This window comes from Lissotriton helveticus, chromosome 8 (genome assembly GCF_964261635.1).
Source record: "Lissotriton helveticus chromosome 8, aLisHel1.1, whole genome shotgun sequence".
In the NCBI taxonomy this organism is placed as follows: Eukaryota; Metazoa; Chordata; class Amphibia; order Caudata; family Salamandridae; genus Lissotriton; species Lissotriton helveticus.
Genome location: NC_136069.1, coordinates 1,625,526,175 through 1,625,670,353, shown reverse-complemented (window position 1 = coordinate 1,625,670,353; position 144,179 = coordinate 1,625,526,175).

Here is a 144,179-nt window from a genome sequence, read left to right as displayed (position 1 = left end):
TCCTTGCTGATTGCAGAGATTGTCCCGATTTACAAAAAAGAGCTCACAGATTACCCTGGAACTAAAGGCCTATTAGCCTTATCTATCTGTTTTCTCAGAGCTCCAGGTTGGTTTCAGAAACAGGATCAGTATAGTGGATCAACTACTTTGTTTCGGTGCCCTATATTGGAAAACAGTCTCACTAGATAAGGGCCATCTTTATGTGCTCTTTGTCGACCTGAAGACAGCTTTCGATCTTATATCTATGGTCAAGCTGTGGGAAGTTTTGGAAAAGATGGTTGTCCCCCAAAACATTCTTTCTTTCTTTATCAGGTTGCATGTACTCAAAACTGTCAGAGTCAGGTATGGCAACTGGGGTGAGCTCACAGACCCTTTTAAGATTGAAACTGGTGTTTGGCAGGGCTGTGAGCTGGTTCCGACATTGTTCACTCTTAATATTAATGACTTAATTTTCCCGGAAAAGAGCTACCGAAACTTGGCCCTCATAAAATTGCAATGCTCATTTTCACAGATGACACGTTCTTAATTTCCAAAACCAAGGGTGCTCTGCATGCATTACTTGACCACTTTTTAATCTTCTGTAGCGATCTGGTCTTGAACTAAACATCAATAAAAATTAATTTATGGCTCCTAATTCATATAAATCTGTTAGTGCAAGTATGTGGGTGCAGGGCATTGCTCTAAAAAAAGTACTGGCCTTTCTGTATTTGGGCGTTCGTCTGAGTCATAAAATGAGTTGATCCTCTCATATCAAGAGATGTTCACTAAAACTTCAACAAGAAGCTAGTGCCATTGTGCCCATGCATATTCTTTAGAACCAGTGGTGGAGAGCTACAACATCAAAGCAAGAAGCTCAGCGGCGTATGGTGTAGAATTATGGGGACACGTCAAAGGGAATGATCTCTGTAAAACTAAAAAATGGTTTGTGAGGAGCATTCTCAACCTCCCCCAGAGTGCTATCTACCTCCCCCAACTGCTGGACCCAGGAATTGTTCCTATAAACCAACTATCTTGTACTGGCATAGACTGTGGTCCATAGACGAACTAGAATCCTATAGAACTGTGATTAGGGCTCTCCGCAAATCTCCTGGTTGAGAGCGGATTGCTAGGTTTGCCTATATAAAGACCACACTGTACGAGATAGGCTTGCCTCTGCTTTGGGTACCCCTGCCATGGCAAAACAAGCCCCTCATTTCTTGGTCAAAGAACGATTTAAAGAGTCTGTGGTTGAAGGATCTGAAGGTGGAAAAGCCGGTAGCCTCACTGACTCAGTTTTTAGACATCAAGCTCTCTCCCGCATATGAATCTTTTTTGGATATTATTCCAGGTTCTTTTCCCAGGCAACTCATCTTAAAATAGATCTTATTGTGGGACAAGCTTTTATGAGATCAGCGATTTATGAAATGTTGAATATACTGATGTTTATTTAGATACTTGCTGTTCTGTGTTTCATAGATCTTTGCATCGGAAATAAACATTTTAAACAAAAAATCTTCATCACAACTACAATTGCAGCATTCTATGTAGGACACTGTTTCCAGCTGTTTGTTTTCTGTGTAATTATGTAATCAATTTGTGGTTCTCAAATCTTAGGACAATTTCCATAAACTCAATATAGGTGTCACGCATTTGCAATGTGAATTGTACTGCCCCAGTAACTCAATGAATTTTGGGGACAGATCTGTGTTGCCCTTTGAGAAAAAGATTGTCTATATACCTGATCCATATGAGAATATGACATGTACACTTATCATGCTCTTCCACCCAGACAGCCTGCTTCACCCACCAGTCAAGGAATACATTTGCGAAGGTGGAGGTGAAGCAGGTTCTCATTGCTGATCCAGTGAATTGTTGGTATATGGTGTCTTCAAACATTGTTTTTCAAACAATATAGCATCATTTCCTTCAGCATGGTTGTGTGTGTTGAGTAGGAAAATGGGGTGTTTGCGGAAATAATACCTGCAAGTTTCAACCCCCATTGAGTGTTCTATACATCTGTATTGTGATCATACATTTAAGGTAATCGTAGTGTAGTTATCTTCCTATACAACATCATGCATTCTACTTAAGAAATCAGTACTGCCCCTGTAGTATGACCATATTTCCAGGACATAGGAAAATATGAAGTGATCTCAGAATCTTTAGGTAGTTTTGATAAAAAGTATATGCCTGATATTTTGGGATACTCTTCTTTTAGGAATTTATATTCATCCATATCTAACAAGTCACTATGATGCCACTTGCTCAACATCTTGTTGTATGTTAGAATAGAGTCACAGTATGTTTCCCTTGTCGCTGGTATGTAACAGTGTTCATTTTTCAACAGGTGTAGCGCTTCATTATATTCCCTCCTTTATCAGATGGTTTAATGATAATGGATTTGTTATCATTTAAATTCAATAGATCCTGTTTTGTGTTTCCCTTCTATTTTTGTAGGTATATGTCATATTGTTGTCACATTGTATCTTCATCAATTTGAAATTCTAACATTGTGAAAAGCTTCTAAATTGACATAAACCATATTGTGATTGTATCTGGATTTGGGGCACAGACCGATTCAAAGGCTATGTTTTCCAAAGTTTAACCTAATTCAATTTCCGTTATAGTGTCACTGTCACAGTCTAGACTCTGTATACCAAGTATTGAATCAATGTCTTGTATTTCAAAGATGGAATCAGTTCCAATACTCCCTTAAGTCATACGTGGATTTTTTGATCTTGTGTCCCTATTTATTTTAAAGAGTTTTTCCAACTTCAGTTTTCTCACAAAAAGGAACAAGTCAGTTCTGATGATGGCGTAATCTAATTCAGCCAGGTCTCTTAGAGAGATTCACCACCGATTTATCATCCTCATGGGAGACTTTAAGGGTGTTTCGTAATTGAGGATATATTATGTTTCTCTTGTTTGTTGCTTCCACCCCTCCGTGTTTGCCTTTTCTTCCTTGTCCTCTGCCCCTTCCTCTTCCTCATGGTTTGGTTATCTATGGGATGTTCTCTCATTGTTTCAGCAACTGAAACTCCTGGTAGAAGGTAAGGGGCCTTATTCCCAAAAGGATATTGAGTCTTCCAAGTTAGTGTTACATCCAAGCTTGAGCCTGTTGCAAAAATTCCCTGTTGATGCTGTTGTGGTGTCACTCTATGGTCTCTCTATAAGGAGTCAAAGCGTCTAAAAGAAGTGAGAATTTGACCTTCGCTGTAATCTTTTTTCATCACGCAAAACTTTGCATTGTTTCTTTGCTGTTATGTCATCTTTGCATTTATTCAGTATTTCTTCCACCTTTTTGTAAAAGTCTATCACAGTTTTCATTTCCTTATGCGGTCTATTGCTTCTAATTATGATCCTTTGTTTCCTTGCTTCATTCAGGTCTATTTTATCATATTTCTCATACACCTCTGTCATGGCACTGCATGTTTTTGCCATGAAGGAATACCATTCCTTTAAAGGTTCTGGGTTTGGATTGTGATATATTGGAATAATCACAATCCTCAGACCCCTCTGGACTTAGCCTACTTTGATGCAGTTAGACAGTGAGGTCATTTCCTACCAATGTGTTTCCCATTTAGTGAGTTTCTCTAATTATGCTAAGTCCTGTTTTATGGATCCTTCCTGCATGGAAACCTCCCTCCTTACCATGCAGGTGCCTTTGCACCATGGTGCAAGGGTGCCTGCATTGGAGCCAAGGAGCCAAAAGGGCACCACCACCAAAGAAAAGGCAGAAATGGGAAGTACTGACCTAAATATGGCATATTCCTGCACTTTCCCAGTCAAGCAGGGCAGGACAACAAGGCCATAAATAAGGCCCCCTAGGTCCACAATTGAATTTCTCTGAACAGATAATTGCTATGGAAACATCTCGTCTCCAATTCCATCCCTCAGCCATCATTTTTCTATGGGCTGGTCATATTATGCCAGAACTCAGAATCACCAGGTGGATCCTACTCCAGTGTGCTCATAAAGGAGTTTTCTGGATTTCCATCCTGAACTCCTTTTTAGGTCTCACCCACAAATAGCTTTAGTTGTCCATTTTTGAAGACCTATTCTGTCAAATACAACAAAAAAATATACTCGTACATGACTTTGGATCTGGCCCTTGCTCTTGATTGAATGGCGTTCCTGTCTATCTCATTGCTCTGCAGCCTATTCAAAGACTTTCCCCCCTATTCTTAGAATGACCCACCTCTGAAGCTTTTATTTACAATGTTTTGATAGAGTGACCTTTGTCCTTCTACTGTGTTAGATTCAGGAAATCATTTTTTCCTTTTGGCTTTAGCACTCCTTGGATGTAAATGTGCGTTCTAGCTCTCTTCTCCTATCTCTTGGTGGCTGCTTCTTCTTCACACCCCTTCCTCTGCACTCTCCATGTGGCTCTCTCCCCCCTAACTCACCTGTTGCCCCCAAACCTCTACTTTTTGTTATATCCCCGACCTTCATTACTTCCACTTCCCTCTCTGCTTTCTGCTGCTGAGGATGCTCCACTGCCACTCCTGTCTTCCTCCAACAAGCCTTTTTTTTTAAATTTCTCTTCATAAACTGTTTATGGGAGCCTGAAAGATCTAAATTGCTACTGATTAACTATTTATAAAAAGGGCGCTTTTGCACAATTTTTATATATATTAATTATTTAACTGATGACAGAACTTGTCAATTCAAGTTTTCCAAAACAAACTTCCCAGTCAAGGATAGATTAAGTGCTGATGGTGCCTGTTGCAAGAATCGGTTTTGTTGGCCCCACCAACAACCTCATTCATGGATTTCTTTATTATCATCCTCCACCAGTGCCACTCCTCTCTCAATAGCCCCTCTCTGTTGGAAAGTGCCGTTTTTGATTTGGTCACCCCTCTGATGCTTTTGTGACTAAAGGTGCACTGGTTCCCTGCTAACCATGGCCAGTGCTCTTTCCCTTAAAACAAGGTAAATGTCTAATTGTAATCCAATTGGCAAGGCCTTTAGCACCCCTGCAAGTCCGAAGTTAATGGTGTAAGGGGGTACCTAGGGCATGGGTACTAAAGAGGGTCTCTAAGGGCTGCAGCATTTACTATGACATTCCAAGGGGCCGACACACAAACTGCATGTAGACTGCCATTGAGGATTTGTGAATTGGTGCAAACCATTCCACAAAACATTGAAAGGCACACTCCCTGTGTGCCATGTCAATGTACACTGCATGTATTATATGTAAGTCAGCCCTAATGCAGGGTGCATTATATCATATGTATGGACATATCTGCATGAACAGATATGCCCCTGTGATGCCTAATTCCATTGCTAGATATTGCAAGTAATTAGGAAGCCATGCTAAGGATGTGTACTTGGCACTGATCATTACAAGTTACCCAGCTACATGGTGGCTTCTCTGAAACTAATGGTGTTTGGTTGCAAACCCCTTGTCTTAACAAATCTTTACTGATGCCAGTACTAGATTTATAATGACATGTACCCAGAGAGAACCTTAAAGGTGCCCCCTGAAAACCTACTAGTCCTCTAGTGTGCTCTTGTGTGCTGCCCTGTAGGTGATTACCCATGCTCTCAGAGGTCAGAAACAATGCCTGTGCCAGAAGAAGGGGTTCCCACCCCCTCCAGCAGGATCGCTAGTGTTTTAGCATATCAAGGCCAGAGGCTTCAAAGCCTCTGCTCACTTTGATATATGGCCCGGCATCCCCCAGACCTGTGGAATGCCACCCCTGACCTGGGGTCCATTTGGAAGCAGAGCAGGCCAGAAATGAGATATGTAGAAGGCATGTTGAACTTCGAGGCTAGGCACACCCCTAAGGTGGGCCACCAGAAGTGGACAGCCAAGAAAGGGTTACACCATCCTGTATTTAGTGAAACTAGGAACTCTGGGTCAGAATTATGTCCATTCGTACAGGAAGTGATCATCTAGGGGGTACAGTCACGCCAGGGATAAGTAGCTACTACCTTACACTTCCGTAAATACAATATTTAGGAGTCCCCTTGACACTAGAGATTCATATTCATCTACCCGGGAACAGGACAAAGATGAGAGAACATTGCATGTACAGCTGACCTGCTTCAAAATTGTTGCCAAACCCTGCCTGCCGGCTGTTAAGTCGTCAATTGCAAAGACTTGAATAGTCCAAAAGTTGTGCATCCTCCCAAAGACTTGGAGACTGTCCAGCACTTCAACATCCTTGGAGCAGCTCCCTTTGGGTGGAGGAGCTATTCCCCTGAAGCTGCAGGCACTTGTCTGGTACACTATCTTGCTGATCCCCATGTCCCCGGAGGTAGTATCTCACCAGGAAGACATCGCTGTGGTTCTAGGTCAGCCCCATCTTTCCAGTGAGTTTGTTTTCTGAAATGCTAGACCCTCCAAGAGCCCCACGGCTGGTTGCAGGAGCAAGGGTTGTTGAGAGTACAGCCTGGACACCACAAATGACAAAAGATGACCTGCCAACAAGGGACTTCTGAACCAATGAGAGCCTCACCAAGAAGGGCCCTGGAGTTTTGTTTTCTTCACCTTTCCAAGTCAACCCAAGAAGTGAGAGCCTCTAACTTGAGCGACCTGCGGGACAAAAAACCTTTGCACCAGAGCCCCACAGCCTGAGTTCTACTAAACCAAAGGTGCCCCTTACTTTAGAAACACTCAAGAGCCTAACCCAAATTTGGGTTCTGCCAGACTTGTGCCCAAGCCCCCACTTGCAACCTTTATTTTACTGGTACGTCCCATTTACCGAGTAGTGCTTGAGGTTACCAACACAACCACCACTTCTGCACCAGGACTCACTAGGGCAAGTAACACCAAACTGCTAGTGCTTTCTTGGACCTTTGCCCCTAAGTACGTTATGTCCTAAAAGGTATCCTCAAGAACCAATAGCAATTATAAGTATGCAGTATATCTTTCTCCCATAGGATAACATTACTGCGTTCTGGGGTCATATCTCATGAAAAATATTTTGGATATTTTTATTGCTTAGTTGTAAAATACCTTTCCCCGAAAGTACTTACCTGATTCCAATAATCTGGTGTTTCAAATTAACAAATCTGTGTTAATTTTCTAAATGTGTCTCTTCTTTTTGAGGGTGTGTCTCAGATTTATTGATTTGAGTGTGCAACAAATGCTTAACACCACCCTTGTATAAGCCTAAGCTGCTCTGTCACACTACCGCAAATAGAGCACTTGGGATTATTAAAGTAAGCCATGTAAACCAATAATGGCTGTCTGGACTTTATGCATGTTGCACCCCTACATTGGTACACTAAATAAAAAGCCAGCTTCCTATATTGGTGGTTCAGCTGAGGGAAAGAAATCTTTGCATTTGCTGATATCACTCTATCAATAGGTGATTCCTCTAAGAAATCCACAATTGACTTTAGTCAAACATAATTATTTAGTTTTTTCGATTTTTGTGAAATTTTTTAATTTTAACTGTAAGGGCTTTGTGTTAAGTAACCGTGGGCAATGAACTTTGCTAAGCTACCGGAGTTTGCGGAAATTTGTTACCTTGGCATTCCATTAAAAACACAGAATTCAGGCACGTAGCGAAGTCAGCAACTAAACTGCACCCACAAATGCTTTGATAAAGCAACTTTACATGCTAAAACACATATAGCCAATTCACAAAAGTAAACTTTGAAAATGAAAAATATCAGGCAATGAGAGAAGTGATGATTTTGGGAGTCCCCCCTAACCTAGGGGGAGGACGAAGCAGATTTCTTGAACACAAAGAGCACATCATGCTGAACGATTCAGTTGTGGTTCCATCCTATTAGGACCACCCCCTAATATCAAAATAATTCTACAAAGAGCTGCAGTTTAACTAGTCGTTACTAGGTGTCCCTCAAGTCAAATGCTTTTGCATTTGACTCATGAGGGACACCTAGTAACGATTAGTGGAACTGCAGCTTCATGAAAGGGTTTCAATGCTTTTGCATTTGACTCATGAGGGACATCTAGTAACGACTAGTGGAACTGCAACTTGATGTAATAAGTTCAATGCTTTTGCATTTGATTTATGAGGGACACCTAGTAAGGACTAGTTGAACTGCAGCTCTTTGTAGAATTCTTTGGATATTGGATACTATGATATTCACTCCCCACAGTTAATCTCGTCCGATAATGCTTTGCAGGGCCTTTGGTTGTGATTGTATTTTTGCCCATAACTCTGCTTGCGGTGGTCCTAACAGGATTCAACCACCACCAAATCGTTTAGCAAGATGTGCTTTTTGTTTTCAAGGCATCTGCTTGGTTTTCTCCCTAGGTTATGGAGGATCCCAAAACCATCACCTCAAACACTGCTTGATAATTTTAAATTTTCACTTTTGTGAAATGACTATATGCATTTTAGCATGTAAAGACAGAGATACTTGTTATTTTACCAAAAGTATATGAGGTTTCTGTTTTATTAATTCGGAGTCTGTGGAATCGGAATTCACTGAGTTAATTGTTCAACTTCATGGAATTCTGTGTAGTAGTACTCCACCAACTACGCCCACCCCTAGTGTTAAGTCCTCCAGTCCAATTGCACTACATATTTAAAAAATATACAAGTCAGTTAAGCCTTAAAAGTCTGTTTAGAATTTTCTGTGCAATTTTCTAAAAACAGTGCTAAACATGTCTAAAGAGGAAGTAGTTCAGGAACTTAACCTGACTCCTTATCTGCACCTTTAATATGCAGCAGTTTAGGATCCTGTAAACCTCCAGGAGCCCCTTGCATAGTTTGATGCAGCCCAGGCAGCAAAAGGTCATGATATATTAAGGGAGAGGAGATTGACAATGACCCAGCCACTGGAGACAGTGTCTCAAGGGATGACTCCCCTAACCCAGGCAAAGAGGGTGAGGACCAAAACCTCCACCCTTTCTCTGTGCCCAGAGACAGCTTCAGGCATAGAGAAAATGAAATAGAGGAACTCGATGAGCAGGATGGATTCCTGACAAGACTAGCCCTTGAGGCCAAAATACTGGACAAAGAAAGAGAGAGGGCTGAAATGGGTTTAGGATCCATAAGTGATGGCAGCAAAACAGTAAATAGGGAGAAGGAGCAAATTTGGACTCCAACATCCCCAAAGGGATTGTCCCCAATTATGTTGTGGGTGATGACATTATAAAGTGGTTTACAGCCTTTAAGAAGGCTTGTAAAATGAGAAGGTTACACCAGAGACTCTGGGGCGCTCTACTGTAGGAGTTATACTCATGAAAGTGTAGGGATAGACACCTAACCTTTAATAAGGTAGATGCTGAGTCCTATGACCTCATGCAGGATACAATGATTGAGGGCTTTGGACTTACCACTGAGGAGTACAGGATTAGGTTCAGGGAGATTCACAAAACCTCGAGTCAGTCATTGGTAGGTTTTGTGGAGTACTCAGTTAGAACACTAGGTGTCTGGTTGAAAGGCAGTAAGGTGCAAGACTATGATGGTGTTATGTGCCTGGGTTAGGCCCAAGAAACGAAGCTGCATATTCTCTTATATCGTTCTAATATTGCCCAGTAACATTTCTGCTGTGACCTTCAGCACATATTCAAGTGCGTGACAATGTTGGATTCGTTTTCCCTTAAACTACTTTTGTTTACACATCAAGCGTTGCATAACATTATCTCAATGCCTCGAACACCATGTACAAGGCCTTTTTACACACAATGTACAAACGTCATTCTATCTTCATCCATGGCGCGACAGGGCTATTACATATCCATAACATTGTTAATCTATACGCACATCACAAGGATGGCTTTCTATTATAAATAATGAGCATCCCAAAAGATTAGCAAAGGAGGAACTTCAGCTGACACCGAGGGTCCCTGCATGCTGAGATCTCACCACACAGCAGTTTGACATCTCTGTGAGGGGTGTCCAGTTTGTGACCAAGACGAAGTCCTACATCCTCTCCTGCCAGGTAATGAGGTTGGATCGTTCCTTGGGGGATTTTTACTTCACACCTACACACATTCTAGGTAACGGTGGGCGTAGTGGGCATAGTGGGGCTTTTGCGAAGCTACGCAAAGTGAGCAAAAAACTACGCCCACCCACGCACTTCGCCTACTTTGCAAAGGGCGAAGTAGGCAACACTACGCCCACTTTGTGGGCGTAGCGAAGTTGCCCGCCCAGGGTTAATTCTAGGTACAAGCAGAGTAGGGTTTGCCTAGTAGGAGTACACCTTATTACTACCTTGTTTATATGCCTTCATATATACACTGTTTTAGCACCAAGGCAGAACTATATCTACTATTCACTCTTTTGGTGCTTGTAATCACTTTCATTTGCTTCTGTCTACTGATTATCGCAGCAAATGTTGAAACCGCCCCACTGTGTATTCCCTGTATATTTGTCTGAGCACAAGTAAGCACGAGTGACTGAGCGAAATAATCTGATCTGTTTCCATAATCCCTGAGGGGTCAGGGTTGTCATGCTCAATGATTGCCAGAAACCATTCGCTGCCTGGTAGGGTAAGGGGGTTTATGGTGTCATTGTGATGTAGCTGGTCTCTAGGCCAACATATATTTCAAGGGTGCACACAATCAAGTTGGGCACCTCACCCAAAGTTTATATTGTCCAACAAATGTGCAGATCCTATGGATTAGTAGGAACTACACGACAACAAGCTCTATATTTGATAGAGAAAGAGCATTGTACTTCTGAAAAGTTGTCTTTGTACTTGATTGATTGATTTTGAAACTTATATTGCGCGTTCTGTCACCCCACAGGTATACTGGAGCTTCAGACTAGTAAACCAGAGTGGAAACAGGTCACAACAGAACGAACTGGAAAAAGAGACAGGAGACTAAACCTTGGGAAAAAAGCCAAGTTTTTAGGTTCCTGCGAAAATCTAGCAGGGAGCTGGACTGCCTACGACTCTGTGGGAGTTCATTCCACAAACGGGCACCAGCCACACTAAATGCCCTTCCTCCTAACCTGGACTGTTTAAATCTAGGGACCGTTAGTAGACCGGCACTAGAGGAACCGAGCTGCCTTGTGGGTAGATACCATGAAAACCTTTCCTGCATGGGAACCGGACCTAACTCATGCACTGCTTTAAAAACCAGACAGAGTTGTAGGGGAGCTACGTTGCCTGCCCAGGGCCAGATTAGCTGCTACAGACTGGATTCTTTGAAGCCCCTGAAAGATGTATAATGGGGCCTGTTGGAACTGGCCCTTCTTGCAGGGTCATCTTCAAACTTTTTGCTTCTTCCTCCCCTATTTTCCCTGATCCGTGGCTGTTGGCAATAGGACTCTGCACACTTTACCACTGCTGATCAGTGCTAAAGTGCATGTGCCTTCTGTGTAAATTGTATTGTAATTGGATATACATGATTGGAATATTTGTATCACCATGAAGTCCCTAGTAAAGTGCACTGGGTGTGCCAGGGCTGGTGATGACAAATGCTACTAGTGGGCCTGCAGCACTGATTGTGCCACCCACATGAGTAGCCCTAAAATAGTGTCTCAGGCCTGCCACTGCAGTGCCTGTGTGCAGTCTATGAACTGCCATATCCTCCTGGTCAGTGTCCCCACTGACCAGGCCTAACCCTTCCCTTTTTGTGCACATTGGTCACCCCAATGGAAGGCCCAAGGTACCCCCCTGGGCAGGGTGCAGTGTATGTGAAAGGTAGAGCATGTACTGGTGCAGGTGACATGCTATGGTAGTGAATTACAGCCATTTTCGTTTTTCACTGCTGCAAGGCTATCTTGCTCCTTAAGCTATCATGGGGGATGCTGGCTACAGTGGCTACCAGCATTTCTTCCCATACAAACAAGATAGGACATAAAATTCTGGTATCCCTGAACTCAGAATTTAATAACACATCTTTTAGGAAAGGTGTTTTTAACTCCTGTGTTTGAGAATAGCACTTTCAGAAAGTTGCTGTTCTCTTGTCTGACCTTTCTGTGTGCCTTGGCCTGTTTGTGGATTGACTGTCTGGTTTGAAAGTGACAGGGGCTGGGGATTCCCCAGGAGGCTAGCTGAGTCAGCCCTAGGCTGAATGACTACATTTGCAACTTGAGTGGTGGGAGGAGTTAGCACGTGGGCCTGAATAGGACTGTATCTGCCCCCCACAGTGCTGGCTCCACTCCCTGTGGTGCGTCTGATGTCTCTGCCCTGCACTGAGAAGGAATTATGTCAACAAAGTGCTCCAGGGCTGTGCTTTCCCTCCACAAGGATGTATGACGTTACAACGCATACTTTTACATCGCATGCCTTTACAACGCGGTATTTACAACGAATACCATTACAACGCATAGTGCTTTTAGGTGCTGGATAGTGATTTATTTAATTTACTATTCCAACTCCAGTCCCCGTGGATAGTAGGGAAGGTGTTGGATAGTATATTAAATACATTCCCTATCCTAGAGCGCCCCCCAGCGCAATGCGGTGTAATGGTTTGCGTTGTAAAAGTTGCGTCGTAAAGGCACTGCGTGGTAAAAGTTGCGTTGTAAGTGATGTTTCCCCTCCACAATGCTGGCTCCACCTCCTGCTGGGTGACTGTCGACCCTGCCCCTCGCTCTGAAAGGAAGGGAGAGGACAGGAAAACAAAGTGCTCAAGGAACACCCAGAACTGGTTCAGACCGGGCTCAGGGCCCACTTGCACAAAGAGAACAAAGACTTTTAGGGGTATAAGTACAGGACCACTGACAACAGAAAATTAGATCATCCTGGAATCAAGAAGGAACCTCTGCCAAGGAGAAAGCTGAAACTGAAGAAGGAAGATTGTCCAGCTGTTGCTCTGCTGTATTGCCCTGCTGTTGCTTTGCTGCTAAGGAGAGGGGATGGACTTTGCTTTGTGCTGTGTCCCCTTGCTTGAAGGAATCTCCAAGGGCCTGAGAAGAGCTGGATGCCTGTTCTGAAGTCCCAGGAACAAAAGGACTTCACCCCAGCTTCCCCTGAGCTCTACTCAGAGAGTTCTGTCCTTCCTGGAGTGCTTGGCCCCTGTGTGGTGCCTCTGGAAGTTGTACCTGTGTTGGGAAGCTGAAAACTAAGCTTGAGAGACTTTGCTACAGAAAAGTTATCGCATCGCTCGCAGCGGAGCGGAGGAAATTCCCGCCGCTACGAAGGTCGAGATCGTTGCAGCGCCTCTTGCCGCTGTCAGAGCTGTCGCATCCTTCGTTTGTGGGATGCACCCGATCGGTGGGGAAAGTCTAACATCGCTGTGAGTGTCGTCGCAGAGCCTGTCGTCGCTGGGTGAGATCGCCTCACCGCCTGCTTGTGGACCGCATCACGTCGCTGCAGGAGTCATCGCCGTAGCCATTGCATCGTGGAGCTGCGAGAGAGAAGATCACCGTTGGTCCGCGCATCGTCGCCCCGGAGAGCGTCGCAACTCCAAAGATCGTCACATCGTGCCTTAGTGAGAGCAAACTTCCTATGGAACCTACGCACCGGAATCCATACAAGTGACCTTCCTCCCCATACAGACCGGATTCGTCGCAAGACGCCAACTGCTGCAGCCGGGCTGTCGCATCGCCTCCCCAGGGTCTCAGGAGCAACGCATCGCTTGTTTTCCACCGCACCAGCTTCTGCTTTTGGAACTTTGTCGCAACTAAATGTACTGTGAGCTAAACGTGACGCAACTGTGAACTTTTCACGTAACTGTGGATTATTTTATCGCAACCTTTCAGGGATTCCGGGACGCTGTATGGCTCAACGGGGCATGGCAGCGGAGACAGCCGCAGAACCCGGCATCGGAGGGTGGACAAGAAACTACAAAGACCAGAATGCCTGGCGCGACTAGCGCGCACATGGACACGCGTATTTAAGACGCATAGGACGACGGGACGTTGTCGGATATTTTGATTCTTGCCGGCCTCATTGATTGCCGCAGTTACCTTGTTTTCCAAGGAAGCCCGACCCGTGTAGCTTTACGGAAGTTAACGGACCCGCATTTATTGTTCTCAGGATCACTGAAGGAGGTAGGACGAGCGGCTGCTTGTTTTATCGCAGCACCGAAGGAGTCTTGGTCGAGTGTTGCTTTCTACACTCCCAGGACGGATTTTGGGCAGAGGCGCACACCAAGGGAGGTGTTTGCCGTGTCTCTGCTTGGGCTTTATTAGACGCTAACCGGAGGGAAACAAAAAGGGGTGTATCAACTGTCACTACCCCTGGTGCAATTGCTTCCCGACCGGTGTAGCGTAATCATGCGTTCAGACGCCGAAGGTAGAGCGGCCGCTCCCTTCAACAACAACTGGACCCATCGGTAGAGTGCCCGGCCGGGCATTCCCGAGTGCTGTATTCCTCAGCGCAAGGTCACCAACTTACGCGCTGTCACGCAGAGAAACGAATCTGCCCCATCAGTCGTACTCGAACGTCATTTTCGGCCGTTACTTAGCACGGTGTTCTCCGTTGGAATAATACCAGGATAGGTATTTATACGGAGGACGGTTGGAACTCAGCCCTGCTAAGGACCAGGGCGACGGCTGATGGGTATCGTTATACTTTCTTGTTACATTATTGTTTGGCAAATGATGGATGGGAGCATTCTCACCATAGCGAGACAGTGAAGCACTTATTCTTAATTTTCCTTTGCCATTATTTTACTGTGTACATTAAACAGTTGCTGTGTAGGCAAACCTAACACCTTGTTGTTGTGTGGCTATTATCGTCTCCCCGATCCCGAGATCTTAGGAAGATTACACAACCTAAAGAATTTTATCGCAACCTTAAGAACTCTTTTTAAACCATATTCTTGAACTGTGTATTTTGGATTTTTGTCGTTTTGGTCTTGTGTATTTTAGATTAAATACCTTTACTTTTCTAAACTCTTGTGGAGTCAGTCTGTGGTGTTTTCACTGTGTTCCTGTGAGTGTTGGTACAAATACTTTACACATTGTCTCTGGTTAGCCTAGACTGCTCGTGCCAAGCTACCTACAGGGTGAGTAGGGGTTATCTCAGAGGGTTTCCTCCTTACCCTGACTATAAGCAAGGGTCCCTATTTGGACAGTGGCATCTACCCCTGCCAACTAGAGACCCCCATTTCTAACAGGGCCCCTAAATACAGGGAGTTGCAATAGTCTAGTCAGCTTCCCACTGTGCTGCTTACCACCAGTGATTGCGACTCTTTTGGTAGCAAAGGGAGTATTTTAAGTAACATACTTATTAAGGCAAAACATACACTGGCGGTCTTACTTGCCTGTGATTCCATCTGAAGATCATCATCAATCAGCACCCCCAAATTACGTACCTTACTGACCGGGATTAGTCGTTCCTCCTCTTGAGTAAGCCTGAAATCAGATGGGAATTGTCTAGGCAGCCTACCAGAGGAGTGGTATACCACCTCGGTCTTTCCACCGTTAAACTGTAAGGAATTCCTTCTAAGCCAGTCAGTTGTCCGCCGCATGCATTGCTGGAACAATTCCAGGGATAGTGCTTGGTCACCTTCTAAAGAGAATGCCAATTGCGTGTCATCGGTACAGTTGACTAGGCATACTCCAGAGGACTTTATGATGGGGAGCAGGGGCTGCAGATAAATATTAAAAAGAATAGGACTGATCGCAGAACCCTGCGGCACCCCATGGATGACTGGTTATTTACTAGAAGAGAATAGTGCTAATGTTACCACCTGATGGCGTCCTGCTAGATAAGAATGTAACAATTGCAGTGCCTGACCTTTCACTCCTATCTTTTTGAGTCTTTCCATTAGGATAAGATGGTTCACTGTGTAGAAAGCGGCCGACATATCAAGAAGCACTAGGACGGTGGCATTCCTGTTGTCGGCACGCATTTGCAACTTGTCCAGCATTGTGACTAAAGCCGTCTCCGTCCCGTGACCTGAGCTAAAACCAAACTGGTCTTTGTCAAGCAGGGAATTCTCCTCCAAAAAGTACGACAATTCCCTACTGACTGTTTTTTCTAAAATTTTCACCGGATAGGGTAGGAGAGAATTAGGTCTAAAGTTTGCCGGTACTAACGGGTCCAGGGAAGGCTTTTTTATCAGCGGATTCACCACCGCCAATTTCCAGCCTTTCGGGACCACTCCTTCTTCCAGGAACTGGTTGCAAATCTGCCTCAGCCAGGGCAGAGTGTCTTGGCCAGATGTTTTCAATATTTTGGAGGAGAATGGATCTAGCGGGGAACTTGAGGAGACACTATCCACCAAACTGTCAAATGCAGCTTCTGTTAAAGATACCGACTGTTGTTGATCTTCAACTCCCAACTGTCCAGGATTAAGTTGTTCACATGGAGGGTATCCACGATCTTTGCAATCTTATCCTGGAAATGTAGAGCGATCTCGTCGCATAGTTTTTGAGATGCTGCCACTTTATTATCCATACATGTAAGGACGGACAGGTCCTTAATAATTTTTAAAAGCGCTTTTGTCCCATTTGACGCTTGCACTATTGAGCTGGCATAGAAATCTGCCATAGCCTTGAGGATGCGCTCTTTATAGTACAGTTATCTCAGTCTCAGATCTTTTTTATTGTCCTCACGGTACTTCTTCCTCCATTTCCTTTCCGCCTTCTTGCGGAGCATGCGGAGCTGTTTCAGCTCCTCATTAAACCAAGGAGTCGTGGCCTTCCTCCTATTTTTTATTTCCTTTATAGGGATTGCCTGGTCTAGGGTGGCAGTTATATAGTTGGTATAAACTTTATAGTTTTCTTCTACGGTCATCGTAGGGACAAAATGTTGAGCATCTGGATCAGATGCAAGAATTCTGGTCTTGTCCAGTTTTGCCCATTACCTAACTATCCTATATGACCTTTGCTGACCTACACTGCCCCTCGAATACACCATCCTAATACTAAAATGGACTTGACATTGATCCGACCAGTTCTGAGGCACTATGTTTAATACCCTAGTTGTGGCCTGATTAGAAAATACCAAGTCAAGAACATGCCCCCCTTGATGTGCAGAACTCTCCACCATCTGGGCAAGATTTATGTATGCCTCAAATCTCGCAATTGGCTACTGGCCTCCCATCTTCCCCAAGATTGAAATCTCCAAGAATAATCATTCTGGAGTGTGTCAACCTGAAATTAGTAATAATATCAAAAAGATTCTTATAGTGTGTTGCATCCCCTGGAGGCCTATAACATAGCAATCCCGTAAGTAAGTTGTCACTAGAGGAATGTAGTGAAAACCCCATCATCTCTATCCCCTCTACTTCATCAGTCTGTAAAAGTCTAAAATCCGGCTCCTCTTTAAAAATCACCCCTACTCCCCCTCCTCTGCCCGTGGTTCTAGGCTTATGAAGCATTTTATAGCCACTGGGACAGGCACATCCCAATTCAACAGTAGACTCTGCATTCGTCCATGTTTCTGTTAAAAACAGTACATCAAGCCCCATATCCTCAATCAGATCTGAGACCTCTGTAAAGTGCTTAATAAGTGACCGGCTATTAATCAGCCCACCCGTAAGGGTCTTTCCAACAGTTCTCAAGGGGGCCGTGGCAGTGGTAGCTTTACAATCTGTCTTACCCAACTTCAGAAGTCGTTCTCTATCATAGGTTAGCCGCCCTTGACCGACTTCCAAACGGGCGGCATTGCCGGCGCCAAGCGCCTCCGGAGCGTGGACGGGCGCAGAAGGGCTTGCCTCTGGCGCGCCTCCTGCTGCATGCGTGCGCTGCGTGCTTGCATTCCCCCACTTAAATATGCTGGGTTGTGGGGTCTGCCGAGCATCTACAACAACTAGAGCGCCTCCCAAGATGGTGCCTGCAGATGGCAGTAAGCCTGACTCTCCCTCAGCCAAAATGGCGCGGTAGCTGCCCGGGAGTTCTAACCACGCTAAAGTAGCGGGTAATGGAGGCAAGTTTTAATGTGCAAGTAAGCGGGTGACCTTAAATAACAATACAATCAGCCAACAGTTCCAAATAAATAAAAATAGTGGAAGCGAAAATACGGCGATTTTTAAAAGAGTATGCAAGCTCCTGTCTTTCTCTCTAATGCAACCTGCAAGACCGCAGTGCAGTTTTATAGTCTAAGGCTACCCGCCTGCATTCCCCCACTTAAATATGCTGGGCTGTGGGGTCTGCCGAGCATCTACAACAACTAGAGCACCTCCCAAGTTGGCGCCTGCCGATGGCAGTAAGCCTGACTCTCCCTCAGCCAAAATGGCGTGGTTGCTGCCCGGGAGTTCTAACCACGCTAAAGTAGCGGGTAATGAAGGTAAGTTTTAATGTGCAAGTAAGCGAGTGACCTTGAATAACAATACAATCAGCCATCAGTTACAAAATATTTAAAAACAGTGGTAGCGAAAATACGGCGATTTTTAAAAAGAGTGTGCAAGATCCTGTCTTTCTCTCTGATGCAACTTGCAAGACCGCAGTGCAGTTTTATAGACTGAAGGTTGGTCTCTCCTCAGGAGTAGGGGGAGAAGACTGACCATTGGGTCAAAACAGGGGTTTTCAGAAATGCCCAAGGAGGGCGTGACTAAAAGAAAGGGGATACTGCTCCCCCAAGGGAAAGATGTGGGGCAAAAAGTGGAAAACCCAAAGAGTATTGTAAAGGCCCACAAACCCTATTCAGGAATGTGGGCCCAGAGACACCTCTCAATCAGAGAGAGGGTACCAGGGTAAGAACTGGGATCCCAAGAAGGCTTACTGTCATCTCTATAAGCAAAATGGTCACCAAACTGCATACTCTTCCTGCCCCAAAAGGTTTCCACTGATCAAACACCTTCAGGGGATGCCAGTCTCCTGATGGGATTCTTGGTGTGCCCTGAACAGGTCAGAAAGTACACTGAAGCTATTTCAATCTCGGAGGGAGGAGTGGATATAGCTACCCTGGCTGCCTGGCCCATTAATCTGGAGAAATACAGTCAAAAGCCACATATCAATGGGGTTGAAGAAGAAGCGTTTACAGGTGCGGGTGTCACCATGTTGACTGAAATACTGATGTCCTCAGAACAGTACTTAACAGGACAGGCCTACCAGTTATCAAAGCTGATAACATGGTCAAGGTTCATCCCATGGCTAACGTGACTTAGAATGTGGACGGGTTAATTACCAAAAGAAGGTGGTAGTGTACTCTGCAATTCCGGTACAATGTCTGCTAGGGAATAGTCTGGAGACCTCAGCATGGGCTGAAGCAGAGCTGAAATTGCATGCAGCCATGCTAGGATTACCTGAATGTGTGTAAAAACAAGAGCACAGAGCAAAGCCCAGGGAGAAGGAAGTATTGGAAACAGGACTAATGACCTAAACGTTCAAGAGAAAAGGTCAAAAAGGCCAGGAAATCAAACTTTTGATTAGACACAAGCTCAGGTCCCCTCTTCTCAGGAAGAACGCCTGTCAACCCTTGAGGGAACTGAGCCCCAGGAATTTGGGCCTGTCTAGGCAGAGCTCCTAAACCCAGGGGAATGCTCTAGGGAAGATCTTTGCGAGGGACAAAAAACATGTCCCACGCTTGAAAGCCTGAGACATCAAGTTGCTGACCAGGATTTGATAACACTACGCATCCTAATGCCAGGTTTATGTTTCAGGTCATAAGCCGTGCCATAGAATGCGCAGTGTTATCAGATCTAAATTTGGTATTATTTGTGGTCTCTACTATTCACTCTTTTGGTGCTTGTAATCACTTTCATTTGCTTCTGTCTACTGATTATCGCAGCAAATGTTGAAACCGCCCCACTGTGTATTCCCTGTATATTTCTCTGAGCACAAGTAAGCACGAGTGACTGAGCGAAAGAATCTGATCTGTTTCCATAATCCCTGAGGGGTCAGGGTTGTCATGCTCAGTGATTGCCAGAAACCATTCGCTGCCTGGTAGGGTAAGGGGGTTTATGGTGGCATTGTGATCTAGCTGGTCTCTAGGCCAACATATATTTCAGGGGTGCACACAATCAAGTTGGGCACCTCACCCAAAGTTTATATTGTCCAACAAATGTGCAGATCCTATGGATTAGTAGGAACTACACGACAACAAGCTCTATATTTGATAGAGAAAGAGCATTGTACTTCTGAAAAGTTGTATTTGTACTTGATTGATTGATTTTGAAACTTATATCGCGCGTTCTGTCACCCCACAGGTATCCTGGCGCTTCAGACTAGTAAACCAGAGTGGAAACAGGTCACAACAGAAAGAACTGGAAAAAGAGACAGGAAACTAAACCTTGGGAAAAAGCTAAGTTTTTAGGTTCCTGCAAAAATCTAGCAGGGAGCTGGACTGCCTACGACTCAGTGGGAGTTCATTCCACAAACGGGCACCAGCCACACTAAATGCCCTTCCTCCTAACCTGGACCGTTTAAATCTAGGGACCGTTAGTAGACCGGCACTAGAGGAACAGAGCTGCCTTGTGGGTAGATACCATGAAAACCTTTCCTGCATGGGAACCGGACCTAACTCATGCACTGCTTTAAAAACCAGACAGAGGGATTTAAAATGAACCCTTTCCATTATAGGCAGCCAATGTAGCTCTCTCAAAGTCAGAGTTGTAGAGGAGCTACGTTGCCTGCCAAGGGCCAGATTAGCTGCTGCAGACTGGATTCTTTGAAGCCCCTGAAAGATGTATAATGGGGCCTGTTGAAACTGGCCCTTCTTGCAGGGTCATCTTCAAACTTTTTGCTTCTTCCTCCCTTATTTTCCCTGACCCGTGGCTGTTGGCAATAGGACTCTGCACACTTTACCACTGCTGATCAGTGCTAAAGTGCATATGCTTTCTGTGTAAATTGTATTGTAATTGGATATACATGATTGGAATATTTGTATCACCATGAAGTCCCTAGTAAAGTGCACTGGGTGTGCCAAGGCTGGTGATGACAAATGCTACTAGTGGGCCTGCATCACTGATTGTGCCACCCACATGAGTAGCCCTAAAATGGTGTCTCAGGCCTGTCACTGCAGTGCCTGTGTGCAGTCTGTGAACTGCCATATCCTCCTGGTCAGTGTCCCCACTGACCAGGCCTAACCCTTCCCATTTTGTGCACATTGGTGGCCCAAGGTACCTCCCTGGGCAGGGTGCAGTGTATGTGAAAGGTGGAGCATGTACTGGTGCAGGTGATATGCTATGGTAGTGAATTACAGCCATTTTCGTTTTTCACTGCTGCAAGGCTATCTTGCTCCTTAAGCTATCATAGGGGATGCTGGCTACAGTGGCTACCAGCATTTCTTCCCATACGAACAAGATAGGACATAAAAGTCTGGTATCCCTGAACTCAGAATTTAATAACACATCTTTTAGGAAAGTTGTTTTTTAACTCCTGTGTTTGAGAATAGCACTTTCAGAAAGTTGCTGTTCTCTTGTCTGACCTTTCTGTGTGCCTTGGCCTGTTTGTGGATTGACTGTCTGGTTTGAGAGTGACAGGGGCTGGGGATTCCCCAGGAGGCTGGCTGAGTCAGCCCTAGGCTGAATGACTACATTTGCAACTTGAGTGGTGGGAGGAGTTAGCACGTGGGCCTGAATAGGACTATATCCGCCCCCCACAGTGCTGGCTCCACTCCCTGTGGTGCGTCTGATGTCTCTGCCCTGCACTGAGAAGGAATTATGTCAACAAAGTGCTCCAGGGCTGTGCTTTCCCTCCACAATGCTGGCTCCACCTCCTGCTGGGTGACTGTCGACCCTGCCCCTCGCTCTGAAAGGAAGGGAGAGGACAGGAAAACAAAGTGCTCAAGAAACACCCAGAACTGGTTCAGACCGGGCTCAGGGCCCACTTGCACAAAGAGAACAAAGACTTTTAGGGGTATAAGTACAGGACCACTGACAACAGAAAATTAGATCATCCTGGAATCAAGAAGGAACCTCTGCCAAGGAGAAAGCTGAAACTGAAGAAGGAAGATTGTCCAGCTGTTGCTCTGCTGTATTGCCCTGCTGTTGCTTTGCTGCCAAGAAGAGGGGAAGGACTTTGCTTTGTGCTGTGTCCCCTTGCTTGAAGGAATCTCCAAGGGCCTGAGAAGAGCTGGATCCCTGTTCTGAAGTCCCAGGAACAAAAGGACTTCACCCCGGCTTCCCCTGAGCTCTACTCAGAGAGTTCTGTCCTTCCTGGAGTTTCTGGAAGTTGTACCTGTGTTGGGAAGCTGGAAACTAAGCTTGAGAGACTTTGCTACAGAAAAGTTATCGCATCGCTCGCAGCGGAGCGCATCCCCGACCGTGCGAGGAAATTCCCGCAGCTACGAAGGTCGAGATCGTCGCAGCGCCTGTTGCCGCTGTCAGAGCTATCGCATCCTTCGTTTGTGGGACGCACCCGATCGGTGCGGGAAGTCTAACATCGCTGTGAGTGTCGTCGCAGAGCCTGTCGTCGCTGGGTGAGATCGCCGCACCGCCTGCTTGTGGACCGCATCACGTCGCTGCAGGAGTCATCGCCGAAGCCATTGCATCGAGGAGCTGGGAGAGAGAAGATCACCGTTGGTCCGCGCATCGTCGCCCCGGAGAGCGTCGCAAGTCCATAGATCGTCACATCGTGCCTTAGTGAGAGCAAACTTCCTATGGAACCTACGCACCGGAATCCATATAAGTGACCTTCCTCCCCATACAGACCGGATTCGTCGCAAGACGCCCGCTGCTGCAGCGGGGCTGTCGCATCGCCTCCCCAGGGTCTCAGGAGCAACGCATCGCTTGTTTTCCACCGCACCAGCTTCTGCTTTTGGAACTTTGTTGCAACTAAAGGTACTGTGAGCTAAACGTGACGCAACTGTGAACTTTTCACGTAACTGTGGATTATTTTATCGCAACCTGTCAGGGATTCCGGGACGCTGTATGGCTCAACGGGGCATGGCAGCGGAGACAGCCGCAGAACCCGGCATCGGCGGGTGGACAAGAAACTACGAAGACCAGCATGCCTGGCGCGACTAACGCGCACACGGACACGCGTATTTAAGACGCATAGGACGACGGGACGTTGTCGGATATTTTGATTCTTGCCGGCCTCATTGATTCCCGCAGTTACCTTGTTTTCCTTGGAAGCCCGACCCGTGTAGCTTTACGGAAGTTAATAAACCCGCATTTATTGTTCTCAGGATCACAGAAGGAGGTAGGACGAGCGGCTGCTTGTTTTGTCGCAGCACCGAAGGAGCCTTGGTCGAGTGTTGCTTTCTACACTCCCAGGACGGATTTTGGGCAGAGGCGCACACCAAGGGAGGTGTTTGCCACGTCTCTGCTTGGGCTTTATTAGACGCTTACCGGAGGGAAACAAAAAGGGGTGTAGCAACTGTCACTACCCCTGGTGCAATTGCTTCCCGACCGGTGTAGCGCAATCCTGCGTTCAGACGCCGAAGGTAGAGCGGCCGCTCCCTTCAACAACAACTGGACCCATCGGTAGAGTGCCCGGCCGGGCATTCCCGAGTGCTGTATTCCTCAGCGCAAGGTCACCAACTTACGCGCTGTCACGCAGAGAAACAAATCTGCCCCATCAGTCGTACTCGAACGTCATTTTCGGCCGTTACTTAGCACGGTGTCCTCCGTTGGAATAATACCGGGACCAGTATTTATACGGAGGACCGTTGGAACTCAGCCCTGCTAAGGACCAGGGCGACGGCTGATGGGTATCGTTATACTTTCTTGTTACATTATTGTTTGGCAAATGATGGATGGGAGCATTCTCACCATAGCGAGACAGTGAAGCACTTATTCTTAATTTTCCTTCGCCCTTATTTTACTGTGTACATTAAACAGTTGCTGTGTAGGCAAACCTAACACCTTGTTGTTGTTGTGTGGCTATTATCGTCTCCGCGATCCCGAGATCTTAGGAAGATTACACAACCTACAGAATTTTATCGCAACCTTAAGAACTGTTTTTAAACCATATTCTTGAACTGTGTATGTTGGATTTTTGTCGTTTTGGTCTTGTGTAGTTTAGATTAAATACCTTTTTTTTTCTAAACTGTTGTGGAGTCAGTTTGTGGTGTTTTCACTGTGTTACTGTGAGTGTTGGTACAAATACTTTACACATTGTCTCTGGTTAGCCTAGACTGCTCGTGCTAAGCTACCTAGAGGGTTAGCAGGGGTTATCGCAGAGGGTTTCCTCCTTACCCTGACTATAAGCAAGGGTCCCTATTTGGACAGTGGTACCTACCCCTGCCAACTAGAGACCCCCATTTCTAACAGGGCCCCTAAATACAGGGAGTTGCAATAGTCTAGTCTGCTTCCCACTGTGCTGCTTACCACCAGTGATTGCGACTCTTTTGGTAGTAAAGGGAGTATTTTACGTAACATACGTATTAAGGCAAAACATACACTGGCGGTCTTACTTGCCTGTGATTCCATCTGAAGATCATCATCAATCAGCACCCCCAAATTACGTACCTTACTGACCGGGAATAGTGGTTCCTCCTCTGGAGTAAGCCTGAAATCAGATGGGAATTGTCTAGGCAGCCTACCAGAGGAGTGGTATACCACCTCGGTCTTTCCACCGTTAAACTGTAAGGAATTCCTTCTAAGCCAGTCAGTTGTCCGCCGCATGCATTGCTGGAACAATTCCAGGGATAGTGCATGGTCACCTTCTAAAGAGAATGCCAATTGCGTGTCATCGGTACAGTTGACTAGGCATACTCCGGAGGACTTTATGATGGGGAGCAGGGGCTGCAGATAAATATTAAAAAGAATAGGACTGATCGCAGAACCCTGCGGCACCCCATGGATGACTGGTGATTTACTAGAAGAGAATAGTGCTAATGTTACCACCTGATGTTGTCCTGCTAGATAAGAATGTAACCATTGCAGTGCCTGACCTTTCACTCCTATCTTCTTGAGTCTTTCCATTAGGATAAGATGGTTCACTGTGTAGAAAGCGGCCGACATATCAAGAAGCACTAGGACGGTGGCATTCCCGTTGTCGGCACGCATTTGCAAGTTGTCCAGCATTGTGACTAAAGCTGTCTCCGTCCCGTGACCTGAGCTAAAACCAAACTGGTCTTTGTCAAGCAGGGAATTCTCCTCCAAAAAGCACGACAATTCCCTACTGACTGTTTTTTCTAAAATTTTCATCGGATAGGGTAGGAGAGAATTAGGTCTAAAGTTTGCCGGTACTAACGGGTCCAGGGAAGGCTTTTTTATCAGCGGATTCACCACCGCCAATTTCCAGCCTTCCGGGACCACTCCTTCTTCCAGGGACTGGTTGCAAATCTGCCTCAGCCAGGGCAGAGTGTCTTGGCCAGATGACTTCAATATTTTGGAGGAGAATGGATCAAGCGGGGAACTTGAGGAGACACTATCCACCAAACTGTCAAATGCAGCTTCTGTTAAACTTTGGAAGTTATCCAAAGATACCGACTGTTGTTGATCTTCAACTCCCTACTGTCCAGGATTAAGTTGTTCACATGGAGGGTATCCACGATCTTTGCAATCTTATCCTGGAAATGTAGAGCGATCTCGTCGCATAGTTTTTGAGATGCTGCCACTTTATTATCCATACATGTAGGGACGGACAGGTCCTTAATAATTTTTTAAAGCGCTTTTGTCCCATTTGACGCTTGCACTATTGAGCTGGCATAGAAATCTGCCATAGCCTTGAGGATGCGCTCTGTATAGTACAGTTGTCTCAGTCTTAGATCTTTTTTATTGTCCTCACGGTACTTCTTCCTCCATTTCCTTTCCGCCTTCTTGCGGAGCATGCGGAGCTGTTTCAGCTCCTCAATAAACCAAGGAGTCGTGGTCTTCCTCCTATTTTTTATTTCCTTTATAGGGATTGCCTGGTCTAGGGTGGCAGTTATATAGTTGGTATAAACTTTATAGTTTTCTTCTACGGTCATCGTAGGGACAAAATGTTGAGCATCTGGATCAGATGCAAGAATTCTGGTCTTGTCCAGTTTTGCCCATTACCTAACTATCCTATATGACCTTTGCTGACCTACACTGCCCCTCGAATACACCATCCTAATACTAAAATGGACTAGACATTGATCCGACCAGTTCTGAGGCACTATGTTTAATACCCTAGTTGTGGCCTGATTAGAAAATACCAAGTCAAGAACATGCCCCCCTTGATGTGTAGAACTCTCCACCATCTGGGCAAGATTTATGTATGCCTCAAATCTCGCAATTGGCTACTGGCCTCCCATCTTCCCCAAGATTGAAATCTCCAAGAATAATCATTCTGGAGTGTGTCAACCTGAAATTAGTAATAATATCAAAAAGATTCTGATAGTGTGTCGCATCCCCAGGAGGCCTATAACATAGCAATCCCGTAAGTAAGTTGTCACTAGAGGAATGTAGTGAAAACCCCATCATCTCTATCCCCTCTACTTCATCAGTCTGTAAAAGTCTAAAATCCAGCTCCTCTTTAAAAATCACCCCCACTCCCCCTCCTCTGCCCGTGGTTCTAGGCTTATGAAGCATTTTATAGCCACTGGGACAGGCACATCCCAATTCAACAGTAGATCCTGCATTCGTCCATGTTTCTGTTAAAAACAGTACGTCAAGCCTCATATCCTCAATCAGATCTGAGACCTCTGTAAAGTGCTTAATAAGTGACCGGCTATTAATCAGCCCACCCGTAAGGGTCTTTCCAACAGTTCTCAAGGGGGCCGTGGCAGAGGTAGCTTTCCAATCTGTCTTACCCAACTTCAGAAGTCGTTCTCTATCATAGGTTAGCCGCCCTTGACCGACTTTCAAACGGGCGGCATTGCCGGTGCCTCGCGCCTCCGGAGCGTGGACGGGCGCAGACGGGCTTGCCACTGGCACGCCTCCGGCTGCGCGCGTGCACTGCGCGTTTGCATTCCCCCACTTAAATATGTTGGGCTGTGGGGTCTGCCGAGCATCTACAACAACTAGAACGCCTCCCAAGATGGTGCCTGCCGATGGCAGTAAGCCTGACTCTCCCTCAGCCAAAATGGCGCTGTAGCTGCCCGGGAGTTCTAACCACGCTAAAGTAGCGGGTAATGAAGGTAAGTTTTGATGTGCAAGTAAGCGGGTGACCTTGAATAACAATACAATCAGCCAACAGTTCCAAATAATTAAAAATAGTGGTAGCGAAAATACGGCGATTTTTAAATGAGTAGGCAAGCTCCTGTCTTTCTCTCTGATGCAACCTGCAAGACCGCAGTGCAGTTTTATAGTCTAGGGCTACGCACCTGCATTGCCCCACTTAAATATGCTGGGCTGTGGGATCTGCCTAGCATCTACAACAACTAGAGCACCTCCCAAGATGGCGCTTGCCGATGGCAGTAAGCCTGACTCTCCCTCAGCCAAAATGGCGCGGTAGCTGCCTGGAGTTCTAACCACGCTAAAGTAGCGGGTAATGAAGGTAAGTTTTAATGTGCAAGTAAGTGGGTGACCTTGAATAACAATTAAATCAGCCAACAGTTACAAATAATTAAAAATAGTGGTAGCGAAAATTAAATTTTTTAAAAGAGTATGCAAGCTCCTGTCTTTCTCTCAGATGTAACCTGCAAGACCGGAGTGCAGTTTTATAGACTGAAGGTTGGTCTCTCCTCAGGAGTAGGGAAAGAAGACTGACCATTGGGTCAAAACAAGGGTTTTCAGAAATGCCCAAGTAGGGCGTGAATAAAAGTAAGGGGTTACTGCTCCCCCAAGGGAAATATGTGGGGCACAAAGCAGAAAACCCAAAGAGTATTGTAAAGGCCCCAAACCCTATTTAGGAGGGTGGGCCCAGAGACACCTCTCAATCAAAGAACTGGGATCCCAAGAAGGCTTGCTGTCATCTCTATAAGCAAAATGGTCACCAAACTGCATACTCTTCCTGCCCCAAAAAGGTTTCCACTAATCAAACACCTTCAGGGGTTGTCAGTCTCCTGATGGGATTCTTGGTGTGCCTTGAACAGGTCAGAAAGTACACTGAAGCTATTTTAATCTCTGAGGGAGGAGTGGATATAGCTACCCTGGCTGCCTGGTCCATTAACATGGAGAAATACAGTCAAAAGCCACATATCAATGGGGTTGAAGAAGAAGCGTATACAGATGCCGGTGTCACCATGTTGACTGAAAAACTGATATCCTCAGAACAGTACTTAACAGGACAGGCCTACCAGTTATCAAAGGTGATAACATGGTCAAGGTTCATCCCATAGCTAAGGTGACTTAGAATGGGGACAGGTTAGTGACCAAAAGAAGGTGGTAGTGTACTCTGTAATTCCCGTAAAATGTCTGCTAGGGAATAGTCTGGAGACCTCAGCATGGGCTGAAGCAGAGCTGAGATTGCATGCAGTCATGCTGGGAATACCTGATTGTGTGTATAAACAAGAGCACATAGCAAAGCCCAGGGAGAAGGAAGTATTGGAAACAGGACTAATGACTTAAACTTCCAAGGGAAAAGGTCAAAAAGGCCAGGAAACCAAACTTTTGATTAGACACAAGCTCAGGTCCCCTCTTCTCAGGAAGAACGCCTGTCAGCCCTTGAGGGAACTGAGCCCCAGGAATTTGGGCCTGTCCAGGCAGAGCTCCTAAACCCAGGGGAATGCTCTAGGGAAGATCTTTGCGAGGGACAAAAGACATGTCCCACTCTTGAAAGCCCGAGACATCAAGTTGCTGACCAGGATTTGGTGACACTACGCATCCTAATGCCAGGTTTATGTTTCAGGTCATAAGCCGCGCCATAGAATGCGTAGTGTTATCAGATCCAAATTTGGTATTATTTGTGGTCTCTAAAGGAAGACAATTATTAACAAAGGGACAGCAATATTTTATTTTTGTAGCATTGCTGATTGCACGTTCTTTTGATCCTCAAGAATTGGAAAACTAGGAAGCCTCCTTCAAAGTTACACTGGAAAGTCAAAATGACTCACACTGCAAAGCGAGTGGGGGGACTTGCCTCATGGCCATTTTGGGATTAAGGTGCTGAAGAAACAATGAAGAGGTTATACTATTTTTTTTTAGAAGGTTTTAAAGGGGGAAAAGGGAGAGGAACAGAAAAGGAAAAAGAGGTGAGAAACAAAGCCTTCTACTGGGGAAGGTGTTCACAACTCTTCTAGCAGGATGGCTAGCATTTTAGCATATCAAGGCCTGAGGCTTCAAAGCCTTTGCCGCCTTATAAGCGATCACAGCTTCCACCGAGATCCGGGGAATGCCACCCCTGCCCTCGGGCCCATTAGGTACCAGAGCTGGTGGAAATTATAAATAGAGGAGTTGTGCTGCACCTTCAGGCTAGGCACACCCCTAAGGTGGGCCACCTGAAGTAGACAGCGAAGAAAGGGTTACACCATCTTGGATTTGGTTAAACTAGGCACTATGGGTCAGGATTATGCCCACTCTCTACCCGGAGGTCCCCAAAACACCCCTAAATTCAGTATTGAGAGGTACCCTCAACACCAGAAATTTAGATTTGCCAGCCTGGGAACAGAAGAAGGACAAAGAAGAGCCGCCATTGCAAAAACAGATAAACCGCTCTGAACTTTGAGCCAAAATCTGCATGGCTGCTAGTACATCAACAATTGCATTGGTCCAAAAGCTGTGCATCCTCCTAATGCCTTGTTAGAACTTTGACAACCTCGCAGCATCTCCCTTGGGGTGGAGGAGCCACTCCCCTGCAGCTGCACGCACCAATCACATTCGTCCGGTACAACCATTTTTCTGACCCCATGTCCCCCGAGGAAGCATCTCACCAGGAAGAAGTAACTGTGGTTCTAAGAGGTCAGACCCATCCCTCCATTGAGTTCTGAGACTCTAGACACTCCATGATCCCCACAGGACCAATACCCTGGGTACTGGAGCATTGCCGGGTCTGGTGGCTCAGTGGACTAATGCGTCGACTGCAGGGGCTTGTGTTTGACCTCATGGTCACAGGTTTAAATCCCGGCGGGTCCACTCAGCCTTTCATCCATCTGAGGTCAATAAAATGAGTACCATTGACTTGGGTAACAACAAAACATCTGTTATTCAGCGCCAAGATACCCGTAGTGGTGAACGTGCGCTTTACAAATACACATGTTAGGTTATGTTATGTTATGTTGCAACCAAGGCTTGTTGAGAGTCTAGACCAGACACCACTGATGCCAAAAGACGACCTGCCAATGAGGTTCTTCAGGAGCAATTGGAGCCTCACTGAGAGGGGCCCTTGTATCTTGTTCTCCTCCCCTTTCTAGGTCAACCCAAGAAGTGAGAACCTCTAACTCGCGCGACCCATTGGACAAAGCTAATCTGTACCCGAGCCCCGCAGCACAGATACAAGTAAACCACTGGTGTTCCCTTGCTCCTGAGACCGTCAAGATCTGAGCCCATGTTTGGGTTCTGCCAGATTTGTCTCCAAGTCCACACTTGCAGGCTTTCTTTTACAGGCACCTTCCCATTGACTTTAACATGCAGTGCTTGATGCAACCAACGCGACCTGCCTTCTGCACCCTGACTCACCAGGGCAGGTAAAACCAAACTGCTGGTGGGTTTTTTTTGGACCTTGGCCCCTAAGCACCTGAAGTCCTGACAGGTATCCTCAAGAACTGATTGAAAATATAAGTATGCAGTATATCCTTCTCGCATAGGATAACATTACCCCGTTCTTGGGTCATACCTAAACAACTGTTATTTGAGTATTTTGACTGTTTATTTGTAAAATGCCTAACTCCAAAAGTGCTTACCAGATTTCGACGATCCTGGTGTTTAAAATTACATAAAAATATGTGTTATTTTTTTTAATCGTTCTTGGAATTCTTTTGAGTGTGTGTGTCTCATTTATTGAATGTGTGTGCAAAAAAAATGCATAACACTTCCTTCTGATAAACCTAAACTGCTTGATCACACTACCACAAATAGCACAACTGGGATTATTAAAGTAAGCCCTGTAAACCAACAATGGTTGCCTGGAGTTTTTCCACGGTGTATCCCTCCACATAAAAATCCAGATTCCTACACTCTCTCACATACAATTCATTTGTTTTAAAGCACTGGTTGGTGTTAGCTTTACTGATAAGAATGTATACCTACCCAAATGAGCCCTTTTTAGCAACATTAGGAATTGATAATGAATGACTGGGGAAAAAACATAACGTCCTAACCTATATTATGCAGTTGGCATCCAGCCCTTTGATGCCAGTTACTGTTCTGTGTTAGGATTGGAACTTATGACATTCTCTTACAAAAGGATCTCTGTGAGAAAAGCAGTATTTCACTGAGCTATCCACTTAAAATACAGTTGTGTGATCTTCATGGTACACATTCTTTGCAGCAGGCACTTAACCATCTGTGCTAATTTGTGATGAGTTAAACTGCCACTAGACAAAGCTTCAAAATTTCTCCAACTGAAAACATTACTCACCAGAGTTATTTTGACATGGTTAATACTCCCTGAAAACAGCTAGGCTCGTAAGGAACTCTGCAGCAGGGGATTTTAAAAACTATACGTTATTTCTAAACACAGCGGCCCGAGTCAGTTTATGGGAAAGGAATCTATGCCAACTTAGTACCTCAGGCATTGATTTAGCAACACCCACCTGGATTGGCTGACCAATTGAACAGCACCAGATGACAGGACAATTAGGACTTCCCCTTCAGTGGAGTGGCATCGAAGGCCGATCAGGAAGCTCTGGAAGAATCTTCCCGAGCTTTCTTAATTGTAGTAGAAATTCTGTAGTTAACACAATAATGAGAATAAATTGCAGCCTTTTTTAGTAGCATTAAAGATGTTTGGACCTTTAACACCTTAACCGTGTGCGGTGCGGGGCGTTCCAGTAAGTGGGCGGGGCCGCGTCGGCCAACAGACGTGCTCAGCACTGCTGAGGTAGTGCTAGCGATGGCCGTTGGCCAATGGGCGCAACGAAAGGGTTAACCATCCTGTTTTTTTTACCTCTAATGAATTAATACTCAAAATAGTGAAACGATAAAGGGATAAATGTGATCTTTTCAAAGTGGTCCGGTCTGTAGTGAATAATCCATCGTAATAACGGTGGAACTCGAATGTATGTACACATGTTTTTTATTCTTTTATTTACAATTATAGTCTTTTCAGGCTAAAGCAACATCTTTAACAAAATTTAACACTCAGGCCCCGATTACGATGTCTGACGGACCTGAGCCCGTCCGACATCATTTCGGGAGTGGGACCGTACGACCTCCTATCGTCGATCCCAACCCAGGAATTAGGATGCCACAGAACTCTGTTCCGTCGCACTCCTTTTCTTTCTCATGGGAGCATACATTCCGTTCAGAATACATGCTCTCATGGTAAAGAGCTGAGGTGCATTTCATCTCTGCACCCCGAGGCAGGCACCTCAAGGAGCCTGCCAGGTGGTGCAGGGATCAACAGGGGACGCCATCCGGCGGCCTTGCACCCGTGGGGACCCTGCTGGGGACCCCCGAAATGGAATTCCCACAGCCTTTCTGTGTCTGAAAGGATGGCACAGAAAGGCTGTGGGAATCTGTCATCGTAATCCCTCAGGCAGAAAGAGTCACCCAAGGGATTACTGGAGGCATTCTGAATGGCCAAGCCTGTCGGAGGCCTTTTCGAAATCCAGTTCAGATTCCTTTCCGACCGACCCTATCAAAATGGGTTGGTCAGAAAGGAATCTGAATGAAACATTTGGATGTGGTCAGAAAGGCTCTGACCGACAGTTGGAGCCATTTCCGACCGCATCAAATTCGGCCCCTAAGTGACTTTCAGGGTATTTCAGAGACCTCCTCTTTTGGCCACTCTGTGTCATCCTCTGTATAGTCTAAAAAAACTAAGTGCCATACTTATCATTGAGAGACGCAGCTGCACTGTGCAACAGGGAAAGGGCAGCAATGAACCATATTTAACACAATCTGGCGCATTCCTCCCTTTTACCAGCGCTTGTGCACAATGCGCTGCCTAGCGCCAACTCAGGCGCTCATGTACCATGGTGCAAGGGTGCCTGTGTTGCAGCAGGATTGTTTTTTTGCGGGAAGATGCACCTTCCTGCACAAAAACACCCCCTGAGGCATTTTTCTTTCTCTATTTGTGCTGCAGAATGCATATTTCTCCTTGTTATGCTTCCCCTGGGGAGGCAAAGCAGATTTGTTGCATTCCCAGGTCTACCACTTATGGTAATCTGGGAATGCATCAAATCCATGGGTTCTGCATAGGAATACCCATGCGCCACCCATAGAATGCCTCCCGAGGGCAAGGTAGCGCGAAGCAGTAATTTGCTTTGCATTACTCTGTGTTTATTGGACCCGTGCGCTGCTTGATAAATCGCATCCCAAGGCCTGCGTCGCTATTTGCACCCCATTGCGTGGGGGAAGGGCGATGCAAGTCTTTGATAAATTTGTCCCTCAATCTCTGCATTAGTCCCCCATAGTCCACAGTCCATGATAAAGAGTTAAGCTCCAAAGACAAATTATTTCTTACATTTTATTGCTGCTTTAGCTCAGGTATCAAGTCAGATGCAACATGCTTGGAGCACGTGATAAGTTCCATTAAGCATCATATGGGGCTATGTTGGCAGATCACATATTAACCCCCTTTCCTTTCAAACATGCCAGCACGTGCTTGCCTTCTGAGGGTAGGGTGGCTGACCTTCAGGGCCACACCTTTACTTGAAATGCAGCACTTAAATGACAAGTGACAATGGCAATATGTAACATTTCTGAACGTTATGTTGAAACATTGTCAAACGTTAAAGGTTGAATGAGGGAAATCATACTTTTTACTAAGTAAAAATATTTTTTCATTTTTACTAAAAAATAGATGCATGCCAATTAATCCTTTAAGGTGCTTGAAATGTTATCAGAGCTTTGAAAAATGTACTGTGGAAAGCTTGGGGCCAGACAACCCCTATAAAGGAAATTGAAATAGGATTAATTAAACGTTAAACTTTCCTTTCACAGACAATGATGAAGGGTGGAAAACCATAAACAAAAGTGCAGAGTTTATGTTTTTGCAACAGGAATATTCCGATCTACGGGGGATATTATCAACACAGGAGATACAATTATCGCCGTGTTAGCGGCAGAAAACTGCCGCTAAAACGGTGATAATGAGCTTGATAATATACTCTATGGAATTCCAATTGAAGCCCATGTTCAGTGTGAAGGACATCTAACATGGGCTTCAATTGGAATTCCATAAAGCATATTATCAAGTCCATTATCGCCGTTTTAGCGGCAGTTTTCAGCCGCTAAAACGGCGATAATTTTATCGCCTGTCTTATTAATATGCCCCTGCATTTTATAAAAGCAAAGGATTTCGCAGAAGGAAAGGGTGTGCGTCATTGTTTAACCACCTGAAACGTTATTAGCAGTGGTTTCACCTTTACCATGGCAGCAGGGGAAGAGCCGCCATTTTGTACCTACACTCCTCGTGCTGTGGAGCTGCTGTGCAGTTTCCCCTTCTCCGCCCGGACAGTTTTTTTCACAATTTTCTGGGATTTTCACCAGACTTTAATGGCATAGATTTTTGACAGGACCAAGTCAATATCAGTACAGATTTTCATTTGTCAGTACAGTAATTCCCAGATCAGAAGTCGGGGGTACATGTGGGTGGAAGGCATCCACACACTATTTTCACAGGGTGAACGCCGCCCACCCTGCCAAGAAGTTGGGCCCCACTAAATAATGTGCTGAACTGGTCCCGGTGTAATTTCCAAACACCAATACACTTTCAGCAGCCCCTGCACCTTATCTGCTTTCCACATGCACCAAGTAGGTGCGGACGGGCTTTCTTATTTTAGACTCCTGCTGGGCCGATAACAAAGGCCGAATTTGAGGGGTCTCCTGGCTTGGAGCAGTCAGGAGCCTCACACCTAGAAATAAATGCAGCAGAGGAGAAACAAAAGTTAGCACTTCACACATACTTAAGAGAGGCAGCTTTTTACTTTGTTCAGGCTCTGTTTACTAGATATGCATGCACTGTAAGAATATCAGATGTGTTGGTCTCTCCCAGTATTTACATAATACTACATTTAATTTATAGCACTTACTACCCCTGAGGAGGCGTTGAAATAATTCAAGTACCACTATTTTTTCTTGTTTAGCGCTACTCATCCCAAAGCAGAGTGTCAAAGCACTTTACATCACACATATTTATTAAAGTCGTAGCTCGTGATGCCACTTCCTATGAAGTCAATTCCGGTGATGCCTCATGTGCCATGATGTCACACGTCGTGATGTTGCGTGCCGTGATGTCACTTGCATACTGCCTAACTACGTTAGTCCCCCCACTTCTTTTTTTGGATTTGCGCCCTAGTAATTCCGCACCCATATACTTAGCAGTTCTAGCGCTGATTATATCAAAGAAGGGCAGTAAATGCAGCTTAAGTTAACATACCAGAATTATCACTGCCTCACACAGCTCTAAATCAGTGGTAACTCCATGTCTACAGACTTTAAATGAATATCCGCCACTCAATCTGGCCAAAAGAAAGGACACAAAAAAAAAGAAATATTGGGTACCAGAGCACACGCAAGAAGGCCATTCGGTAGAGAAAGTAATCCAAATTATAAAGTCCATCAAGTTCTTTGTTCTTTTTTGTGAATTTATTTTATTCCATTTGTAGTTTCCACAATGTACGGTCTATACAAGCAGAATCAGTGAATGTCTGGTCTATACAAGCAAAAGCAGCCGAAACGTGTTTCGTCTGTTGGACTTTTTCAAGGCTGAGCTGTTCCCGAAGTAAGGACAATGTCTTTTGAATAGACTTCTTGGGTGTGCTCTGGTACCCATTATTTTGTATAATTTCCACCAAGGACTCAGTCCTAGGCAGTTGTTCACCCCAGGTGGCAGGGTGTTTGTAGTACCATTGTAGCACCTCTACCCCACATGAAGAGACATTGTGCATGATTCAACATCCCTAACAGCAGTGCTGAGTTTGGATGTTCAATTGTTGTGACCATAGCCACCATTTGTGTTTGTATACATAAACGTTAAAAGCTGGCTATTAGTGAAATGACACTGCCAGGGTTGCTAACCACTTTTCTGTGGATACTTTGCAGATGACATGACCATAGGCCATGCTGTTTGTGCAGTACCTATGAATACAATTGGACTGCACTCAGCGCATAACATAAAGTCATGTAATCTTTGCAGTACCCAGGCAGGCCCAGTGGAATCATGCTGTAGGGCTGAACAAGCAATTGTGCAGCAAGGACCGGCAATTTATCCAGCAAAGAAAGACACATTATACTGTATGCTCTGCGATTAATCCGTAATTGTGGAACACATTCTGCTGATTATTAATAATTTACAAAAGAGATACAGTGTTATAAAAATACAAAGGTTTGTTAAGAAGAAAATTTACACATTCACAAGATCCTATTAATTCTATGGGCCATATTATCAAGAAAGGGCGATACATTATCGCCGCTTTTATCGGCAGGAAGCTGACGATAAAAGCGGCGATAATGGACTTGATAATATGCCCTTGTGAATTCCCATAGAAGCCCAGGTTCTGGCGTGAACCTGGGCTTCTATGGGAATTCACAAGGGCCTATTATCAAGCCCATCATCGCCGCTTTAGCGGCAGTTTCCTGCCGATAAAAGCGGCGATAATGTATCGCCCTTTCTTGATAATATGGCCCTATATTCCTGAAAAATTGATACCTTTGAATTAAATTAAAAGCAGCAAAATTTATTTAGCACTGTTATTTTTATCCCTGATTGAAATCGATCGTGTAAAACATATAGCCCTATGCAGAATGCACGATTACATGTAAACACCTTTTGCAACAAAGGGTGGCCTAGATTTACAAAACATTAACTCAACGGGAGTTCTGTGCATTGCAGCGCCAATAGTAGCCACTGGCCAGAGTAGAAATAAATATGCCAAGTTTAGGCAAGCGGGAAGTGTTTTTATGGGTTTGGTAATTGGGATACATCCTAAGCTACAAATATCCGTGTGCAGATGAGTGCACAATCTCGAAATATGAACACACTTTGTAGGAAATTCCACAATATGCGTGAGAAAATCACGCATTTTCCTTTTGCTCGTTATTTCATCTTTTAATCATTTGGCGGTCAAAAAGCATGAAAAGCCGGGTTGTGTGCCTCCATCCGCATGGCTTTAGATCCTCTGACTTGCTTTGGCGCTATGTGACAAAATTGCGTATGGTTCTGGATCACCGACACAATATCGAAATCAGCAATATCGTGCAATAATAATATTGAGTCAAAAATATAATTTACAAAAATATCGTGTCCCTCTCCTTATAATAGTTAGTACAAAAAAATAGAAAGCAAAATATTGCTTTACACTAATATCATTAAAAGCATTAAAAAAATGGTTTCTTAAAATACACAGATTAAAGTAATAAATCTTACATTTAAAAATGTCAATTAAATACATCTCACTATCTAATATTTAATACTATACATCAATATATATGTATGTTTATATATATATATTTATATAATGTAATGCAAGTATTAAAAATATATATTTTACAACTTATATTTTGCAGTTAAATTTCTTTTTAATTTACTACCATAAAAAGAACATTTTAAATATATCTATATATATATATAGATATATGTATATCTATATATATATATAGACATACATAGCAACATCAAACATTTCCCAGTATTCAAGGAAATAAGGCACGAACACTACCAGCAGGTAAGTAGCAGACAGTGCTTAAATGAGCAGCCCGTTCTACGTGTTTCCACACCAGAAGTGTTTTGTTCACGAGTATATATATATTTATATGAAACATATAAAATGTTAATTTAATTTCATAACATTAAATAAGTTTCCAAACAAATAAAATATAAAAATATTTAAAAACAGAAAAAGACAATCGCCAACAATAGTATAACATTTTAAAACAAATTAAAATATAAACAATTAATATGAAATTAAAATTAAAAAATGAAAGTTTGGGATTCTTGGGTCAAGTCTGAATCACATGGATACAAAACATTTTCAGACAAATGAGGAATCATTTTTTTGTGCATGTTATGCCTCAAATCCAGGTGGAAATCTTGGAATAGGTGCCATTCACTGCATCGGGTACATACCTGACCATGTGGGTAGAGTTATTTCCTGGGTGCTGCGAATACATCACCCTTTTGTAATCCAATCTGATAGTGTGTTGTGGGGAAAACGCCAATACAGTGCAATCTTGATCTTGAGTAGAATTCTGCATCAGCACCATTTATCCCCGACACATTTTCCTGGCAAAGCTTAATTAGGAAAGTGCCAAGGAAAGATACTCCCTATTAAATGTCTCACCCCAAGGCCATTATTTTTCATGGATGCCAGGCAGTACCTCTTGTCTGCCAGACACCTTATTAGGGCCTCAGAGCAGAAGTGGAAACACATCTGCAATTTCAGTTCTAGACATTTGACAGGAAGTGATGTTTACCTTTTCAATAACGACATACCGTGCCTATAAACATGGGAAACTTCTTCAGAATATGCACATTTCCGGAATGTATATATGGTTTAACGTGAGTACAGAAATCCTCCAAGTTGAAGGATTTTACATTGTGTGTTTTTTGGGATGGAGATCCACATTTCCCTACATTTCCCTTGTACTTGTTCCACAATTAGGCATATCTTCTTTGAAAAATTGCATCTGAAAACAAAATCGTCATATTGGACAATCTGCAATGGTTGCTTTCCCAGTCTTGTAAAAAAAAGAGGATTGTACATAGCGTTACATACATCAAATTCCAAGACAGGAACATAAGCCATAAGATGCCTGTGGAATTCCCAATGCCCAAAGCTACCTTCGGAGCAGAACTGAGCGACCCAAGAGCTCTTAAAATATGAGTTAGATTCAGACTTACGGTTACAGTTAACATTTTGAAAATAACTTCTTTTACTACAAACAAAAAAAAGAATGCACCTGAAAAATTTAAATTTTACCTGAAGGCTATGTAGACGTGCAGGCAAGGACTTGCCTCGCCAGGGCGGGGTTGCTACATCTTTTGTAGATTACCGTCCATTGCACGAGAGCCTGGACACAGGATGCTTTTATGGACCTGCATGAAGGGATGAGGGACCTGGGACCACCATGGAGTCCCAGCGGTGCACCGAACAGCACCAGGCAGAAGGGAGATGCCCTCGTTGGTAGTCTGTAAGAGGTGACATTCCTTGTCCTGTTCAGGAGCTGCACTGTTTGCTGTTTAAGGACCCTGAGGGAACCCACTGACAGCACACACAATGCTGCACATTGCTTGTATGGCTGCTGCATCTCTATTTCAATAACTAATTTATAAAGTGTCAGAAATCTGCTCCTGGAGGGTTAGTCCCAAGAATTGAGCAGATGTGATTTTGTGGGGATTCACAGCGAATCTCAGGGGGCTTCAAGAATTATTTGCAGTTTTCCCGGAGTACTCTCATGTCTAAAATGTGTTCATGCAGAATTTGCGACAGGTGCATTATACTGCATGCTTTATCACCAAAAAATGATAAACCCAAGGTCCTTTTACACTTGGAACCTCATTTATAGGACTTTAGTGTAGGGCAGGAATGCACCATATTTATGCAATATAATGCACGCCTGTCCTTTCTCCCTGCACTGGAGCCGTATCGGCTGCCTGTTGCAAGGGTGTCTGTGTTGTCGGCAGGATTGTTTTTGTACAGGAAGAGGCACCTTCCTGAAGAGACACAATCCTAAGAGGGGTTTTCCTCTCTCAATGCATGCTGCAGAATGCAGAACATGTAAAAAGAAGAAATAACAAGGAGAAATAAAGACATTTCTCCTTGTTATACATCACCTTGGGAGGCGTAAGGATCTGAAGCTTGCCCAAGTTTACATGATCTTCTAAATCTGGGGCAGCGTCAAAATCTATGGGTGTTGCATGTGAGAAGCCACCGAAACGCCCAAGGAACACCTCCCGAGTAAGGAGTAAGGCGAGGCAGAGATTTGCTCTGCCATGCCTTACTCCATATCTATGAGGCCATTCAAAGCCCTGCAGAAAGGCGTTGGGGGCCTCAATGACATGAATTTGTAATTTGCACCACCGGAGCGTCATAAAACATGACACTCCTGCGGCACAAGGGCTTATTAATAAGCCCCTTCACTCACTACTTCTTTTTTTGTGTTCAGAAAGATTTTATTAAGTTTTAAGACAAAATGAAAAAGAACAAATACAATACAAAAAAAGAGGAAGGAAGTTACAAGCATAAGCGATCAAATAATCAATATGAAATGCATTAAACCAATATACGCAATATTAACATATAATAATAAAAGAGAATCTCAATTAAAGAGGAATGGAAAGGAGGAAAGGGAGGGAGAGGGAAGGAAAGAACATGTCATAGGATCATGAATGCATAAACTACAGAGTTACAATTAAAGTGTAATGTAAAAATAGAACAGAAGAAAATGTATAACAATATCATTGCAAAACATATGAATCAATAGGAGACCAAAACGACTGAAATGATTGTGAATTATGAGTAACGCCTTTAAGAGATAGCTGCGCACCTCTTCTCGTGAAGGTAATCCATGACCACCAAGCATGAACTGAAAGAGAAGAAGCATCTTTCCAACAGAAAGTAATGGATTTTAAGGCAGCTGTGATTAGAAAATTAAACAATTTTGCCTCTGACTCAGAAAGGGGATATGTTAGGGCAATCGATTTGCAAATTAATAAATTAAAGGAAAAATCATCTTGTAAAGGTAACATTTTCAAAATTACACTCCATACTTCCAACCAAAATTTCATAATAACTGGACAGTCAAACAACATATGGCGAAGTGAACCAGGGCTAGCATTGCAGTGCCAACAAACATCAGAAAATAACAGTTTTGCACGAAATAGACGTGATGGAGTCCACAAAGTATTAAATAAAATATAGGCATTGGTTTGATAAAGGGACACTGGGAGCCAGCCCGAGATACTGTCAAGCCATATAGAGGACCATAAGTCATCTGACAGGGAGATGGAAAGTTCATTGTTCCAGAACGACGAAATAATCTGAACATTGGAGCCCAGTGAGGGGGAAATTTTTGTTATAAAAAACAGAGACAGCTTTAGGGGATGATGTTGCAGCTGTGAGGTAAATTAATAGGTCATTTGTGGTGGAAGAGGGAATACCATTGGGAAAGGAATCCAAAATAGAGTTACACAAGAATTGATATTTTAAAAGGTCAGTAGCTGGGAGACCAAACTTTAACTGTAGCTGTTCAAAAGGAATAAATGCATTACCATTAAAGACATCTTTAAGATATAAAATTCCTTTTGAAATCCAGGAGGACCAGAAGGTAATGTTTCTGTTCAATTTAAGTAGGGCACTATGCCATAAAGACAAGTGGACTGTGGAGAGAAGGGGCAATTCAAAATTAGAATCTAAATTATTAATTATCAATCTGGAGGACTTAATGATAGAGGAAAGATGAACAACCTTCGCTGTGGATGACATTGACATCAATGAAGGTAAAGAAAAGGGCCGTATAATGGACGCTTCAATATCCAACCAAATTGGAGGTTTTACCATATGTGAAGTATTAAACCAAAGGGTGCTCTGCTTTAAGATAAAAGCTTCACGGTAAAGGTGAAAGTCTGGCAGGGAAAAACCAGCCTGTGCCTTAGGAATTTTTAACTTTTTGTAAGCAATACGTGGGACTTTGTTAGACCAAAGGAATTTAGATAAGAGTGTGTCAATAGTTTTATAAAAACTGAGAGGAAATTGGGTGGGGATCATAGCTAAAGAGTAAAAAACTTTAGGCGCTATATTCATTTTTATAGATTCCATTCGTCCCCACCAAGTGAGATGAAGGGCAGACCATTTGGACGTTTTGTTTTTAATGTAGTCAATTATGAAATCAGAGTTAAGTTTTAATGTAGCTGGCAGCGATGATGCAAATAGAATACCCAAATACTTAAGTTTGGGGGTTTGCCAAAGAATATCTTTGTTTGGGAGCATCTCTGAGGTACAAAACACATTCAAAGGAAAAAATTCAGTTTTGCTTACATTCAATTTGTAACCTGAAACCATAGAGTATTGAGCAATAATGTCTAATAAGGAAGGAACAGAAGAAAGAGGGTTATTAATAAATAATAAAACATCATCTGCATAGGCTAAAGTTTTAACAGTTACATCATTGATCATAATACCCTGAATGTCATCACAAAGGCGAATATAATTAAGAAAAGGTTCAATACCTAAGAGAAATAACAGTGGAGAAAGGGGACAACCTTGCATAGTTCCTCTAAAGAGCGGAAATTGACTAGAAATTTGACCATTAATAAACAAACGGGCAGTAGGGGCAAAATATAAAGCAGAAATCATACGAATAAAAGGGGCACCAAAATCAAAGGACAATAAAGTTTTAAATAAAAATTGCCAGTGAATCTTATCAAATGCTTTTTCTGCATCTAATGCCATCACTCCTGCAGGGGAAGTAAGTTGAGAACTTTGTTCAATGATATGTAGTAGAGTTCTAGTGTTATTAGCAGAATATCTATTTTTCATGAAACCAGATTGATCTGGATGAATAATGGAATGGAGTACAGGAGCTAGTCTAGTAGCTAGGATTTTCGCATAGAGCTTACAATCCTGGTTTATTAGGGAAATGGGGCGATAATTAGAGACCAAGGTAGGATCTTTATCAGGCTTAGGCAGTACAATAATTAAGGCGTCCGTAAAAGAGCCCGAGATAGTACCTGAGGAGCCAAAATGAGAAAAAAGGGTGTTCAAATAAGGGAGGAGATGGGATTGAAATTCTTTATAAAATTCAGTGGGGATACCATCCGGACCTGGGGATTTATTCTTGGGAAGTGACTTAATGGCAAGCAAAATTTCTTCAGATGTAATTGGTGAATCTAAACCTTTTCTATCTGATAAGGAAATATGGGGTAAATTGCACTTATTTAAAAAGGAATCAATTAAAGAGTCAGGGCAGGCGTCAGGTTTACTATAAAGGGTAGAATAAAAACGTAAAAATTCTTGCACAATATCGTTATGAGAAATAGCCACTTTGCCTTGAGATCCTCGTATAGAGGTAATCTGAGTCTTATCTCTTTTAATTCGTAAGTAATTAGCAAGGAGTTTTCCCGATCTGTTGGTGTTAAAACGAAATTTAGCAGTGGACTTTGAAAGTTGGACTCCCGCTCTGTGACTAAGAATGGCATTAAATTCATAGCGGAGTTTTTGAAGTGTAAATTTGTACTGGGGGTCATTGGAAAAGATAAACAAACGCTCAAATTTAGCAATTTGCTTTTCCAAGTGCTTAATGTTAGCGTTAAATTGTTTGTTCTCATGAGCCATATTAGAAATAGTGGTACCTCTAATGTAGGCATTAAATGCATCCCATCTGGTGACAATTGATGTGGAATCTTCAGGGTTGAATAAAAAATAATCTTTTATAGCCTGCAATAGTTTAGGTTTATGCTTATCAGTAAGGACAATGTTGGAATTCATACGCCACCTATGTTGTTTAGTAAGAGTAGAAGAGATATTTAAGACAAATGAAATTAAAGCATGGTCTGAAATGTCTATAGTACCTATAACAGGATTAGTAGCTGACTGAAGTAGGGAAGGTGAAACCAAAAAATAATCAATCCTTGAATGATAATTATGGGGATTAGAGAAAAAAGAAAACCATTTTTCAGTGGGAAAGTGTAGTCTCCATACATCAGCCAATTTAGTAGTACTAAGGAAAGATTTAAAAGCATGAAAAACTTTAGGGGGTCTAAACTTGGTAGTAGAAAGTCTATCAAGTAATGGATCAATAATCACATTAAAATCCCCTCCAACAATCAAAGGAACTTGTCCCAACTTTGGAACTTCTGTAGATAAGTTAGACCAAAACGAAGGATCATCGGCTGTGGGGCCATGGATATTAAGCAAAAAGAAGGTGGAGTCATGAATTTAAACTTTAACAACAATAAATCTACCTTCTGTATCTGTGAATTTATTGATAAACTGACAGTGTAATCGCTTTGCAAAGAAAATCGCAACCCCATTTTTCTTACCAAGGGCAGGTGACGAAACAATAGTGTCCACCCACTTTTTGTTCATATATTGTAAAATGTTGTCATCAACATGTGTTTCTTGAAGAAAACATATATCAGCTTTAGAAGCCCCCAAGTAGTCTAGAATTTTCGTTCGTTTAACTGGATGTCGCAAACCTTTAACATTAAGAGAAACAATTTTAACATCATGTGTAGTAGCCATGAAGAAGTAAAATGAGAATGAAGAGAGGAGTTAAAGAAAGAGAAGAGGGAGAACAGCCATGGAAGAAAAGTAACTCTACGTAGAAATCTAGAAAAGGCAGGGAAAGACACAAAAGGAAGAAACAGAAAAGGAAGAAAAAGGCACAAACAAGGCACATAAATAAGGACACAGAGTCGCACACCCGTTCCACAAGCATGGCCAGAGACCGTTGGAGCCCATGAAGAAAGAAGAATCGCCAGGAATGCTCAAATTAAATGCGATCAAGTAATAGGAGCTTGAGTCTCCATTGATGACGAAGCTTGTTGGTCCAGAAAGAGTCGTAAGTCTGCAGGACGATGAAAAGATTTTGAGAAGGTGTCTTTCCAAACTCGCATTGTAGACGGATCAAATAGACCATACTTAAAACCAAGGCTTTTCAGATGTGGACGCATAGAAGAAAATTCCTTGCGAATAGCAACCGTTTCCTTAGCAAAGTCTTGATGGATAAATATTTTGGAGCCATTTACCAGAAGTGAAGGAATGTATCTGACAGCTTTCCTTATGAAAACCAAGTGATGGTGACGCAGGACCTTAAAAATCACCTGCCTGGGTTTTGTATGGCGTGGATTCCTGTGTGAGGGAATTCTATGCGCTTTGTCCACCTCAACTTTTTCTGGAAATTTGATATTTAGAAGACCAGGCAGCAAAGATTCCAGGTACAAGCGACAGTCGGAACCCTCAACTTCTTCAGGCAAATTGAAAATGCGGAGATTATATTGTCTATTACGGTTCTCCAATTCCAATAATTGGGTATGCATTGGTACTATCTGAGCCATCAAAGGTGTAAAAGCATTGAGCTTGATTTTATTGTCCTGAATTTTAATAGAATTGTCAGAAACTTTCTTGGACATTGACGCCATATCTTTACGAACATTTTTTACTTCATTTGCAATAGTGTCAGTATTCATGCGCAGCGCTTTTATTTCTTCCAGTATCAGAGTAAGTGAAGGTTCAGAAGTTTCAACCACTTTCGATTTATTTGGGGGAGGAGACACCTGCTGCTTCCTTTTGTTGTTAGCAAAATTTTTGTTATCCATCTTGAGGAGAAAAAACAACTTTTTGCGTCAGGAAAATGTAGAAATACCAATTTCACCTCAAAAGTTAATAAATATGAGGGAGAAGGGTATTAAAAGCTCCCAAAGTACTTGAGTAAAAGGCAGTGCAAGAGTTAATGTGAGCCGTGGGAGTGGCTAGGCCCAAGCCAGGCCCTTTCTTCAGAAATGCATCGCCCCCTGAGCTGAGGCAATCGGTAGAAACCTGAGCAGAGCCTGGGGAGAGGAGCCAGGAAGCAGACAGAGGGAGCCCCACGCGATGAAAACGCCCAAAACTCACAGCAAAGGTAGGGGGCCGGCATAGGAGGCAAGCGCTAGCAAAAACGAGCAAACCTTGTGGTAAAAATCGTCGTTAATCAGCTCATTAGGCTAATAAAATTACGGAGCTCCGGAGGCGGCGGCCATCTTGTCAACGCGCTCGCGCGACTCTCCTTCACTCACTACTTCTAATAGCTATGGGGCATATTTATCAAATGTTTCACGCCACTCAAAGGAACGAAGGGCGACGCACATCCTAGAATGTGAGTTGCCAAGCCACACAAGGCCTCCTTGCTTGGCCTTGTGTGGCTTGGTGATTCTGGAGTGACAAAAGGCAGCTCAAGTAGCTGCTTTGTGTTACTCTGTCCCAGGGAGGCATTCCATGGGTGGAGTTTGGGAGTTCCCACGTATCCACCTGTGATTCTGGCGCATTACCAAATTTACCTTGAGTCATAAACTACTTGTTGTTTCCTCTTTCTACATTTGCTGCCTTCTGCTGCACTCATAGAAAGAGGAAAAAGCCTCAGAGCATTGTTGTTGTGCAGGAAGGTGTCAATTCCTGCAAAATAACAACCCTGTCTGCAGCACAGGCACCCTTACACCATGGTGCAAGAGTGCCAGCATTGGCGCTAGGCAGCACTTAGTGCGTCAGCACAAGGAGAGGAGAGGGTAGGAATGCGCCATATAATGTTAAATATGGTGCATTCCTTTGCTCTCTCTGTCACGCAACCCACAGCAAGTTGTCTTACAGTGATACGTTACACAACATTTTGATGAATCTGCCCTTAAAATGCTAGTTGCCATGCACATGCATCACGTTATTGCATAGGTGAGATAGATTAATGTGCGTAGCAGAGGCATTGGGCATGGATGCCATTTTCATTTCCTAGTTTAAACGGATCCTGAATCAAAGGACCTGGTAGACAGAATGCAGAACAATGTCAAACATTCACCCCAGTACAAAGATCTGGACCTAAATTCATCGTTTTTTTGCTCACCATGCCATTCCAGTTTGAACCCAGCCACATGCAAATCAGCCTTGACCCTGTGCCTCATGGGAACATTTCAGCCCGAACTGCCAAGCCAGGTCCTCCCGGGACTTGAAACAAGCATTCCAGGACCAGTTTTAGGGTTTCACCCCTCTTCAGCCAGGATAGCTTGATTCCAGTGGCATGGAGAGCACGTCTGGGCATACCAGTACCACTCGGGGTGACAAATGCAAAAGCAACAGTTGATGGACAGAATGCAGAACAATGTCATACATTCACCTCAGTACAGAGATCTGGGCCTAAATCCATCGTTTTTTTATCTCACCATGCCATTCCAGTTTGAACCCAGCCATATGCAAATCAGTCTTGACCCTGTGCCTCATGGCACACTACATCTCAAACAACGCCTATCATTAAGCACTTTATGCTGCTGCTCATACTCAATTCAGTGCTGTGATAATTTCTTTTTTCCTTTGGTTCTATTGATCTTAAACATGCCCAGTTTTAATTTAGGGTAGGAAAACCACAACATTCTATTGCCAATAACTTTGGTGTCGATTGATGAATCTTCTTGAAATTTTCTAAACTTTTGGCCAGCTCAGTCTGTGAAAAGCAGCAACTCTCCTAAGACTGCTAATGCTGCCCAGCGCAAGACGCCTCTGATTCACTCAAACTTATTTATCAAAATAACAAGGCAGGCGCTGGTCACTGGAAGGCAATAAACAGGTTTATTACTCCAGAAGAGAACACATCAACTCGGACACCGGAATTTCTTCGGGACACCGGAATGTCTTCGGGAGGTGCTCTAACTGCATCTCCTTGGCTTGGCCTTTTATACACATTGCATCAGTTTATTAGCATGGTTAAACATCCTTGGAATCCCCGCCCCAGGCAGGTTCCCACACAAACCCAGCAGCAATCGTCCCCCACCCAGATCTAACAGATGATCACTATCTCGCAGCTGGACATTCCGACAGGATCTAAAAACACGTGGGATCGGTCAGATCTAAGGGTTCGCGCCATTGATTAAATCAGGTCCCTTTGTTAGCGAGACAAGTCCTGCCTGGCCACCTCCCACCCTCCTTAACACTGGATAAAAAGCGAACGTCATCCCGTCTGCGCCCGTCCGCGCCGGGACAGGGCCCAGGGCCACCCCCCCTGGTTTGAAGGGTCTGGATGACAGACTGGTATATTCCAGATCACACTTCATATATTGCACTAGAAATGACCTGGAGTCTGCTGCAATTTCCCCCTCACTTAGTTGCCCTTATTGTCATTCTGCCATCCCCTTTATTAACAGTAAGGTTAAACCGATTTTTAAAAACATTTACAAAACGACTTTGATTTGCATAGCACTCATTAATGCTCGGTCTGTGGGAAAGCACAGACAGGGGATAGCGGACCTAATCTTAGACAGGAAATTAGACATCCTTTTAATCACAGAAACTTGGATGGACGATTCGTCTGACCCGGATCTTGTGATTGCGGTCCGCCTGGATATAAGGCTTACCGTCAAGACATTAAGGGTAAAAGAGGAGGTGGGCTGGCGATAATTGCCAGGGACAGCTACACAGTAAGGACTTTTTCCATCCCTTCCTCGTTTTGTGAGGCCTTACACTTTAATATCAAGTTAACCGCCTCTTTCAACTTTAAAGGAGTGTTATTATATCGACCTCCAGGAGCACGTGCAGGCTTCCTCTCTAATCTAAGCTCGATATTGGAGTCTTTGGTGGCTGAAGACTCTTATACAGTCATGGGCGACTGGAATTTCCACTTAGATCAACGCGATCATAAAGATACACACTCCCTATTAACAGATATGGAAATGTTAGGGCTTGACCAACTGGTTACTTCCCCTACCCACGAGGCCGGCCATATATTGGATGGTGTTTTTTCCAACTTGGAGGGTCTGTGTATAACAGATATCCTCCCTTTGCCATAGTCGGACCACTATGCTATTTTAAGTAGAATAACTGTTACGGAGAGCCCTATTCAGAGGGCTACTATCGCCAAACCAGAATCCTTTAAGGCCTGGAAAGATTTAAACAAAGCAGACCTAAAAGAGTTATTGGATAGCACCCGCCCCACGTTATCCACGGACCCTAATACTGCCACCCTTCAATACCATGAATGGCTAGGGCATGCTACCCATTCACTAGTACCTACTAAGACCCTGTCCAGAAATAGAGCCACTCCCTCGGCACCATGGTTTACTGATGATTTAAGGAAACAGAAACAACTCTGTAGGAACAGGGAAAGGTATTGGCGAAAATCCTACAGCTTAGAGAGTAAAACTAGTTACAAGGAAATGCTCTCAATCTTTAAATCTATGATTGCTGAGGCAAAGAAGAAGTTTTTCACCAAACAAATAGACATGACGAAAAACTCCAGCAGGCGAATTTATGAGATTACAAAGCAGCTTGCGGGAAATGCTCCTGATTTAGCTCCAACACCTTCTCAATCATTTTGTGATGCGCTTGCACATTTCTTTTTTACGAAAGTAAATGATATATATTTAGCTTTCTGTTCTAAAACAGATGTCACCTTAAATTCTACCTGTAGCACTGCTCCTCATTTTCCATTAACGCAATTCACTGATCTTACGGATGATCAAACAATGGATATCATCTCATCCATTAAAACGGGTTCAGCCCTAGACCCCTGTCCCGTTAAAGTCTTGCCTCCGGTAATGGATTCTCTTGTCACGGTTGTCACACAAGTATGTAATTCCATGTGTAGATCAGGGATTTATCCCGACATACTGAAAAAGACCCTTTTGAAAACCATTGTTAAAAAAATCAAATCTGGACAAGGACGAGCTAAAAAAGTATCGACCCATAGCCAGCCTCCCTTTCCTAGCAAAGGTAGCCGAAAAAGCCATGAACCAACAGCCTTCAGACTTTATTGTGGAACATCACCAGCTGGATAGTACCCAATTTGGATTCCGTAAATTCCATGGTACGGTAACTGCATTAATCAAGGCAGCTGATGACATCAGAGTCATCCGGGATCAGGGAGGAACAGCTGTCCTGGTGCTGCTTGATTTATCTGCAGCTTTCGACACGGTCGACCATAAGATCTTGGTCGACCGTGTTGAAAAAATGGTCATCCAACTGGTGGCTAAAGATTTGTTGGCCTCATTTCTGGCTGGGAGGACTCAGATGGTTACCCTAGGATCTTTCCAATCAGCTCAGTTGTCTCTGCCGTGTGGGGTTCCTCAAGGCTCATCCCTAAGTCCCACACTGTTTAATATCTATGTGTCGGACCTGGCTAAACTCATTAAAGCCCATGGGATGAGCCTAACCTCATACGCAGATGACACGCAGTTGGTTCTGGCCATAAATAGTGATGGAGACAAGGTGGCAGAACGTTTTCAAGGAGGTATGCTAGCAATTGGAGAGTGGATGGCCTCCAATTGTCTTAAGCTAAACGGAGGTGGTCATCTTTGTACCTCTCTCGCCAGGCTGGTCTCCATCTTGGTGGCCCGCATCTTTCGGGGCTCCTCCTAAGCCGGTTTCCAGGGTGAGGAACCTGGGAGTGACATTTGATGAAGGCCTTAATTTTATGGCCCATGCCAAGAAAACAGCAGCTACAGCTTGTCATAAACTTAAATTGGTAAGGAAAATTATTCCTTTTTTTACCTGACACAGCTGGAAAAACCCTGGTGTGCGCCCTAGTTCTATCTTCCGTGGACTACTGTAATGGCCTATTTGTAAATGCTCAGATTCGTGTGACCAACAAAATGCAAACCATAAAGAACGCGGCGGCCAGACTCCTTTCTGGAATACCTAGATTCAAATCCATTTCAGACACAATAAGGAATTGTAGTGTGTTTATCTAGGTACCTGAATCGATATTCCTATTCTTTGCCCTTGTCCGGTTATAAATCAATAAAATCCCTACAACGGCATAGAAACCCTTTTCATAATTCAGTCATAGCACATGCTGTCACATTAAGCAAGCCTATTCCTCCAGCCCCCTAGAAAGCACACCGAGTTCTTAAACAAATCCAAGCCTCCAGCAACCTGGGAAATCCCCGCTGCTTTGTTTTGATTTCGTCCGAGAACTCCTGTAAAGCACTGTAAGAATGACCAGTTCTTAGTGACATCTTTATTGACGTCTTATGTCCAGCCTTACGTCAAACCCGGCACCTTTCAGGTATAAATATACCAACGTTGCCTTAAGCAAACACACGGTGGTAATCCTAGAGCAGAGCAGCTATCTACTTCCGAAGAGCCCAGCTGATGCGAGAGCCCACGGACGCTGCCCCTCTCTTTTGACGCGCTGAGAAAGACGCTGTCTTTTCTCTTGCCGAGAAATCCAGCCTCCGGCGTTTCCAGCTTACCCTTGCGGGTGACTGGGATACCGAGTCCTGAGAGAGAGATACCAGCCCTCCTGCCTTCTAAATACCCAGGTACTGAACTGACTAAACCCTTACAGAGAATTCTTGAGTCAGATTCTTAGCAAAACAAACTTAACTTAAACTGCTGCTTACTTACTCCCTCCCACGTATTAGGCTTAGGTCAGGTACACCGGGGTAGGCATAGTTAGAAGCACCAGTTGAGTACGATTAGTCAATGTATATATGTATGTATCTATTTTATCCATTTTAAAGTATCATATGGCTAAGAAACCATATCCATGCTTTTACAGTATTATTTCATAATCCTGCTTTTACTGTATGCACTTTACTTAACTATAAGTTTTGCAATTGTAGCAATTCATTTCTCTTGTATGAGGAAAGAGACTGCTCAATAAATAACACCTTTTATTGAAAACGCCCGTCTCTCTTTTTCTCTGCAATCTGGTGAAAGTAAGTACGCACTTATTGACTGAGTGAAATAGCTGTCTTTTGTTTTCACACGACTCTAGAGATATACTCTTATTCAGGGAGAGCAAAGTTGTCATGTTTTATGGTTGTCAGAAACGAAATCCCTTCTTGTCTATCCAGGGAGGTTAAACTCGTCCTCGCTTATTCGAGAAAGTTTCTAGTGAACTCTGAGCTAGCTGGCAAACACTTAAGTCTAATATAGTCAGTAGAGACCTAGTTAACCTCAGTCCTACGTCTACACTACTGAAGATATTATTCCAATGCGCAGAGCCTATTGGGACTATAGGAACTACACTACATGGCGCCCAAAATTTGGTAAGGCGATAAATCTAACGCAAGACGTTAGAGTAACTCAGTCGTGCTTTTTCACACAGACCCTTTTTCCCGTAAATACTCCAAAGACGTCTGGAGTGGGTCAAAGGTTAAAAATCCGCCGGAACTTAGTAGGAAGAGATTTCTATGTATAGTTTTTGGTTTATTCAACGTTGAAGGATACAGTGTTCCAAAATATTGTGCACCTAATATTTGTTTCCTTGAAACTTGATCTGCAACAAAAACCTTTCTGCCAGTAAAATGACGGAAAGTGAAGAAGAAAGGGAGACAGCTAGAATAGCAGCTCAACTCCTAGAGGATGACACAAGTCTCCTACAGCAAGACCCGAATGCAATACTCCTTCCGGTCAACATAAGAAAAACTATAAAACTGAAACTTATAGAAAATGGACTAACATCGAGAGGTGGTACAGTCATATTTGTAATTGAGGCACATGAATATCGGCAGACAGAGGTATTCTATTCATGGATAAAATTTCCAGCAGCAAACGCTGTCACACATGAATTCCACTATTACAAAATAGAGGAACCACCGGATAACTACACTCATTTCGAGGAGGTGAAAATCCCATTAAAATACCAAGAGCACCTGCTCTGGTTTAAAGGCGCCCTAAAACATAATAATCACATCACCAGGCTCGGTTCACTAGGTAGACCAGGAGCAACGTGGCCAGTTCTAGCCAGCTACACACCACATCCGACATTGAAATAATGTCAGTACCAGAACTTTTAGCACAGCTAAAACAACTGATTAAAATACATAGACAATTAGTCCAATATGTAATGCGGACTTCAACAGTCCAACCAGCTATTAACATTCCACAGCTGACCCCTCATCAGGGGAACACAAACAAAATTACACCACAGAACATACAATCGTGTCTGGGTAAAGTACCTGCAAAACGGGAACAAATTCCATTCTGGTTAGCACAAAAAATCACTCAAATAGAGGCAGTATTTCCGGATACTACCCCTACTGAGAAACACAGAATTCTGACTATCTGTCTTTCAATGGGGATCGCACCACATGTAGAGGACTGTGAGACTTGGGGCACAGTTTTTGCTTCCATTTACACAAAAACACATGGTGTTCCGTCAATGGCGGTAATACCGAATTTGCTAAGACAAATTCAAAATGAATACGGTCCAGAACCTGCTTTAACTCTGGGTATGAAATTACTGAAAGACTTCAAGCAGGTCTCAGCTTTATTATTATCTAATATAAAAGGAGAAGCAGCATCTGTGGCGATCCGCCAGAAATTGAAAGAAACAGATATAGCAGAACAGCCATTTGAACTGGCTAGAATCATAGAAAAATCCTATGAAGAGCTAGGAAGAGATAGTTTGGGTGGGAAACCAGTAAAACCCCAACTAACTGAAAATCCTGAAAAGACATTTATTAAAAATAATCTAAACACTCCAAAAAAGAGCTGGGATGGAAATAAACAATCCACTCCCAAAGAAAAAAGATTCCAGTCCAGAGGAAAGTCTCCTCGGCGGAGAGAAAGATCTCCGGACCAAGGACACAAGTCTCCCCAGAGGGAGCCCTCTGAGAAAAGATACAACCTTAGAAATAGGGATAATTTGAAGAAACCTGATAGATATCAAGATATTGATACACGTCCCTCTCGATCTTTTCAGACTTCCTCGCAGAAATCGGAAAGAAGAGGACGGTCAGAACACAGGGAAGAGCACGTCAAGTCCAAAGACAAGGAACCTGCTCATCAAAGTAAAAAATTACAATTTCCAAAAAAGAAGGTAGCCAGTATTAAAATAATCAAACATGCCGAGGATCCTGAGGACACAGCTGAAAAACGGAGAGTGGGCTCAGACAATGCTAGACAGCGCAGCAGAAGTGAGCATAGCTCGCAAGATCCTGATGAATCATCTGGAGACAGTGGACACGAATGAATACATTCAGGTGGAAACTGCAGATACCAGAGTTAGCAAACCTCATAAAATATACGAAATAACATTACGTATAGAGGGAGATAAGACTAGGAAAAAAAGGGGTCTATTTTGGGATAACCTCTCCAAAGGCTATGACATCCTTTTAGCTGAAAAGGACTGGCCACCAGAGTTTGTCAGGGAGTGCCCTCATGGCGAAGAAATGATTATGCCTGCCTTCTCAAATCACATTCCAATTCATAAAAAAATATACACTTGCAAGAAAGTGGGCAGTAGCCCAAGCTCCTGCATTATATAAAAACCATGTTGGATGGGATGAGTAGTCTCCTCCTCACAAAATCCAGTTAAAATGTCAACCAACTGCACAGAGGCAGTACCCAATTAAGCAAGAAGCTACAAAACAGGTTAAGGAGATCTTAGATCAACTTGAATACCAGGGGGTGATTGAAACATGCACCTCTCAAATGAACAATCCTTTGTTTCCTGTCTCCAAGCCAGACGATTCATATCGTCTAGTTTTGGACTACAGACACCTTAACTCATGTTTCAAAACCTTTGCAGTACAAAACTCACACAGTGCAGCACTAATGAATAACATCGTGCGCAAAAAATACAAAACAACATTAGACATCTCTAATGGATTCTTTTGTCAAAATATAGCACCTGAAAGCAGGTATTTGACCGCTTTCTCAATAATGGGCTCGCAGAAAATTCTGTCGACTCCCACAGGGCTTCAAGAACAACCCAGGATTATTCTCAGCAAGAGTAACAGAGTTACTACAAATGTATGATGATGAGGCATTATCTTATGTCGATGACATCTATCTAACAGATGATGACTTGGATACTCACTTGAAAAGAGTGAACACCATAATACTTGGGTTCGCAGCAGAGGTTTACAAATTCAACTTTAAAAAGTCACGAATTGCCCATCTAACTGTCCTGTTTTTAGGATATGAATTATCAAGTGAAGGCAAAATCCTGGCAGACAATTTCTTAGAGAAATGTGTTGTAATCCAAGCACCAAGAATGCTGAAAAACTTACAATCAATTCTAGGTTTCCTGAATTTCGGAAGAACTTACATTCTAAATTATGCAGAGAGGGTTAAACCTCTCTATGAACTAATAAAACCAGATTTTAAAACAATCAATTGGACTCAAAAACACACAGAAATTTTGAGATCATTGCAAACAGACATGTTAGCTAAAACAAAATTGCAAACACGCAACCTTGTGATCCGGGTCATCCCAGGAAGATGCGGATTCACATACCTAACCTCTAATGAGGGGGAAAGGGTACCAATAGCATACAAATCACATTTGTACACAAAAGCTGAAATGAAATTTAGCTCAACGGAAAAAATTCTAACTGCGGTTCAGACTGCGGTAGCAAAAGAAAGAGCCCTAGCACAAGGTAAACGAATAATCATCGTTACACCAGTGCCAGCTCTAGAAGCGGTAACAAAGGCAAGCATTCCAAATGCTAAAGCACTACATCCTAGATGGATCCAATGGGTTAATTCTCTTGCTGCAACAGACGTGGTCTACGAATTTGATCCTAATTTAAAAACACAAGAATTTCTCCAATATGAATTTGAATGTCCTCTGCCGACCGAAATCTTGCCTCTTGAACACTACGGCTGTATAATATATACAGACGGATCAGCACAACCCGCAGTTGGGGGTAAACAAGCTTACAGTGCTGCGTGCGCGATTGTTAAAGGTCGTTGGCACGAAGGAAAATTTAGACCACTGGTCACTAAAACACAATCTCTAGGAGATTGTACGGCTCAGCGAGCTGAACTACTAGCATTTAAGATGGCGCTTGAAAATACTGATCGCGAATTCCCCACACTCATAGTGTGCGATTCATATTATTGCGTTCAGTCTTATAATGAATACTTGCAGAATTGGGTTCTAAATGGTTTCAAAGATGCGAAGGGTGGCACAATCAAGCATAAAACGCTTTGGGAACAAGTAGTTCTTTTACAAAAGGAACTACAAAAGACTCATACACTGAGTCATCAACGTGATGGCGTTCATGTTGCGGGGAATTAATTGGCTGATGAGGCCGCGAAGGCAGCTGTGCAAACGGCTTCCGTAGCTGCCATCACCCGGTCAAAAACAAAAATAGACAGCGAGATATTACAAGCTGTCAGTGCTACAGTAAATAATGCGATAAAAACACTCCCGAAAGGCTTTCCAGTAAAGTACTCATACATAACTGATGGGAATAACGTTCCATTTGCTTGAATCCCTGGAGTGGGGGATAGGGCAATTCCAAACATGGAACATAGGTTAGGACTAATTATAGCGGCACAGGAAGGGCTCGCCTCTGCACACGCGGGTGTCTCGGCCACGGTATCATTATTAAAACAGAGATACTGGTGGCCACAAATGAGAAGACAAACTAGGAACTATGATCTAGATTGTGAAATATGTCAAAAAATGAAAGTTTTGACAGTGAAAAGACCAGCACAGACGCCCCTTCTGATCTCAGATAAACCATTAGCGTGTGTTTACCTGGACCACTGTGGTCCCTTACAAAGGGATGGCAACTATAAATACATCATGGTCGCAGTGGACTCCTGCACGAGATTCATTTGGATGTGGCCCCAGCGCTCGGCTGACGCCAGAACGGTTATAAAAGATTTGCGAGTCTTTATCGGCACATACGCAATTGGCATGCTACACTCTGACCAGGGTCCTGCTTTTAGCTCTAAAGCTTATAAGGAGGCCATGACCAGCATGGGCATTGCATTGCGGTATTCTTGTCCCTTCCATCCTGAGGGAAACGGGATTGTGGAAAGAAAAAACCGAGACATAAAGCAATCTATAACGGCAAAGGTATTAGGTTCGGGGGTTGGGTGGGTCAAACATCTAATAAGTGTCCAACGTAGTCTTAACAATCTGCCAAGAAATTCTCTAAAAGGTTTCAGTCCGTACAAACTATTGTTCGGGACTAGAATGCATATCCAGGATCTCGATAGTCAAACTTCAGTGGTAGAAGGAAAATGCTTTGATATCAAAGATCGTTTGGCTATTTTACAGGACTTAAATGAAACAAGAAAAGACCTGAGCAACATAAAGTTGAAACAATAGCCAACAGCCACTGAAGAGAAACCACCTGTCCCAGCAAGGCCTGTCTGGATTCCAAAGATTGGGGATCTGGTCAGAGAGGAAATCGCGGTGAAGAAGGAATTTGGGCCTTCTTACAGAAAAGCAGTAACTGGCTTAGATGTCAACGGAACAAGATCAGTTGTACTACCGCCCCTTGCTGGTAAAAAGGAGAACCGAGTTGTATCCATCGACCTGGTTAAACCACAATCATGTGGCCAATAATAAGTAGTAGGCCAAGTGGACTCCCAAGAAATAGCAGAACACCAAAGTTTGCTACAAATCAAGAGGTTCAAACTGAGAGACTAATCACATTTGATAAACCTACAGTGAATCAACAAGGACTATGCAACAAAGCCATGGAACTTATGCCTCTTGAAACCCAAATTGCAACAATTCGTCAAGAAACACCTGTCTACAACGATGTAGCCACAGACTATGCTAATAAAACAAAGAAAAATCCAGAAGCAATTCCAATAATTGACAGAACTGCATCAGGCTACTTCATCAATTTCGATGACTTTTCTGAGGATCCGAGCGAACCTGAGGAACAGCCAACAACAACAAAAACTTTTAAAGACAAAACTAAAGAACTCTTTCATCAACTACAAGGAACCTATCTAATTTCCCCATGGATTGAATTTTGGGTGGTGCTAGGTGTACTTTTCCTCCTGCTTTGGCTAATCATGGTGCTATGCTTGGGACACTTCATTGAGGGAAAATATGTTACAATGGACACAGCAAGCCAGAATATCAACCTGGTCCTAAAGCCACACAAGTCTTCACACATCGAGAAAAGAGAACTTTCTTCAGTAAACTTCACAGCCAATCCGATACCCGGTGGGGTAGCATGGGACAAAACAGATTACGATATATATGGCCCGGTCGAGCTCTTGAAGTATGCTCATCAATTTAAGGTTTCATTAAGTGACTTTGTAAAACCGAGTACGTTCTCTGATGATTGGGATTTTGAAAGTATTAATGATATGATGTCATACTTAGTTATGTCAGCAAAATTTACAGAACATGATTATTTACAAGGTTCATCAAACAGATGTACTGCTACAACCATTATGCTAACCATTATTTGCATAAATCTGCTCAACCTAGAAATGTTTTAAATTATAATCAATGGGAACATTGTGCAGCACCACCAAAAGGTAGTTCAAAAACATTTTACGAGAAATTCCCATACTTCTCAGGGTTTAACACAAGTGAAGCAGAAACATTTTATTTCAAACTGTTAAATAAGACAGGAATGAAAACCATGCTGTCAAATACAAAATTATTCTATTCAGAAACATTTTTTGAAAAAATGAATACATTTGTTTTTGATTTTTGTAAAAATAACATTGAAACAAAAACAATCTGGGGTACCAGAGATTGGCAAGTCCAAGGTATAGAATCATTATTCAGAGCCTGCATGATCCCAGAACAAATTATATTTTTGAATGACACCATTCAACAAACAACCTGTCTTGGCCTAGCCAAAATTAAAGACTTAAACAAACTGTCTATTCCGAAGCCAATACCTGACAGTAACAGCACTACAGAGGTTGAGATAGACGTATCCCATATTTTAAACCAAAACAGAACACATCCTGATTGGAAAAAATAGTTTATCTGGCCCACAGACACAAATAACTGTCAAGATAGATTCCTGAACAAAATACAGGGGTTCAAATTGACCAGGCTAGACCCTAGATACCCCCAGCGACAACATCCAGGGATAGTAACAACATACAGTGTAGAAAAACTCTGCCTCGAATGGCTACAGACATCCACACTGGCAGAAATTAAGCAACACTTAACTTTACTTAAAGAAGGTGCTGACTTGCGTGTTTTCATTATGGGACCACGCAAACAGCGTCAAAAACGTTTCATAGCGGCCTCTATATATGCAGCTTATAACAAAGCTTGGAAAGAAACTCAAATTGAAACAGCAGAGAAAATACGGGAAATTGACCGCATTAATTTGGAAAAATCACTTTCTCTTGTGGACAATGGGTTAATGACTCTGTCTTCCAGAATATATTCACTGGACAGTATTGTATCATCTGCAATCGATATAATAGAGCAGGACTTACTAATGTTACAACATGGTCAGTCCCAATTGCGTTCTATTGTACAGCTTGGCTGGACGTTACAAAATCTGCGTTCAGGCTACGTGCCTTGGCATTTAATCAACACAACGTCACTATTCTCTATCTTTAACCTTACTGATATACAAATCAGCTTGGCACAAAAAGGAGCAGAATATACAATTCTGAGCATTGAAAAACTTGAGAGATTACCATTGACAATGTCAGAACGACCTGTCATTGATGGATAATACACGGAATAATAACTATTCTGATAACACCTTTCCAATTTCGATACTGCCAAAAGTATACACAGGCAGGCCAGTATGAAAGGTTGGGTAAAGGATACATTAAGTCAACATGGAAATTACCTTACACACACACGTGTTATAGTGAAAAAGGACAGAATGTATTTCTTAGTGGTGATAATTGTGAAAAATCACTAAGTGGTATACTTCTGTGTCAAGGTATAAATCTACATGGGGCCTGTGAGGGGACTTCAAATAACCTTTCATGTCACCAGCTTGGCACACCTGCAACTCGAATAGAGCCATTCTTTAGACGGCTTTCGAACGGGAGCTACATTCTAATAGTGGACCACAGATGTTGTGGCTTGGTGCCAGGAAAAGCTTATCTAGTAAGCGTTTCGTCCATGGTCACTTGCTGTATGCAAGTGTTGTATCCGAACGACACTCCAGACAGGGAGGGAAAAATTTGGCCCAGTTTGAAAATCTCTTCTATTCGAATTGATACTTTAAGCAGAATGAAGTCTGTTCTTCTACAGACGCCAGTGCCCTTGACGTCATCAAAAGAAACGTATGATCTCCAAGTTGCAAGGACAACGGCAGAGATACATAACCTTTTATCAACAAATTGCCCCTTACACTTAGCAGAAATGCTAAACGAAATCTAAAAACATTTCTGATACGAATGGTATCGCAAGTGTATTTAAGACAATTTTTTCGGGACTGTTGACACCTTTCAAAGGAGTCCTGGGCATCTTTCCTAATTTTGTCCATTCAATCTTTGACGGCCTTCCACTCCGGTTGGGACTCGTAGCAGGCATTTTATTTTTGATACTACTGCTTCGTTATGGCAAGCCATGTCACAGACAAGACTCCAGCAACAATGGAAGAAACGATCCTAGCTATACGCTATCGGGACCGCATAACTAAAGTCCTTGGATTAGCCCGGCTAAGAGATCTGAATATGACCTGGTTTCTTTCATTCAGACCCATCTGGCAGAACTGTATCTTACCTGTGTTAAGATGTATGCTGTGCGGAGAAGAATGCGTGTTAGACGTCTGTCTTACACTACAATCAGAAGTACCATTGGATACAGATACTTTGCTAAGTCCAGTAAAGGCTCATGCATCGTGCTGTCCCCAGCGGTTACCCATCCTAATGACGGCATTCGTGGAGACTTCACCACTGCGATTGAAGGGTAGTGAAGTGCAAGATGAGAACAGCATCAACCAGGTACGACCTTCTTTGAGCACTGCTGATCCTGTCATCGATGATAGCAATCATTCTCACGACTGCACAGTTGCGGCATTTTCCAACTTGGTCGAACTTTCACCTGAAGCGGTAAACTGCTTTTTTGAAAGTCTGTCTGAAATGATGTTCTCTCCTGAACAAAAGGAATAAACTTTTAAGCAAACAAGCACTCAGCGTTCCCTGAACTCTGAATTCGGCCTTCAGCTTTGAAAAACAAAAGCTTCTGAAAATATTTGGAACTGTTTTGACTTCTTCCCTTAAAAAACGAAATTATTTTTTTCCCCGATTCCAAAATATTTACCTTTTTTTTGGCACTCATCCTCTGCTCAAAGTAGAACTATTCTTAGAGAACAGAGCTTCTATTTTTAGGAACTCTAGAGACAATATATTACCTCAGCCTCTAGCATTTTCACAAATAACTGTATTTATATGTGATGGAATGGTCTCGCACTTTTCTTTTCTGTATTAAGAGCCATTTCATGTGTAATTTTCTCAAATCATTCATGCTGATATATATGTGCATCCTTTTTAATGAATGATTACACTGCTTGAAAGCGTGCAGTACCTATACTCATTTTTCGTGTATTTCGCATATGCCATTTCAGATGCAAAATAATGTATTTTGTGGTGGATCGGTATACACATGCACCGTTAGATATGTTTACTCTTGCTTAGTTTAGTAATTATGGACATGAATTCGTGGAGTGGGTGTAGTGTGTTTATCTAGGTACCTGAATCGATATTCCTATTCTTTGCCCTTGTCCGGTTATAAATCAATAAAATCCCTACAATGGCATAGAAACCCTTTTCATAATTCAGTCATAGCGCATGCTGTCACATTAAGCAAGCCTATTCCTCCAGCCCCCTAGAAAGCACACCGAGTTTTTAAACAAATCCAAGCCTCCAGCAACCTGGGAAATCCCCGCTGCTTTGTTTTGATTTCGTCCGAGAACTCCTGTAAAGCACTGTAAGAACGACCAGTTCTTAGTGACATCTTTATTGACGTCTTATGTCCAGCCTTACGTCAAACCCGGCACCTTTCAGGTATAAATATACCAACGTTGCCTTAAGCAAACACACGGTGGTAATCCTGGAGCAGAGCAGCTATCTACTTCCGAAGAGCCCAGCTGATGCGAGAGCCCACGGACGCTGCCCCTCCCTTTTGACGCGCTGAGAAAGACGCTGTCTTTTCTCTTGCCGAGAAATCCAGCCTCCGGATTTTCCAGCTTACCCTTGCGGGTGACTGGGATACCGAGTCCTGAGAGAGAGATACCAGCCCTCCTGCCTTCTAAATACCCAGGTACTGAACTGACTAAACCCTTACAGAGAATTCTTGAGTCAGATTCTTGGCAAAACAAACTTAACTTAAACTGCTACTTACTTACTCCCTCCCACGTATTAGGCTTAGGTCAGGTACACCGGGGTAGGCATAGTTAGAAGCACAAGTTGAGTACGATTAGTCAATGTATATATGTATGTATCTATTTTATCCATTCTAAAGTATCATATGGCTAAGATACCATATCCATGCTTTTACAGTATTATTTCATAATCCTGCTTTTACTGTATGCACTTTACCTAACTATAAGTATTGCAATTGTAGCAATTCATTTCTCTTGTATGAGGAAAGAGACTGCTCAATAAATAACACCTTTTATTGAAAACGCCCGTCTCTCTTTTTCTCTGCAATCTGGTGAAACTAAGTACGCAGTTATTGACTGAGTGAAATAGCTGTCTTTTGTTTTCACACGACTCTAGCGATATACTCTTATTCAGGGAGAGCAAAGTTGTCATGTTATATGGTTGTCAGAAACTAAATCCCTTCTTGTCTATCCAGGGAGGTTAAACTCCTCCTCGCTTATTCGAGAAAGTTTCTAGTGAACTCTGAGATAGCTGGCAAACACTTTAGTCTAATATAGTCAGTAGAGACCTAGTTAACCTCAGTCCTATGTCTACACTACTGAAGATATTATTCCAATGCGCAGAGCCTATTGGGACTATAGGAACTACACTACATTGGCCACTGGCTGCCGATTCGTAATCGAATCAAGTTCAAGACTTTATGTATACTTTATAAAGCATTACATAATCAAGGCCCGCAGTTTCTCAGGGACCAACTAATTCCCTATACTCCCTCCAGACAACTCCGTTCCACCACTCTGAATCAACTAGTGGTGCCGCGTACAAAAACAGTTTCCTGGGGGGATCGTCGATTTGTGGTTTCTGCTCCCAAGCTATGGAACACTCTTCCTCAGTCTATTAGGACTAGTCCTTCGCTCCTGCTTTTCCGCATGCGGTTAAAGACTTGGCTTTTTAACCAATAAATTTACAGCGATACTTTCTGGAGATTGTAGTTAGTTTAGCGCCGAGACGCCTACGGGTATTTGTTCGCGCTTAATAAATAGCAATAATAAATAAATACTTTCCTATAAAGAGCCATGAGTCGTTCAGGCCCTACATCCTTGTATTTCTCTTTGTAAGCAGTGAGAGTGTGGTAACAGAGACATACAACACAGTGTCGCTTGTGATTCGCGACATAGGAATTGCATATGTCAGTTATGTACTCCTCTGTCTCCTTTCTATCTACGAGGGTTTTAACTATTTTCTCAATGCCTGCTCGTTCGTTCTTACTCAATCGTGGGACCCTTGGCAACCCTTTCTCTTCTGATTCGATTCCTGCTGACGCGTCGTTGGATGAGGCATTAGACACAAGAGGCTCGGTCGGCACAGAGGACGTGGAGACCGAGGCAATGGTGCTACCTTTGGCTATGCTTTGGGATTCTTGGCGTTTTACTACAGGATAAGTAAGGGCATAAGGAGGTGGCATGTAGATGATCGGTGGACCTAATAACAAATCATCATCTACTCTTTGTTTAGCTGGTAGCTCGGAGTAAAGAGTCGAGGGCGCTCTAACAGGGTATTGACCTGATATTTTTGATTCCGGTTCCTTTTTATCGGTTTCTTTTTCTTTTATTTCTGCTTCTAACTTTTTAAAAGCTTGGTAAGCTGATTTTCGCATTCTTTATCTTGTCTAGCTTCGTCTCTTTTCTTTCGTTGAGCTGCCTCTTTTTGCCATAGGCCAAAACTGTCAAGCATGGCTGGCGTAGTTTTCTTTTTGTGGAGAGCTATTTCTAGCGTTTCTATTTTAGCAGGATCGAAAGATCCCGTCAGTGGCCACTGATTTACCCGGTCCTTCCTAGTGTGTTTATGCCACAGTTCACTATAAGCTACAGTGGCTAATCCATATTTTACATACATGTCCTTATTAGGGGTGCCTTCCGGTGGTGCCGGATGACTGACCTCCAATAAACGGTCCGGTCCAAAACAATTACCAAATAATTTAGACATAACAGGCATGACATACATATCGGTCAAAATGAATATCTCAAAAAGGGTCTAGACAAAAGTCTGCACTACCTGTCCTTCGATGTCTGCAAAGAGAGAGAATATTCATATTCTCTGTTGTTTGCAAGCAGGAAATGTCTCAAATAACTTCAAAGGCGAATAGTAGTATTGAATCAAGCAATTCAAACAATCAATCAATCAATTAAAGTCGGAAGTGACCTTACCCGGACCGTATGGACAGTTCTCCGTCTTCCCCTTCCAGCGCCCGTTTGTCCTCTCACTCCAATATCAGTGCGGCACTCCTGTCAGGTCCCAGTCAGGACCACAGTTCACTCAAGAGAGGTCCGTTCGGAACTGGTGAAGTTCAGTTGATCGGCAGCCAGACGAGGGTCTTCTCAAGGCAGGTATACTCCACTCATTTAGATGTTCACTCCGTCGTCAGGACCTCTCTTACCGGACCCACGTGTCGCTGATGGGCCCCACATTGGGCGCCAATTGTGAAAAGCAGCAACTCTCCTAAGACTGCTAATGCTGCCCGGCGCAAGACGCCTCTGATTCACTCAAACTCATTTATCAAAATAAAGAAGCAGGCGCTGGACACTGGAAGACAAGAAACAGGTTTATTACTCAAGAGGAGAACACATCAACTCGGACACCGGAATGTCATCGGGAGGTGCTCTAACTGCATCTCCGTGGCTCGGCCTTTTATATACATTGCATCAGTTTATTAGCATTGTTAAATGTCCTGGGAATCCCCGCCCAGGCAGGTTCCCACACAAACCCAGCAGCAATCGTCCCCCACCCAGATCTAACAGATGATCACTATCTCGCAGCTGGACATTCCGAAAGATCTAAAAACACGTGGGATCGGTCAGATCTAAGGGTTCGGGCCATTGATTAAATCAGGTCCCTTTGTTAGCGAAACAAGTCCTGCCGTGTGTGGGTAATAAACCATGTCCCCGAGGGTCGGTTAGTGCCTGGGATCGGATCGAGTAGCCAGGTGCGGTGAGGGAGGTTATCAAAAGGGCTTGCCCATGTACGAAGGATGAAAGGACGAACGGGTTTAGGGTGGGAAGTGACTCCGGGGCTTTGTCATGATGACAATGTTTTATGACCTAAGTACATTTGTTCAGGCTTAGTCAGAGCACTGGAGATGATAGCGAGGTCAGGGTGAAACATAGGTGACCAGCAGAGTATGAGATGGCTGCGCTGTCGAAAATGGTTGCCGCTTACTCACACGCAGAGGCTCTCGCTAAGTAAGATGGCGCCGGCAATGATCATGTTTGTTGTTTTACATTTCTACAAGTTCCGCTCCTTCCCTGGAAGTTTGGGGGTGACTGGTGAAGCATGGGCCGAGAAAAAAGGGGGGTCGCAAAACGTGTTTTCCCCATGTAATTTCCCATAGGACGGCTGAACAGAATTACACCAAATTTGGCAGAGAGGTAGTCCTCAGTTCCGACTCGTGCCTTTTGCATATGTGGTGTCAATCTGTTCATTAGTTTCTTTGAAAATTACGGTTAAAGTAATTTATATATCTATGGGCGCAGAGGATCCCCAGATTGTGCGAGGAATGGCCTCGTAGGATAAGCGCACCGTCCCGATGACACCTTGAATTCTAACTGGCTGTGAAGCAGTTGTAAACATTCGAAATCAGCTACTGTTGGCAGCCATTTGTGCCTCAGTAGAAGCGCGGCTGAGGAAGTCAGTGATATATTTGTGCAAAATGTGAAAAGGGGGCAGGGTAGACACACCCTGACCCCCTAGACCTGCTCAGGGGGTCAAATAAGGACACATGAACTACCAAAATACCTCTATAAGACTGAATCCTAAATGCACAGACTCACTGTGTGTTTCTAGACAAATAACAATATTCCTTATAAATGCAGTAGTAAGATACTATAGTAGTGGTTGGATAGTGTAAGGGATCCTGGTGTAAAATATTTAAGCTTTAGAGTAGTGAAATGGTGTTTAGGTAGTATAGGGAGTAATACTGGGGTAGTGATCTAGCATACAACAGTGGTATTTATGTACCAAAAGAGATCATGCTAGGGATAGCGTTTTAGTCTTTAAGGTAGTGCAGTGGTGTTTGTGTAGTGTAGGGGGTCATAGTACGGTAGTGTTCTAGGAAATAAACTGGTTTTTGGCTACTGTAGGAGGTTCTGCTGGTGTAGATTTAAGTAGTGTAGGTGGTCATGCTGGAGGTAGATTAAGGGTTTTCAATAGTGTAGTGGTGTTTGGGTAGTGTAGGAAATCATAGTGGTGGAAGTGTCAGTGCAAGACTACATGTACTTATCTGTCAGCAAAAAAATAAACCATACATTATACATATTTCAGAACTGCATTTTACTATTAATACTAAACTTATTTTGGAAACACATAACCAATGACTATTTTCTAATTCTACCAAAATGTGAGAACACGATACGTTTTTAACTAATAACATATCGGAAAACACATGAAGGGGCATATTATCAAGAAGGGTGTTAAAATTATCGCAGTTTTAGAGGCAGAAAATTGTTACAAGAACGGCGATAATGGCCTTGATAATATGCCATCAAAAATTCCAATAGAAGCTCATGTTCACACTAAAGCATAGGTTTCTATTAGAATTCACAAGTCCGCTTTAGCTGCAGTTTTCTGCCGCTAAAACGACGATCATTTTTAATGTACTGCTTGATAATATGCCCCGAAGTACCAAAATGCTTCTCTCAGAGTGATTCCTAAATGCACAGAAGACACACTGTGCAGCATATTATCAAGAACGGCGATAACATTATCGCTGCTTTAGCGACAGGAAACTGCCGCTAAAGTGGTGATAATGGGCTTGATAATATGCCCTTGTGAATTCCCATAGCAGCCCAGGTTAACACCAGAACCTGGTCTGCTATAGGAATTCACAAGAGCATATTCTCAATTCCATTATCGCCACTTTAGCGGCAGTTTCCTGCCGCTAAAGCAATGATAATTTTATCACCGTTCTTGATAATATACCCCTGTGTGATTCTAGACAAACAACACTGTCCCTTCTATTTTACCAAAACACATTTCGTAGTCTAGAATGAGTACTACATTTTAATGTACAAACTTCACTCATTTTTGCAAATAAATAAAAAATAACTGGTTTCTAATTCTACCAAAACAAAAGAACAGCATAGTTATCTGTGTGCAAACACATAAAATAAACAAATGCTTATCTCAGAATGCTTTCTAAATGCACACATACTCACAATAAAATTCTAGAGAAACAAATATTCCCTTCACTTTAGCAGAACAGACACATTACTCAGGTTAAAACCAAAATGCACCACATACATTCCCTCACAAATGAATAACTCACCATTCAAATTGGTTTGTAGAATAAAAAGTATGTCAGTCACACAGCAGATTTTCTTATTCAAAATCTCTGTTTTTAACACCTCTCACCAGAACCATAGAATGGCAGAGTTTCCCTCTCATTTTCAACACATATACACCTGAACATCAAATCACTTTCCTTACCACATTAATACAAAATTAAACACACATTTCTATTGGTTAGACATTTCAATCCTTTCCAAATGACATATATTTGAAACCGACCCCCATTCTGCCTTCTGCCTGTTACCACAGAAACACGTCATGAAACAGTTAACTGAGCACACAGGTCAGAAACTCATCACACAATGTTACTAATCAAAACAGCAAGTGTGCTTGACTTCTCAATATGCCAGCTTATCTTATGGAATGTTCCTTTCTATCAATTTTTGTTAACCAATAAGAATCAGGCTTTAAAAAAACAGAAACATGCACCCTAGTTTTCAATGTAGAATATTGTCAAACAACCAATCATTTCTCTACTTTTTTTCTAAACTGCATCTTATCCACCATTTTAGAAAAATATGACTTTTCAAACTGGCCCTTCATGTACAGAGACCATCTGAGTGCATCCAGACCTCCCTTCAACATGCTGTGTGTGGATTGTAGGACACAGCCATATGTTCTGGAGCCAAAGGTACACAGAACAGAAAGGAATTAATAAAGACCTATGTTTACCAAACGTAGACATTAAATGGATTGGACAGAGAGGGATAAAGTGGCACCAATTGATGCCATTGGCGAAACCCTTTTTACATCTCCAACACCCCGACCTCATAATTGTGCACTGTGGTGGCAATGACCTAGACACTTTGACTGGGGTAGGTCTGGAAATGCTTATGAAGGACACCTTTGGAGAATTGATGTCACTTTTCCCCCAAACTGCCTTCTTCTTTTCTAACAAATGCCAAAGGCAAAAATGGAACTGGTCCAATACATTTTGTCTACAGATTGAGAAAGCTAGGAAACATGTGAATAAATCTATTTCTGCTTTTCTCCGAGACTATAGAATGGGGTCCATATACCACAACAATCTGCGTTTCAATATGCCTGGCATCTATAGGAGAGATGGTGTTAATTTTACAGATGAAAGAAATAGAGTCTTCCTCATAAATTTTAGACTCTGCATCTGTACTTACTTGTAGGTACTAAAATCTCTCAATAAACACAAGGGCTCTTGTTAGATCCACCCAAGATCTAAACACATAAGCTTGATGTATATCTCAAAAATACATGCTTCTTTTTTTTCGGCGGCCAAATGCGCGGATCCTAAGTGCATCCCGTGACTTTTTTTTAAAAAGAAAAATACTATCTTACTTTTTTGGCCCTACGGGTCCTTATGTGACCCCTTGAACAGGCCTAGGGAGTCAGGGTGTGTCTACCCTGCCCCCTTTTCACATTTTGCTCACATATTTCACTGACTTCCTCAGCCTCGCTTCTACCGAGGTACAAAATGGCTGCCAACAGTCCCTGATTTAGAATGTTTACAACCGCTTGACAGCCAATTAGAATTGAGCGTGTGATCGGGACGGTGCACTTATCCTACGAGGCCAATCCTCGCACAATCCGCGGATCCTCCGTGCCCATAGATAAATAAATTACTTTAACCGTAATTTTCAAAGAAACTACTGAACAGATTGACACCAGATATTCGAAAGGCACAAGTCGGAACTGAGGACTACCTCTCTGCCAAATTTGGTGTAATTCCGTTCAGCCGTTTGAGCTGTAGCCGTGGCTAAAAGTCCTATGGGAAATTGCATGGAGAAAACACGTTTTGAGACCCCCTTTTTTCTCGGCCCTGCTTTACCAATCACCCCCAAACTTTTAGGGAAGGAGCTAAACTGACCTGGCCAAAAGGTCTGAGAATTTCAGGAAGATTCATTAATCGACGCCAAAGTTATTGGCAATAGAATGATGCGGTTTTCCTATGGATAATAGGTCCTAACTATAATTAACTACTGGCGACCGCCAGTAGGTAATATTTATATATATATAGATATATATATATATATATCAATTCCGATTGGCTCGGCAGCTCCCGAGCTCCGCTATGCTCAAGCCGCTTGACGAAGGCGGTTCGTGTGTAGGTTGCGAACCTACAAATCAATTCCAATTTCTGCCATCATTATCCTTCAGAAACACACGAACACTTCTTTGTGGAAAAATAGCCTTTATTTCAGTGTAAAGGCAACAAAACTCGACGCCTTTCGGGAACTCTCCTTCCTTGCTCACGAAATAAAGGCTATTTTTCCACAAAGAAGTGTTTGTGTGTTTCTGAAGGATAATGATGGCAGAAATTGGAATTTATATATATATCTATATTCACTGAAAAAACCATAGGTTATAGACCATATATAGTTAGGAATTAGCATTTAAAAAACCTTTTTTTACTCACACAAAACCATTGAAATTCCATATATAGTTAGTTGTACTAACTATATATCGCGCACCCGCAATCCACTGCTGATCATGTCACATATTACATCATTCATGACATGGTCAGTGACATCACTGATGACATCTCAAATGACATCACTGATGACATCACTGATGACATCTCAAATGACATCACTGATGACATCACTGATGACAACATCCAGTGGCTGTATTTTTCTGTAAAGTTAAAATATGTCTTACATATTGAAGAATGAGTGGATGTATAAGTGTCTGGATGAAGGATTTAGTAGGGGCATGACTGACTGTATGAGTGAGTGATTAAATGTGTCTCACTGAGTGCATGGGTTAGTGACTAAACTGTCTTAATTTGTGCATCATTATGTCTGTTGTTCTGTAAACTGCTGCATGTGTTGATCAGTAGCTATATGAGTAACTATATGGGTTATTGATTGGTTGCCCAAGCATTTGTATGGGAGACTGAGTGTGTGTGTGGGTGGCTGGGAGGTGTATGACTCTGTGCATAGATGTGTGAGCAGTTGATTTACTAGATGTATGGGTTCAAAAGTGCATGTGGAAACAGCTGTATGGGCGGTTGACTGTGTGCATGAGTGTATTGGTGAGTGAATGGATATCTCAGTGCTATATGTCAAAGTAAGTACATATGTAAAATACAGTACATGTGAGAGTTGACATATATAAATAACTGTGCATAAGAGCCAGTGAATGTGTGAGTGGCTGTATGGATCATTGTGAACTTGTATCCAGGATTGTATAAGTGAGTAAATATGTTTTAGTATATGTTTGAATAAGTAAGGTGTGTATAACTGTATAGTTGAGGAAATTGAGGTGTGATTGATTCTTTGCATGACTGACTAGGTGTGTGAGTAACTCCATGGATGAGTGACAGTCTGTGAGTGTATGTTTACACTGAGTGTATCTAAGGTTATATAAGAGTCTGAAGAGGTTCATCATAATATCACATGAATGATGTCATCAGTGATGTTATCAGTAATGTCAAATGAGATGTCATCAGTGATGTCATTTGAGATGTCATTTGAGATGTCATCAGTGATGTCATCAGTGATGTCATTAGTGATGTCCTTTGAGATGACATCAGTGATGTCATCAGTGATGTCATCAGTGATGTCATTTGAGATGTCATCAGTGATGTCATTTGAGATGTCATCAGTGATGTCATCCGTGATGTCATTTGAGATGTCATCAGTGATGTCATCAGTGATGTCACTGACCATGTCATGAATGATGTAATATGTGACATGATCAGCAGTGGATTGCGGGTGCGCGATATATAGTTAGTACAACTAACTATATATGGAATTTCAATGGTTTTGTGTGAGTAAAAAAAGGTTTTTTAAATGCTAATTCCTAACTATATATGGTCTATAACCTATGGTTTTTTCAGTGAATTTTCAAGGTTTTGTAAATGCTAATTCCTAACTATATATGGTCTATAACCTATGGTTTTTTCAGTGAATTTCATTGGTTTTTTAAAAGCTAATATCTGTAGCTGTAAAATGTATTCTTCTTTAAATCCAAAAATATATTTTATATGTTTATTAATAATTTTTTTTTTAAATATTTTTTTTTGTTCTCTCCCGGTTCGCGAACCGGGAAGCTTCCCGTTAGCTCAATTTGATGCCGCGACCCGGTCCGCGAACCGGTACACGTTCCGTTTGCGCAACTGCCGCGTTAGAAATCAACATCATGACGCGTCGCGGAAGCGCGACGTATCACGTTGTCGCGTAATGCGTCTTATGACGCGCCGCGTTAGCGCACCCGGAAGTGCTCCGGTACGCAAACTGAGATGCGAAGCGCAGCTCCCCGGAAGCGATCCGGGGCGCGTCGCGAAAGCGCGACGTATCGCGTTGCCGCGTAATGCGTCTTATGACGCGCCGCGTTAGCGCACCCGGAAGTGCTCCGGAGCGCGAACCGAGGCGCGAAGCGCAGCGACCCGGAAGCGATCCGGGGCGCATTCCGCAGCGCGTAACATAAGCGTAACAGGTCATGTGACTTGGTAATAAAACTTTTCATTGGTTCATTTCACTTTTGGTTTCATAATGATGTAAGGCTAGGTCAGGTGACCTAAAAATAACACTTTTCATTGGTTTAGAACTATTGTTTTTCCCAAATGATGAAAACCCCTCCTTCTTTCCTCACTCTGACTTTCATCTTTGTGAGAGGAAGACCTTTTTTGATATTTGAGCAATGGCTTCATTAGTAGCTTCATCTGGTGGACCCCCACCACCACCACCACCTCCTCATGGGAAGAGAGGACCACCTCCACAGTTCATCAGCAACACAGAGGAGGAAGAGGATGAACAAGAGGAAGAGGAGACAGAAGGACCACAGTTTTTACAAGAGGAGCCCCGGGTTTCTCATCGGAAAACCAGTTTTATTTGGCAGTTTTTTTCAATCCCTGAAGGGCAGAAGAAAGTTAATGCTAGATATGTCACCTGCCTCATATGTAAAGAGGAGTTATCTAGAGGCACCTTAAAAAAGTATAGCTTCGGTAACTACACCATGCATCGTCACATGAGCAGGTGGCATCCATTAAACTACAGCCGGGCAGAGATGCGTGACCTGCAGGACAACCCACCAACTCCTGTGGCCAGGTCAACATCACAGGTATCTTTGACAGGACCAGAGACACGGGAAACCGTGCCAAACATTCAGGACAACTTTGTCCATATGAAGATTACCTGTTTGTATTGCGGTGCATTACTGTCATGTGCCAATATGAGCATTAACCTAATCAACCGAGCATTTCAAAATCACAATTGCCCTAAATGCCCCAGACAGTAATTTTTTTTTTTTGCTCCTGTTGAGCCCTTTCCAATGCCTGTTTTTTGTTGTTTCCCCTCCATCAAAAACAAAAAAAAACATAAAACTGTTCAAAAAATACAAAAAAAACAAAAAATGTTCAGAAAAATTAAAAAAAAATATAAAACAACAAAAACATTAAAAAAAAAGTTCTTTTCAGAACTACCTCCCCTTTCAAAAAAAATTGCTAGAATGTTTAGCACTCTGGCAAGCTCTATTTCTTTTGGTTCGCTTCCCCGTTCGCTTCCCGGTTCGCGAACCGGGAGCGAACCTAAAATTTTTTTTTTTAAAAAAAGAAGAGTAAGTATAAGGGAAGTAAACAGAGAGTAATGTTAAAAGAAAGACAGCTATAGGGAGTAAACCAGAGATACTGTTTAATAGATCTATTTACCGAAGAAAAGATGGAAGAGGGTATAATTGTGAAAAACAAAATAGATAAGGAAGTGAAAGAAAAAAAAGAGAGTAGAACAATAACAAAGAAGAGTTTCTTGGAGAATGTGAGTGAATGTTCAAAATAAGATTAAAACATGTGGAATAACAGAAAGAAAAAACAGAAAACAGAAAAGAAAAAATAACAGAAAAAGATTAATTGAAACAGCAAAGAAATGTAAATAACATAGAGCCATATCATCAACATAGGCAATAAAAGTTTTGCAGCTTTTATCGGCAGAAATGTGTCGCTAAAGCCGCTTTTGCGGCAGAAAACTGCAGCTAAAACCACTTTTGCAGCAGTTTTCTGCCAATAAAAACAGCAATAATTTTATTGGCTGTGCTCATAATATGCCCCTTAGTGTGCTTCAACTACACAGAGAAAGCATTATGAACAAGTAGTGAAAGAGTGATCAGTCAAAGACACTAAGAGTAATAGAGACGGAGTGAGTGAACAAGAGTGAGGAACTATGAGAAGAGAGGGACTGAGAAAAAGAGTGGAAGGAGTTGAGTAAGTAGGTAATAGAGAAAGGAATGAGGAAAGTAGCAAAGGCAGGAAACTGAGGGTTAAAGAAATGAAGCTGTGGAACTAATAGTAGGTGAATGTGATAGAAATGTAACGAAAAGAATACAAAACATTTACCTTATAATTGTCGGTAACTTACTCCCTTTTTATTTTTATACTTTCAATCTGTGAAAGAGAGAACAAACATTTGAAAAATATTAAAACATGTATTTAAAAATTAGAAAAGACAAGGGAAAAGATTGAAGGACAAACAGTTTTTCAACAACGTTGACACTTACAGAAGCTTCTGCTTCTCCAGGCCCCCTACACAGTCCTAAAGATATACATTTTAAACTAACAGTATCTTGATGCAGATGAAGTGAGGCCTATCTTAAAACATGGTGCATCTTTTGCACTGCTGTTGTCTCACAAAAGTGTCGCAAGACACTAACATTTTAAATGATTGTTTCAGGATGCCAATAAGATGTGTCCTATCCAGAGGTTTGTTTGAGGTGAGGCCTACTCAGGGTTCCAAATGAAATTTCGAGCTGTTGAAGAGAACAGAGGACATAATACATGTGAAGGCCTACCAATGAAGTAAGTCATGTCCACTTCACTCTTGAACAAAGGCCAGACCTCTTCTGTGTCCGTGGACAGACCTAAACTTCATCTGCACAATGTCATTCGTAAACTTAGGAAACACAGGTGATGTAATTGAAAAATGTGGAGTTTCTTTTCCTCATTTCAGAATAACATCACCTGTGTTGCCTTTGGTTAGGTATCTCATAGTGCAGATGGAGTCTAGTATATCAAAGAGTACACAGAAGTTGAGCAGTATATACAACAATTTTGACATTTACAGAAGACTTAGCTTCTTATCTTGTTGGAGATGAAGTCAGGCCTGTCTTGCAACATGGTGCATCTTTTGCATCACTGCTGCATCGGTTTCATGTGGCACGGGTTTTTTACAGCATGACACATCTGCCTAGATGAATCAATTTTTAAATATGTCGCCACATAGCAAATCTTTTGCACCGCCGCTGCGTCACAAAAGTGACGCACAGTGGCGCAAAAGAGGCATACACCTATCATAAATCTGTCCCTAACATTTGAAATGATTGATTCTGGATGACGATAAGGTGTGGCCTCTCCAGAGGTTTGTTTAAGGTGAGGCCTACTCAGGGTTGCATATCAAATTTACGCTTGTTGAAGAATACAGAGGAGATAATACATGTGAAGGCCTACCAATGAAGTAAGTCATGTTCACTTCACTCTTGAACAAAGGCCAGACCTCTTCTGTGTCCGTGGACAGACCTAAACTTCATCTGCACAATGTCATTCGTAAACTTATGAAACACAGGTATTGTAATTGAAAAATGTGGAGTTTCTTTTCCTCATTTCACAATCACATCGCCTGTGTTGCCTTTGCTTAGGTATCTCATAGTGCAGATGTAGTCCAGCATATGAAACAGTACCCAGAAATGCACACTGCATGCACCAACTTTGACACTTACAAAAGCTTCAGCTTCTGCATGCCCCCTACACAGTGCTAATTATATACATTTCAAACTCATGGTATCTTGCTGGAGATGAACTGAAACCTATCTTGCAACATGGTGCATCTTTTACACAAAAGTGACCCACAGGGGAGCAAAAGAGGCGCACGGCCATCATAAATCTGACCCTAACATTTTCAATGATTGTTTCAAGATGCCGATAAGGTGTAACCTATCCACAGATTTGTTTCAGGTAAGTCCTACTCAGGGTTGCAGATGAAATTTAGGTTTGTTGAAGAATACAGAGGAGATAATACATGTGCAGACCTACCAACGAAGTGAGTCATGTCCACTGCACTCTTGAACAAATGTCAGACCTCCTCTGTCTCCTGGAACAGGCCTAAACCTCATCTACACAATGTGATGTGTAATGTTTGGAAACACAGGTAATATAATTGAAAAACGTGCAAATTTTTTTGCTCATTCCACAATCATATCACCTGTGTTTCCTTTGCTTAAGTATCTCATTGTGGGAATGTAGTCTATCATATGAAAGACTACGTAGAATGTGAGCACTGTATGCAACAACTTTGACACTTACAGAAGCCTCTCCTTCTCCATGCCTCCTACACAGTTCTAAATGTACATCATAAATGCAAACAGTACAGAATTAATTATACATGTTAAATGGTTTATTTTTGCTGTTCTCAGAATGTATCAAATTTCACTAAAAACAGTGACTTGAAGGTATTCATCATATAACAGCGGGGGAAAAAAAGACACAATCAAAATGATTGTGTTTAAAAAACCCATACAACATAACAAATCAGAATTCAGAACTCCTTAAAGTTAACTTACTTTCCATGACGTCGAAGGATGTCCTATGAACAGCTTACACTCTGTTGTGCTGTTATTACTTTCAGCCCGCCACTTTCTGAAAGAAAACCTCCATCGTTTTGAAAAATATGTTACATACAATAAATGACTTCTCGCTCTCTACCACACGTTTCCACAAGGCCAAATCATGTCAGAGCCATTTATAACTCTTGGATTTCTTGTAAGCCAATCCCGTCATTTTGCATTTCCGCAACTTTCAGAATTAAAATGTTGAAGATCATTTTCACAATCCTGGACTAGTAATATCTTCCCCTTCTTCCTCACTCATGTTCTACATCTCCTATGTCACTGATACTGCTTACTATGAAGCAGACTTACACTACCTCTATGACTACTACAATTATTTAATTCTCTACATCACTTTTAATCACAAAGCAATATAAAACAGTAGACAGCATTGCAGACTTACATTCCCTCTACTCCATGTTTTGATTGGCTGCTACAATTAGCTTATAAAAAGAAACAGTTTTTCTGAACTCATTCAAAGTGCAGTTATTTTTCCATGACGTCAAGTGTTATGGTAAGAAGTTATGTCTCTGTACTACACTTATCCTCAAGGCCAAATCGTGTAGGAGCCATTAGAACTTCTTGAAATTCCTCAGAGCACATCCCGAGATTCTTTCCCTAAAATTTTGGTTTTAAAAACACCAGGTAAGAATTTTTAAGGTCATACGGCAATTTTTTTTTGAAAATTAAAACAGAATCGTTGCAGAATGACCAGCCATTTCTAGACTTTAAATAAGCTGTGTAATGTCCTGATGTTATTGAAGGACCGTCATGATATATAATTGCTGCAGTTACAAAAGTCCTTCCTGATATTGACAACTGTGAAGCTACAAAATTTTTAATTAAAGTTGTCAATTTTGTTCCATCAGGCCTACATCGTTGGAACATTAAAATGACATACTGGCCATATGTTTGTATAAATAATGTTGACATCATTTCAGATTTACATTGGCTACACTCCATGTTGTGATCAGCTGCTTTTACTAGCTTATTAAAAGAGACTGATTTACTGTCTGGCAAAGTTAAATATATAAATCTTTCTGAGTCTACACTAGTAGTACTTGATACCCTACAATTCTCGCAGTCATGCTGCCATTGATAAGAAAGCCCAAACAGGTGATCTACATCTACACCTTCAGCATGCAATACATCAAGTATATACATTAAAAACTCCTGACAATCTTGCTGAATATTTTGAGAGAATTGTGTTTGGCCTGAACATCTGTCTAACAGATTTCGAATTTCAGACACACTTTCTATTTTTGTTCTATCTGTGCTACATTTCTCTAACACAGAATTTAACAAACTGCAAAATCTTTGATCAGAATTGACCACAATCTCTTCTTTTACATTTTCTAGAGAAAACAAAACATTAACCACTACATTAGCATAGCAGTTGACACCAGAACCGTTTTCAAATTGAAAACCAACAACATCTTCAACAGAATCCTTTTTGTTTCTGCTTATAATTTCAGGTTCATTGACTTTTCGTCTTTTTGCTGCAACCTCCCTAGTATTGGTCACATTTCTTCGTTTCCGGCCTACCACACGTTTCTCAAACAAAGGATATTGAGGCAAATGTGGCGCATACTCTCTTCTCAACCTATTGTATTCCTTAACACAATCTAGATCCGCACAAATGTTTGTGACATCACACTCAATCAAGTACAATCCCGATAAAGTTCTAACTCGTGACAATGCCACATATGCCATACCCTCCTTGAACACAGAACTGCCAATATTCACCAATGCACTGTCTACACTTAAACCTTGCGATTTATGGATTGTCACCGCATATGCCAAGCAAACAGGAAACTGCTTACGGCGAACATATAAGTCTTTTACAAGCAAAAATCTAGCAGAACAACGACCAATTAGCTCTACTTCCTCAATGCCATCAAATTTAATTTTTAAAAATTCAATTCCATCTCTATTTCTGTATTTCACAAAATCAACAACATTACCCATTGATCCATTTACCAGACCTCTTTCAACATGTAAATTCCTTCTTAAAATTATACGGCAGTTCAAGCACACATTCAGAGTCTTTTCAAAACCTGCAGTTTTAGATATAGTCTTCTCTAATGAATCCAATTTTGTTTTCAAATTCTCAGACAAAATATTTGTTGATCCCATATGCTCTACTCTGTCAATAGCTTCCAGTTTCACAATCTCTTGCTTTTCTAAATGCAACATTTTGTTGTTGAATTTGGCACATCCTGCAAGAGTTGGCATCAAACATATTCCAGATTTTTTCTCAATAATTTTCTGAAAAATATTCTCAGGCACAACATCTTGTTCTGGATATAAATTTGACAGTAATCGTGCATGTAAAGCTTCTTTCCCATGCTCGGTCACTTTTCCAATTCTAACATCTTGTAGAATATTCTTGTAAACTTCATCCTTCGCCTGACGCATATTTTCATGCAGTTCAGCATAATTGAAGTTTAACCATATATTGACGTTGCCAATGCTCCCTAGGCACTTCCTGGTATCTTCATGCGTGAGCATTTTGAACACAGGTTGCCCTTTCACTGGTGTCAGCTGCAGAAGATCTCCGAAAACAATGATGTGTTTGCCACCAAATAACACATCATACTCTGTTTTGAGAACTTCTTGCATTCTCAAATGCACAAAGGCAAGCATGACATTGGAAACCATGCTTACTTCGTCAATGATAAGAAGTTTCATTTTCCTCAAGATTCTTGAAACTTCACAACAAGCATCTCCAGATAGCTTGTGATATTGTAATTTGTTGTCATGCTCCACTGGCAGCATCAGTAAACGATGTAAAGTAATCCCTTTAATGTTATGTGCTGCCAGTCCAGTTGGAGCGGTGACAACACAAGACAGCGATGACTCAGTCCTTTCCTGCAAATAACATGAAATTGCTTTAATAAGGAAACTTTTTCCAGTTCCCGCTTCTCCACTCACGTACAGTCGGACAGGCTTCAACGACGTACATGAGCACTCTTTCTTCTCATGACTTAATCCATGATCAATTTGCATGGTAACTTCGTCATATATTTTCCTCTGCTCAACGTTGAGTTGTCTTTCCAACTCTTCTAAGTTAACCGCATCCTCCTGAGCATGTGCCATGGCTCTTTCCACTTCATTCATAGCAGTGGCAGCTTCATTTTCGATAACAGGTCCTCCTAGTGGATCCTGACTCAATGAAGCAGAACTCTGACTGTCCTGAGAACTGTCTCTGGCAATCTCGGCTGCAATCGTTGCTTCCTGCTCGATTTCCGCATTCAACATTTCTACATATTTAGGAAAAGCAGGACATTCTATGGTCTCCTTGGCGGCAGTGAAAGAGTCTTCATAACAGAGGAAATCTCCAAGCAGTTCCTCTTCTGCACGCCATGGCTTGAAAAGTTGCAAAAGTGCTAAATAGAAAAACTCCTTTTTTCAGGAGATTCGCCACTCAATTTTCGATGGTTTACCAAGTGGCATTTTCTTTGCTTGACCAGACATCCCTCACTTCCAATTACAGCATACACTCCTTTCTCAGTATCTTCTTTGATGTTCCTCTTGAATATGTAATTTTGAAGAACCTCATACAGACAAACATTCTCGAGGTGACTGCTTCGATTTGGATAATATGTATCCAACATGTTGGTCTTCAAAATGTCGGTACTGTTTGGCTCCTTTTCCACCAAATACTCAATTTCCCGCACAGGTTTCAGAACTCGATTACGCGTTGCAGCAAGACCAAGACTCGCCCAAACGATACTCCTAGATTTGGCATAGAGACTTGCTGAAGACAACCGGTCAGAACATTCGTAAGCTCCGATTTCTCGATGCGACACCATCTTCAGACTGAAACTGTACAACTTCTTACTGAGGCTCTTTTCATGGGAAATGTCCTCCCACATATCCTTCAATTCTGTCTTCTCTTTTTTGGTGATGTAAGATGTCACATACCGAGCCACAGCCATACAGTTATCAGCCACAAACTGTATATCCATGTTAGCATTCCACATGGACAAAATCACCGGGTTGTAGTCGTTGATGTACTTGGACTCTTCGTTCCTCTTCAAATTGTATGTGTTTTTAGGTGATTTCTTCATCACATTATGTCGCAGCGAAGACATCAAACTGTTTACTCTTCCTTTAGAAATCACTGGTCGTGGAAAGCCGAAACGACATTTGGTGTAGAACTCGTCCGTTCTTCGGAATTTACGACGACAGTACTTTCCACATCGATGGCTTTGGAAACGTAGAACTTTTTCTCTTAGGCTTTTCTTCTCCTTTGCGTTTGGAACAGCACACGTAGAATACTGTTGTATGAAACTCATCACTGAGTCTTCTGGATCCGTTCCAAATTTAGGTGCATCCTTGATCCACAGCAGCATATGTATATGAGGAGCACCTCTTGCTTGGTACTCCTTTCTCCAGAAGAAATCCAACACCTCTCCAAGAGGTGGATTCTTCTTATTCATGATGAAAGACATCATAGCTTCAAATCTATGATTGAAGTACCTGCATACATTGACTGGATCCAAAGAGCACAGTTCTCCGGGTGTCTTGAATTCGATGTTTTCAATGTTTCCATTTGCCTCTCGTAGAAATTCAAGTAAGTCTTCCCAGCCATACTCGGCACAGCTCAGAGTGAGGAACCATGTGGGAGTTCCTAAGTTCCTCAGCATACATTTTAAATCACCATGACGACGGTACCAGTACTCATTAGTACCACGCTGACACGCCATGAGATTAATCAAGTGACAATCTAAAATACTGTCTTGGACATTGACTTTATCCATAAAGTCACTTGCCGAGATGTTTTGCATGTGTATACCACTTTTCAAGATGTGGTTCACTGCATATGACAGTCCAGACAGATCGCTTTCAAACAGGAGATGAAACAAATAGGGAATACATTGTCGAAACCTAGCATCTCCTGCATACAATCGCAAAGTCCGGTATTCAGAAGCAGGAATTTGATGAGGTCGCTCATCATATCTTCCTCCCTGACCTGTTGGAAAAAGCTGTGGGAAACACCGAGCTTCCAAACTTTCCTCCCAAACACTAATGGGACTCCCTTTGGCTTGTTTCATTTGAAACAACTCAATAGCATTCCCCATGACTTCCTTGGAATGCAAAGGATGAACAATATAATGTTCATATATTTCTTCACTAGTAGAGGGTTCTACTTTCTCAATTTGACCAGCACACAAATCGCTATCCTCTTCCTCACTTACTTCCTCTTCTGCAACATATACATTCTTATAGTATTTATTATTTTTTTTCAAATACAATGTTGCCTTTTTGACTTTCCTAACATCCACTAAATCTTGCCATATTTTCTTATTCTTTGTCGGAACCCCATTAACTAAGATAACCAGAGGTTCCTCTTCCACTTTTTCTACTCCAATTGTGTTAATGTTTTTCTTCAAATCTAGAGGCAAATAAACAACTCTTCCCTTTAATCCTCTCTGTAAATCTGATGGAGGCAATTTCCCTGTCTTTGGCTCCATTCTTACAATAGCCTGAAAGGGATGGATACTTTGAATCAAAATAGATTCATAAGTATTTAAATCCTTCAATTCAGAAGGAATCTCAACCAATTCCAGATTATTATGAACTGCTCTAGCAGGCATCTGGTTTTGATTTAATTTGTTACAACAATAAGTACACACACGTTGATCCAATCCCAAATCAAAACAATTTTCTACCATCAAGTATGTTGTGAAATCCTTCCATTCACTATTATTTTCCCTTTCACTTTTTGCATATAAATCCACTAACTTAGTCTGATTCCTATAATAAGTGCGTCGACAACACACACAAGTGAAATTTGGCCTCTCACTTGATTTCACCTGAAACGTCGCAATTTCCCTCTGAAAATTATCTGTACTGGAAACCTGTACACTATCTTCCACATTACCCTCTTCTTCTTAGTCAATTTCAACATTCTCCTCTTTACTTCCAAAGTAACAAAACTCAATTTCTTCACATATATTCTTCACATCTATTTCAGAACCATGGAAAAGAGCAGCGCATAATTGTTTAAGCATAATTGCTGGACTCTTAGCATAATACAACATTCTAACTAATTTCCTCACTTTATTATGATGCACTGCTAGCATCCTGAAATGATGAAAAACACTCTGGCATACTCTCCTGGAAAGACAAGCCAGTGAATGACCATGCAAACCTGTCACTTCTCTCACTCTGCAAGGATCTAATTCTTGCAACAACTTCATTTTCTGCTTCAAACTTTTCTTATTAAATGTCCGTACAAAATCACAAAGCAAATTGATGGAATCCTGTCGCACACTGCAAATACTACTACACTTCCAGGTGTACATAGGACCCTTAGGATGTCTTCCTAAAACCTCATTACCTAACACCTCTTCTGTCTCTGTTGTCACAAGTTTTTCTTTTTCAACTGGACAACCATCTTTCACTTCATAAGCTCGACCACTGGTGTCAACTGCATGCACCAAATCATTATCCTGGAAATAACTCTCCTCATTAAAAAATGCCTCACAACTTGAACTATGCATCCATTCTCCAGAAAAAACTTCACAAAAATTACTACGATTAACTATTCTCTTCCATCTACTATTTCTTTTGAAATCATAAATTGCCTTGTTTAGCTTCCTAATTCTATTGATTATCAAAATAAATAACTTACGTTTAATTTCAAATGCCTGATCAATAACTTTCTCAACTATTTTTTTTCTCTTATAAAAAACCACTTTCTGTTGACCTTTCTTAATATTTTTTAACAAATTGCCAATTATCCTGTTGCGGAACATTCGTTTACGAATGTCCCTAAACTGTTGTTTCCTTCTACTATCATGCACAGAGTTATCTCTTGCTCTAGCAGTAACATTTTTCATTGGCCTTTCCTTTCCGTTTAAATTGCTTCTCTTTTTCTGGACTGAAACATTTTCTGTAGTAATATTTTTTTTACTACAAATATTTCTTATGAATGTTTTTGTACTCTTACCCGGTGCTTTCTTGGTGACTTGACACATTTTTTTGTTAGAGGACTGCTGCATTATTTCATGGTCCTGCTGTCTTTGACGTTTTGCAGCCTTTCTAAGTCTTTCTTTGGTTGGCATGCTCAAATCTTGAAATGATCTGCAGTTGAATCTGTGGTAAAATATAATAAAAAATGTTATTAACCACTATTACCAAACAGTAAATTAATAACAGTCATCAAAAACTTAACACACTACTTGACATTTTTACATAGAATATTTTTTAGTGCTTGGCAAATTTAGAATACAGAAATAGCAGAAAAGAAATGGAATTCATATTCATTTTACCTGTGCTGTTTTATATGTGAATCTGATCTAATTTTATGAGCATATTTTAATATTTTATTGAAGACACTACACATAACCTGTTTTTGAAGGTGTCTTTATTTTTAAATGAAACGGTTTACATTTTTACTTTTCATTTATTATAAATTTTTAAAATAAATGTTTATAGTTCCATAGGCTCAAGCACATCAGCTTCCCATCCTATGTCATACAATTCTGACAAATCTGCATCCTCATCATGTTCTTTTTCATCCTCAGAATTTAAATCATCCAAGGGATCAACATCCACTGATGTTTCAATTACGAGTTCAATGATGAGGTCGAAATCAACTGATTGTTGATTGTCGCTCATGTTGATGTTGTCGTTATCTTTAAAGAAAGATAACAACAATGAGATGTTGCAGAGTAAGAGACAAATCTCAGAGATTATAATAGTAAAATTGTTTAACAAGAGTAACATTTTGCAGCTATTATTTAGCCATGTCCAGCGATGCTGAGGAGGTGAAGCCTATGTCCAATTTTTCAGTGAACAGGACTCATCTCTTCTTAACCTTGGATAAGCCTCACCGACTCTGTGTCCCCTGCACATACTTAAATGTAAAGGGGCAGATTTATGTTAACTGGCACATCCCCAGGGATGCACCAGTTAACGTGCACCGCTGCTCTGCCACCCATGGTGTGCCGCATTTACAATCAGATAGGACAATGCTGCGTCAAAACCCTGCGCCTGCTTGAAGCAGGCATAGGTCTTGATGCAGCATTGTGGAGATGGGGCACCCCTGAGCCTTGCTGGAGCTGCATCGCACTTGCGATGCAGCTCCAGCAATGCGCCACCTTTACGGCACAGATGCGTCACGCATCTGTGCCGTTTTTGCCCCATGGTGCGCCGCATTGTAAATACAGCACACCATGGGTGGCGGAACAGCGGCGCAGGATGACTGGCACATCCCTGGGGATGCGCCAGTCATCATAAATCTATCCCTAAGCTTCTTATCTTGTTGGAGATGAAGTGAGGCCTGTCTTGCAACATGGTGCATCTTTTGCATCACTGCTGCATCGGTTTCATGTGGCACGTTTTTTTTACAGCATGACACATCTGCCTAGATGCATTAATTTGTAATTTTGTCGCCACATAGCAAATCTTTTGCACCGCCACTGCGTCACAAAAGTGACGCACAGTGGCGCAAAAGAGGCATACACCTATCATAAATCTGTCCCTAGCATTTTAAATAATTAATTCAGGATGACGATAAGGTGTGGCCTATCCAGAGGTTTGTTTAAGCTGAGGTCTACTCAGGGTTGCAGATCAAAGTTACGCTTGTTGAAGAATACAGAGGAGATAATACATGTTAAGGCCTACCAATGAAGTAAGTGATGTCCACTTCACTCTTGAACAAAGGCCAGACCTCTGTTGTGTCCATGGACAGACCTAAACTTCATCTGCACAATGTCATTCGTAAACTTAGGAAACACAGGTGATGAAAGCGTTTTTTGATTGCCTTTGCAGCATGTTTGGGTCACTTTTAACATGGCTATGTAACTCAAACAATCAAAATCTAAATTTGCCAAGCACAGGTGGGAGCATATTTACAAGGAATTTGCACCACGGGGAAAGGTCTTTTAATTTAAAATGGGAAAAATAACATCAGAGACACTCAAATGCCTTATAAAGAAGCATACACCATTATGTCCTTGTCATAAATTTTAAAAGCATTCCTTTACCTCAAAAACGATTTTCAAGTCATAATTTCAAAACACTGCACATGGGGAAATGACTTAAAATGTCCTTAAGACACATGAAAGTGTTTTTTGATTGCCTTTGCAGCATGTTTGGGTCACTTTTAACATGGCTATGTAACTCAAACAATCAAAATCTAAATTTGCCAAGCACAGGTGGGAGCATATTTACAAGGAATTTGCACCACGGGGAAAGGTCTTACATTAAAATGGGAAAAATAACATCAGAGACACTCAAATGCCTTATAAAGAAGCATACACCATTATGTCCTTGTCATAAATTTTAAAACCATTCCTTTACCTCAAAAACGATTTTCAAGTCATAATTTCAAAACACTGCACATGGGGAAATGACTTAAAATGTCCTTAAGACACATGAAAGCGTTTTTTTGATTGCCTTTGCAGCATGTTTGGGTCACTTTTAACATGGCTATGTAACTCAAACAATCAAAATCTAAATTTGCAAGCACAGGTGGGAGCATATTTACAAGGAATTTGCACCACGGGGAAAGGTCTTACATTAAAATGGGAAAAATAACATCAGAGACACTCAAATGCCTTATAAAGAAGCATACACCATTATGTCCTTGTCATAAATTTTAAAACCATTCCTTTACCTCAAAAACGATTTTCAAGTCATAATTTGAAAACACTGCACATGGGGAAATTACTTAAAATGTCCTTAAGACACATGAAATCATTTTTTGATTGCCTTTGCAACATTTTTGAGTCACTTTTAACATGGCTATGTAACTCAAACAATCAAAATCTAAATTTGCAAGCACAGGTGGGAGCATATTTACAAGGAATTTGCACCACGGGGAAAGGTCTTACATTAAAATGGGAAAAATAACATCAGAGACACTAAAATGCCTTATAAAGAAGCATACACCATTATGTCCTTGTCATAAATTTTAAAACCATTCCTTTACCTCAAAAACGATTTCAAGTCATAATTTGAAAACACTGCACATGGGGAAATGACTTAAAATGTCCTTAAGACACATGAAATCGTTTTTTAATTGCCTTTGCAGCATTTTTGAGTCACTTTTAACATGGCTATGTAACTCAAACAATCAAAATCTAAATTTGCCAAGCACAGGTGGGAGCATATTTACAAGGAATTTGCACCACGGGGAAAGGTCTTACATTAAAATGGGGAAAATAACATCAGAGACACTCAAATGCCTTATAAAGAAGCATACACCATTATGTCCTTGTCATAAATTTTAAAACCATTCCTTTTCCTCAAAAACGATTTTCAAGTCATAATTTGAAAACACTCCACAGCTCCTATGCACAAAAACACCCTGTCAGTACTAATACTTCACATTTTCTCCAATTACAATTTCTCAAAGAAACAAAATCTATTTGTAAAACACTTGAGACAAAGCAACATTTTAAAAACACAACTTTCTTCATAATTTTCTCCTTAAAGCACACTATTCTCTATCTAAATTAAATAAATATTTTCTCACCTTAGCAAATACTTTATGAGTTTCAAAACAGTCTCAGAAATACACCAATTTGTCTTCAGCAGAACAAAGGGTATGCACTCCAGAGGCTGCAGCTATAGAAAGCACAGAAATGCTGTAATTCATCACACATATCTCTCATGTCACCCAATCAAAACTCTTCCCTCACTTTTTTCAAATCAAAACCCTTCCCCCCTCTGCCCTCTCTGCCTTTTTTGCATAGCAACCACCTCCTGGAAGACCTCTGGTGTTTGCAAGTTCACACAACAATGTTTCAATTGAACTCCGAACTCTCAGTGCACCTGCATATCCAGTGCAATCTTTCATTTAATGATTTTTTATTGACCATTCAAAATACATCTTTCAAAGAACTCATCCATGCACCCTAACTTTCTGTTTTCAGCAATCAAAATCCACCAATCACTGTTACTGCTTCATTAACACAGAAACTCCACAGTTTTTTTCATTTTAAACTCTTATTTTTTCAACTGCCATTTCATTGCCACACTTCATCTGACTGCAGCAGAACCTTCTCTCACCATGTTTTCTGTCTGGATTGTTGGACATAGTTACATCTATTGGGCTCAGAGGTATGCTAAGAACAGAAATTTACCTAACCTCAATTTACAAGATGTGGAAATTAAGTGGTTTGGCCACAGAGGATTAAAATGTCACCAATTGATACCATTGGTGAAAACCTTTATGCATTTGCCAAAACCTGGCCTGTTAATTGTGCACTGTGGAGGTAATGATTTGGGCACTTTGACTGGGGTAGGTCTGGAAATGCTTTTAAAGGACACCTTTGAGCAATTGATGGCACTTTTTCCTCAAACTGCCTTGGTATATTCAAATATATGCCAAAGACAGAAATGGAGGTGGTCAAACCAATTTTGTCCACAAATTGAGAAGTCGAGGAAGCATGTAAACAAATCTGTTTCAGCTTACATGAGAGACCATGGAATGGGCTCCATGTACAACAATAACTTGCGTTACTACATGCAAGATATCTACAGAGGAGATGGAGTTCACTTCTCAGATGAGGGCAACAGAATTTTCATTCTGAATTTAAGACTGTGCATTGGTACCTACTTATAAGTACCTAAATGTACCATAAACCCAAAAGCTCTTCTCAGAGCTACCCTACATCTGATCACTCACAATTATTATTTTACTCTAACTTTTTTCACTAATTTTCAACAAAGTACGCTCCCCGGGGCGCTACCCGGTACGCGAACCGGAAGCTAACCTCGCGAAATTTTTTAAAAAAATGATTTTTTTCCGCACATATAAGCCTCCTCAGCCACCCTCAGGAAACCTAGGGGGTCAAGATAAGTCTACCGTGCCCCCTTCTACCCATTCTGAACATTATTTGCCCTCCATCTTGTATCTTAATTCGACCGAAACACAAAATGGTGGACTCCCGTAACGCTTCAGGTTCGCGTACCTGGGCGCTCGCCAGTTCATGTACCGGGGCGTTCCCCGGGAAGCGCTCCATCAAAAAAAGGTGGGAAAGTAATTTACAGAAAAACGACTGGAGACACTTTCACCAAATATAGATTAGCTCATACTACATACCAATCCCTATCATTTTCACAAATTTGATTGAAATTCCATTTAGCCATTTAGCCTGTAGACCTCTCTAAATACCGTGAGGTAAATTACTTCACAAAACACATCTGAAGTGTTGGAATTGACAACCAATGAAAATGTTACTTTCATTTTCTACTGTTTTTTACCTGACATTTGATTGGTTATATACCTGAATATATATAAAGGAAGAGAAGGAAACACAGCCATTTTGACTACTACTTCTTGTTGTACATTTCAATAGGATTTTCACTAATCACTTCAACTTCTTTGTAAAGGTAAGTTGTTATTTTAAAAACTGAAGTATATTGTGCACTATAAGTTAATATGGTAAACTGTTTCTGATAGTTATATACTATCCCTCTGTAGTAGTTATAGATTTAAATAGACTTCTCTGTTATAGTTATGGATGGAGTTAGGTTTCTCTTGTATAATTATGAATTTACTTACGTTAAATCACATACACTTTTTTATATTCCTACTTCCACTCTGATACTATACACTGCCCAAAGATAAATTCAATGATAAAAACTGCCTATCTAAAATTAATCCCAACAGTGCCCTATCTCTACTAATATATATATTTTTTATCCAAATTTCAGGCAAAATGAAAGGCGAACACAAAGTTTCATTTCAAATTGTCCTGCAAGAGAGCAGCCAAGAAATAATTGATCCAAATTATATAGAATTTATGGATGAAACTTGGGACCAAGAACTACTGCAATGTGTGCAAGCAGTACCTCCTTCAAAATGAGGACATTTTACACACTCAGAGATTACAAGCTATGTTCAATGAAAATAACGACATTTCAGACAGTGAAATGTTAGAAATGTTATTAAATTTTGAAACACAATCACAATAATAAATAATTGCTTAAAAAAAAAGAAATTAAAAAATAATCAACAAAACCAACAATCAATTAACATACAGTATTTGAAAAGTCTATCATTCTTTTTTCCTTATAGTACGCTCCCCAGAACGCTTCCCGGTTCGCGGACCGGGCCCTCCCCACGCAAAAAAAAAAAAAAAAAATCTTTTTTTTTTTTTTGCCCTGCGGGCCCTTTTAAAGCCTCCACATCAAACCTAGGGGGTCAGGGAGGATCTACTATGCCCCCTTATGGTCATTTCCCCCTTTGTTTTGGTCTCCTCTTGTCTCTCAATCCTACCGAGAGACAAGATGGCGGCCGCTCCGGACTGTTTAGAATGTTGACAGACACCGGAGAGCCAATCAGCTTCGCTACGCGAAGTTCCGTTACGCGTCAAGTACGCGAACCGGAGCGCTGCCTGGAGCGCGCTTACAGATATATATCTTTTTTTGAACGTTAATTTCTCAAAATCCACTGGAGCACATATATTGAGACCTAGCAAAGGCACATCGGGCTAACAGTCCCTACAATTTTGCCAAGTTTCGTGCAAATCCATTCAGCCGTTCGTCCTAAAAGTGAGGCCAACCGCCCTATGGAAATTAACATGGGAAAAACGCGTTTTGGGACCCCCCTTTTTTTCTCAGCCCCCCCTTGACGAACCCCCCCCCAAATTTCCAGGGGCTGCTCAGAAACAAAATGTTCCATTTTCCTGAAAATTTCAGCCAATTCCGTCCACAAACGCCAAAGTTATTAGACATAGAATTTTGAAAAATCCCATAGGGAAAAAATCCTAACTATATATACCTACTGGCGACCGCCAGTAGGTAATATATATAATATATATATATATATATATATTCACTGAAAAAACCATAGGTTATAGACCATATATAGTTAGGAATTAGCATTTACAAAACCTTGAAAATTCACTGAAAAAACCATAGGTTATAGACCATATATAGTTAGGAATTAGCATTTAAAAAACCTTATTTTACTCACACAAAACCATTGAAATTCCATATATAGTTAGTTGCACTAACTATATATCGCGCACCCGCAATCCACTGCTGATGATGTCACATATTACATCATTCATGACATGGTCAGTGACATCACTGATGACATCACTGATGACAACATCCAGTGATTTTGTGTTTCTGTAAAGTTTAAATATGTTTTACATATTGAAGAATGAGTGGATGTATAAGTGTCTGAATGAAGGTTTTAGTAGGTGCGTGATTGACTGTATGAGTGAGTGATTAAATGCGTCTTACTGAATGCACGGGTTAGTGACTAAACTGTCTGAAAGTGTGCATCAGTATGTCTGTTGTTGTGCAAGCTGCTGCATGTGTTGATCAGTAGCTATATAAGTAGCTATATGGGTTATTGATTGGTTGCACAAGTATTTGTATGGGAGACTGAGTGTGTGTATGCCTGGCTGGGAGGTGTGTGACTCTGTGCAGATAAATGTGTACTTGTATCAGTGATTCTATAAGAGAGTAACTATGTGTTAGTATATGTTTCAAAAATGTAAGGTGTTCTGTGTTTAACTGTATAGATGAGAAAATGGAAGTGTGATTGATTCTTTTCAGGACTGACTAGGTGTGTGAGTAACTCCATGGATGAGTGGCAGAGTGTGAGTGTCTGTATAGGTGTATGAGTGCATATGATAGTGTTGTAAAGATGAGTGATTGTATGTATGAATGATTGTATGAGTGAATGTGTGTGTAGACATAGGAATCAGTGAGTGCGTATGTAGTAACTAGTATTGGTGTGTCAATGGTTTCAAAAATGATACTCTCTATTTAACACTGGGTGTAACGGAGGTTATATTACAGTGTGAGGAGATGCATTGTATTATCACATGAATGATATCATCAGTGATGTGATCATTGATGTCAAGTGAGATGTTATCAGTGATGTCATTTGAGATGTCATCAGTGATGTCATCAGTGATGTCATTTGAGATGTCATCAGTGATGTCATCAGTGATGTCACTGACCATGTCATGAATGATGTAATATGTGACATCATCAGCAGTGGATTGCGGGTGCGCGATATATAATTAGTACAACTAACTATATATGGAATTTCAATGGTTTTGTGTGAGTAAAAAAAGGTTTTTTAAATGCTAATTCCTAACTATATATGGTCTATAACCTATGGTTTTTTCAGTGAATTTTCAAGGTTTTGTAAATGCTAATTCCTAACTATATATGGTCTATAACCTATGGTTTTTTCAGTGAATTTCAATGGTTTTTTAATAGCAAATATCATAAGCTGTCGAATGTCAAGTACGTGGTAAGTGAAAACATTTTCGTGTTTATGCACACTGATCTGCTTTGAATGGTGCCCCCCCCCCTCATTTCTATTAGGAGTACTCTCTCTTTGCAGATAGTGAAAGGTAGTTAACGCAGGTCTTTGCCCCCATTGTAATCCGTCGTGCCTGCTTCTCTCCACCTTGTTTCTGGATGTTTCAGACTGAAGCTGGCGTCAGCATGAGAGCACCACCATCTCGTAGCTCCGTCGTAGTCATTCCGCGAGCAATCATGGCAGCCGCTCCCCACCAGAAGCCTGCAGGAGTCGGGGCCCCCAAAACTTTTGATGAATTCTCAAGGCGGAGGGGACGCTTTGGAGAATGGGGTCCAAGACCTAGCAGACAAGCGTCCGATTTCCAAGGTGTCCCAGGGCCATTTCAGTGGACCAGGCCCAAAAAGGAAAGAGCCTGCCGCCATTTTGAGAGTCCTGTGACAGCCGCCTATCGCTGCACCGCAAGAGTGGGCGCAACTCAGCTGAATTGCGGCTTTTGACACAGTGGACCAAAAACGGACGGAATGGCAACTGAAACGGTAAAGGGGCGCCCCACTACAACAGATGACACTCCACCTGGAGAGGCCCGTTCACGCCGCCTCCCCCGGGGCGCCCCACGCCGTTATTCGGAGCAGCATTGTAGGATACCAAAACCAGTGCGGCAACTTACTGGACATCACCTTGGTGCCATCGTTCTGCTGCCTTGGAACTATTCGCACAACAGTTTGCTACTGAAGACCCACCCCCCGCGACGCCCCACGCCGTTATTTGCTGGGTGGCAACTTACTAGACATCACTTTCGTGTCATCTAGATTTCAGCGCGTTCTGCTGCCTTGGAACTATTCGCACAACAGTTTGCTACTGATGACCCGCCCCACGCCGGAAATCTGGACGTTGTGCTGCGTTGGGACTATTCGCACAGCCGACCGCTACTTCGTTGTTTTTCCCTAAAAATGTTTATATGTTATTACTATTTTTGTTTTCTTGTATATATTTATAAATTATTAAAGTTTTATAATCTTACTACTTTGTCGGAGTGCTATATATTTTTAATGTGACACATAATTGTAAAAACTTTGATGTACAAAGAGTCATCCCTGGAATCTTCCGCTTCACGCTCGGTCCCCTCCCCAATCACAATACAGGATGGTTTTCAGATAATAGCAACGCTTCTGCTGTGACGGATCTCATCGAGTGTGGGCCTTGATCTACTATAACTCCTTTGAAGAGGGGTGAATCTTTACAGCTGTGGCCATAAACTACATCTGCAGGGCTAGCTGATACCCTAGGACCAGCCTGGACAATCGGACACAGAGGAAAAGGAGTGTCAGAGGGTGCAGTAGTGAATAGGGCGAAAGGGAGGTGTCGGGCGGGCACAGGGTGTGATTCTCAGGAAAGAGCAGCGCAGATGGGGGGAGGTTTATTACCCATGCATAAGACAGAGAGCGGGGGTGACCACTGCCTGGGGGAGATGCTTGCGAGGGTGGGGAGCCATGCTAAGGATCGACAGCGTGCACAGAGTGGGTCTGGTCAAGGCATCTAAAATGGCTGCCGTGCACGACAAAAGTGTGGCATTTGAAAAAAGACAAGATGGCGCAGACAATGTTTTTCAACACTTCCTGATTTCCTTCGAATCGAACGTTAACAGACGTTGGGGCATATTACCAAAGTTAAGCGATATTTATCCCTAACGATGCATTGCAAAGATTTTTTTACCGTCAGAAATTATCGCAGATAAACCTTGCTATTATCAAAGTTTATCGCAAATACGATAAAAACCGACCGCAATGCATTAATATCGCTGAAAACTCAGCGATATTCATGCATTACCGAGCTAATCCTCTTAGCCATGTTATCCACCTCCCATAGGATAACATGGCTAAGAACTGCTCAGGGCAGCTGTTACTTTTTGGAGATATTCGCGCTTATCTCGAATATTTCCAAAAGTTGATAATAGGAGATAGCGATGTTAGCGACTGTTTCCAGTCGCTAACATCTTGGCATGCCCACTTTGCATGTCATTAGTGATAAATATCACTCACATGCAAAGTGGGGCCCAAGATGGTCGCTATCTCCTACTAGCCGTCGCTAACTGGTGTTAGCAACAGCTAGGTAATACAGATATAATTTTATCTCCGCGAAGCGGAGCGCTGTTACAGATATATATCTTGTTTTTGAACGTTAATTTCTCAAAATGCACTGAAGCACATATATTGAGACCTAGCAAAGGCACATCGGGCTACCAGTCCCTAATATTTTACCAAGTTTCGTGCAAATCCATTCAGCCGTTCGATTATTATTATTATTTATTTTTTTTGCCCCGCGGGGCCCTTTTAAAACCTCCACATCAAACCTAGGGGATCAGCGAGGATCTACTATGCCCCCTTATGGTCATTTGCCCCTTCGCTTTGGCCTCCTCTTGTCTCTCGATCCTACCGAGAGACAAGATGGCGGCCGCTACGGACTGTTTGGAATGTTTACAGACACCGGAGAGCCAATCAGCTTCGCTTCGCAAAGCTCCGTAACGCGAAAAGTACGCGAAGCGGTGCGCTGTTACAGATATATATCTTTTTTTGAACGTTAATTTCTCAAAATCCACTGAAGCACATATATTGAGACCTAGCAAAGGCACATCGGGCTACCAGTCCCTACAATTTTGCCAAGTTTCGTGCAAATCCATTCAGCCGTAAGATTATTATTATAATTTTTTTTTTTTGCCCCGCGGGGCCCTTTTAAAACCTCCACATCAAACCTAGGGGGTCAGCGAGGATCTACTATTCCCCCTTATGGTCATTTGCCCCTTCGCTTTTGCCTCCTCTTGTCTCTCGATCCTACCGAGAGACAAGATGGCGGCCACTACGGACTGTTTGCGGCCACTACGGACTGTTTGGAATGTTGACAGACGCCGGAGAACCAATCAGCTTCGCTTCACAAAGCTCCGTTGCGCGAAAAGTACGCGTCCTAGGCCGCTGCCCGGTCCGCGCTTACAGATATATATCTTTTTTTAAACGTTAATTTCTCAAAATCCACTGGAGCACATATATTGAGACCTACAAAAGGCACATCGGGCTACCAGTCCCTACAATTTTGCCAAGTTTCGTGCAAATCCATTCAGCCGTTCGGGCTAAAAGTGAGGCCAACCGCCCTATGGAAATTAACATGGGAAAAACGCGTTTTGGGACCCCCCTTTTTTCTCGGCCCCCCCTTGACGAACCCCCCCCAAATTTTCAAAGGCTGCTCAGAAACAAAATGTGCCATTTTCCTGAAAATTGCAGCCAATTCCGTCCACAAACGGCAAAGTTATTAGACATAGAATTTTCAAAAATCCCATAGAGAAAAAATCCTAACTATATATACCTACTGGCGACCGCCAGTAGGTAATATATATATATATATATATATATATATATATATATATATATATATATATATATATACATACATACAAAAAAAAAATATATATATATATATATACATACATATATATATATATATATATATATCCCAAATTACACAAACGAAGTTCGTGCGCTCTCAGGAAACAGAGTCAAGAAACACCAGATGTAAAGAACACAGGTTTAATCCACATTGTGTAGGATATACATATATATTTACTGAAAAAAACATAGGTTTCAGGGACATTATAGTTAGTTTGACATTCTTCTCGTACAAAACCATAAAAATTCCCTCGTTATAGTTAGTTCAACTAACTATAACTCGCGCACTCTCAATGCACTGCTGATGACGTCACATATTACATCATTCATGACATTGTCAGTGACATCACTGATGACATCACTGATGACATGTCAAATGACATCACTGACGACATCATCAGTGACTGTGTTTTTCTTTTAAAGTGTAAATATGGATTATATATATGCCAGGCTGTATTGAAGAATGAGCGGGTGTATAAATGGATGGAAGATTTAGTAGGTGCATGACTGACTGTTTAAGTGAGTGATTACATGTGTCTTACTGAATGTATGGGTTAGTGACTAAACTGTGTGAATGTCTGTCGGCTGTTGATTAAGCTGCTGCATGGGTTGGTCAGTAGCTACATAAGTGTCTTTATGAGTTATCGATTGGTTTCCTGAGTATATGTATGGGTGCCTGAGTGTGTGTGTGTGTGGGTGGGTGAGAGATGTGTGACTCTGCGCATAGGTGTTTGAGTGGTTGATTCACTGTGTGTATGGGTTCAAGAGTGCAGGTGGAAACAGCTAAATGTTATGTTATGTTATGTTATGTTATGTTATGTTATTGGTTTTTATTGTGCGCACAGCTACTCCAGCTAAGGAGCGTCCTGGCGCATTGACAAGGGAGCGCATAAAAAACATAACACAGCTAAAAAAGGGAACCAGAAAGGACCACTCTAAATACATAACACAGACTGGGGGTTGAAGACTAAAACAGGAATGTTTTCAAGGCTTTCCTAAAAGCCATAAGATCCTCTAACAGGCGCAATTCCACCGGGAGGGAGTTCCAAGCTGATGCCGCCTTTACACCAAATGAGCGGCCGCCCATGCGGCAGAGCCTGTATCTGGGGACTACAACCAGGGCCTGGCCCTGGGAGCGAAGAGTGCGAGTAGGGACATAAAGGGAAAGAGAGCCAGACAAGATTTCAGGGCCCATGCCTCTCAAGATCTTAAAAGCGAGGCAGAGTATCTTAAAAAGAATACGCTTCCGTATTGGGAGCCAGTGTAGGGAGCGAAGAACATTCGCGACCGAGCAGAATTTAGGGAGGCCGACAATCGCTCTGGCTGCGGCATTTTGTACCCGTTGTAATCGAGTAAGCTCGGCCTGATTGGCCCCGGCGAGAAGAGAACTCGCGTAATCCAGGCGAGAGATGACAGTGGCCTGGATTACAAGCTGTCTGGTTGGGGCATCAAAGTACTTAAGAACAGGTCTTAAGCCTCTCAACAGACCAAAGCAACAAGCCGCTGTTCTTTTAGTGTGCCCTACGAAAGTCAGACCCGAGTCTATCCACACTCCCAGATTTTTCAGCTCCAAAACCGGCGCCGGGGATGGTCCCAGCTCAGATGGCCACCATTGGTCACCCCAGAGTTCCGCTCCCCTACCGACAACCATAACCTCTGTTTTAGTGGCATTCAGCTGGAGACAGTTCCCTGTCAACCAGCTAGCCACCGCCTTCAATCCATCCTGAAACCTGGGGGCATCCACTTCCGCATCCCCGCTGAGAGTAACCGCCAGCTGTGTGTCGTCGGCATATGAGACCAAGGTTAGGCCCCACTGCCTAGCGACATCAGCTAGCGGTCTCACGTAGAGATTAAACAACGTGGGACTCAGCGAGGATCCCTGTGGAACCCCCATGGCCAGTGTTTGGAAGTTGGACTTGAAGGGAGGGATGGAAACACAGAAGGAACGGTCGCCAAGGTAGGAGCGGAACCATTGCAGGGCCTGTCCACCGACACCTATCTCCTCGAGCCGATGCAGGAGGATGCTGTGAGAGACTGTGTCGAAGGCGGCGCTGAGATCTAACAGTATCAGCGCCGCCGTCTGTCCAGCATCCAACACCGCATGGAGATGTTCCACCATCACAAGGAGGGCGGTCTCCGTGCTGTGCCCAGCACGGAAGCCGTTTTGTGTGGGGTCGAGGACATTGGTTCGTGTGAGGTACTCAGACAGGGCCAGATTGACATGGGCCTCTGTTATCTTCGCCGGCCAAGGCAGCAGCGAGATGGGACGATAGTTCTCGGGCATAGAGGGGTCCAGGGAAGGCTTTTTGAGGATGGGAGACACCACCGCCTGCTTCCACTTAGTTGGAACCACCCCTGTCTCCAAAGATAGGTTGACAAGAGAACACACCGCAGTGCGCCCCATAAAGGCCTGCTCTCTGAACAGAGCGGGCCTAACTGGATCGGATGGAGAGCCAGATTTAACTCGCAAAGCGAGTTTGTCAAACCCATCTAAGGGAAGAGGGGGAAAGGAGAGCAGGGTGATAGAGTGTGGCGTCGCATTAGAACTTCCCAAGTCGATCCCTGTGTTAGGGAATGCCCGATAGATTGTTTGGACTTTCCCCAGGAAATACGCAGCCAGGGATTCACAGTGGGAGATGGAACTCACCACTACAGAGGAAGTTCGCTTCGCTACCAGATCCTTCACGGCCTTAAAGATGGTCTTCGACGGGTTTGGGCTACAGCGAAATTCTGCAGCATAATAAGCTGCCCGAGCTCGACAAATGGCCCGATGGTAAATCTTGGTGGATGCAGCATATGCAGCTTTTAAATCAGCTCCATATGTCTTTCGCCAAGCTCTTTCTGCCCGTCTACAGGCTCTCTTCAAGGCACGCAGGGCACTGTCGTACCAGGGGCTCGACTCTCTAGTACTGATTTTACTCGATGTAATGTGAATCAGAGTGTCGAGAGCCCTGGTAGTCCAGGAGCAGAAGTGGTCATACCCCTCCTCCACATCTTCCAATGGACCCAACGGATCTTCCGCTAGAAGGTGGTGAAAATCCTCTAGCCTAAGTTTATTCCACAACCTCCTTGGAACACATCTCACCGACGGGGTGGAAGGAGCCGCCGGGATGGGACACAGAGTGGTCACCAGAAAATGGTCAGTCCATGTTAGCGGAGAGATAGATGTGATATTAGTCCCCGGCAAGTTGGTAAAAAAGGGGTCAAGAATATGACCCCCTATGTGGGTAGGCTGCGAAACCAGCTGAACAAGCTGAAAGGCCTCTAAGTCAGCGGTGATGCTACGAACCGCCAAGTTGGAGGGTGCGTCGAAATGTAAGTTCAGGTCGCCCAGGATGGAGTAATTGGCACACCCTATGACCAGTGTGCCAAGGGCATCCGGAAACTAACCTCGAAAACACCACATCACTACCCGGCGGACGGTACACCACCATCCCAGAGAATGTAAATTCAGGGCTGACAGTGATTTTAAAAGAGGCGCTTTCACAGCCGGCGATGTTAAGGCCATTCCACACGCATGCAAAGCAGGACCTGACTATAAGCGCTTTACCGCCACCTCTGGACGGTCTGTTCAGAGTAAACATAGAATAGCCAGGGGGACAAACCAGATTTGGAATAGCTACATCCGTGTCCTGAAGCCAGGTTTCCGTAATGGCTAGGACATCTGGGGCACCATCCTCAACTAAATCATAGATATTCTGGTAGTGGCTTAGAGCTGATCTAACATTTAGGTTGGAAACCCGCAGAGAGGGCGAAAAGCCCTTAAGCCGATGAACCGGCACTGTAGCCTTCCGAAGGATTGTCCCTGGTAGATCCAGCGCCCAGCCATTACAGCGGCACCGATACGGGCCACAGAGCGGGTGGACAGGCGGCAGAGGACACCTCTGACCAGCCTGGCCAATGTTGTAAAGGCTCTCTCTCGAATAGGTAAGCATGATGACATGCCAAAGGAGCCTGCCTGAGCCCAGATACCCGCAGCGCCCCGCACGTCCTTAGCGCGGACGGGCGCAGATGGGCAGGACTCTGGCACGACTCCGGCCACGCGAGGGTGCGCCCGCTACGCGATCCCGCTACGCTGGGGGAGGAGCGTTAAGTAGGCGTCCCGTCGCAGACTCATGCGCAGTCACGCGCTGGCGAATAGAAACTCCTCTGCCCAGGCAAAGATGGCGACACCCGGGAACCAAGCCCGCCAAGCGGCGGTGGGGGCACAAATTAGAATGCAGGTAAGGGGGGTTTTAAAAACGGACAGCCCAAAGGACCATAAACAAAATAAACAGTTTTAAAATGGTAAATAAAACGCGAGCGCGCAAGACGCCCAAAGCAGCAATGCGCTCCGCTACCTTGTCAAGATGGAATAGTCAGGACTCGCCTTAAGTAGGCGTCCCGTCGCAGGCTCATGCGCAGTCACGCGCTGGCGAATAGAAACTCCCCTGCCCAGGCAAAGATGGCGACACCCGGGAACCAAGCCCGCCAAGCGGCGGTGGGGGCACAAATTAGAATGCAGGTAAGGGGGTTTTAAAAACGGACAGCCCAAAGGACCATAAACAAAATAAACAGTTTTAAAATGGTAAATAAAACGCGAGCGCGCAAGACGCCCAAAGCAGCAATGCGCTCCGCTACCTTGTCAAGATGGAATAGTCAGGACTCGCCTTAAGTAGGCGTCCCGTCGCAGGCTCATGCGCAGTCACGCGCTGGCCAATAGAAACTCCCCTGCCCAGGCAAAGATGGCGACACCCGGGAACCAAGCCCGCCAAGCGGCGGTGGGGGCACAAATTAGAATGCAGGTAAGGGGGGTTTTAAAAACGGACAGCCCAAAGGACCATAAACAAAATAAACAGTTTTAAAATGGTAAATAAAACGCGAGCGCGCAACACGCCCAAAGCAGCAATGCGCTCCGCTACCTTGTCAAGATGGAATAGTCAGGACTCGCCTTAAGTAGGCGTCCCGTCGCAGGCTCATGCGCAGTCACGCGCTGGCGAATAGAAACTCCCCTGCCCAGGCAAAGATGGCGACACCCGGGAACCAAGCCCGCCAAGCGGCGGTGGGGGCACAAATTAGAATGCAGGTAAGGGGGGTTTTAAAAACGGACAGCCCAAAGGACCATAAACAAAATAAACAGTTTTAAAATGGTAAATAAAACGCGAGCACGCAAGACGCCCAAAGCAGCAATGCGCTCCGCTACCTTGTCAAGATGGAATAGTCAGGACTCGCCTTAAGTAGGCGTCCTGTCGCAGGCTCATGCGCAGTTACGCGCTGGCGAATAGAAACTCCCCTGCCCAGGCAAAGATGGCGACACCCGGGAACCAAGCCCGCCAAGCGGCGGTGGGGGCACAAATTAGAATGCAGGTAAGGGGGGTTTTAAAAACGGACAGCCCAAAGGACCATAAACAAAATAAACAGTTTTAAAATGGTAAATAAAACGCGAGCGCGCAAGACGCCCAAAGCAGCAATGCGCTCCGCTACCTGGCTGGGTGAGTGTGTGTATAGGTATGTTGGTGAGTGAATGGATGTCTCAATGGTACATATCAAAGTAACTGCATACATATCCAAGTAACTGCATATGTAAAAGGCAGTGTATGTGAGAGTTGAAGTATATAAATGACTATACATGAGAGTCAGTGATTATGAGAGTGGCTGTATGGATGAGTGTGTACTTGTATCAGTGATTGTATTAAAGAGTAAGTATGCATTTGTTTCTGTTTGAATGACTGATGTGGTGTGTGTATAACTGTATTGCTCAGTAAATGGAAGTGTGATTGGTCCTTTGCATGACTGACTACGTGTGTGAGTAACTCTGGATGAGTGGTGGTATGTGAGTGCATGTATAGGTGTATGAGTGCTTATGATAGTGTTGTATTGATGAGTGACTGCATGTATGTGTGATTGTATGGGTGAATCAGTGGATGTGTGTATGTAGACGTAGGAATCAGTGAGTACGTATGTAGTAACTGGTATTGGTGTGTTAATGGTTTCGAAAATGGTGGTCTGTATTTTACAGTGGGTGTATCAAAGGTTATATTTTAGTGTGAGGAGATGCATCAGATTTTCACGTGGAGGATTTCATCAGTGATGTCACTGACCATGTCATGAATGATGTAATATATGACGTTAATAGCAGTGCATTGCGTGTGCATGAGTTATAGTTAGCTGAACTAACTACAACGGGGGAATTTCCATGGTTTTGTATGGGAAGAATGTCGAACTAATTATAACGTCCCTGAAACCTATGATTTTCTCAGTGAATTTCTAAGGTTTTTTAAATGCTAATTTCTAACTGTAACGTGCCTAAAACCTATGGTTTTTTTCTGTGAATTTCAAAGTTTTTTAAATGCTAATTTAAATTATAATGTTCATTAAACCTATGTTTTTTTCTGTGATTTTAAATTATCATCCCATTCTCAACCTGGTGAAAATTGCTGATATCGTCAGATTTCCAGCGATAGCTTCCACCAAAAAAAATCGCCACAAATGAGAGCGACAAGTAATGCTAATGATATGTAGAGTAGGCATTCCCATGCAAAAATAACAGGAAAACACCACTTCCCGATATTTTCAATGTCCAGCCTAATCTGCGATGCGATTCAAAAACATACAAAGAGCCGCGTTAGCAGTAAGAATTTAACATCTGACTTTCAATGGTGTAAAGTAGGAAGACTACCTACAGTATGAAAGGGAGCACAGCCCAGAGCCACATCTGAATACCAACGCATGTCATAGAGCTACTGATCAAGCAGCTCCGACACCCAAGAAGGCCACAACACCCACCGCCACCACCCCCATTACCTCCCCCCTGGACCACCCCTCCTACTACCAACAAGGCAGCGCAGAACAGGACAGCAGACCTTCTAAAAATGGCATGACCCCTCAGGCACACAATAGCTGAATGTTGGGAGATGTGGCAACCAAGTATGTGTGAAGGACGCAAGTCACCCATCAATAACAATGCACACAATGCAAAGTGTAGCGGTAATGCGCTGGAGAGACCTCACTATATTGAGCACAGACCTCTTCATGTGTGCATATACTGCTGGTACTTGTAGTGTTGTGGACAGTGGACATAACTGTGTTACCTCAGGCAGTGGGGAAGATCTTGGTCATGTTGCTGTGTCGTCCTCCTCTATAAGTGGAAGCGGAAGCTGAGTGGGTCCAACTTATGCTCCTCCTGCGTAGGAGTGTGAATAAATAGGCCGGGGCTCTGGGTGTGGTTAACTTCTGGGAAGGCCAACGCATCTGCCAGAGCGGGGGCCCTCATCCTGCCATGAGGTCCCCGCCATGACCACCGGCCTCCTAGACACAGGCCCCCTGCTAACCCAGCAGCACAACACTGCAGAGTTATGTCTATGCTGACTACTGTCTTCAATGTACACTGCGGGCAACAGGGCTTACAATTCAGATCGAGTCGCGATTTTAGTAGGCAAGAGACATTGCTCCGAGTGCGGCCCGTCCGAACCACGCATCATCGCTGGCTGCGCACACGCTGAGTGCTTCAGGTGCTACTAACTGTGCAGTTCAAGTGAACACCAAATGACTGTTGGCCCTTGCTGACCGCTGCCTCTATCCTACACTACAGTCAGTAGGGCTGACGGTTCAGATAGAGTCGTGATTGCAGATGACGCAGTTCAGTGGGCAACAGACATTGCTACCAGTGCAGCCCGCCCAGGCCATGCACCATCACTGGCTGTGCACACGCGGTGCTTCAGGTGCCACTAACTCTGTGCAGCTCAAGTCAACGCCACATGGCTGTGGGCCCTTCCTGTCTGCTGCCTCCGGCCTAAACTGAGGTCTGCAGGGCTCACAATTCAAGATTAGTACCGATGCAAATTGTGTAAGAGACTATAATTGGGTAAGAAGACCAAATGCTCCCAATCTGTGCAGCTCAAGTCAACGCCACGTGGCTTTGGGCCTTTGTGACTCACAATTCAAATTCAGTCTTGATTCATTAATTTCAGAGTCCAGTAGGCAACTAACTATAACGTCCCTGAAACCTACATATTTCTACAATGTAGTCCATAAATATTTAATCTTTTGTTCCATTCGCCTACACTGCCATCAGCAGAGCTCACAAGTTGAATTCACTCTTGATTTATTATTGCAGACAGAATTTTACTCTATGTCCTCAGATTTTGTCAAGAGTAAGTGACAAAAAGCATTCCTCGATGTATGTTCTGACTACTGCTTGTGTTCTACATTGCGGACAGCAGGGCTCACAATTCAGATTGAGTTGAAATTGCAGATGACGCAGTCCAGTAGGCAACAGGCATTGCTCCTAGTGTGGCCCACCCAGACCATGCATCATCGCAGGCTGCACACACGCTCGTTGCTTCAGGTGCCACTAACTCAGTGCACCAAAAGTCATCGCCACATAACTTTATTATGGCAGAATTCATTCGACAAAAAATATTGCTACCAATGTGGCCCGCCCTGACCACGCATCATCGCAGGCTGCACACACGCTGGTCGCTTCAGGTGCCACTAACTCAGTGCACCACAAGTCATCACCACTTTGCCTTATTAAGGCAAAGTCCATTAGACAAAAGACATTGCTACAAGTGCGGCCCGCACGGTCCACGCATCATCGTAAGCTGCACACACGTTGAGTGATTCAGGTGCCACTAACTCAGTGCACCACAAGTCATCGTCACGTAGCCTTATTAAGGCAGAATTAATTAGACAAAAGACATTGCTACCATGGCGGCCCGCCCGGGCCACGCATCATTGCAGGCTCTACACACGCTGGATGCTTCAGGTGGCACTAACTGTGCAGTTCAACCCAACGGCATGTTGCTGTGGGCCCTTGCTGACCACTGCCTCTAGCCTACTCTGTGGTCAGCAGGGCTCACAATTAAAATTGAGTCTAGAATCATTAATTACAGAGTCCAGTAGGCAATTACGTATAACGTCACTAAAACCTACATAATATCCTTTTAGTATCCTTGCTTCAAGAACTTGTTTTATATCAGCTTAGTACAATGACCAAATTCATCTTGCAAGTCCAAAGGAAACCTGACAGCAGAGCTCACAATTTGAATTCAGTTTTGATTTATCAATTGCACAGTGAAATGTACTCTATGTTCTCGGATTTTGTCAAGAGAAAGTGACAAAAAGCATTCCCCAATGTCTGCTGACTACTGTCTTCGACCTACATTGGGGATAGCAGGGCTCACAATTCAGATCGAGTTGAGATTGCAGATGGCGTAGTCTAGTAGGCAACAGTCATTGCTACCACTGTGGCCCTCCCGGACCACATCTCATTGTTGGCTGTGTACACGCGGAATGCTTTAAATGCCCCTATCTCAGTGCACCACAACTCATGGACCCTTTATGATATATTCTTTTGTGTATGATTTCAGATCTGCTGTCCCTACCTCAATGCACCACAAGCCATGGACGCTTTACGATAAAATCTTTTGTGTATTTTTTAACATCTGGTACCCCTACCTTAGAGCAGCACAAGTCATAGACCCTTTATGATTGAATCTCTGTGTGTGATCCGATAATTACTGTTGTACTTGTTAAAAACACCAACTATTCCCTGAGGGCTGGCTTACACTCACCCCACACAGCCGTCACTGGACATGTGACCCTGGTAATAAAAAAGGGCTGAGCACATGTGCCCGTACTCAGTTCCACTATCTATCTAACTGTGTCTGTGTGTTCATTATTTATGCATGATGCTGCCCCTGGGCCCTACCACATTACATTGTGCTGTGGACAGCGCACGCAACCATGTTACCTCTGACAGTGGGGAAAACTTTGGTTTTGTAACTTTGTCTCGGTCATTGTATTAGTACATATGTAGAGACTGGATCATTAGAGTACTGCAAGGAGAGTGTATAGTTAATTTATAAGTGCTTGGGGGTTAGCAGAGTGATTGGATAAGTACATAGGTTGGTGGAACCTATACCCCGAGCATGAGCTTGGCTCTAATTGGCTGCCCTCCATGTGTCAAAAACAGAAATTTGGGCTTTGCATGGCCCTGTATTGCTACAGCTCCAACATTCCACTGAATATGAAATAAACATTCATATCCACACAGATATGTCATGTGCACAACCTATCATGTGTGGAAGTATGAATTAATGTAGGATCAGTGATTCTCACTACTTTCCATGTTGACCATGTTCTGGGACTTGGGTCACAGGGTGACCCCTACGCTTGTGACCCACGTGTCACCAACACTACAACTGAGTCACCTGCATCAGTTGATTCCTCATACAGCCCTGGACGGAACCACGCCCAGAGCTCCGGAGTCATTCTTCACAGCCTCACCTAGGACTGGCATATGCCAGGCCAGCCCACTCTGCTTACGCTTACAGGGAGGAACAACAAAGCCACTTGTCCCAAGTCTTCCCTGTAGTGATCTGCTGATCACAGGTCTAGTTGTCAGCAAGCCACATCTACTCCCTCACAGCTAGTTTATACCCACACCACTCCCGTGTGGAGTGCATGTGGGCATGGGGACCCAGGGGTCTACGACATCACATTCCATCAACCCGAAGGTGACATGATGGCATCCGCACCACGTTACCCAATCATAGAGGGCCCATGACTTTTGGGGCACAGATTTGGTAGCACTGGATGCATTCTGGCCGGCACAGGCACACCACCAGGGGATGGTGACTTTGGTTGCACTGAGGTAGGGGTACCGTAACTGCTGAGCGGGTGTGCAGCCTGCAGTGATGCCCCGTCCCGGCGGTCCAGACAGGTCAGGTTTTGTGTGACCTGATTGACCGCAGTGTAGGCCTCAGAAATCAGACAGCGTGGGCCTATCGCCACGTCGCCTCGCTGGTCACAGAGTTAGGTATACCACAAGTGCTGAGCGGGTGTGCAGCCTGCGATGAAAAGCCGAGTGCCCTGGCATGTCCTCTGCCATGGTGAAATCAAGACCCAGCACCAAATGAGAGACCTGATGGCCTACGATGCAGGGCTGCATGATATGGAGGGTGCCCTGTCTACGGGCCCCGGGCTTGGGGCTTGCAGCGGCACGCAGTGGGCTCCCTTTTCTAAAGGCAGGTTGCGAAAGTTGAGCAGAGAGGCTTTTTTGCACAGCGGCGGGCAGTCACCTCTGGGCGGTGGGAGTGGATGGTGTGCAGAGGCCTTGGTGCAGAGGAGCAGACGGAGACATCTGGGCAGCGGGAGTGGATGGGGTGCCGCAGCATGGGTGTGCAGGAGCGGGCAGACACCTCTGGGCAGTGGAAGTGGATGAGGTGCAGCTGCCTGGGTGTACAGGGACTGGCAAACACCTTTGGTCAGTGGGTGTGGATGTCGTGCAGCAGCCTGGGTGCGCAGGAGCAGTCAGATACCTCTGGGCAGTGGGAGTCAATGGGGTGCAGCAACCTGGGTACACAGGGGCAGGCAGACACCTCTAGGCGGTGGGAGTCAATGGGGTGCAGCAGCCTTACATGCTAGTCAAAGATAGAAGTGTGGAAAAAAATGTCATGTTCTGCCGGGTTCTTGAGAGTAATAGGTTAAGGAGACCCCCTTGACCTAAGTAGGAAATGCCTTGGGATGTTAATTTAGCTCTGAAGTTGTTTTCTTCATGGCAAAGTAATAAATATTTGGATCTCAAGAAACTTTCTATGAAAAATGTTTCCTTGCTTTGTTTCATTTCCTGTCGCAGGGTATCAGATATCGGAGCTTTTGAGGTAATGAACAGAGTTTAATGACACCTTTGGGGTACATTTTGAGCTGGTGAGGAGAACAAAAACAATGTCTGACACTATATTTCACCCAAAATATGACTCTAGCAAGCATTTGTGTACTGGTAATTGTATGAAAGAGTATTATTCCAAGACGGAGGAACTTTCGCCTAATGGTACAGAGCAACTTCTGATCTCCTTTGGGAAACATTTTAGAGCTGTGACATCTGCTAAAACAGTGACATGGGTTTAAATGGACCATGCAACCAGCAGGTGTTGACCTCCAGAGGTTTAAAGCTCATTCTATGAGAGGAGCTATGCCATGTCCATCCTTTTGGAAGGGCAGCAGACTGGAGGATATTCTGAAGGCGGCTGATTGGTCTGATTTACTACCTTTGCAAAACATTACTTTAAACCAATTGAACATGTCAGATGTGATTCTGCAGGACTGCCCACATACATAATGGTAGCCACTCACTGGAGCCGTACCTTAAAATTGTTACAAGACCTTTTCATCGCCAGCTTTTAATCAGATTTCGATTCAACCTAATTCATTTGTCACTTGGTGCTTTCCCTGTTTGGGGCAAACCTGAAAACTCTAATCCTTGCAGTTGTGATAACTTTTCTATTCAAGATACGATAAATTTCGTTAGGTGGCTGCGTGGAGTGACGTTAAAGGCAAAATGCATAACATTAGTCTCTGTGTCTTTAATGAAATTCATATTCATTTAATTAGGAGAATCACTATTCTTTACAATAGTAACACAGCTGCACACCTAGTGGTACTTTAAATGTACTTATTGATGTAGGGCGGAGAACGCAATTTCCAACCTTTCACCATTGTAACCTATTTGCTGATATAGCTGCATGCAAAGGTTTATATCTGGCCAAAGAGTGCAGGTACACTAATTAAGTCGTATGCAAAAAACCTTCTCTAGAAGTTAGCCCAACAGTGGCTTGTTAGTGTGCAAGGCTCATGGGCTCTCTGGGAGGTGGTTGGTAGTCTGCTGGTCTAACGATTCACAGACCTAACTTGAAGCAGTGTATAAATATTCCCAGACTTCTGGTCTTTGGATAAAATCCTGACGCGTGAGGACCTGAGAGGCGCCTGCTTTCAACTGCAGTACAATTTCGTCAAGAAGGTTAGTTTGTGGTATGTACCACTTACCATGTGTTACCTGTTTTTATTAATTTCAAGGAATGGTGTCCACTGCCTCTCTTTCTCACAATATATATTTAAAGCTGTAAATATTGTGAGCAAACACAAAAAGCAAACTAGAACTTAATAAACCTTTTCAATTTTACAAAATATGGGATGCAACTGAGTGAGTCATTGAGTTTGGCAAATTTCCTTGAGATTTGTAGGGGGAATAGGAGCTTTCCTCAAGCAATGTTCACCAGTGCTTATACTTTTTTTCAGAATGTATGTGAACTCTAAACCTTCACGTGGGCATCTATTGTAAAGGCTTAAAATTAGATTCCTAGGGTCGTTATATGGGGCACTCGGGATGATATTTTGTCAGAAAGTTTAACTAAAACACTATGGTCAGGGCTTATAGTTATTTAAAATTAGCCCAATGACCAGAGACAGTTCATTCAGCTTTCAGTGCTTAATAGGTTTTTCCACTGTCTTCCTGTCACACATGTTCACTTATTAAGAGCTCTTTTATTCGGAGTGCGATTTTTCCCCCCACCTCTGCCATCAACATGTCGCTATCCCCCCTCAATGTCTGAATCGCATCGTAACCACCACTGCTCTGTAGCGGTAGTAGCATAAAACAAACACAAACTTTGAAAGAAAAACTATTGAATGAAGAGCAGACACCTGAAACAACACAGGTTTCCAATTATGAGCAAGGTGCTGACCCAAAGGCCACTCAAAGTATAAGATATAAATTGGAAATAATATGTCTGTCAGATCACAGTTAACACCATCTATAGCTGAGACCTAAAAGTAGTTCCTTGAATGTAAGCAGCATCAGCAGAAGAAAAAAACAAGTTAACCAATTAGAAACATTAAACACCTGAAATGCTCATAGGGTTGACAAACACAGTAGACCCATTGAATAAAGAAGACCAGGCTACTTATATAGACAATATAGCTATCCAACCATGAATAAGGGGCTGACCCAATTCACAATAAGTATTTGTATATATGTATTTGTCATGTTTGTCAAATGCTGACCTCAAAGCGCAAACATTTGAACTATGCTTGAACGGATCGCTAGCTTACCATGCTCAGCACAACCTATGAAAACCATGAGCCCCTGTTATATTTTTGGTGTAGAGCATCGCTAAAAGCCTTCCTGCTGCTCTGCCCTATATCAAAAGAAAAATGTAGTAATGCGTTGTATCTATATGTTATGATGTATTCGTGTCCTTTCTCCCTGCGCTGGCGTTCAAAGGGGCTGCCTTGCGCCATGGTGCACGGGTGTCTGCATTGTAGGGATGATTGTTTTTGTGCAGGAAGTGACACCTTCCTACACAAAAACCATCAATGCAAGGGAGTTCCTCTTTCTATGTGTGCTGCTGAATGCAGCACAAATAGAAAAAATTGATAAAGTAGAAAAAATAGTGTTATTTCCCCTTGTTACATCTCCCCTATGCCAACCCTGAGGAGGCATAGGCTTTTGACGGATTCCCGGGTTTACAAAACATTGCCATGGTGTTACATGGGAACATGCACAGTAACAACCATGGCACGCCTCCCCATTGTAGTGTGAGGCAACACAGCAACTTGCGCTGCGTTGTCTCACTCCATATCTATAGCAACTTGCGCTGCGTTGTATCACTCCATATCTATAAGTCCATGAAAAACCATGCAGGGTGGCTTTACGAGGCCTTGTAGATATGTCTAGGCCTTGTGTGCCAGCTGAACTGTTCAGAGAATCGATATGGCCAGCCAGTTTTCCATTTCCTAGCTCTGTGAACATCCCAGCCAAAAATCTGGGGGTATGGTTTGGGGAAGATCTACTTTTCGAGGACCACATTAAGAAAGACTGGTTGCTGCTTTGGCACTCTTAAGGCCCTACGGAAATTTTTTCCCCTTCTCTCAAAGGCTGTGAGAGAAACAGTGGCTAGAGCACTGATTCTCTCACGTCGTGACTATGCAAATGCTTTGCTGTGCAGATCACCAGCCTACTTGGTTAAGCGTCTTCAGATAATTCAAAATGCGACAGCCAGACTCTCGTTTAACATCTCCAAGCGAACCAGTGTCCGGCTCCAGCTGTGTAGCCTGCATTGGCTCCCAGTTTCACAGCGTATTATCTTTAAGACCCTTACCTTGGCTCACAAAGCCATCTATGGCCTAGGCCCCGTCTATCTGAGGAAACGCTTCGCCTTCTATCTTCCCAATTAGTCCTTGCGCTCCGCTTCCCAATATCTACTGGTGGTTCCACGGTTCCAGCGCTCCCGTCTTGGTGGCCAGTCTATCGCTGTCAAAACTGCTATTGCTTCAAACTCTCTGCCATTTGCTCTCCGGTCTAATCCGAATTTCATTCTTTTTAAGAAGGCACTTAAGTCCCATTTGTTTAAACTAGCATTCTAAGTTCTGCTTTCTCATGCTGACCTCTAGCATTTTTCTCTCACCTTGCGCCAGGATACTCCTGTAGTAATTGAGCGCGCTACAAACCTGCATATAACACAACATAACATAACATAACATCATGTAAGGTGACGCTTCGGTGGCGAACAAGGCTTGAAAATGACCCACAATGTTTCCACACTGACCAAACAGTTTGGCAGCCTGCCAAATAGCACATATTTTGTGCTATTTAGAAGCCCGTCTGCCAAATAAAACATAATCACTGAAATATAGCTGGCTTTTTCAAGAGCCTTTTATTATATTTACAACAGTAAGCCTGAAGTTTAAGTAACAAAATAAGGAACACCAAAATACAGAGAACCTGTGTACAATGAGCAAAATGTTTCTGTAAACACCTCTTGGAATGATGGCTGAGAGCCTGCTCACCACCATGGGTTCCAGAGTAGCATGCTACTCGCCAAAAAGCCCTTTGATGCCTTGTCAGCGATTATATAATTACAATTAGAACATTGGAATGTTGGGAGCTCCATTGAAAACAATAGAGTGCCCCGAACTTATAATGGCTGGTATTAGCCCAGAGCTCCAACATTCCAATGTTTCTTTGATCACACCTCTAGCTGTGAACAAAGGCTTCAGGGAGCCAAAGGGGATTGCAATCCCTTCACTCTCCCGTAAAGTTTTGTTCTTTTTTGTTAGAACATTCTGCCCTCTAGTGGCAGAATGTTCTAATAGCCTTATAGCCCTTCGTAGCTGGGCTATACCGGCTATTAAAGTCCCTCTCCCTTTTTAAAGACCCTCGCCTTCGTCTCGGTCCTTTAGCGCTGGAGAGGGCCTTTAATAGTCGATATAGCCCTCTATGGCGGGCTACAAGGCTATATTACAGCTACTATAACAAGTAGCTGATGTCAATATTTTCTTCATGTAATGCTGAGTTTGTAGTATATTTGTAGGCGCTGTAGTGGTGCTCATGGATGTGTGCTGTGGTGCTGTGCAGGCAGTGTCAAGATACCACAAAAATTCAATTGACCTGAAAGTTTTAAACAGTTGTCTTAACTACTTGTGAAAGACGGGCCGATGCTCAACAGAAGTCCAAAACATGATTTCCACCTTTCTCATGAATGACACCCGTGATAAGGAAGGAGTTGCGGTGCCAATGACTGACATTGTGAAGTAATGTATAGCTGGAAGCTGTGTGAATGAAACCATGACGGACAATCATTGTTCTTAAGTAGTCATGTGCAGTATTATAGAAAGGCATGTCCTCGCACCAGTGATCGGTCCCCATTCCAAGATGGCGGTCATTGTGAGCCTTTAGCTGAAAGTAAACACTAGCTTTAATATGCGCCACTCTTTGCCCTGGCTAGAATTGTGGTAACTGTGAAATCACTGTATTTTATGGTGATGTGCGTTGTATCTGAGCCTGGACACCACTTGCTGTTGCTTCAGGGCGCCAGTTTAATTGCATCATAAAATGCTCACCGAGGTGCATAATCTATCCACATGTAAGTCTGTCTGACTCATATCAACAAAAGATGTTTGCTCAGAACAGTTAGTCAGACAAAGCTTCTCAATCCCCAGAACTGAATTTATCACCTGAGAGAAAAACTTAACAAAAATGCAGACTGCAAGTTAGTTCAAACAAGGATCCTTTGGCTTGCACAACCAGGCCTTTGATGAAAACTTCAAGTTCAACCAAAGATATTCAGCTTCTGGTACCTGCCTCGCAAGTCCTGTTAAATATTGAAACACACGTTTGTGAACAATATTATGCACATGGTTGTCATCTAAATGGAAACACCTGTGTTATTTAAATACGCTATTTCTATCATTAAACGTGCTGAGAACCTCAAGTCCTGAAAAAGATATTTGGGAAAGCCTGCAAAAGAGAAACGTGGAAAACAATGCTAAATCAAAAAACGAACAACAGGAAGACACAAAGCAGGACAACAATAGGCAAACTCCTATAAATAATCTCTCTGCTAGGTGAAGATCTTACAGTACGGCAAGAAGTAGTTAATGTCGTGAAAACGTAGAAGACAGCCAGCAATTCTTATGGAAGAAGAGCACTGGTTGAGCTTCTGTGCCAGAGGCAGCCCATCTCAGGATCTCAGGGGCAGCCTCAGTGACAACAATCAAGGAGTTAACACAAGAAAGGAACTAGGAGAATAGAGCAGGGAACACTGTGTGCTGAATTTGACTCCGGTAAAAGCAGCACCGGAAACAAATAGGAACAGGACTGGACTAGAAGTAAGCCACAGAAACATGAATGCTGGAATCAAGACTGGGACCATACAGGGAACACAAGACAAGCCCCTGCATACACCAAGGACATGAGCAAGTGTCCAGGATGAGCTAGAACTCTGACAGCCACATAGAGACATAGATAACAAGAAAAGGAAACAGATAAGATGTAGCAAAAAGTTAGGAACACATAAGCAAACAATAAGGTGAACAAAATCAAATAGGAAGTCTGGAAGCAGATCAACAGGAATACAACAGAGTACAATGAACCTCAGTAGGAAGGATAGGTGTGAGCCACTCACACTGAGCTCACAGGGTAGAAATAGCTAGAAGCTCAGGGTAGGAATACAGGTGCAAAGAGAAAGCCAAGTGTATAACTCACGCAATTTGTTGTAGCGTATTTAAGGAAAATATGTTGTGTCCTACGTAGAAAGACACCAGGAGCCAGGATGAATATTTAGGTCTTCTTTATTAATCTTCCAGTTCAGGTTACATCTCTCTTGACTCCAGCCAGCCTAGAGTGGTACCAGCCCCACCAGGAGCAGCCTGCCTAGCTGCTCGGCCCATCTCTAACTGCCACAATCATCCCACTCAGACACCCAGGCATTTCACGCATCACAGGCACACCAACATTCTAAGACCAAGACACACTCTGGCTGAGCAGCTAGAGGCAGCAGGGCTAGAGTGCATGTTATACTAGTAAATAAGATATAACAGAAATGACAGCAAAATGACATGTGATTACGCTGAATTACATGAGCGTCATCCATCATTTAGTATTATGTTTTTAGTACAAAATTCACCCTCGCAAATAGCTCTAAATGTAAGAGAACACAAACATCAGTAGCCACTCACACTCACTACATTTGTTCATCCTGTCCTCCTGCGGTAGCATTTTGCACCAAATTACTCATAATCATGCAAATAGGCGTCACTGTGGGCAATTTTCTCTCAAAAGAGTAACAAAAAAAGACAGAAATTTATTTGATTACTCTGGCTCAATTACATGGTCTCCAAGTCCACTAAGAATCAGGAAACCACCTGTGACGGGAAGTTTGCCCTGGGACTTGTTAAAGAAAAGACTAAGAAAACAAGGTGGCCTTTTGTGTGTGTCAGGCACAAGAAGGGAAACAGGAAAGCCTTGAGTGGAGAAAGAGAAAAGTCCAGAAAGCATGCCTGAAAGAGTCAGAATAACTATAGAATTCAGGAATCAAGATACAGAACACAGCTCCACCAGCAGAAGTGACTTAGGCAGGGTTTGACAACAGAGGGAACTAGAAGGGCCATGATGTATCTGGGTGGGGGTGTGGAAACCAAGACTGGAGTACAATGAGGAGGGAAAGCAAGGTGTTGAAAACTGTTCTGCCATGTAATGGTGTGCACGTTGCTCCTCAAAGGTCCCTAGTGAACATCACCTTGTGGCTTTATTGCAGAATACTGACACTGACCTAGATTTCTAGAGGAGCATTAAAGTCATAGTCAGTGTGCACTAGCCCCATACATGTTTGCACTACTGCACTTGCTGCATAATTGATAACTAAGCTCCTGGTCAAATGGATATACCACAATTCTCACTGACCCTATTTAGCTCCATGATAATATAGGGGCCCCAGGTCTTCCCAGCGGGTCCCACTCTACGATTATCGATAAAAGGGTAAACATAATTCCAGAAATGCAACACTACAAGCTAACTCATCACTCTTTTCATCATCATAAGATCTTTATTTCGGTAAAATACCATAAAAGCACAGATAAAAACGTATAGCATTAATATACTTAAGTGACATTCACAGTTTAGACATAGCAAAAGACTATATAAATCACATTAGAAAACTAGAACAATAAATAAGTTTCTAATAAAAACACTTAACACAGCAGGATTGGTCACTTGTCTTATATTTCTAACTTAGCCATGGGTAATTAAAGCTATGCGGATACGCCACATGGGTACCAGGAAATGCGAAACAGCAAAAACGATAGGATCCGGATGTATCAGTCTTTAAAACTCTAAGTGCATGCGTACATTGCCAGAAACCAAGATTTTTACACAAGGGGACAAGCCAATGCTTCCTGGGTTTATAATATACAGGACAAAAGAAAAAAACATATATCTCTGATTCTCTATCACCTTCACAAAGAGGACATTTTTCTGGGGCAGGAGTATACCAATTACTAGTAAAAGCTTGTGCAGGTAATACTCCATGCCTCCATTGTACATACAATTTTCTGGCTAAAACTGGATAAATGTCATCTAAGAATCGTTCAAAGTGGTAGGAATCAATCAATCAATCAATCAAGAAATTTGTAAAGCGTGCTACTCACCCAGAGGGTCTCAAGGCGCTAGGGGAAGGGGGGTTCGCTATTGCTCGAACACTTCCTGAAGGAGAGGTGGTCTTGGGTAAGACGGAGGTGGATGGGGAAGAAGTTCCATGTCTTGGCTGCCAGGTAGGAGAAGGATCTTCCTCCCATGGTGGCTCTTCGAATGCGTGGAACGGCGGCAAGGGCGTGGCTGGACGATCGTAGCTGGCGGGTGAAAGTGTAGAAGGTCAGGCGGTTGTTGAGGTACCTGGGGCCCATGTCGTGGAGGGCTTTGTGTGGGTGGGTGAGGAGTCGGAATGTGATTCTCTTGCTGACGGGGAGCCAGTGCAGGTCTTTCAGGTGTCCGGAGATGTGGCTGTGACGGGGGATGTCCAGGATGAGTTGTGCGGAGGCGTTCTGGATACGTTTGAGTCTTTTCTGTAGTTTGGGTGTGGTTCCGGTGTAGAGGGTGTTACCGTAGTCCAAGCGGCTGGTGACGAGAGCCTGGGTGACCGTCTTCCTGGTTTCGGTGGGGATCCATCGGAAGATCTTTCGGAGCATGCGTAGGATGTTGAAGCATGATGATGAGACAGTGTTGACTTGTCTGGTCATCGAGAGGGAGGAGTCCAAGATGAAGCCCAGGTTGCGTGCGTGGTCCGTTGATTTGGGTGCACTGCCCAGGGCAGGGGGCCACCAGAAGTCGTCTCAGGCAGAGGGTGATGGTCCAAGGATGAGGACTTCTGTCTTGTCTGAGTTCAGTTTCAGGCGGCTGTTCATCATCCACTCGGCTACGTCCTTCATCCCTTCGTGTAGGTTGGTTCTGGCGGTGGCTGGGTCGTTGGTGAGGGAGAGGATCAGCTGGGTATCGTCGGCGTAGGAGAGGATGTTGAGGTTGTGTTGGTGTGCGATGGCTGCGAGGGGGCTCATGTAGATGTTGAAGAGGGTGGGGCTGAGTGATGATCCTTGTGTTATGCCGCAGATGACTTCGGTGGCCTCGGATCTGAACGGGGGGAGGCGGACTCTCTGGGTTCTTCCGGCGAGGAATGAGATGATCCACTCTAGAGCCTTCTCTTGGATACCGATGTTGCTGAGGCGCTGCACTAGGGTGCGGTGGCAGACAGTATCGAACGATGTGGAGAGGTCTAGGAGGATGAGGGCCGCTGTTTCCCCGATGTCGAGCAGAGCTCGGATGTCGTCAGTGGCTGCGATGAGGGCGGTCTTGGTGCTGTGTTTGGCTCGGAAGCCAGGTTGCGAGTGGTAAAGGGCTCCGTTCGACTCGAGGAAGGCGGCGAGCTGTCTGTTGACGGTCTTCTCAATGACTTTGGCAGGAAATGAGAGGAGCGAGATGGGGCGGTAGTTCTTGAGGTCGGTGGGGTCTGCTGATGGTTTCTTCAGGAGGGCGCTGAGTTCGGCATGCTTCCGGCTCTCCTGGAAGGTGGCGGTGTTGAAGGAGCAGTTGATGATGTCTCGGAGTTGGGGTGCGATGACGGAGTCGGCCTTGTTGAAGACGTGGTGGGGGCATGGGTCGGTTGGTGATCTGGAGTGGATGGTGTTCATCGTGTGGATGGTGTCTGTGGTGCTGACCGGGGTCCAGGCACGGAGGGTGGTGGTGGGGGGCGTCGGTTCGGTGGTTGGGTGCGTGGTCTGTGCGCCGAAGCTGTTGTGTATGTCGGCGATCTTGCGATGAAAGAACGAGGCGAGTGAGTCGCAGAGGTCTTGTGAAGGAGTGATGTTGCTGTTTCCAGCGCTGGGGTTGGAGAGCTCTTTGACGATGCTGAAGAGTTCCTTGCTGTTGTGTGCGTTGTTGTCTAGTCATTCCTTGAATGCTGTCCTCTTGGTGGTGTGGATGAGCTGGTGGTCTTTGCGGGAGGCCTGCTTGAGGGCGTTCATGTTGTCTGTAGTTGGGTTTCTTCGCCAAGCTTTCTCGAGGGTGCGGCAGTTCTTTTTGGAGTTCTTGAGGTCGTTGTTGAACCAGGGGGCTGTCTTGCCTTTGGGCCTATTGGGATGGTTTTTCAGAGGTGCGAGGTCATTAGCGCAGTTGGTGATCCACTGTGTGAGGTTGTTGACGGCTTGGTTGGGGTCCGTTGAGCTGGCGGGAGGGTTCTGGCTCAGTACTGTGGAGAGCTGGTCGGTGGTTATCTTGGTCCAGCTCCTGCGGGGAACCTGTTGCTGGTGGTGGTGAGTTGTGGTTCTTCAGAAGCTGAAGTGGACGCAGCTGTGGTCTGTCCAGTGGAGTCCGGTGGAGTGGCTGAAGGATATGTGCTCGCTGGAGGAGAAGACTGGGTCAAGCGTGTGTCCGGCGTAGTGGGTGGGAGTGTTCACCAGTTGCTTGAGTCCGAGGTTGGCGACGTTGTCCAGCAGGGTGGTGGTGTTGTTGTCGCTGTTGTTCTCCAGGTGGAAGTCGAGGTCCCCTAGGAGGATGTAGTCAGCGGAGGGGAGGGCGTGTGGGCTGATGAAGTCTGCGATGTCTTCGCTGAATTGTGTGCGGGGTCCTGGGGGTCTGTAGATGAGGGTGCCTTGGGGTCGGTGTGAATCTGGAAGTGAAGATGTTCGGCAGCTGTGAGGGTGTCGTCGGAGTTGGTCGTGATGCGGATGGTGTTCTTGTGGACGATGGCGATGCCTCCTCCTGTCCGGTTGGCGCGGTCCCTCCGGGTGATCTTGTATCCGTCCGGGATGGCGATGGCGATGTCGGGCACTGAGGAGGCGTTCATCCATGTTTCCGTGAGGAAGGCGACGTCTGGAGATGTGGTGTCGAGCAGGTTAGAGAGTTCCACGGCGTGTCTGTCGACAGAGCGGGTGTTGAGCAGGATGCACTTCAGGTGGTTGCTGCTGGGGCTTGGCTTGACGGGTGCAGTACGGGTCCGCATGCAGGAGAACTTGCAGGATTGGCAGGTGAGGGGTCCGTGGGTGCGTCTTGGGGCGGCTCGGCAACAGCCGGGGATCCGGCCGGTGTTGAGTACGATGAGAGTGGCGGCGTTGTAGGTCTGGCGGGTGGGCTGGTGTCTGCGGGGGCCAGGGGGTCTGGCGCTGGGCGCGGTCCAGGCACGGATGGGCACAGACTGGCTTGCCTTCGGCGCGCCAGCGGCGTGCCCGCTGCGCGGCCTCCATATGAGTGGAAGAGGGTGGGAGGAGCAGCTGGGAGGTGGGAGCGGGGCAGCCAATGGGGTGCGAGGGGGCGGAGCTACCGGGACGCGGCAGCGGGAAACGGGCTGCGAGGGGGTGACGCGGCCAACACGGGAAACAGAAAGAAAAAAAGGGATCACAATCAGGGCAAAAGGTGAAGGGAGCAAATCCGGGCAACAAAATGACACAGGTACAAATGAAAAGGCGGACACAGGCACTCACTCGGGGTACAGAAGAGAAGGAGGGCACTGGCACTCAGTCACAGGCAGTCAGGTCACAGCAGCGGGAAGCGGTCATAAAGTGGGCTGCATGGCGGTGAGGGGAGCGACCTGCCTGGTAAACAGGGCCAGAGGTCGCTCTCTCTACCGCTGCGCGGCCTCCATATGAGCGGAAGAGGGTGGGAGGAGCAGCTGGAAGGTGGGAGCGGGGTGGCCAATGGGGTGCGAGGGGGCGGAGCTACCGGGACGCGGCGGCAGGAAACGGGTGGCGAGGGGGTGACCATAAGGAAGGAAACAGTTCTAGAGCCATTTTCGGGGTTACACAGGGCCGCATTCAGGTTCTCAGCTCGAAATACCTTCGCGAGCATGCTACGCGAAATCTCTTTAGAGCCCCTCTCAGGATCAGCCCATAAGACAGGAAATCCCAGCCTTGTAAATTCCTTCTTAATAAAGGTGAGCCACACTAGAGAGTATTTGTTTGAGCTCCTGTCTGTAATTAAACAGCTCCGGTGTGGCCCAGTGCCGGCGCCAGTACCTTAGTGGTTTTAAGGCTAACTCCTCATCAATTGGCCTAATCCCCATGTCAAGTCCTAATGGAAGAAGCGGGGGACTGGAGGGGAGGGCTAACAGGTGTCTTAAAAAATTATTCTCGATCCTATTGATTTTGGTTTTGTTACAATGTCCCCATAGTTCGCCACCGTACTTACTAGCACCCCTAGCTTGTGATTTATAGACCTCCAGCGGGGGTACAACTGGTTTTATCGTCGACGCATTGGATAGTCTGAGAATTCCACCCGAAAGTTGGGCAAGTTTTAGTTGTGATTTAGTTTGCTGGGGGCCCCACGACAGGCTCTCATTAATCGTGACCCCCAGATAAACAGAAGTGCTTACCCTTTCCAATCTCGTTTTGCCTAGAGTAGGGTTAGATCTTGTAGTTCTAGGCGGATTGAAGATCATAAATTTTGTTTTCAGCTAATTGATCTCCAATCCCTGTGCTGTACAGAATTCTACAAAACCATCCAATGTTCGCTGGATGCCCATTGGGGATCTGGAGAGCAAAAGGGGGATGTATGTCATTACTACGCATGCTTTTACAACGCATGCCTTTACCACGCAGGTTTTACAACGCAAGTCGTTACAACGACTTGCGTTTGGGGGGCGCTGGATAGTGAATAGTTTAATTTACTACTCCAACTCCAGTCCCCGTGGATAGTAGGGAAGGTTTTGGATAGTAAATTAAACTATTCCCTATCCTACTGCGCCCCCCAGCGCAAGTCGTATTAACGACTTGCATTGTAAAAGTTGCCTGGTAAAGGTACTGCGTGGTAAAAGTTGCGTTGTAACGCTGTTCCCTGCAAAAGGGTATCGTCGGCGAACATTATCGCCGGTACCCTATTCCCGGCTAACTTAGGTGCATCATTGTTCTGGACTCCATTTAGATGCGCGATTACCCCGTTGACATAGAGGAAGAACAGGGTCAGCGCGAGCACACAACCCTGCCTTACCCCCCCCCGGTCAACGGGGAATCTGGGTGTCAATTCACCGCTCTTCCCGCATCTAACTTGGGCAAAGTTAGCCTCATGTAACCTCATCAAGACCGAAAGAAGATGAATGGGAATGCCCAGCTCTAGAAGGACACGCCAGAGTTTTCCCCTGGGTACAAGGTCAAAAGCGGAGCGAAGGTCAACAAATACCATATAGATGTTGCCACCCTCTATACACACCGTTTTCCAGTACAGAAGCACTAATCAAAAGATTTGCTCCACGGTGGAGGTATTCTTCCTAAACCATGCCTGATAGGGGCTAAGTATTGCGAACTCATCCATCCAGTCCTGCAACCGGTCCAGGATGAGTCTTGCAAAGATCTTCTGGGGGACATCAATAAGACTTATGGGTCAGTAGTTGGATGGGAGCAGAGGTAAGCCCTTTCTAAAGATAGGGACTATCTCTGCTCCCAGCCAATTACTAGGGATAGCCATACCTCTCAGGATTGCATTGAAGACAATCCGGAGATAGGGACCCTAGATTTTGGGCTGGTGCTTAAAGAGGTCGCCCGGAAGTTTGTCCAGGCCGGGTGCTTTATTTGAGGCAAGTTTATTAATGGCGGAGCACACTTGGGCCACCGTAACCTCACACTCCTCTGGCTGGATGGTAAAAGGAGCCAAGGGTAGGTAGATTAGCATCATCATCAGTGGGGGCCTCGCTGGAATACAATGCCCGAAAATGGCCTTCCCATACTTCTGGTGCTAAATTGGGTTCTAAAGCTGTTTTCGGTTCACCAGAGCCGGTAATAATTATGGACCAAAATTTCTTGAAATCTTTAGTGTTTAAAGCAGAGGATAAGCCAGACCACTTGTCGTGGTCCCACTCCTCCCTTGCGCACTTGGTTTGCCATTTGTAGTAGGCCCTCCTGTCCTTTATTACAGTTCTATTGTTGTCTTCAAGGGCCAACAATAGCTCTGATTTGGCTTTCCCACACACTGTGTTGTACCAGGAGGAAGAAGGGGCCCTACTTCCCTTCTTGGAGACCCTAGGGTTTAATAGCTCAGCCAGGTTAGACACCAGGGCCCGGTGTAGGACCTCTAGCTGTAATAAAAAATCAGTGGGAGATGGTGGGTTAACTAGGACTGCAACCTCTATCAGAAAGGGAACTGCCATATTGTACAATTTCGCTATTTGTTCTGGGTATTCCCTAAATCTAGACTCTACGCCTGTTATTGGACAGGGTAAGATTATTAGCACTATCGCCCTTGGGTAAAACTCCACTCCTGCCAATCTTGGGCAGGCCCATTTCTAAAATTAGGGCATTGTGATCGCTGTCCACTCTTGACCTCACAGTGAAATCTATTACCTTAGGCCAGAGCCTTGTTTCTAACAGGATGTAGTCCAGATGGGACATTTGTCCCGGCTTGTTAAATGTGCATTTGGCTGGGATGTCCGATGGAGTACGGCCATTGCATGCACGCAAGGAGTAAGTAATAGTTAGTGCCGTAACCTGTATGGAAAGTGGGGACCATGCCCTAGCGGGCGGGGCCTGGGTCATGGGGATTGACTAATGGTCATCCTCTGCTATTAAGGCGCCTTCATTGAGACCCTCTAGGGGCTCAAAGTGGCAATTCAGGTTGCCCCCTATCACTATGCGGGAATCACTCTGGATAGTTGAAATAAATGAGGAGAGATCCTCAATAGTGCTGGACTCACTGCCTATGCTAACAGGACGTGAGTATACATTAATCAATGCTAGTTTGTAAGCATTTGGCCAGACAAGGACCACACATTGGATGTCTTTTGAGAAGGTGTTAATTACTGTAGCTTTGCAGCCTAAATGGGATCCCACCCAAATTGTGAGTCCTCCTGAAGGACGACCTCTCCCTCCCCAAACTGCCGGGACATAGAATGAGGCAAAACCCCCCCTGAGTTGTTGCGTGCGCGCCCAGGTCTCCTGAAATTGAGACACATCATTTTCGTCCACAAAAGATCCCCATGCTGGACTGGAGAGTTTATTAGACAGTCCTGCCAGGATCCAGGATAATAATTTTATTACTTCTGCATTTAAGCCCATGTCTCTTCTCTCGGATGGCTCCACATTTGCCTCCTCCAGTAGACCGGCTTTACCTGAAGGGATAGGCATAACATTGCCCTCCTCAGTAGGGTCAACTACTGACTCCCTGAGGGGTGGGCAACTACTTGCAGCAACTGAGGTCAATGTGACCACCTCACAACTTGCACCGCTCTTAACCCCTAAATCTTCATGGGTGTATCTTCCTGGTTCGACCCCCTCTTCCCACTCTACCACAAGAGTTGCCCCAATTGTACCACCGGGGATATTGTCCAGTTTATTAGAAATCAGTCAATCCACCGCATCTATGGAACTAAATCTATTATATAGGCAGACGGCCTCGGGTACCAATGATTTTCTGGGCCTTTACTGGCTAGAGCTTGTCCCTGATGAAGAACCTACCAGGTTCCATTCTGAATCCTTACCAATCTTAGTACACACAGGAGTTGGGGGATAGAAATACGACAGGGGGAGAGACTGAATGGCTGATGCAGGTATGGGCTGGGTCCACTGACATACGTGGGACACTGTCCATGTGTCCCTAAAATTAATCAGGACACAGTCTACCATGAGGTCCTTAGTTCTATAGCCCACCCATGACACCCTTCGAACAAACAAAATGTCACTCTTTACGTTTGGCGGTAGTGGTCTATTTTTATTAAGCCAATCAGTAACTTTGTTCTTTAGTGACATATGTGTCTCTTCATTACCATTCGTCAGCGGTGGTACCCCTGCTAAAACTACTACAAGAGGGCTACATTCTGGGGGTAAATCAATTCGTATGCTTGATGTTTTAGTGCTACACTGCGGATTTAAAGCTACATTCTGATCATTTCTAAGTTTGACCTTGCTGTGGGATTGCCTATCCGACCCATTCACAGCTGGCCAAGGTTTAACCGGTTGTAGGCTCTCAACCTCCTGGGCCCTTTGATGGTCTGGAGATGGCCTTGCTTCACTTGCGGGATCAGTTCCAGGGGGAGTTGGAAGTGATTGCTCATTATTAGTATTGCTAAGACCCCAGAGTTCTGAGCTAAGGCGTTAGTAAGCATAACCACCTTTGCTTCGATAGCTGCCAATCTATTAGTTAAAGGCAATAGACAATCAGCAATGATAGTCCCCACTTTATCCCAAAAAGCACTGTTTAGGGTAACCACAGGGACCTCTGGGGTATTAGGGGCAGTCGGGGTCAGTGGAGGTGTCACAGTCTCCGCCTCATCATTTAGTTCTCTGGTTTTCTGTCCATCCTCATTTAACCTCATTGTCTTTGTTCTAATGGACAATTTACCTTTTGGGGGCCCCCTACCCTCTTCTTGTTTTTGGGGCCTTTTTTGTCCTTTGCGGGTTCATTTCTACACTTATACGGGGCAGTCTTGGACCTGGTTATTGCACAGGATGACTGGTCCAGTGTCCTTTTTTCTGGTATAGAGTCCACCTCAGGAGTTGACGTGGCATTGCTCGGCAGGGGAGGGTCATCGTTAGTAGTATTAGCGCCATGGGGAGAAGGGTAATTCAGCTTGTGCCCATCCTCCGTTAGACACTTGGTTGAGACCGGACCAAGTGCTAGCTGTCGTTCAGTCACCGCAATCTCTTGGGCGATCACTTTCGAGGCTCTTGTAATGACGTAATCCAAGGTTCCCATAGGACCCCCCTTTGGCCCCTTCTTTTCCTTTGCGACACCATTCGCCATAGAAGTGATTATAACAATCTACACAGGTTAACGCCCTCGTGTTTCGCGAGTCTTGGGGCCAGGCTTTGGGTCTTACCGCTGGATGATGAACAACTAGTGTCCCATAAAAAACGTTGGAGGGTAGGCCCAGCCCAGCCTACTCCAGCCTCAAACGGACTCAAATGGGCTCGCCCTTGGCCCGGGTTTAGCCCGGCACACGTCCGCGTGGCGGAGGTTGATGTTCCCTGAAGTACTTCCGGTGTGAAAGGGGAGGAGCAGGCGATCTTCTGGCGGCCCCCACGGCTCTCTGGGGCTTGCAGTCCCTCAGGTGCTTCACAGAGTCAAAATGCTGTTGCGCAGCGCGAGACGAAAGGAGTTTTTAAATGCCCCCGGTGAGAGAAGGGAGGGGCGAGCGACCTTCTGGCGGCCCTCGCGGTTCTCTGGGGCTCACAGTCCCTCAGGTGCTTCACAGAGTCAAAATGCTGTTGCGCAGCGTCTCCCGCAAAGCGGGAGACGCAAGGAGTTTTTAAATGCCCCCGGTGAGAGAAGGGAGGGGCGGGCGATCTTCTGGCGGCCCCTGCGGCTCTCTAGGGCTTGCAGTCCCTCAGGTGCTTCACAGAGTCAAAATGCTGTCTTTTGCTAAATAGTGCTTCCTACTAAATTACACTTCTTTTTGGATGTCTGGTCAAGTTGTGTAATATAAGTAACACGAATTCATGACCTGCATGTTTTCAAAGGCACTTCTGATGAGCTGACATCTAAGAGGAAATTACATTATTATTGCCAGGCCACTTACCATGAGCAGAAACACATAGGAACCCCACAATACTTTAATGATTTAAACATAATTTTACAACAGTGCCTTTCTGTTTTATTTCAGTTGCCGAATATTTGATATAAAAAAGATCTACATAATTGATGCTACTGCTCTTCCAGGAAGGGTATAGAAAGAAAAAAGTTCCAATAGAAAGATGGCAAATGAAGTGCCTTGTTTCTTGCTGCTGAACATGAGTATTGCTCATTTGTTAGTTCCCTTTGTAACATGCCTCGTTCCATTTCACAGTGTGTTTGTTTAGCAGATGGAGTTCCTGGGATTTGTAGTGGATGTAGTTACTCAGCTGCTGCAGCTTCTGGAAGCGAAGTAAAAAATTATCAAAAAGGAGTTACATTTAGTGTTGAACCTTAAGAAAGCCTTTCTCTGTCAAATGTGAAGATTGGCAAACTTCCTGCCACCTTCTATTCAAGCATTTTTTACGGGTCTTCAATACATCCAATCATGAATGCATACTTCAAACTTGCAATGACTTATGCTCAGAAAGGAAAAGACAGAGAGAAAAGAACATCTGCAACCACAGCAAAATTAATAATTACCTAGGATGGTGTGAAGACCAACCCCCTGGCCATAGGGCTGGTAGGGGTCCCCCGGGATAGATCAGGAGACAATCAGGAGACAAAGACTTCAGGACAGGATTCAGGACAGGATAGATGACCTCGCTAGCACCGACGCTCACTTCGCACCCCTCTCTGACACTCTTTTCCTCCTCGAGATTCTTCTGCGCTCTTCTTTCTAAGCCTAACAATTAGGATAGTAGGCTCTATGTTCAGTTCTTCATCAGTATCTCACAGCATCTCAGTGTCAACGTCTCTGGTTCTTTCAGACAGTGTCCCGGTCTCCACGCTCTCTCTCTCTCTCTTTCTTTCTCTCACTAGCTAAAACTACCTCAATTATACCTTTTATTTCCTCATGTACCACCTATTAATGTTTCAATATCGTAAAATACTTAACTCTGATTGGTCAGGCAGAGGGGGGAAGATAATCACACCGTGCTTACATGTCACCCTCATCAGTCAGCCCATTGTTGATGGACCCATCCCCTTCAATTTTATTCACAAACTTTATTCCCACCTGTATTCACATATTTGTTTGCAACATTTATAATAACTTCCACATATTCCTCCATTCCTGTGAACTATTCACAGCTAAGCTCCCAGGCCAGAGCACTCAGTGGCCTTGGCTTGTATTCAAGTTTGTAGTCATCATTCCGGGTTCACTCTTGATGGGCATGTGCAAATGTACGATTCAGTCACATGGCTCTGAATGCTTCTGTCATACTCGAGAGGCCCAAATGTGCACTAATAATAAAGTCAGAAAAACAAACGTTACTTTCAAGAATAAATGGTTTCACTGTATCCCACCCATCTCTACTCTATTTGCCTTTATTCATTAATACTCTCCCTGCATCAGCATTAGTAAAATAGCAAGCTTTCAAGCATGCAGATGCAAAGCATGTGAGTCTTCTGAAAGCCATTTTGGTATTCTCTGCTAATGCGCAAGAATTTCCCTTCAAGCAACAGCTCGTCAAATTCTGTAGATGCAGTTGACGCATGCGCAATAAATATTTCCTGTTAGCAGCCATTTTAGAACATCATTTAAGTTATTTGCGTTAGTAAACACATAGGCAAGCTTCACTGATCATTATTTTTGGTGTGGTGCGTATTAGTTTCACACAATACATAATTAATACCATATTAGGGAGTTAAATGAGAGGATTTCTCCCGAGCAAGTCTCTTTTCTACGAGTCCTTGCTCCATCAATCCCCTCTCTGTTGGCATTTTGAGCCATCACAAAATTACCCATCCCAATCAGATGCTAACTAGCATATCTCAGTTTCTTTTCCTCCTTTTTCATTCTTAATTCCATCCTTCATTCTTTTATACATTTTTCCCTTCAATTCCTCTAGCTGAATATCCTCATACTTCCTTTTCTGTCCTTTATCCTTCATTTCGTATTTTCCCTTTCTTTATGTTAGTGCAACATTTATATATGTTTGTTGTAGGATTGATCCCTGACGAAGGGTATGATACCCGAAATGCATTGGATACCGCAATCCAGTTATTATGATTTCAGGTCCATCGCTAAAATTGAATGAAGCGAAACAACAATAATTAATTTAAAGAATCAATAAAAACAAGGATTGAGCATTTCTTTTGGATTATCTTTATTTACAACCTGAAGATCCTATAACCAGGACGCAATGTTGTGCCCAGGGGGACACACCCAGCATAGGATGTGCAGTAATCAGTGCAACAATTACACCATAAAATTATTGTTAAGACTATGATTGCTATACCAACAATCAGAAATATTATTTGACCTAGAATACCTTTCCCTAAATCGGAAAACCAAGTCCCTACAGAAGAAATATTCTTTGTTCGTCTTTCCCATACACTGTCAACCTCCAGTGGTTTCACGTTTGCATGAAGTCTTGTAATATTCTTAATATATCGTCTAATTTCTCTGCTTTTATCAGGTTTGCAAGTGCAACAATGTTTGACTTTTAACATTCTACAGACTCCACCATCTTTTGCCAATAAAATATCAAGAGCAAGTCGATTTTGCAAAACCATAGATCTAATCTTAACCATTTCTGTGTTTATCATCAAGAAACCCCTAGCAGTATCAGTTGAGAGACGATCAACCACTGTGAATTTAGAATGACTCCCACTGAAGGTATCAACGCACCAACAATTTCACCTATTATTTCTGAAAAACGAGCTCTCTTTCTTCTTGTTAATTCATTAGTGCTTTCATTGCTTCCAATGATTCTTTTTACGTGATAACTTTTCGGAAATACTATGCCACAGTAGCAGCGACCGTACCATGGTGCAGGCAGCTTATAGTAAGCATAATTCCAACACATGTAGTAAACCCCAGGAAATACCGGATCCGTTCCCCCTTTTAATCCCCCAACCTCCCAAAATTAGGAGCTTTTGTTCACACTCACTGGAACCAATTATTACGTTATTATAATCTGGCTTTAACCTATGGAGGCAGGTTTTCCCATCCTTTTCAAAGTCTAAAGACATTGCAGCATGAACCTTGCCAGTTACATTAATTCCATCTTTCCCAGCCCATGGTGGTATATGGGTTTTCTGTTCAGCGGCTTACTTTCGGAACTCCTGTCTCCTTTTCTCAACACAATTTAAAAACACTTTCTCTTCTTCACATAATATGCAGGTTAGATTATTCTTGTGACCCTCAACTAAATCTATTGAATTCATTGTTAAGAAAAAATCACCCATAAACTGTGCATCTTGAATACTAAGTACTGGATTCATATTCTTTTGAATAGGAAGTTCTGAAAATACTACATCTAGGTTTGAATACTAATACTGAAGTTTCCCTGTTCTATAAAACAAACTTGTTAATATACTACATGTAGTTTCCTATGATCGTGGTAAATTGTGGTATGTGACTCCTTCTGATACTGAAACTGGTAATTTCATACATACATAACAATCACTAATCTCAATTGTATCTACATACTGAAAAAGCAATTTTGTGAAAATATGTAATGCTGTTTCATTGTCTGATACTGTATGAGGTATGTCTATCTCATCTGCTGCTCATAATTCTACCCTATCTCCTTTTATCGTAGCTATCTTTCCACTATTAACTGTCTCATTCTTTCAGTTAGCTATCAGTAAATAAGGCACTGCTACTGTTAGAAATATCCATACTGTAATTACTAGCAAAATGCTACATATACAAACTCTACAGCAATTTTATATGCAATTTTGTTTTGGTCATTCAGTAACCCTGTCTTTAGCCATTTTAATCTAAGAAGATTTCTCTTCTCTTCTTTTGTTTGTTTGCAAGCTCAAACTCTGGATTTCAAGGGGGTCTCACTTCTCCTTCATCAGTTTGTGCAGCATTCAATTCTTCCTCTGTCTCTTCATTTAAATCTAAATTTTCAAAGTCTTCTAATATTACGTAGGTCTACTCAGGACCCTTGAATTTATTGTTCAAAATTCTCAGTCTTGGACTTCTTCGAGTGTGGTTCACAATCGACTGCTTAGACTGAGTTTGACTAGAAACCTCATTCACTTGCTCAGGTCTTTCATTTTTTCTCCCCAGGTAGTATTTTAATCTTTTGACTCCACCTGGCCTGTTGTCACCCTTTCTGACCCATTTAACTTGCACTGCACTTTCACTCTCTTTGTCTCTTTCTAGAGCTCTTTTATTCTCGTTAAGTTTAGCCACAATCGGTTCTTCCTCTTCTTCAGAGTCGCTATCTACCTGTTCTTGTTCAGATCCTGGATTTGTGGTTTCATTCACCTGAACTTGTTCTTCTTCCTCTATCTGACCCTGTTCAGGTCTTATTTCAAACTGATCTTCTTCTGCCTGAACCCAATCTTCTCCTAACTGATCCTGCTCAGGTCTTACTACAATTGGCTTTTCTGTTGCCTGAAAGTGTTCTTCATCTGCTGTCTGCCCCTGCTCAGGACCCTTGGGGTGTCTTTTCACCTGAGTATGTTCCTCTATACCTGTCTGGTCATGCTCAGGGTCTTGAGTATTTTGATTAACTTCTTCCTGAGCGTGTTCTTCTTCTACACCTATCTGGTCCTCACTACTTTCCTGTCTATCTAACCTTGTTCCACTTCTTGTTTGAATAATGACTTCTGGTATGTCATCCACTGGTGTCCAGCCCTCCCGACTTGTGCTTGGTTGTTCCTCATCTCCTCGTTCAGAGTCTATTGCTCTGGATTACTTTACGTTACAACCTTCAGCTATTTCAACTGGTTCATTCAGTTGCTGAATCTTTTCAATTGGGCCTGGTACCTTTTTGGTGTGACTAGCATGAATCCAATTTGGTAAACCTGCACACTTCACTGCTGTAGTAGTAACCAGTATGACTTGTCGTGGTTCATCCCACCTGGGTGCTAAGCATGTTTTTTTGGCGTGTTTCTTCACTACCACCCAGTCTCCAGGATTCAAATCATGCGCTTGTGCTGGCTGCCTGTGTATGCACACATTTTGCTCAACCTTGACTTGATTGTGCCATTCAATTGCTCAACCACTCCAGAAGTCTCTGGGCGATATGCACAGTGTAGTTTTTGATCAATTTTAAATACTTCACAGATTAGACAAAGTATTTCATTATTAAAATGAGGTCCTCTGTGCTGGCTGCCTGTGTATGCACACATTTTGCTCAACCTTGACTTGATTGTGCCATTCAATTGCTCAACCACTCCTGAAGTGTCTGGGGGATATGCACAGTGTAGTTTTTGATCAATTTTAAATACTTCACAGATTAGACAAAGTATTTCATTATTAAAATGAGGTCCTCTACCTGATTCCAAAGTGACTGGAAAACCAAACCGAGGAATCAATTCCCTCAACAATAGTTTGGAAACTGTGAGACTATAATTTCTCCTCATGGGGCACGCTTCCACCCACAGTGAAAACAAGCATACTATGACAAGGACACACTTCATTCCGTTTCTTGAGGGCAATTCTATTAAATCTAGCTGTAACCTTGTGAATGATCCCTCTGCCTTTTCAATTTTTCCCCAACTGACCACTGTCTTACTACCTGGAGTTTGATGCTGTCAAATTAATCATCTCTGGGAAAGGCTCTCTGCAACTGCCCTAAACTTTGTTTTGTTTCCATTTTGTCTGAATACTCTAATCATAGCGTCCTTACCTACATGTGTGTCTGCATGATACATTCTTGCCATTTGAGAGAGTAAGCAATATGGCATGAATGGTCTGCCATCGGTGTATACCCAAACCTCATCCACTGTTCTCCTTTCACAGCCTGATTTTATCCAGTTTTCCTTTTTGCTCACCTCCACCTCATCCTGCAACTGTCTCTCCTCATTCCAGGTTTTTGGGGTTGAGAAAAACATAAGTTTCACTCGTTTCAATTTTTCGGTTTAGTGCCATTTTATTTCTTGCCCAATATTGAGCATTCTGGTCAGCATATCGATTACCTTCTGTCACATAGTCATTTCCTGACTGGTGAGCAGCACACTTGACCACTGCTAATTCTTTTGGCATTTGTATTGCCTCCAATAATTCTTTAACATTTTTGCCATTCCTGATAGGGGATCCTGAAGAAGTCAAAAATCCCCTCTGCATCCACAATTGGCCATAGCTATGCACAACCCCATAACTATATTGACAGTCTGTAAATATGGTTACCTTCCATTTTTTCCTAATTTTGCATGCCTTTGTTAAGGCCACAAATTCGGTTACTTGTGCAGACTTGACTCCCAGTAAACAGGATGCTCCAACAACCCCAGATATTTTGCATACAGCATATGCTGCACTGAGTCCTCCTCCCTCCAGTCTCAGGCACAAGCCATCTACAAATAATTCGTAGTCTGGGTCTTTCAGGGGTTCCTCCGTTATATCGGGTGGGGCTTGGTGCATATCTTAGTCACATCCAAACAGTCATGATCTACCTCATCTTTCACTTCTTCACAATGTGGGTCTGGTAATAACATGGCTGGGTTTACCAATGTACACCTTATTACTGTAACATTTTCTGCTCCAAGAATCACTCTTTCATACTTAGTGATCCTACTAGGGGTAAGGTGCTGTGTTCGAGTTCTTGTTAAAAGAGTCTCAACTGAATGTGGAACATAAACTGGCTGTCCCATCGCAATTGACTTACTCTGCTCCAGACTCACACAAGTAGCAGCTACTGCTTTTAAGCAGCCAGGTAAAGCTGAAGCCACAGGATCCAAAGTAGCAGAAAAATGTGCCACTGGACGTCGACTTAACCCTTGCCTTTGGGTCAAGACTGAAAGTGCACAACTTTCTCTCTCACAACAAAATAGTGCAAACTCTTTCGCATAGTCAGGCATTCCTAGGGCAGGGGTCTCACACTGAGAATTTCGCAATCTCACAAATGACAGTATCCAACCACTCCGAGAAACATTCTTATTTCTCTCTGCGTTTGCGGGAACTGCATATGCTTGATCATTTTAATTCTTTCTGGGGTCACTTTTCTCACTCCTCTTTCAATCTTGTGGCCTAAATATCTGATTTCTGTTCGGCAAAACTACAATTTGTCTGGTGACACCTTGTGTCCTCCATCAGCCAAATGGTTCAGTAATGCAATAGAATCAGTAATCAGTAACACAATCTTCTCATGATTTTGATACCACCAGTAGGTCATCAATATACTGTACTTAGACTGAATTTATGGGCATGACTAATGCCTCTAAACACTTTTTCAGAATCTGATTCAAAATTGAGGGACTCTCTTTATACCCTTGAGGAACTCGGCACCATGCCAAAATACGATTTTCGAACTTAAAGGCAAAACGTTACTTGCTATCTGGGTGTAAAGGAATAGAGAAAAAGGCTTGCATAAATCAATTACTGTAAACCAGCCAGCATTCCAGGATATCTGATAAAGGATCACTGCTGGATTTGGTACTACAGGACAACAAGGTACCACAATTTTATTGATCTATCTCAGATCCTGCACTATCCTGTGTTTTCCGCTAGGCTTTTTAAGTCCTATTATAGGCGAATTACAGGGACTGCTCATTATTTCCTTCAAAATGCCTTGTCTGATCATTTGATCAATTTCTGAAATAACTCCTGCTTTCACTTCTGGACTCATCTTGTATTGTCGGGTGTTGGGATTATTTGCACCTTCTCTCACTGTCACCTTCACTGGATCTACATTTGTCATTAAGCCAATTTCTTTTCCAGTGAAATCCCATGCCTCTGGGTACACTGTTTTACTCAATTCTTCGGGTAAATCATTTATTGTCATCAATGAATACATTTCATCTATTTCTGTGCCTTGTTTAGCTAGCATGATTTTGTATACAACATCTTCATCAGGGGTTTCAAATGCAGCACCATCCGGTGTGCAATAAATTGTACAATTCATTTTGCACAGCAGATCTCTCCCCAACAGATTTACTAGACTAGAGTCACAGACTACAAATCTATGAATGTCTTTGAAATTTCCAATATGCAAGTCAAGTCAAGTCAAGTCAAAATTGCATAATTCGAGGTTCACTCATAAAAGCATATACAATCTCCAATAAAAACATTAAAAAAAGTTATTTTGTTAAAAGTAAAACTTATTTTACAAACAGACATAATAAAAAAACCTAAATGTTATTATATAGCAAGAATTTACAGATAAAATGCAGATACTCTTTTAATACAATATTTGCCAGATTAATATTAGCTGACATAGAAAACATAATCAATGGCCTAAAAACTTCTGTCTAATATTCCATGCCCATCCAACATATTTGGCAGTGGCTATTACTATAGGCAGTAAAGTGCTAGTACGTATAATTCTTAGAGCTACAGCACTGCTAGTAGTACCTAAGTTCTTACACATTGGGGTTAACCAGATGCGTCTTGGTCCAGCATAGGCCGTACAAGAAAATAAAAAAAGACCTATTGTTTCCTTGTATGCTCCATAAGCGGGGCAATTGCTGATAGATGAACCTCCCCACCTGCCTGTCAGAGATCTAAGGGGAAGGGTACCTACTCTAATCTGGAAGAGGAGCCTCCTATCCCTCGGTATAGTTATAGCGTCCCAATAGAGTTCTAGGCTGGGATTGGGATTTACTTCTAGAAAACCTCCAGCCATGGTCGCTGAACGAGTACTACTCCAATTCCGAGCAGCCACCCTCTCCACTTTCATGGGTTCTGTAATTAGGGTTCTAGTCTTTTGATTTGATACGCCTACAACTTGGATCGAGTTTACCGAGAGGGTTAGGTTTGGGTTGTCTGCTGTTCTCAGAGTAGAATGGGTAGCAGCAGTATCCAATAGGAAAGTAATTTCATTACCTTCCACTTTCCCATCAACAAATGGACCTGAATGATCTACCGGCAAGGATGCGCCAAGTACGCAAGTACGCATTCCTCTTCCTCCCCCCTCAGGCACTGTCATTGCAGATTGCTAAATTCATCTTCATTATTCTGTAAAAAATATTGTGAAACCACAGATTTTTTGTTACCACTTCCTCCTGGAAATCCGGCGTCTGCACTGTACTTTGGATGACCCCCAAAATTTGGCATAGGAGCTGGAGGCACATGACACTGTTGATTAACTACTTGCTGCGGTTGTTTCACAAGCACCTCATTCTGCGTCTGTGGATTTAAATTTTGATTTGGCCCATTATTATTCTGAATACTCTTACACTCGTTCTTCCAATGTCCAAGCTTTCTGCACGCATGACAAGGAAACTTCTTCTTCTCATCCTCTCTATTCATTTGTCTTTTAAATTTACCACCATTCGCCACCTGATCAATCTGAGTTTGAGCCTTCATTTGACCATCACCCTGACAATTCAATTTAATTTCCTGCTGTTCATCCAATTTCACTTGTGCCCACATCGTTTTTCCCTGCCAACACATGTGCTGCTGAATCATTTAACTAATCTCCGATTCCAGACCATACACACACCCATACACAAAATGTCCCATATCTTTATCTCCAATATTCTCAAATCCACTATACTTCCTAAACACTTGTAGCAGTCGCTCATAGTACGCATGCACAGACTCATTTTGCTCTTGAGCGGTTCTGTCTCTCTTCACCCAATCTGTTTCTTTTGGTGGGATTTTGCCTTTTAGAAGAGTATTCACTTGATGATATTTCTTCTTTACCTCATCTGAGGGTGCTCTTGTTTTAAAATCTCTGGGGTACTCCTCAATTGGTCAATTAATAGTAATTTTGCATTCCGTCCACAAATCAGTAGGTACTACTATGTCAAATAAACCATCCAGGTCTTTTAACAAAACCTTCGAAACTTTCACAAATCTTTCAACTTGTTTGTACCATTCAACTGGTGTCTCCCTTAACCTAGGAAAATCATTCGTAAATGACAAAATATCTTGTCTGCTCCATGGGACATGAACATATCCACCACCAGGTACTTCTCTCATGGGACACAGTCTTTCCGCCTTCCCTGATTCTTTCAACAAAAATGCAGACAATGCTTCCTTTGCCTGAGCTTCCTCCTTCTTTCTTGTCCACCTAGTTCTCCACTTCTCAATGTCTCCCCATTTTTGCAAGATATTTAATAACTCCTTAACCTGTAGCTTCCTACCAGACACATTCATATTCTTCAAATCCTTGTCAGTAAACTCCACTCGATATGGTTTCTGTAATACTTTTGACCTCTCTATGTCTATTCCCATCTCTGAAGCAAGTTCTGTCAGTTTCTCATAAAATAATTTTGCATTTCTGGTTATACTGCTTCACACAAACAACAGTTCTTCTTCATTGTAATGATTCAATCTCTATATTCCTACATTTCCAGTTATCATCTCTTCCAATTCTACTTTCAGTTTGTAATTGTCTTAAATATTTGGGGGTGTACTCTGTTTTCCTATTCCCTGTGCTCATCTCTCCAAATCTTCAGGAGTTACTGTTGCTAAGCTTCTAGTCCCAGAGAGTATTATAGATCTTTTCTCTTATGAACTACTGGGTGTAACTCTTTTTGGGGTTTCACTTACTGGTTCTCTTATCGGTAGGTCCAATAATTAAATGACTGAATCGCACTCACTGGCTTGATCGTCAGTTATTATTACCTCCTTTCTAGAAATATTCAAAGAAGTTACAACAACTTGAGATTTTTGGCAATTTGCTTTATCTCCATACAATGGAATGACAGGACCTATAGTCACTGGTACAGTCAATGCTCCAGGATTCAAATTTAATTGGCCAATTTTCTGTAATAATTCTTCTCTATTTTTATTTAATGCTTCCATCTCTTTTTCTTGAAGCACCCTATTAACTGACGTATCATGCTCAATTTGTGGAATTAAGGGTGTTCCCATTACTGGAGCACTCGGGATGACACTATTAGGTCCTTCTTGATAAGGTGGATGGTTTTTAGGTAAAATGTCCTACAATAATTCATCATCCGACTCACCATATCCTGTTACATTCATGTGCTTTGTTTTTTCCTTACACTTGCTCCCTGTCTCTTCCTCAGCCATTAACACTCGATATAAACCTTCTGATACCATAGCGCTCCTCCACTGCTTCAATCTCCCATTCTTCTAAAGCTTCATACTGTGGTAACCCTGATCTTGGTTCCAGCTCATTCATTCTCAATATCAAATTCTGAAGAATTCTTTAATTAAACGTACCATTCTCTGGGAAAACTAAATCTGATCACCATGGGTATATTCTATCCAATTCTCCATCCACACACAAGTATGATATTCTCTTTCCATCATCAAAAGAAGCAGGCATTTTCGGGGGTGGAATAAGAATTCTCTCGCTAGACATCACAGGTTTATCTTTCTTAAAGAAATTCTTTATTTTCTTTATAAATTACATCTCTCTTTTCACTCCATACATTTTGGATCAACGATGTTTAAAAGAGTACTTCACAAACTCTTGAAGTCTGCTGTCAGTGTGATCTACACCCGCAGTCAAATCAGAATCAGACATACAATTTTTCCCTAACCAATGCTAACAAATCTTCTATCTAATGTCTAATTACAACTCAGACTCTCACTGTCTATATAGCCAATACAAGTGCGGCTTCTATTTAACAACCAACCAGGCTCTTGCTCACACTCATGGTCAACTAATGCTAGCGCTGCCTTTTTGTGATGTCAGTTTCACTCCTTACTACTGACCCCTCCTTTACAATTTGCTTCTTTCTCACGCCTGCTGTTTCAACCAATCCCAGTGCAGCCCCCTGTGACGTCAGTACTACTCCGGCGGTTGACCCTTCCTTCACAAGATAATATGACAACTTAATTTTCTACTTTCTTTTGAGATAAAATCTGTTAGTAACAACATAAAAACATTCGCTACTCTGCCTGTTTCACTAAAACAAAGGCTATATCTTTGACTTATTCTGGAGACTCAGAATGACTCCTCTTTTACTGCGAGTAAAAACCTCTGTTTACCCTTTGTAGTAAGCTGTCAGGACTGTCTTCCATCTCCATTTTCAAGCCTCGACCTCTGACGCATGACGCTCTTGAGACTGTGTCGTCATCGCGCTTCCAGGAATTCTGTTGCTTGGCAATTTACACAACTTTATTTCTGAAATCCTACGGAGGTTATCAGTGCGCTGATGCGCACAGCTCTATTCCTGAAATTCTACAGAGATTATCAGTGCGCTGATGCGCACAGCTTTATTTTTGGGCAACCCACGGAGTTACTCAGTACACTGATGTGCACAGCTTATCCAGTATTTACTTCTACTTTGGTCTGAAAAATACAACACTAGCCCAGCTGGTTTTATGAATTCATTCACACAGATTGGTATTTCGTTGTTTTGTGTGCATGCTGATGCACACAGCTCTTGCCTCATGCTTTGATACTCCTTATTATTAATATTATATGTGTGTATACATTATTTGATTTTGTGGTTATTTATTATATATTATATATTAATCTAGCCTGCATTTTTTTTCTTTATTGGGAAAATGTGTACCTTACAATCAGTCAATCCTCCTCCATCTTTCTTAGACACTCCTGGTGAGCCTGCTATTAGGTGGGAGGCGTGGCATGATGCCTTTGAAACATATTTAGGGGCTATAGGTGCATCCAGGTTTGCTGCTGAAAGAAAAAAATGGGGAACGTCGTTTACGACGCAACTTTTAGCACGCAGTGCTATTACAACGCGGTCTTTAAATCGCACTCTGGGGGGCGCTCAAGGATAGGGAATACTTTTAATTTACTATCTAACACCTTCCCTAGTGTCAACGGGGACTGGTGTTGGAATAGTAAATTAAAATATTCACTATCCAACACCCCTTTCTGTTATGCGTTGTAAAAGAATGCGGTATAAAACCGCGTTGTTACAGCATGCGTGCTAAAAGCATGAGTTGTAACAACGTACATCTGAAAAAAATGCTTATTGCTACATTCTTTGGGATTTGAAGGGAGGTCAGTGTTTAAACACCTTCCTGATCTTCCTGTAGAAGATCCTCCCTTAAACGATGTTTATTTAGAGACTGTACAAATTTTAAATTGCGTTTTGACAAGCAACCTAGCCTCATGGTCATAAGGCATAAGTTTTTTAAGAGGAAACAGTTATATGGTGAAGATGTTGATTCCCATATATCTGCTTTGAGGAAATTAGCTGGGGATTGTAGGTTTGAAAATTTTTCTGACCAGCTTATCAGAGACCAATTTGCATGTCATTGTAGAGAGAAAAGCATCAGACAAAAGTTACTCTCTTTAGGCGACCCTTCTTTAGATGAAACTATAAAGATCGCTAAGAGCATCGAAATCTCTATGGTTTCTTTAAAGGAGTTGGAGGAAAAGATTATTGAACCAGTGAATGCCATCAATTTTAGTTCTTCTTCTAAATCATCTAAGAAATCAGTTAGGGGTGGGAAGTCATTTAAACCTTCCTAGTCTAACACTACAATTGGCAATACGTGTATAAGATGTGGTAATGTATTTCACCCCAAGGGTTCTCATTGTCCAGCTTCTAATGTCACTTGTAATTATTGTAAGAGGGTTGGACATTTCCCTAAGGTTTGCCTCAAATTAAAGGGGCAAGGACAAAAGAGTTTTAAAACATCCACTGTTTGTGTAATTGATTCAGATTCTTCTTCTGATGCCAAAGTTGTTTCTGTTGTTACTGAAGATGTTGTTGTGGGAGACCCTAATGATTGTGTGGATCCCATAGCCGATTTTAAAATTGGTTCAAAATCTGTAAAACTTTTAGTAGACTCTGGTGCAAAAGTAACTATGATACCGCAAAAACTTTTCGATGAAACTTGGGAAGGTACACAACCTCTTCTTCCTCCTGACCGTGCGCCAGTGTCTTATGAAGGCCGGAAGATTGATCTTCTTGGTTATTTTGAAGATGAGTTGTGCTTTAAAGGAAGGAAGATAAGGGGCAAAATGTATGTAGCTGTCAAGGGTCTTGATATCTTGGGCTGGTTCCATCAGGGTTTATTTAAGATGATTTTTAGGCCTGGTGCTAAAGACCAAATTCTTGTTGTTGATTGTGCTGATGAAGTTTTGTCTCTTCAAAAAGCTTTCCCATCTGTTTTTAGTGGGGAACTTGGGAAAATAAAGGGATTTAAGCACAAAATAATTGTCAAAGATGGTTCTCTGCCAGTTAAACATAAACTAAGAGGTGTACCCTATAGTGTAAGGAGAGATTTAGACAAAGAATTGCGACTGCTCTGTGAAAAAGGTGTTATCGAGCCTACAGAGTCATCTCTTTGGCTTAGTCCTTTAGTCGTAGCCAGAAAAAGGGATGGCCAACTTCGTGTATGTCTAGATTTAAGGTCAGTGAATAAAGAAATTTAGGTCGATTCACATCCTTTGCCTAAGATCCAAGATCTCTTTGCTTCTAAGAAGGGTGCTAAGATTTTTGCTAAGCTTGATCTGGCCAGTGCCTATCAACAGATCGAGCTGCACCCAGAGTCACGTCATCTTACAGCTTTTGTCTCTCCACTGGGAACGTTTCAATATCGTCGTATGCCGTTCGGTTTGGCATCCTCTGCGTCGGTATTTCAGCGTGTAATGTCTAACATTCTCAGTGGAGTAGATGGAGTTTTGGTTTTCCAATATGACGTGCTTATTTTTGCTAGAGATTCTTATTCAGATGACAAGATTTTGCATAAGGTTTTGGGGCTTTTTCAAGAACATGGGGTTGTTCTTAAACTAGAAAAATTTAAATTTTGTTGTACAGAAGTGGAATATTTAGGGCATATTCTCACCCAAGATGGAATCAAGCCAAGACCAGGACTATTAGAGGCCATTTCTAATGCTGCTACTCCCACAGATAAGACAGGTGTGAAATCTCTCTTGGGTCTCTGTGAATACTATTCGAGATTCATACCACATTATGCCACCATTGTTCGCCTCATCAGCAATTTGTTAAAGCAGGAATCAAATTTGAATGGGGTGAGGAGTGTGTTTCTGCTTTTAAGATGGTCAAAGACAGTCTAAGTGTAAGTTCCATCTTGAAGCCTTTTGATCCTAGTTTGCCGTGTTGTTTGACGGTTGATTCAAGTCAGGTGGGTTTGGGTGCCACTTTGACGCAAGTAGAGAATGGTGTTGAAAGGACAGATGGATTTGCTTCTAGAGTTTTGCGTGCTCCCGAATTGCAATATTCGGTCATAGAAAAGGAACTTTTAGCGTGTGCATGGGCTATCGATAAATTTCGTTCTTATTTATGGGGTAAACGATTTTTATTGCAAACGGATCATAAGCCGCTTGTAAACATTTTGAGTGGGACAATGACTAAGTGTTCTACCCCCAGGATTATGCGCATGGTGAGCAGATTGTTACAATATCATTTTGATGTTAAGCATATCCCCGGTGGCAAAAACGGAAGAGCAGATTTCTTTTCACGGTTTCCTGCTTCAAACTCACTATTTTGCTGATCTTATTGATGAGGATTGCGAGGACTGTCTTGTTGCTACTGTTGATATCCCTGAACTTAAATTTTGTTCTGAGGAGGAGTGGATCCAAGCTTTTGCTAATGACTCTGTTCTTCAAGAAGTTTGTAATTTTATTAGGTCTGGATGGCCAAGAGAGAACGTTCTTTCACCTTCTCTTCAACCTTTCTCTAAAGTCGAGGACGAGTTGTCTGTGGAAGAGGATATTCTTCTACGCAATAACAAAATAATTCCACCACAAGTTTTTAGAAAAGTATTATAATCAGGGCTCATGAGGGATATTTAGGGTGTTCATTTACCAAACGTCGTATTTGTGATACCTTTTGGTGGAAAGGTATGGATGCTGAGGTCGATGAATTTGTTTTGGATTGCAGTATTTGCAAATCTTCTGACAAATCTCTCAAAACTTGTGTTCCTCCACTAATTCCGATGGAGTGTCCAGATCATCCTTGGCAAAAAGTAGGTGTTGATGTGATGGGACCCTATATGACTCTCAGTGGTGGTGGTGCTAGGTTCATTTTAGTGATGATTGATTATGCGTCAAAATGGCCGGGATTTAAGTTTGTCAAGGATGTTGATTCTAAAGTTGTTATTGATTTCTTGAGTGATGTATGGAGTAGAGAAGGTTTTCCGAAAATACTTGTTTCTGATAATGGGAACCAGTTTGTTTCTAAAGAATTGGAAGATTTTTTGTCTATTTCTGGGGTCAAACACAGTAAGAGTTCTTTATATTATCCTCAGGGAAATGGTCTTGTGGAGAGAATGAATAGGGTGGTTGGTGATTGCGTGAGATGGGCAAAGGAAAGGAATTGTGATGTTGTCAAATCCCTTAGGAGCATGTTTTGGTTTTATAAAACCACTCCTCATTCCTCCACAAAAATTTCCCCTTTTGAATTAATGAGGGGAAGAAAACCTAACACTTCTTTTCGTCCAGGGTGGATGTCAAAGTGGGTTAAAAATTAATCTGATGTGGAAAAGTTGATGTCTTTTGCAAAAGAAAGTGCAACTATTACTCAAGAGAAACAAAAATCAACCTTTGACATTACGAAAGGGGCAAAATTGTGCACCTTGAATGTTGGAGATTGTGTCAGAATTAGGAAATCTACTCATGTTAATAAAGGGGAGTGTAAATTTGGTCCTCCCGTCAAGGTTCTCAAGATAAGTGGGAATGCTGTTAAAGTTGAAGGAGGGTTTTGGTGGAACTTGAGTAAAGTTGCTAAAGTTAATTGTTCTTTTCAGGAGCAACCTGGTAAGAGTATTTATCAGCCTGCTTCCAATATTGTTCTTAGGAAGAGTTCTCGTTCGATTGTTAGGCCTTTTAGATATAGAGAATAATTTATGTATGTTGTGGATGTTTGGGGGTGGGTAGATTTAACATTGGTTTTTTTTCACTGTTTTTTTTTTTAGATTATTGAGAAGGGAAGGTAATGTAGTAAGCTGTCACTTTAATTCATGTCATGTTGTTATTAGAATGCATTTACTGGTGCTTGGTTACCTTAGAATGTCTTATGGTCATTCTTGAGATGATGTCTGTTAGAGCCAGTTGATTGTTACACTGGCTCTCTTTCCATGTAACATAATAAATCTACTCAAGACACCAAGTATTTGTTTATTGCAAATTACTACACCCTTCATTCAAGCTCGAGAGAACCTGTTACTCCTTCGGTGTTACCCATTCTAGGTGATATAAGACCAAAGTTTCGCCAGCGAACATTCCTCTCTCACTCACACTTAACTCTTATATGAAATAGTCCCTAATTTAACACTGCCAGCCTGCGTATCTTCTCAGTTCTATTCCAACAGACGAGTAACCTCACTGCAGGGTGGCTTCTATCACCGCCCGCTGTTCATTTCCTTGGAAATTTCCAGACGACATAAAACAGGACACTAACTCTTTTTGTTAAACATAAATCAATGATCAAAAATCAATATTTATCACCAAACTAGTGAATAATACCCAAAGCTCTGCTACCAGAAAACTGATCCAGCGGCGTACCTGCAACAGATACTCCAACAACATATACTCTCTTGGCCCATAAACATTCACAACTTAGGGCCCTATTCGGATGCGGGTTGGAAAGCTTCGTGACTGAATCAGTTTGGGAATGGTTTCTGACCCACTCGGATAGGGAGAGTTTGAACAATGAAGTACGATGCATCCGAATGCTTCCCGGTACAATTTTGTTGGACTCCCATTGACTTCAATAGGAGCATATGTTCCTAACTGCATCATATTTGGGCCCTCGGTCGGGAGGACACTTTCCCGGTCCAATTTGGAAGGACAAATGCTGTTAGGAAGCCTTCCTAACAGCATCAGAATCAGGTCCTAGGTAGGAATGCTTTCCTAATCGCATCAGAATCAGGCCCTTTGTGAAAGCTGCTAGAGTCAAAGTTTATTATTTTTTCATTCCTCAAGATTGATTATTCCTTATTCCTAACCAACCTTTCACTGATCAAAAAGTTCTTTCCTCTGGTCGATGGACCATTAGTTGAACTAGTTGATGATAAAAATTCTAACCTAATTCTAACCTTTATACTTAAGCAAAATAACCACTGACTCTGAATGTTTTAAATCTTTATCAAAATTATTTGCATGAAAGCCATTCCAAAATACAGTACATTCACCATCATTCATAGGAGAGAAAATTCATTAAATCCAATCATTAACACATAGTTGAAACTTGCAATGACTTATGCTCAGAAAGGAGAGGACAAAGAGAAAAGAACACCTGCAACCTTGCAAAATTTATAATTACCTATGATGGTGTGAATGCCAACCCCCTGGCCAAAATGCTGATAGGGGTCCCCCGGGATAGATATGAGACCAAGACTTCAGGACAGGATTCAGGACATGACAGATGACCTCGCTAGCACCGATGCTCACGTCACACCTCTCTCCGACACTCTCTTCCTCCTCAAGAATATTCCGCGCTCTTCTTTCTAAGCCTAATAATTAGGATAGTAGGCTCTATGTTCAGTTCTTCATCAGTATCTCATGCTCTCTCTCTCTCTCTCTCTCTCACTAGCTAAAACTACCTTAATTATACCTTTTCTTTCCTCATGTACCACCCATTCATGTTTCAATATCGTAAAATACGTAACTCTGATTGGTCAGGCAAGGGGGGAAGATCATCACACCATGCTTACATGTCGCCCTTTTCAGTCAGCCCATTGTCCATAGACCCATCCCCTTAATTTTTATTCACAAACTTTATTCACACACGTATTCCCATATTTATTTGCAACATTTATAACAGCTTTCACATATTCCTCTATTCTTATGAACTCTTCACCGCTAAGTTCCCAGGCCAAAGCACTCCATGGCCTTGGATTGTATTCAAGTTTGTAGTCATCGTTCCGGGTTCACTCTTGATGGGCATGCACAAATGTACGATTCAGTCACATGGCTCTGCTTACTTCTGTCCTACTTGAGAGGGCCAAATGTGCACTAATAATAAAGTCAGAAAAACAAACATCGCCTTCAAGAGTATATGGTTTCACTGTATCCCACCCATCTCTACTCTATTTCCCTTTATTCATTAATACTCTCCCTGCATTAGCATTAGTAAAAAAGCTCCACTTAGTTTCAAGCAAGCAGATGCAAAGCATGTGAGTCTTCAGGAAGCCATTTTAGAATTCTCTGCTCATTCACAAGATTTTCCCTCCAAGCGACAGCTCGTCATACTGCGTAGATGCTGTTGACGCATACGTACTAAAGATTTCCTATTAGCAACCATTTAAGAACTTCATTTAAGTTATTTACGTTAGTAAACACATAGGCAAGCTTCTCTGACCTTTATTTTTGGTGTGGTGTGTATTAGTTTTACACAATACATAATTAATACCATGTTAGGGAGGTAAATGAGAGGATTACTTTAGAGCAAGTCTCTTTTCTACGAGTCTTTGCTCCATCAACTTGGTGGTTGATGCTTGGAACTGTTGAGTTGTCTTCCTGCATCTCATTTTCTAGTATTTGATCCTGGTCCATGGGGAATGCAAGCTCCAAGTAAATGGTCAAAGAGGGAGTCATCAGTGCTTATGAACTGTTTTGAGTTTCCTGCAGGCTCCTTTTCAATATGCAGTTTTGTGAAAGGCAAACCAAAGTGCAGAATTCTTTTGAGAATTGACTATATCACAGTGGTCCAATGTACAAATTGGATAGGGAGCAAAAAGTGAAAACCTTTGACTGATTTGGTGAAGTCTCTTTGAGATTTCTACTTTCATCAGGGAATCTCCCTGTGGGCGCTCTATGTTTGGGACTATTTAACAAGATAGCAGATTGTTTTTTAAGGGTAATCTTGGACCACATCGGTTGCAGGCAACATCTGTGGTTCTTTGCAGTTCCCAGCAAGGTTTGGAGTTCCTTCACAGCAGATCACTTTGCATCCTATCTCCAAACTCAGCTACACCAGTTATTCAGTTGGAAACTAGTTCCGGATGTATTAGCAACCAACGCTTTCCAGCAAGGTTGGTCATGCAGAGATCTCTACTCTTTTCCTCATTTGTAATAATATCCAGAACCCATGATTAACTCTGCATGCAGGCTGCCTAATTTGTTTTAATAGTTATGGTGTGGTACCCTCAACTTTCAGTATTGTCAATAGACCTCCCTATCATGCTTCCATCCTTTCCCAATCTTCTGATGAGTCTGCAGGGACTGCTTCAGATTTTCTGCAGGGACTGCTTCAGATTTTAGTCCTGGGATACAATCTCAGTACTCATTGGTTCAATGCATGTTTCACCAGTTAGGGTTTGTTAGAGTGGTCTTTCCCCAACCCTTTTCCTGCCTTCATACACTTTTCTGACCGCTGCTAAACAGTGCTAAAGTGCATGTGCTCCCTCCCCTAAACATGGTTGAGGTATACCTTTTTGGTATATATAATTTATCTGTAAGCCCCTTTTAAATTACTATACCATCTACCTAGGACCTGCAAATGAAATGCTCCTAGTGGGCCTGCAGCACTGATTGTGCTGCCCACACAAGTAGCCTTTCCAACCAGTTTCCCCGCCCTCAGCGCCTTGAGACCCTCACAGGTGAGTAGCACACTTACAATTCCCCTGATTGATTGATTGATTGAGTCTCAGACCTGCCATTGCAGGGCCTGTGTGTGCTGTTTACTGGCACTTCAATGTGGCATTTAAATACAATGCTTGTTTACAGTCCAGGGAGGACCTGGCCTGGCAGTTCGGGCTGGACTGTTCCCATTGGGCGCAGTGTCAAGACTGATTTGCATATGGCAGGGTCCAAACTGGAATGGCATGGTGAGCACAGATCGATGGATTTAGGCCCAGATCTCTGTACTGGGGTGAATGTATTACATTGTTCTACATCCTGTCCATCAATTGTTGTTTTTGCATTTAAAACTACTGGCCAAACCTTAAACTCCCCTTTTATTACATATAAGTCAACACTAAGGAAGGCCCTTGGTGACCCAATGGGCATAGTACTATGTAAGTAAAAGATAGGACATGTATTTTAATGTTTTACATATCCTGGAAGTGACAAAGACCCTATTTAATTTTTAACTACTGCGAGGCCTACTCCTCTCATATCCTGGTATTGGGAATTCCTTAATATACCTTCAAGCTGTAATTCCTGAGGAGTAGCTTTTTCATGTTTCATATGTTTGGTATGGTCTTGATAGATCCCCTTTACTGGTGAACTTGGATTTAATATCGCTCTTTTAGGAGGGCCACTTTTAGAAAGTGGACTTTTGTCTGCCCTTAGCTCTCTTGTGCTTTACAACGTACGGCTGGGCTGGATGACAGCTTCACTTTGTGCACTCCCTCTAGACAGCCAGAAACACACAAATGTGAGTCTCCTCTACATTCTAAGCACTCATCTGCATTCTGATGCGTCTTCACGTGCAG